This window comes from Eriocheir sinensis, chromosome 1, assembly GCF_024679095.1.
Source record: "Eriocheir sinensis breed Jianghai 21 chromosome 1, ASM2467909v1, whole genome shotgun sequence".
Lineage (NCBI taxonomy): Eukaryota > Metazoa > Arthropoda > Malacostraca > Decapoda > Varunidae > Eriocheir > Eriocheir sinensis.
The window spans coordinates 32,168,896-32,313,074 of NC_066509.1; the positions used below are offsets into that span (position 1 = coordinate 32,168,896).

At 43.6% G+C, this 144,179-nt stretch overlaps 2 protein-coding genes across 2 annotated transcripts; one reads left to right on the forward strand and one right to left on the reverse strand.

Annotated features, from left to right (window-relative positions):
* The first annotated feature begins 4,530 nt into the window (after positions 1-4,530).
* LOC126985514 (uncharacterized) lies at positions 4,531-62,314 on the forward strand. Its single transcript, XM_050840853.1, has 5 exons — positions 4,531-4,673; positions 28,710-28,920; positions 34,356-34,490; positions 61,428-61,807; positions 62,273-62,314. Exons 3-5 carry the CDS (start codon positions 34,394-34,396, stop codon positions 62,312-62,314), a joined length of 519 nt encoding a protein of 172 aa, XP_050696810.1. The 5' UTR covers positions 4,531-4,673; positions 28,710-28,920; positions 34,356-34,393.
* Positions 62,315-91,298: 28,984 nt separating this feature from the next.
* On the reverse strand, positions 91,299-112,492 carry LOC126996565 (uncharacterized). The gene is made up of 6 exons (XM_050857180.1): positions 112,363-112,492; positions 100,910-101,089; positions 99,917-100,132; positions 93,054-93,225; positions 92,218-92,397; positions 91,299-91,552 (listed from the first exon to the last, which is right to left on the reverse strand). Exons 1-4 carry the CDS (start codon positions 112,457-112,459, stop codon positions 93,179-93,181), a joined length of 540 nt encoding a protein of 179 aa, XP_050713137.1. The 5' UTR covers positions 112,460-112,492; the 3' UTR covers positions 91,299-91,552; positions 92,218-92,397; positions 93,054-93,178.
* Between the last annotated feature and the right edge of the window lie 31,687 nt (positions 112,493-144,179).

Genomic DNA, 144,179 nt, shown 5'->3' on the forward strand with positions numbered 1-144,179 from the left:
TTTCATGTGGCACTTTGTCAAAGGCTTTCTGAAAGTCTAGATATATAACATCACTGGGGATATGATTATCCCAGTTTTCATAGATACCTTGGAAGAAGTCCAATAAATTGGTTAGCCATGAGCGCTTGTTCCTGAAACCGTGCTGAGCATCGGAAATGATGTTGTTGTCTTCAAGGAACCTAACGAGTTTGTCTCTGATGATCTTCTCGAGGATTTTTCCCGCCACTGAGGTCAAGCTGATTGGTCTGTAGTTTAGGGCCACCCTTTGTCTCCCTTTTGTAGATCGGTGTTACGTTCGCTTGTTTCCAGTCTTTCGGGACTTTGTTTTGTTGTAGTGACTGATTGTAGATGGCGGTGAGTGGCTTGAGGATTTGCTGCTTGAGTTCCTTGAGCAGCCTGGGTGACAAGTCGTCGGGTCCGGTAGACTTGTTTGTCTCGAGTTTGTCTAGGTACTTTTTCACATCCCGTTCGTCGATTGTACCAATTTCTAGGGGAGTGATTCCCATCGGTGGGGAAGGGCTCTCGGGTACGGACTGGGTATTCTCGACCGTGAACACTGACGCGAAGTTCCTGTTTAGGATTTCGACCATTTGTCTACTGTCCTGTGTTAGTACGTCACTTTCATCTTTTAGGGGACCGATATTGCTTTTTGTCTTCTTTTTGGTTCTTATATACGTGAAGAACTTTTCGGGTTGGACTTGGCTTCGCGTGCAATTTGCTTTTCATAGTCGCGTTTACTCTGGCGAATGAGTGTTCTGCAAGCTCTGAGGAGAGAGGAAGGAAGGAAGGAAGGAAGGAAGGAAGGAAGGAAGGGAGGGAGGAGGATAAGAAGAGAGGAAAGCCAGATCCAGTTTTCTGTATCACTTGCTCTTTCTTCTTGTATCCGTGTGTGTGTGTGTGTGTGTGTGTGTGTGTGTGTGTGTGTGTGTGTGTGTGTGTGTGTCACTTTGGTAGTCATCCAGCGCTCATCTCTCTCCTTTCAGGTGTTTTTCAATTCGTTTCATTTTTTCTGCGTCGTTTTAAAACATTTTCGTGTCTCTGTTCGTTGCTTCGTTAGTCTCTTAGTCAAGCAATCCGTCGGTCAGTCGTCCAGTTTGTCTGTCTGAATGTCTGTTTGTCTGTCTATATGAAGCTTGTTTATGACTCTCCCAATTTTTTTCTGCTTATCTGTCGGCGTGTCTATCTGCCTGTCTGTCTGTCTGTCTGTCTGGTGTGTATTTACCTGTATTTGTCTTTGTCTGTTTCTCTGTCTGCCTGTCTGTATCTGTCTATCTATCTGTACTTATTGAACAAATTGAATAGTTTAGTTAGACACCACTGGGAAATCAGAGAGCAGCCTTCAACGCATTCACTCACACAAAGCATAACGAACATTCATCAAAGAAAAAACACACTGAAAAACTAATACAACAAATGGTTTAGTGGACGGCCATAAATATCCAAGACCCCCCGTCACGTACCGAGTGGAAAACGGAAGGCGCGGACTGGAAAGAGAGAGTGGGAGGAAAGGCGCGGAGGGGAAAGGGAGATAGGGAGGGAGGGAGAAAAAAGAGGAAGGGAGGGAGAAACTTGTAGGCAGGCAGGTGGAGAGTAAGGAAGATGTATAGGTAGGCGAAAGGAACAAAGGAGAGACATAGGGAGAGGTGGAGGGAGAAAGCGAGGGATAGTCGTGGAAAGGTAGAGAAAGGGAGGAAGAGAAAGTAGGGAAAAAAAAAAAGGATAGAGGTGGCAGTGAGGTAGAGAGGAAGGAGAGAATTAGAAATTTTGGTAAACAGAGAGGGAGAATAGTGAAAGGAGGTAGAGCAATGAAACATAGAAGGCAAAGAAGTAGAGTTAGGGCTGGATAAACCAAACTTCAGTCGGCAAACAAAATAATCTTAAATGACATCAACTTTAACATAACACAACAAACGTAGTACTGAACATAAAACATTAATGGTCCATAATTTTCTGCCAACCATAAAAACTGATGGATGCAATTACACACCTAAAGGATAAAAGGAAACACAATAAACTGGAAGGAGGCGCAAAACAACCGTCAAGAAGAAAAGGAAGCTGTCCACTACTATAAACTCAAACCCAGACAGAGAGGAAGATACAGAGAGAGGAAGATATTCAAGGAGATTAAACGGAAGGAACAGACGAGTGAAGCGAGTTTTTGACACACGGAAGGGAGGGATGGAGGTGAATAAAAGACTGAAACGATAGACGGGAGGGAGGCAGAGGAAGTTGGGTATAACTGAACAGTTGTGGAGGGAGCAGCGTGGGTAGACACACAAATACATAATATAAATAGAAGAGGAAAGGGAAGCGGGGTGGGGAAGCTATAGGGAGGGTGCCGTAACGAGGGTGGAAAGTAAGAAGGATTTACAAGTCAAACAGGAAAACAACACTCAGCGCCTCACGTCACAACACAAAGCTTGGCGTGGGTGGTCTGAGCGGCTCACTGAAGCTTACGCCCACACTCCGAGCTATCCCTCACGCGGCCATGCCCTCGACATCAGTTGCAACAATATAATTAAGCCAGACTTCCAACGAGCTGCCTTTGATCCTCTGTTAGGGGTACGCCCTACAGTTCATATATCCCTTTCAGTAATATTATGGCGCATAGAAGTCGAGAAGAAAAGAATTGGAAGTGAAAAATGTAGAATTCCAATAGGACGATAACTAGTTAAGAAGCAGGCGTAGGTTGAGATGGTAAATAAATTACAATCTTCAGTCACAGAAAGGTGCAGTGAGTCAAGGAGAAAGGAAGTAAAAGATGAAGAATTCAAATCAAACGAGAAAGAGTTTAGAAGCTGATACAGGTAGAGAACAATAAATAAATATATAATATAAAAATAAATAATAATAAACAAATATATAAATGCAAACACTTAGGACGCTTATGTTACTGTTCCGATTCAATGGAGGAAGAGATTGCAGAACATCCGGACAAGTGGTGAGGAAGAGAGGAAGAAAAGTAGAGATAGCGGCAAGATGCTGAGATAATAACGTGTGTGTGTGTGTGTGTGTGTGTGTGTGTGTGTGTGTGTGTGTGCGTGCGTGCGTGCGTGCGTGCGTGCGTGCGTGCGTGCGTGCGTGCGTGCGTGCGTGCGTGTGTGTGTGTTTGTGTGTGTGTGCGTGTGTGTGACACCTGCAAGACACTCGCCGACGCGAGCCTGATCAGGAAGTGTAAGCAAAGGCTTGGCCCTTAATCCAGGCGGAGAGAGGAACTACCCCCCCCCCCTCTCTCTCTCTCTCTCTCTCTCTCTCTCTCTCTCTCCGCCTGGAACAGCACAGGACGCACCGGGCCTCAAGTGTATCATTATGCAGATTAAACCAAACGGACGCGAGCATGTAATAGGAAAGAACTTGAGACGGACATTTAACAGCGGCCGGGCATCCACTCCACGGCAGTCAGTCCCCCTATAATAGTGTGCAGAGCAGGAGTGGCTGGGCCTTCCGTACGTGTAGATTGTGCATAAGTGTGCCGTGCACACGCATATATAATCATTAAGCTGTCATCTATTTGAGTGTATAATTATGTATTTCGATTTTGTTCTCGTTAGTTAACTTGTCCTGTTCTTTATACGTATATGCCAATGTGCGAATTAAAATTATTATTATTATTATTTTTATTTTTATTATTATTATTATTATTATTATTATTATTATTATTATTATTATTATTAATTAATGACTGCAGGTGAGCGCCGGGCAGATGGAGGGACAGGACGGGCGGCGAGTCACGTGTCGCTGAGTGCTGGGCTGTCTGTCTGTCTGTTTGTCTTGCTGTCATATCGGGCTGTTTTATTTTTTGGGGGTGTTAGTTTGTCTGTCTGCGTCTGTGTTTCTCTTTTTTGTGTCTGTCTGCCTGTCTATCTGTCAGTGGATCAGTTTGTCTGTGTCTGTCTGTCTCTCTATCGTCGTACTGTTCTTCATCTTCATAGATTTTCTCTTTCCTCACAGTTGTTGCGTATTTTTCTTAATTTAATCGAGTTTTATTTCTTTTCTATATTTTATTTCGTTTTTTTTCTTTATTTTTTTTCTTCCCTTTTCCGTTCCATCCGTAATCCTCTCTCTCAAATAACACTGTCCGTTAATGTGTGTGTGTGTGTGTGTGTGTGTGTGTGTGTGTGTGAGTTAATATTATAATGATATTCTCTCTCTCTCTCTCTCTCTCTCTCTCTCTCTCTCTCTCTCTCTCTCTCCCCAAAGTTTCCCCTCCCCTCTTCCCTTACGTTCTCTCCCCAAAGTTTCCCCTCCCCTCTTCCCTTACGTTCTCTCCCCAAAGTTTCCCCTCCACTCTTCCCGCCCACAAACCTACTCACAACCAGCCTCACCACCTCACAGATGTTGCCCAACCCTTGCTTCTACCCCAATCCCTATCCCACTCTCTACCTCCTCCTCCACTCCTCCCCCCACCACACCCCTGCCTCCTACACCAAACAACCCCCTCCCCCTTCCCCCTCTTCCCTCCTTCCTTCCTCCAACCCTCACACCGCTGCCTCCCACACCAAACTCACCCCCTCCCCCCCTCTCCCTCCGCAGGTGCCGCCCACAGAACCCTGGAGGCGGATCAGCTGTGTCCCACCTGTCCTTACTTCCTGCCCACGTCCGTCGAGGTCACCACACCTGTGGGCATCCCGGCCAACCTCACCTGCGGCGTCAGGCAGCTCGGGGACAAGAAGGTGAGAGGGAGGAGAGGAAGGGAGATCAGATTTAAACTAGTCCTTAATGGTCTTGGGTGAGGAAGGAGATGAGAAGGTAAAGAGGAGATGAATGTGAGAAGTGAGGAGAGAAAAGGAGGTCTGAGTTCACCTATTCCTTTCTGTTCGTTGGTGAAAGAGAGGAAAAGGAGATGAGGAGAAAGGTGGTGAGGAGATGAGGAGCAGGAGGTGAGGAGATGAGGAGTTGAAGAGGAGATGAAGGTTAGAAGTGAGACAAAAGGAGCTCTGAGTTCATCTATACGTATTCCTGTTCTCGGGTGAAAGAGGAGAAAGAGGAGGTGAGGAGAAGATGAGGAGCAGGAGGTGAGGAGAAAGAATAAGTAAGAAGAGAGGAGACAAAAGGAGCTCTGAGTTCATCTATTCCTTCCTCTCCCTGGTGTTCCTGTGTGAGGGTTGGAAAGTGAAGATAAGGGACAGGTAAAGAGGCAAGGTGGAAATAGAAGAGACACGGTGAGCAGAGATGAGGGGGAAGAAGGTGATAAGAGGGAAGAGAAAAGGAGCTCAGAATTCGTCTATTCGTCCTTGTTAATGGTTTTCATGGGCGAAGGTTACGAGATGAGGGACAGGTGAGGAGATAAGGTGAGAAGAGAAGAGGGAAGAAGGTGAAAAGAGTAGAGGAAATGAGTGAGAAGAGATTAAAGGAGTTCAGAGTTAACCTACTCCTTCTGTTCCTGGTTATACTGTGTGAGAGTTAGAAAAAGGAGATGAAGGACAGGTGAGAAGAGAAGAGGAAAAGAGGAAAGAAGGAAAGTGAGAAGAGAGGAAAGAAGGTGAGAAGACAGGGGAGAAAGGGAGGTCTGAGGTCACCTATTCCTGCCTCTTCCTGCTTTTCTTGGATGAAGGTTAGAAGGAGGAGATGAGGGGAAGAAGGTGTGGTAGAGAGGAGGATATGAAAAGGAGACAAGAAGGTGAGAAGAGAGACAAGGAAAGAGTTACCTTATTTCACTCTAGCTCCTGCTTTTCCTGTGTCAGGATTGGAGGGAGACGAGGGGCAGGTGCGGAGACGAGAAGGTGGGTGAAAGGGAGGCGAGATGATGATGATGATGAGGCGAGAAAGCCGAGGTGAGAAGAGAGGAGAGAAAATAAGCTCGAACTTTAGCTCTTTCCTGTTACGTTTTTTTTTTTTTTTTTTTTTTTGCTAAGGATGGAACGAAAAGATGAGGAAGAATCAATCAATCAATCAATCAATCAATGGGGGCATACGCCAAGGGGGCGCGTCGCCGCGCCCACCCCACGACGCCAGGCCCGGGGGTCCCTCCGGGCGAGTCTCCATGCAGGCCCCCTTCCCAACCCGAGTACCTCCCGGCAGGATCTATTGACTTGCTCAAGTCACGAAATCCGTAGGTGTCCCCTTGGCCTCCTCCACTCGGGATTGTCTCTTACAGCGACAACCCGATGAGCAGGACCAGCTTCCGAAAAACGTGCCACGTGCCCGTATAGCCGGAGTTAGCGTTGACGGACTATGCAGGTATTATATGTCGAATCAGTCTCACGGAGTACTCGGCGGTTTGACACAAAGTCATTCCAGCGATATTCCTTGATTCTGCGTAGACACTTATTACCAAAGGCATCAATCCGCCTCTCCAAGTCCCCATTTAGTCTCCATGTCTCACAACCGTAGAGTGAGGCAGGGAGCACAAGGGACTTGAAGATCCGGATCTTTGTCCTTCTGCACAGGTACCGACAACGCCATATATTCGTGTTGAGCGAGTCCATAACACCGTGGGCCAGAACAATCCGCCGTAAGACTTCCTGGCCAGACTCACCGTTGTTATGAACTACGCTACCAAGATACGTGAAACTTTCTGAGATCTCAACTTCCTCGCCACACGCATGAACATACTGTACTGTCGTCCAGCAAGCCTCCAAACACCTGTACCTTGGTCTTGGCCCAGGAGACCTGAAGCCCCAAGGGCCTCGCCTCCTCGTGCAGTGCCTCGAGAGCCATCACCAAAACCTCCAGCGACTCCGCTAGGATTACTGCATCATCAGCAAAAACAAGGTCAGTGACCCTGGTATTGCCAATGGATGCTCCGCAATGACTCTGGCCCACAACTCTGCCCAGTACCCAGTCCATACAAGAGGAAGAAGAAGGGGAAGTTAAATGATAGCAATGAAGAGAGAGATAAATAGATATGTAGATGGATAGGTTTTAGAGAGAGAGAGAGAGAGAGATATATATATATATATATATATATATATATATATATATATATATATATATATATATATATAAATATATATATATATATATATATATATATATATATATATATATATATATATATATATATATATATATATATATATATATATATATATATATATATATAAATATTGATATATATATATATATATATATATATATATATATATATATATATATATATATATATATATATAGATATAGATAGATAGATAGATAGATAGATAGATAGATAGATAGATAGAGATAGAGATAGAGATAGAGATAGAGATAGATAGATAGATAGATAGATAGATATAGATATAGATATATAGATATAGATATAACCTATGCATCTCACGTGTGGGAGGGCTCCACTCACACAGCTCTCTTGGACAGAGTGGAGTCTAATGCTGGGATCACACTTCTGCGATCTTGCCTCTGCAACTAACTGCGATACCAAAAATGTTGGAGTCTCAGCTCGGTCGCCACCCGAGAAGTGCGATTTGTTGCGACGAGAAAGATCTCGCGATCCATTACGACGGATTTGTTGTACATATGAATTTGAAACAGTCATCCTCCACATTAAGAGCTTCGACAAACTGCTTCATTAGTCCTAGTTCAATATGAAGGGCAGGGAAGATGATTTTTTCTCTCTCAACAAGGGGTTGCTGCATGATATTCTTCTTCCCAACACTCAAACTTTTTTTTTAACCGGCCAGAGTTTCTGTTCCCACAGTTTGTCTTTCGCTCGGCTGTCCCATAAACACAGGAAACACGGATATTTTGTATGCCCTCCTTGTTGGCCGAGTAACAAACACAGGAAACACGGATATTTTGTATGCCCTCCTTGTTGGCCGGGTAACATAAACACGGGAAACACGGATATTTTGTATGCCCTCCTTGTTGGCCGAGTAACATATACACAGGAAACACGGATATTTTGTATGCCCTCCTTGTTGGCCGAGTAACAAACACAGGAAACACGGATATTTTGTATGCCCTCCTTGTTGGCCGAGTAACATAACCACAGGAAACACGGATATTTTGTATGGCCTCCTTGTTGGCCGAGTAACAAACACAGGAAACACGGATATTTTGTATGCCCTCCTTGTTGGCCGAGTAACAAACACAGGAAACACGGATATTTTGTATGCCCTCCTTGTTGGCCGAGTAACATAAACACAGGAAACACGGATATTTTGTATGCCCTCCTTGTTGGCCGAGTAACAAACACAGGAAACACGGATATTTTGTATGCCCTCCTTGTTGGCCGAGTAACATAAACACAGGAAACACGGATATTTTGTATGCCCTCCTTGTTGGCCGAGTAACAAACACAGGAAACACGGATATTTTGTATGCCCTCCTTGTTGGCCGAGTAACATAAACACAGGAAACACGGATATTTTGTATGCCCTCCTTGTTGGCTGAGTAACATAAACACAGGAAACACGGATATTTTGTATGCCCTCCTTGTTGGCTGAGTAACATAAACACAGGAAACACGGATATTTTGTATGCCCTCCTTGTTGGCCGAGTAACAAACACAGGAAACACGGATATTTTGTATGCCCTCCTTGTTGGCCGAGTAACAAACACAGGAAATACGGATATTTTGTATGCCCTCCTTGTTGGCCGAGTAACATAAACACAGGAAACACGGATATTTTGTATGCCCTCCTTGTTGGCCGAGTAACATAAACACAGGAAACACGGATATTTTGTATGCCCTCCTTGTTGGCCGAGTAACATAAAGACAGGAAACACGGATATTTTGCATGCCCTCCTTGTTGGCTGAGTAACATAAACACAGGAAACACGGATATTTTGTATGCCCTCCTTGTTGGCCGAGTAACAAACACAGGAAACACGGATATTTTGCATGCCCTCCTTGTTGGCTTAGTAACATAAACACAGGAAACACGGATATTTTGTATGCCCTCCTTGTTGGCCGAGTAAAACGTTGACCATTTTCAGATCCACACATATGACAAATTCCCACTCTCGTTTCTTAATGTTTTTCTCTCCCTCCTAAATTCCCTCCGTTTTCTACTGTTTGTTCTTCCTCCTTTCCTTCTTCAATCCCCTTTCGACCTTCCTCTCCTTCCTTTTCTCCCTCCCAGTTCCTCCTTCCTCTCCTCGTTTCCCATTCTTCCTGCCTTCATCCCAGACTCAGCCTAATGATAACTCAGCCCTCCCTTCCCTGTTCCAACTTTGCAGCCCAGTAATTACTCTTAGGCTCCGTCCTTTGCCCTCTTATGATTCTATGTCCGCCGGGCCGTGGTTATGCGCAGTTAAGGCATATCAAGACCTGGCAGACACGAAACAATACTCAGATTTGGTCTAACTACTATTTATACTACTACTACTACTACTACTACTACTACTTCTGTATTGTTTACGAGAGAGAGAGAGAGAGAGAGAGAGAGAGAGAGAGAGAGAGAGAGAGAGAGAGAGAGAGAGAGAGAGAGAGAGAGAGAGAGAGAGAGAGAGAGAGAGAGAGAGAGAGAGAGAGAGAGAGAGAGAGAGAATGAATGCAAAACAAGCAAAAAGGGAAGCAAGAAGGAAAGAGACAAACGGATTCTGCCCCGGAAACCATTCCAATGTCACTTCTCAGGATAATCTGTCACGCTCCTTCGGCCCTTCGTTCTGCCATCCCGGATCCGACAAACTGCGTGATCGGCGCCTTCACGGTATTTTCGATTAACTTAATATTCCCGTCTGGTGGTTTTAAGAGGCAAGTCTTGCTCCAACCCTCCTCGCCTCGGCGGGGCTGGGGAGCGTCAGGAAGCCCAAGGTCTTCCTGGCGAGCGTCGCAGGGCCCAGGAGTCCCGGCAGAGTGCCTCGGCTCCCCCGGGGCGTTCATGGCGGTGCTGGAGATCCCGAGGGTCCAGGGGCGGGGGGCGGGGCTAGCAAGACAGTACTAACCATCTCAATAACCAGACGACCCAGGTAATGACACGTTCATTACACGTTGTAGAAGGGAAGAACTGAAGGCAATCGTGTCATCTCAACAAAAACAACAGAAAAAATCAGAAGAGACAAAAATCTAGCATCAAGGCTTGTCACTTGTGGTGTTGTGTGTCGGTATGAGTTAGTCTTTTCTGGGGTGAAAGAGACTTGCCCGTACCAGCACACAGCACCAAGAAAAGGCGATGCAAGAGAACACCGAGAAAAAGGATAGAACAGAAACAATACCAGAAAAAAGAATCATATAGAAAGAGAATAAAAGAAGAAGGAAGATATAGAAAAAGACCACCAAAAAGGATAATATAGAACCACAACATCGATAAAAGGAAACTACCGTGTCATCTCATCTACTACATATATGAACAAAAAGATCACAAAACGACAAAAAGCCAAAAGAATCTAGCATTAAGGCATGTGGTGTTGTGTGTTGGTATGAGTTAGTCTTTTCTGGGGTGAAGGAGACTTGCCCGTACCAGCACACAGCACCAAGAAAAGGCGATAGAAGAGAACACAAAGAAAGAGGATAAAATAGAAACAATACCGGAAAAGTAAGCATACAGAAAGAGAAAAAAAGAAGAAGGAAGATGTAACAAAAGACCACCAAAACGATAATACAGAACCACAACATCGATAAAAGCAAACTACCGTGTCATCTCATCAACTACAAAAATGAACAAAAAAATCACAAAACGACAAAAAGCAAAAAAAATCTAGCATTAAGGCGTGTGGTGTTGTGTGTTGGTATGGGTGGGTCTTTTCTGGGGTGAAAGAGACTTACCCGTACCAGCACACAGCACCAAGAAAAGGCGATGCGAGAGCACATCAAGAAAAGAGGATAGAAAAGAAACAACACCAGAAAGAAGAATGATATAGAAACAGAATACAAGAAGAATGAGTTTGGTGTTGTATGCTGGTACAAGTGGGTCTTTTCTGGGGTGAAGGAGACTCAGGAGTACCTGCACACAGCACCAAGAAAAGGCGACTGAAGAGAACACAAAGAAAAAGAGGATAAAATAGAAACAATCCAGATAAGTAATCATAAAGAAAGAAAATAAAAAAGATGGAAGATATAGAAAAGACACACAAACAAAATATAATACAGAATCACAACATCGATAAAAATTAAATATCGTGTCATCTCATCAACTACAAAAATGAACAAAAAATTCACAGGCAAAGAGGCAAACAACTCAAGCATCAAGGCGTGTGGTCTTGTGTGTTGGTATGAGTGGGTCTTTTCTGGGGTGAAGGAGACTTACCCGTACCAGCACACAGCACCAAGAAAAGGCGATACGAGAGAACACCAAGGAAAGAAGACAGAACACAAACAACAACAGAGTAAAGGCGAAATTTAGAAAAAAGAATAAAAGAAGGAGAATATAGATAAAGAACACCAAAAAAATGATATGGAATCACATCGATAAAGATATATATAGACAAATCATCCACCTTTCGGTCCTGACTAACATCCAGAATCATGGGTGAGTCTTTTCTGGGGTGAAAGAGGCTCATCCAGACCAAGGAACATCAAAAAAGGATGATATTAAAAGAACACAAAGAAAATTAGATAAAAGCAGAAAATAATGAAAAAAAAAGAAAACATCAAGCAAAGGAAAAATTTGATTAAAGTAAATTAAGTTAAATAAATAAATAAATAACAATTATATAAAATTAAAAAAATATATTAAAAATCAAATAATCTAAGAAAAGTACATCATTCACCTGTATGCCTGAACACCAACATCATCAAAAATATGGGCGAGTCTTTTCGGGGATTCATGCGTGAATCACACGCTTCATGTAAGTTAAGAGGACGGGAATATGATAATGGATATAGATTGTGTAGCCGCGAAGCAGACGACGTAAAGTGTGCCCCGGAGACCACTTGAGCCACCCCTTCGAAACACATATCCTTCCTCCTTATCCCTTTTTTTTCCGTTTTATTTCTCTCGTGAGTAAACAGAAGAAAAAAAATGGTGTCTTGGATACTCTTTTTGTCTTTTGTGGTGGAGTGATACATAATTTTCTCTCTCTCTCTCTCAGCACGGGCCCAAAGAAAAGGTATCCACGCGTCAATTATGAACAACAATGAAAACGAACACCTCCCTCGATTACTGCTCCCCTTCCCCTGTCCCTTCACCCCCTTCCTCCCAACCTTCCGTATCTACCTACTTTCTCACCCAATAATTCATTTTCCCATTCACCTCACCCATCCACACATTCTCACAAACCTAACACCCTCACCCACTACCTAGTCATCCACATCCGACTCACTTACATTCTCCCGTCACCCGCTTCACACACACCCTAGTCATCCACCTTCCCACCCATCTGATACACTGTCACCCGTCTCTCTGCTCGGTGACCGCATGGCGAAAGGGTGGACGAGAGGGAAATAAATGAAGGTAGTGGAGGAGGTGGAGGGAGAAATGAATATGGTGGCTAGGTGGAAGGGATGTAGTAGGGGAGGTGGTGGAAGAGATGGAGGTGGTGGTTGAGTGGCGGTGGAAGTGGAGGAAAAGAAGGAAGTGATGGAGTAGGTGGAGAAAGAGACGCGTGTGTTGTTTGGGTGGCAGTGGAGGAAGAGGTGGAGCTGATGGATGCATTGTGACGGTGCTTGGAACAGCGGGGAAATGTTGCTAAATTTTCGTTTTCTTTACCGATTGTTTAGTTTAGTTTCCCAGATATTCCTTTTGACGTGGTTGCTGATTGTGTCATGCCATCAGCCTTTAAACACACACACACACACACACACACACACACACACACACACACACACACACACACACACACACTTCAACACTTAGGTACATGACGCGACGACTTGGCGACACACACAACCCACCTTTCTCCTGTAAAAGAAAAGAAGAATGTAACTAAAAATCTTTGGTGTAGAACTTTCTGAATATTTAATATTGTTTCCCCAACACACACCTACTTTAATGCTGTACTTTTGTAATAATATGACATATTTGTGGATTTTTTTGTTCTTGGTTAAGAAAAAACAAAACAAAGGGATACAGAGACAAAAAAATCATAAAGAAGCACAAATACACACAAAATGACAAGTTATACATACACTAAGATTCTAGTGGCAGCACAGACCCGCGAATATACAGCAAAGATGCAAACAGAAAACACGTAATACCGATAGATAAACACACACACACACACACACACACACACACACACACACACACACACACACACACCGCTCCGATAGGTCAGTGGTTAAAGCTCTGCGCGGCCAGGCTTCGCGGATTAGCTGGGGGAGGTTCGAGCCCCATTCAGGCCAGGATTTTCCGCTGGTAAAGAGCGGTTACTGTCCCCCCTTGAGCAAGGGGTATGGTGTGTGTGGTGTGTGAAGGTCTCAGCAGTACCCAGAGATCGACTATAATATAATGAGCCTTGCTCTAATCGGAAGGGTACCTGCTGGCGACGACGAGTCCAGTAGTGATCAGGACGTCGGTGAATTAAACACACACGTGCACACACACACACACGCGCACACACACACACACACACAAAAAAAAAAAAAACACTAGAGAAAGCATGAACTCGTCCCGGCCACAGCATGTTCCGGTAAAGTCTAAAAACACACTCCCGCAGACTTATTAACGGAACAAGTTATGGCGGACCAAACAGCGCAAGGACGAGTCACACACGAGGAAAACACCGGCCCGCCGCGCTGCACGGAGGGGGGAAATAACACGGAAATGAGCGAGTTACGGACAAAAAAAAAATGGTACGAAGGTTAGATAATGATGTTGAGCTTGGGCGTGAGGAAAAGGTAATTTGAGCGTAAGGTCTGCCTGTATTGTACTACCCAGGAAACCGTGGCCGTGCAGGTAAAAAATGTGAATAAAAGGCGTGTAATGTAAAAAGGTACGGTAAGTCGGACTTCCAAGGAGAAAAACGTATATATACATTGAGGGAGAAGGGGTTTGAAGGGAGAGGGGAGATGGGAGGAAGGGTGGCACAAACAGGTCAGTATGGGGAAGGGGGGAGTGGGGGCAGGTAAGGATAGAAAGGTGGAGAGGAAGGGAAGGAAAGGGAAGGGGGGGAAGGGAAGGAAAGAGAAATGGAGGGAGGGGAAGAGAAGGGTAAAGGAGGGAAAAGAAGGGAAGGGAAGGGAAGATAAAGGAAGGGAATGAAAGGGAAAGGAAGGGAAAAGAAAGGAAGGGAAAGGGAGGGAATAAATGGGAAGGGAAAGAAAGTGGAAGGAAAAGGGAAAGTATGGGAAGGGAATGAAAAGGAAGGGACGGGAATGAAAAGGAAGGGACGGGAAGGGAAAGGGAGGGAATAAAGGGAAAGGAAGGGAATGGAAGGGAAAAGAAGGAAATGGAAGGGAAAAGAGGGAAGAGGAGGGAAGGAGGAAGACAGGTAGGGTTGGGAAGGGAAGGGAAGGGAAGGGAAGGGAAGGGAAGGGAAGGGAAGGGAAGGGAAGGGAAGGGAAGCTCACCTGGCGTAATTAGTAGCAACATTAGTCTTAAGAAACGGGAGATTACCTGCGTAACGAATGAAAGGGAGAATTATCTAAGGGGGAGGTGAGAGGGGGGGTAGGGGGGGGGTTGAGACATGACGAGAGGCTGTGTTTGTCTTTGGTTTGGGGGAGGAGGAGGAGGAGGGAGAGAAAGATGGAGAAAGAAGAGGAAAGGAGGAAGATGGCAAGGGTATGGAGAGAGTGCCATGATAACGGGAGAGTTGGAAGAGGACGAAGGAGGACTGGAAGGGAGAGAGGGAGGATATCCAAAGTGGAGAACAGGGGAAAGGGAAAGGAGGGAGAATGAGGGTGATGGAGGAGCAGGGGAGGAGGGAAAAGGAAAGGATACAAAAGAAGGTCATGTTGAAGTAAGAGATGGAGGAAAACGAGGGAAAAGAGGAAAGAGAAAGGGAGAATATCTAAAGTGGGGAAAATATCTAAAGAGAATATCTAAATAAGGGAATATATAAAGAAGGGAAAGGTAGTAGAAGAAAGGGAAGGGAACGAGCGGGAAGGAAATTAAATAAATGGAGGGTTGGAGGAAACTGAAGGATGAGAGGAAGCGAAAAAGGGGAAATATCAAAAGTGGAAAAGGGGTGTGGGAATGGAGAGAAGAAGGGAGGAGGAGGAAAAAAGGATGATGATGAGGGAGGGAGAGATATTGCCGGGGCCTGGCCACGAAAAATGGAGAGAAAAAAAAGCTATATTGGATAGGGATGGAGGAAAGCTGCGAGGGATGACAGCAACATGCATGTGGAGGAAAGAGAGAAGGGAGGAAAAATTACTGGAGGTAAATTGTGATAAGAAAAAAATAAAAACCTATAATGTGTGTGTGTGTGTGAGAGAGAGAGAGAGAGAGAGAGAGAGAGAGAGAGAGAGAGAGAGAGAGAGAGAGAGAGAGAGAGAGAGAGAGAGAGAGAGAGAGAGAGAGAGAGAGAGAGAGAGAGAGAGAGAGAGAGAGAGAGAGAGAGAGAGAGACTGTATGGTTATAAAAGATACAAATGAATTTTAAAAAAATTGGGATAGGCAGCAAGGAGACAAAAAATCTAGGGGAGGAAAGAAGGAAGGAAGGAAGGAAGGAGAGGAAGAAAGGGTGAGTGAGAGGTAGGTGAGGGTAAAGTTAAACATTGGAAGAAAGGGAGAGAAAGATGGAAGAGAGTGAAACATGCAAAGAGCGAAAGGGAAAGTGCGAGAGAAAATGGAAAGGAGATCGCTGAGGAGACGTGGAGAAGGAAAAGAATGATTTGAAAGGAAAAAAAATGGGGAAGGAAACTGAATGAAAATGAAATAAAGAAAAAAAAACAAGAGAAAAGAAAAATTTGGAGGAAAAGGGGTGTAATGGAGTAAAAAACGAGAAGAAAAGATGAATGAAATGTTGGAAAGGAGAAAAAACAAATTACGAGTACAAAGAATATGCAAGGATGAATTGATAAAACTAAGTGGGGAAGAAGAGAAGAAAACAATAAACAGGCTAACAGAAAACAAACACGAGATGATGGAAAGAAATCTGAAAATAACGAAATACGAGAAAGAAAACCAAGAGAAAACAAAAACAATGGAAACAGAAGAAAACAAAGAAAACAGTAAAAAAAATAAGAAACTAATGAAAACCGGGGAACAGCAATATGAAGAGAAGAAAAACAACACGACGAAGAGAAAAGAAAAACGGTTAAGTGGAGGAGACTGGAGAAAAGGAAAAAAAGAAAACGAGTAAAATAAGTGAAGTTAAATATTGAGGAAAAAAACACGAAATGAAGAGAAAACGATGACGAGGAGAAAATGATAGAGAAAAGATGACCAGAGAGAAAAAAAGGAAATAAGGAAAAAGATGTAATAAAAATAAAGAGAAGAAAGTCGGAGAAGAAAATGAAACAATGAGAAAACAAACAATGGCGAATGACGAAGAGAAAGAGAAAATGCTGAGGAGGAAACTGGAGGGATGAGTAGGAAAGACGGAAAACTAGGTGATAAAAGTAAGAGATGAAAGACAATAGTAGAAAACAAAAAAAATGAAGAGAAAAAAAACACGAAAACGAAGAGAAAAAAATGCAGAGGAGGCCGGAGCGACGAGGAAAGAAGGAAAACGAGTGAAAATAAGAGAAAAATGAAAACCGGGGATAGAAAAATGAGATGAAAAGAAAACGAAAAAAACGACTAGGAAGAGAATGAGAAAACGATGAAGAGAGGAAGAGCCCGGAGAGAGAATAGGAAAGAAGGAGAACGAGGTAATACAAATAGTAGAGATATCCTGCAGGAATTTAAGAACCCAACAGGAATGTTGCAGCAAAAGTGGAATCCTGGAATACCCGCAGGAATATTAGAGATACGGGAACAGGACGAGAATTCAGGCGTCAGGGAATATATATAAAAACAAGGGAAAAAAAAACAGCGAAAGAACCACAAAAACGAGACCGAGAGATACAGACAGATGGAGAAAATAAAAGAGGCAGAAAGAAAAAGAAAGCTAGAAAAAGGAAAAAGAAAAGGAAAATGAGAGAAAGACAGAGAAATATTGGAACAATAATAAAATACTGAAACCCCCCCCAAAAAAATTGAGAATATTGAAAATATAGCAATCACTAAAGAATGTCGTGATATGGAAAAAAAACGTAAAAAATGAAAGCACTTACTTTGAAAACTCAAACAAAAATTTTGAATACTCTTAAAAAAAAGCACAATATCAACATAAATTAAACAAAAATCAACAGGGAAAAGCAGGAATCATTAATTTTTTTTTTTCAATATAAAACGTGTACCGATTACTAGACAAAATTTAAGTACTGAAAGAAAAAGCCAACAAAATACAAATAAATAACACAAACTCCACAAAACTAAACATCAACATTTCTAAAGATTTAGAAAAAAAAAATACTAAAAAAATACTTAAACAAAAACGTATCAAAGCAGGAACGAAACAGCAATGAAACCTGAAAGGAACACACAACAAACAAAAAAATAGACAATTATAAGCAAACCAGAAACAAACAACAAAAACTAAAACAGAAACAAAAAAAAAAGGAACAAACAAGAAACAAGCGAGGAACAAACACAAAAGCAACGAGAAACATACGAGAAATAAACCAGAAACAAACGAAAAACAAACGAGAAACAATCCAGAAACAAAACAAAAAAAGTGGAACAAACCAAATAGCCAATAAACAATAACGCTCCGGAACGTCCTTTAACACGACCACCAGCAACACCAGCAACAACAACAACAACAACAACAACAACAACAACAGCAGCAACAACAACAACAACACTGGGAAGGAACGTTACAGGAATGACGGAACAGCAGCGGAACGTCAGCGCCGCAAGGGAACACAATGAACTATACCAACTACGTATATTCCAAAATCTTCCCCGCCCCCCCCTCTTCTCTCTCTTCCTCTCTTCTTCTTCCCGTTCTTCTATCCTCTTACTTTCTTCCTCTATTCTCGTTATTCTCTTCCTTATCTCTTCCTATCCTTCCTTTCTCCCTCCTCATTCTTGTTTTCCTACTTTGCTTTTCTCTCCATCCGTTATCTTCCCTTTCTCGCTTTCCTTTCGTTCCCTTCTTTCCTTTTCCTTTCATTTCGCTTTCCTTTTTCATTTATATATCTCCATGCTCTTCTCATCCTTTATCTTCTCTTTCTTCCTTTCCTTTCGTTCCCTTCCCTTCCCTTCATTCTCTACTTTCCTTTCCCCTCCCTTTTTCATTTCCCTAACTCCCTTCTCTTCCCCTTCCTCCTTTCCTTCTGTTCCCTTCCCTTTCCTTCACTCTCATTTTCCTTTCTTCTCCGTTTCCAGTTTTTATTTCCCTAACTCTCTTCCCTTCTCTTCTTATTGTTCTCCCCTTGCCCTTTCCCTTCCTTACCTTTCCCTTTTCTTTATAATTCCCTTACTTCCCTTCTCTTCCCATCCTTTATCTACCCTTTCCCCCTTTCCTTCCGCTCCCTTCCTTCTCTTCAGTCCTCCCTCGCTTCTTTCTCTCCCTAATGTTCCATTCATTCCAAGGATTATAATATTCTCGTAAGCTGCTTCCTAATACAGTCCAATATGTTTTGAGAGAGAGAGAGAGAGAGAGAGAGAGAGAGAGAGAGAGAGAGAGAGAGAGAGAGAGAGAGAGAGAGAGAGAGAGAGAGAGAGAGAGAGAGAGAGAGAGAGAGAGAGAGAGAGAGAGAGAGAGAGAGAGAGAGAGAGATAGAGAGAGAGAGAGAGAGAGAGAGAGAGAGAGAGAGAGAGAGAGAGAGAGAGAGAGAGAGAGAGAGAGAGAGAGAGAGAGAGAGAATCACTTGGAGACAGAGAGGAGTCACACGAGGATTTGAGGAGGCGGCGAATGACAAAAAAAAAAAATGAAAAGGTGGGCACAGGAAAAAGTAAAAGAAAGAGGAAAAAGACAGCAGAGAGGAAGAGGAGGAACAAGAGGAGTAAAAAGAGGACCAAGTGGAGAGGGAACAAGAACAAGACCAGGAATAGTTTGGAAAGTTTCGTTTAGTCGGCGCAGCATCTGTGGTCATATGCCGGAGAGAGACCGAAGGGGAAGGAATAATAGGAGAAAGGAATAGATCCCAGGAGACGGGATACAACCCCCGATTAATACCTGGTACCCATTCACTGCTGGGTGGACAGGGGCGTAGGGTATCGGAAAAGCCGCCCAATTTTTTCCGCTCCGCCCGGAAATCGAACCCGGTCTTTCTCGGTTGTGAGCCGAGTGTGCTAACCACTGCACCACGAAGCCCCTGACAAGACCAGGAGGAGGAGGAGGAGGAGGAGGAGCAACTGAAAGAACATCAACAAGAATGGGGAGATAAAAAAAAAAGCAGGAGGAGAAGCAGCAGCAAAACAAGCAGAAAAAGGAGGAATTGGAAAAGAAAAGAAAGAAAGCAGAATGAAGAGAAGATGGAGATGGACAAACAGAAAATAAAAACGGAAAGAAACGAAAGAAGAAAAATAATCAGATGTAAGAAAAGAAACAAAAACATAACCACGAGGAGAAATAAAGAGGACGAGGAGAAGTAGCAGAAGCAAAAGTAGCAGGAGGTGGTGACCCGCTACACACACACACGCACACACACAAAAACACTCCCCCGGCCGTAACTTGCCGCGCCGAGCCAAAGTGTCCAACATGAAACGCTAAACTCGGGGCTCCAACTCGTCAAAGTGAGCGGGAATCTGTGCATTAAAAAAAGATGAATCGGAAGGCAAGAAGAGGAGGAGGAGGAGGAGGAGGAGGAGGAGGAGGAGGTGGAAACATGGAAACATGGAAATGCAGGCAACAGAAAGCCTATTGGCTCATTACGTGGTTGCCCGCTTTGGTGATTTAATCTGCTCGACAGCCACTTGGGGCCTGGGGAGCAGATGAAAGCACCTCGACATTGAGGAGCAGATGAAAAGCACCTCGATATTGAGGAACAGATACAAGAACATAGACATACAGGGAGACTGGGAGAGGACGAGTGGCCTACACAGGGCAGCCCCAGAATCCCCCCTAATACTCACGGTGGGTGAGGTGTAGTTTCAGGGGCACAGGTGGAGGCTTGATCCTCGTTTTACCGGCGGTACTAGGCACGGCACCAGTAACCTGTCACCTTACTGCACCCACACCTCACTCCACCTGTCATGCGGACATTAACTATAGGTGTACTCTATTGTTGACTTACTATACTTGCAATCTAGGTTGTGGGGGAGAATTATATGAATATAGGTTGAGGTCTTGCTGCAATCTGTCTGAAAATATGTACCTCAATATTCAGTTCACTCCTGACGCAGCGAAGTGACGGTCGATTCTATATTTGAAGGAGTTGATGGTATTCGCATTTACTACTTCTGAAGGAAGATTGTTCCAGTGACGAATGACTCGGTTTGAAAAGAAACTCCTTCCGATGTCTGTGTTACATCGACTCGACTGAATGGGTAAGCCGTTATTTCTAGTTCTTGAGTTGGTTTGCAGTTCAAAGAATTTGGAGTAATCGACGTTATTAAAGTTTTTCAGATACTTGAAGACTTGAATCATATCCCCTCGCAGGCGCCTTTTCTCCAATGTAAAGAGATTGAGTCGCTTGAGTCGTTCCTCGTACGGTTGAGCCCTTAAGGTTGGAATCATCTTTGTGGCGCGTCGTTGAATCCTTTCCAATAAATCAATGTCCTTTCTGTAATTAGGAGACCAGAACTGTACTGCATACTCGAGGTGCAGTCTTACCATGGAACTATACAAGGCTAGCATCACGTCTGGCGTTTTACACTCGAAGTTCCTCGCTGTGAACCCAAGCATAGTGTTGGCTTTGTTGTAGGCTTTTTTACAGTGATTCGCGTGTTTCAGGTCACTGCTGATAGTGACTCCAAGATCCTTTTCCTCCTGCATCGCTTGCAGAGGTTTCCTATTCATGATGTATGTGTGGTTACTATTTCTGGACCCAATGTGCATGACTTTGCATTTGTCAACATTAAAGGACATTTGCCATTTTTCTGACCATTCGATAATGTGATTGAGGTCTTTCTGAATGATTTCGCAGTCGGTCTTTGTGAGGGCATCTCCACCCACCTTGGTGTCATCAACAAAATTTCGATATTGTTGATTTCAATCCTGATTCGAGGTCGTTGATATATATGATGAAGAGAATGGGTCCCAGCACTGACCCTTGAGGCACTCCACTAATGACTGGAAGCCAATCGGAAGGCTGTCCGTTTAGTGGTACTCGTTGTTTTCTGCCGGTGAGCCAGTCTCTTATCCACGCGATCAGATTGGCTCCAATGCCCGCCGAGTGTAGTGTCTTAAGGAGTCGCTCGTGCGGTACCTTGTCGAAGGCTTTCTAAAAGTCCGGGGATGTGGGCATCCCAGTTATTATATATACCTTGGAAGAAGTCTAATAAATTTATTAGGCAAGAGCGCTTGTTTCTGAAGCCATGCTGGGTGTCGGAGATTACATTATTGTCTTCTAGAAACTTGACAAGTTTGTCTCTAATAATCTTTTCGAGTATTTTTCCAGCCACTGATGTCAAACTTATGGGCCTGTTGTTTAATGCAACGCTTTTGTCTCCTTTTTTGAATATCGATGTTACGTTCGCCATCTTCCAGTCTTCCGGGACCTTGTTCAATTTAACAGACTGGTTGAATATGCTAGTGAGTGGCTGAAGTATTTGTTGTTTAAGCTCTTTTAATAACCGTGGTGACAAACCGTCGGGTCCCGTTGACTTGTTCGTGTCGAGTTTGTCCAAATACTTTTTAACTTCTTGGTCGCATATTGTGTCAATTTCCAGGGGCGTGATCTCACTCGGCGGGTCAGGGCTCTCGGGAATGGTTTCGATGTCCTCGACTGTGAATACGGATGCGAAGTTACTGTTGAGGATTCTGGCCATCTGTTTACTGTCCTGAGTTACAGATCCAGTCTCATCTGTCAGGGAACCAATATTGGATTTTACTTTCTTTTTCGATCTGATGTATGTGAAGAATTTTTTTTGAGTTTGTTTTGATGTCACGCGCTATTTGCTTTTCGTAGTTGCGTTTACTACTTCGAATAAGGGTGCGACAAGCTCTGAGGCTGGTGTGGTACTGAGTACGGGCTTCGGCCGTATCATTTTCTTTCATCAGGTTATAATTCCTTTTTTTTTTAAGTTTACCGCCCTTTTTATTCCTGTGGTCATCCACGGTGGATCCACGTTACCATTTGCTCGCCTGGGCTTCGTAGGCACTGTAGCCTTCTCTACCTGCAAAAGCTTATCTTTGAAGTTGCTCCACACGTTGTTGATTGCATTGTCGGTTAGGTGAAGTTGGTCCCATGTCGCAGGGGGAAGCAGCTCACGGGCTAGGTTGAAATTTGCTTTTTTGTAGTCTGGTATCACTGACAGATTGTCTACGAGTTTGTGACTAATGTTGACATTGAAACGGATTAAGTGGTGATCGCAACCATTAATTTTTTCACTAACTTCACAGTCGCGAATGAGGTCGGGGTCGCTTACTAATACCAGATCCAGCAGATTGTTTTATCTTGTCGGTTGAGTTACAACTTGAGTGAGGAACGAATCCTCCACCATTTCTATAAGCCTGTTACCCTCTTGATCTCCAGTCAATTGTCCCCAGTCAATGTTAGGGCAATTAAAGTCCCCAATTATTATTGCTTCTTTGCTCTGTGTTAAAGAGTGAAGCTCTTCGTCCAGGGCAGTGTCGTCGGCTGCCTATCGTTTTGGAGGCCTGTATACGGTCGCAAGTGTTAGTTTCTTATTATTCGCGGTTATTTCCACATAGACGGAGTCGTAACTCTCTGCGTCCTGTTTGTCTATTTTTATGGCAGGGAGCGTACTTTTTACGTAGCAAATTACTCCTCCTTTCTTGTGTAATCGATTTTTTGGGAAGCTTTCATACAAGGGAAATGACAGTTCAGATACTAGATGTGCAGAGTTGGCCCAAGTCTCTGTGATGGCTACCACTTCTGGTTTCTCGGTTGCAATATACGCCCTAACTTCGTCCTTTTTGGGTAGTAAGCTGCGTGCATTAGTGTACAAAATGGAAATGTAACTCCTGGTTTGGCCGCATCGTGTTGAAGGAGTTCGCTTGTCGGGGGCGTCGTTGGTTACACAGTTTCTTGCAAGCCGCATCGACGCTACGGTTTGGTTGATCAAGGGTTGCCTTTGCCTTGCCCCCGCCTGCAGTTTTTTGAATAGCTTTTCGAGAAGCTTTCAACTGCCTCGTTCAGGAGCCTTCCAAGCCGCGCCGAACCAACCTCGTTCAGGTGGAGTCCGTCCTCCCAAAACAAATCTGGGCGCTGATTGAAGTGATGCCACGCATTCGTGAACGCTACGCCTTCATCGTTACATAACTGCTTTAGATTAGTGTTGACGCCGTACGCTTTACTGTTAAACCCGGCGAACGTGTTGACTCTCGGTAGAATACCAGAGACGATGATGTGAGGGGACTTGGTCTTGTATTTCCGAATGACTTGACGGTATTTTGCTAAAAGGTCCTGAGACTGAGTTGACTGAAGGTCGTTGGTTCCCGCATGGATCAGATACACTGTGTCGTCCTTCGCATTTACTGAAAATGCATCGACAGCTGATTCAATATCGTCCAGTTTGGCTCCGGGGATACAGAAACGCTGCCGTGTCAATGTATTCCTACCGCAAAACTCCGTAAGTTGGCCTCTCGTCAGACTGTCGCCAACTAAGTTGACTCTAGTAGTCAGTTTGCCCATGCCAGGAAATAGCGTCTGGTTCGTACAAGTGACAGCTGGGAGAATGGTCTTGTGGTTTCTTTTGACAGGGCGTGAGGTACAAGAGGGAGCGCGGGCGAAGGTGGGTTTGGAAGTGATGGTAGTGACAGTAGAGGGTGGTTGGGAAAGAGTGGAGGGTAAGGTGTGTAGGGAGGAGGATGTGGTATCAGAAGTGGAGGTCGTGTTGGAGGTGGAAGGGGAAGATGTAGTGGTGGTGAGGATAGGGGAGGAGTCTAGAGTGGTGGAGGGAGAGGAAGAGAGAGCGGGGGAAGAGGGTGTGGTAGTGGGTGTGGATGGGGTAGGAAGGGCGGTAGATTGGGCGGAAGGAACAGCAAGGGTGGAGGCAGGCTCAGGCGAGGCAGAGGGGGGGAGGGATGAGAAATGGAGTGGGCTGAGGAGGAGAAGGTATGTGATCGGGTCAGAATTTCGGAGTACGAGGAAGAAGAAGAAGAAGAAGAAGAAGAAGAAGAAGAAGAAGAAGAAGAAGAAGAAGAAGAAGAAGAAGAAGAAGGAGGAGGAGGAGGAGGAGTAGGGAGTGTGGGGAATGACGTCACGATATCCTATAGTAACGTATTGGAACGTTGTAGATCCTCGTTGGTTGTTTGTAGTGCCTGAATACGTAAGTCTAAGACACAGTACCTACCCATCGAGTCGCTAGTTTGGTAGTGAATCGCAGCATATTTCTTTGAATAATTACAGCAATCGAAATAGTTGGACGGCATGATTACTTTTTTTTTTTCAATTTGCATGACGATATATCGGTGAGCTTTACAGTTAAGATGAATTTTGTATCCGCGTGGGCTATGGTGAACAAATGGAGGGAGATGGCTTTAAATCGGTCGAGTCACGCGGGAGAGTTTGAGGTGTGGCGTTTGTGAGGGCCCACACGTGTTTTCCCTCTGGGATTAAAATTCTCTGGGGGATTAAACTTTTCCTCCTTTTCAAAACAGGTGTGCTGGTATACGGGTCAAGCTTTGTACTTCTACGTTAGTGACAGATTTTCTCGTTAGTAAGACACAAGAAGCTCACTGTCTTTCACTGGGTGCTGTATTAGGTCGTGTAGTTGTAATCCTACTGAGGAAAGACAGGAAACACAAAAAGTCGATATATAACTTATACGCTCGTGGTTGCAGCAGGGAAGTCCTCTCACTGTAAGGTAATCCTCGCAACACTTCAAACACTAGTTAGACGCGTCACAGCACTGAGTTAGACTTTAATTAATTAGGTTGAGTAGTGCTAAATAAGACAAGTAAACAAGCACAGTTAATCGTTCGATTTCTGAGAAGGCGTACGGGCCTATTTAAGTAACGGTTAATTAAAAACGTGTATGAACGGATTTAAAAAGTTGTGACGTTAAAATGTAACACACGGAGTCGCTTCACACAAAAAATGACAAGTGTCAGTTCACCAGGTTAAAGTTTGATGCCGGCCAGCAGCAAGGCAGTGTTGTTGTCGTTGTAGTAGTAGTAGTAGTAGTAGTAGTAGTAGTAGTAGTAGTAGTGGTAGTAGTAGTAGTAGTAGTAGTAGTAGTAAGTAAGTAAGTAATGTTTATTGCCATATATATATATATATATATATATATATATATATATATATATATATATATATATATATATATATACATATATATATATATATATATATATATATATATAATTCTGGCAACGAATCTAGCCTGTCAAGCCGAAGCTTCCCGACAGACTGTATATTTATTTCATTGTACTATTATTATCTTTCTAAAGGTTGCAGATAGCTCCCAAACATAAAGCTAAATACAAATATACAATAAATAACAACATTAACTATAATACCAGATGAAGTTATAATAGTTATATCTAAAATGTTAACTATAATAACTACAACAGCATCAACAATAATAATAATAATAACAATAATAATAATAATAATAATAATAATAATAATAATAATAATAATAATAATAATAATAATAATAATAACAATAATAAAAATAATATGGACAATAGTACTATGCAATTCACTGATTAGATTTAATAATGTAAATTTGTGTTCATGTTTCAGGAATAAATTATAATTTTAACCGTGATTGTTTTGGATTGCAAATAAGTGTGTTTTACTGACTTTTTAAATAGAGAGAAATTATTACTATTAAGGAGATTTTTATTTCTACTGGCAAAGAATTCCAAACTTGAGGTCCTGAGCATAAAATACTATTTCTGAAAAGAACTGTCCTGAACTGTGGAGAGATAAGATTTATATTGTTCCTGCGCGTATTATGCACTGTATTAATAACTTGAAAAGGATGAGTTCCATGCATCAGTGCGAGGTTTTTATAAATAAATAATAGTAGAAAATAACAATGAATGTTTTTAAAATTAAGAAATCTATGTGTGGAAAATACGTTATGTGTGGAATCAAACTAGTTCATGTAAAACATACACCTAAATATCTTATTTTGAGAAACCTGAAGATTTTTAAGAAAGGAAGGCCACGTACACGCCCACACAGATACACAATAAATGAGATGCGGGTAACAAAGTGTATAATAAATACTGATAAGTGCTTCTTGTGTAAGGCTATTTCTTATTCGATACAGTATGCCACATATCCTAGATAGTTTATTTGCAACAGAATTAATTTGGTATTTCCAATTGATACTTTGATCTATGACAACGCCCAAAAACTTAGTATAAGAAACTCGTTCAAGTACTTTTCCTTCAAGTGTTATAGGTGGCATGTTAGTAGTGACTGATCGGTTTTGAAAGATAATGTATTTTGTTTTAGTGATATTTAACCTTAACTTATTATGTTCAAGCCACATATTAATTGAATTGAGCTCATTATTAATGTTTATATGCAAACTATTTATATTTTTATCATCTAATAGTAAATTAGTGTCGTCAGCATAAATGGTATACTTAAATTTATTACTAGCATTGACAATATCACTAATATAGATGAGAAAAAGTATAGGTCCTAGGATAGATCCTAGAAGCAGTAGTAGTAGCAGTAGTAGTAGTAGTAGCAGTAGTAGCAGTAGTTGTAGTAGCAGTAGTTGTAGTAGCAGTAGTTGTAGAAGCAGTAGTTGTAGTGGCAGTAGTAGCAGCAGTAGTACCGTAGTAGTAGTAGTAGTAGTACAGTAGTAGTAGTAGTAGTAGTAGTAGTAGTAGTAGTAGTAGTAGTAAAAGTAGTAGTAGTAGTAGTAAAAGTAGTAGTAGTAGTAGTAAAAGTAGTAGTAGTAGCTGTAGTAGTAGTAAAAGTAGTAGTAAAAGAAGTAGTAGTAGTAGCAGTAGTAGTAAAAGCAGTAGCATGGTACCGTTGCAGTAAAAGTAGTGGTAGTAGCAGCAATAGTCGTCGTCGTCGTAGTAGTAGTAGTAGTAGTAAAAGTAGTAGTAGCAGTAGTAGTAGTCAGATTCGGCGAATTTTCGTCGCGACATCTGGTCAAGCTCGAGCAAAAACTACTGAAGCTAGGGAGGCGTGGTTGGTGGCAAATGAAAGCTCTATTAATACAGATTAATAATCAGAAAGAAAAATGGAAATCACTAAATAAAAAAGTTATAAACAAAAAACTAGGACGTGTCCAAATCGCGGCAAAAGGGCCGAAAAACAGAATACTTACAATACCTAACGAACGAGCTAAAAAATTATGTATGCCTAAATTCTAATAGCTAAATAAACAACCCGACTTATAAACAAAACATGCATTACGTAGAACGAGATTTATTTATTATCAAGGAAACAAACTAACTTGCCTTGCTCCCCGCGTGAGCCTCCCCCCTCCCCCCTTCACCCCTCTCTCTCTCTCTCTCTCTCTCTCTCTCTCTCTCTCTCTCTCTCTGCCCCCCCCTCCATGCCACCCAGCAGCCTGAGGTACGACGACTCTACATCATTCCCTCACACACTCACGCTCACGCCCATTTACATTCTTATTCTTCATCAGTGTGTCAGCCTGTGGTTCCGGGCATGTTATACACACACACACGCACGCCGCCCCGTCCCTCTCCTCTGGGCGGGGAAGGGCGACGCTGATCACCGCCGCGGCGTCAACATCACCAGCCAGGCACCGATAACGTCACGCCCGGCAGCCAATCACAGCACGGAACAACCTCCTCCAAGTGTTACTAATTCGACTTCACGGAAACCCTGAGTTCACTCCTCAGCAGGATTTAAACATGAAAAAACCTAAAACCTCTGTAATAATGGCCACACGGGAAGGAGGAAACGGGGCAGGGCAAGGCTTCAGGCGGCAGGGCACTCGCTCCATCCCACCCACCGGCCTCCCCTGCCTCAGCCATGGCCTACACACCGCGATCCTTCCTGCAAGAACCACCACACCGTTCCTCACCTTGATCCTCGCGTAGGGCCGCCTCAGCCCGCCGCCGCCAGCCACACGACACACGAGACACACCCGCCGGGGACCCTAACACACACGGCACACGGACACACTCTCACTCCGGCACGCTGCGTGGCACTCTGCTGGGCTCGGCGTGACGTCACCGATACGCCTTTGTTTTACCCACAATGCCCCGATGGTTCTGTCGACATGCTTACATTGACATGTGGGGGACTTTGGTCGTTTCCCATCGAATAATAAGCATTGCTAGTGAAGTTTGCGGCTAAATAAATAGTTTCTTTCATTGTTTAGTTAAATAATAACACTCAAATATCATGGCATTCCCTACGTTACCTCTGAGAGTTGGCAACACAAGGCGCCTCCCCTCTACGTCAGTGCCTCGCCACTCACTTGTTACTGCCTGAATATTTCACTATAAATGAAGGATTGCTATAATATATTTCACTATAAATGAAGGATTGCTCTCCAGACTCTACGCTGTAAACCATTCCTCTGCGTGAGGCGGCGCGGGGATCACTACACCATCATGATGACTTGTACGCCCCACCCCTGCATGATCACTGCCACCAGTGAGACACATCATTCACAGGCTTGTCAACACTGCTGACACACATAATAATGCGGCCCTTATAACCTTGAAACCATGTCAAACAAAATTACTCCCCTCGTACATACAACCAGGTATTCTTCCTTCCCAGGTGTCGTGAATCAGACAGAAGCACCTGATATTCCTCTAATAACTTCATCCCTAAATTAAAACCCGGCACCTCATCAACCATTACAAGAACACAACAAAACACACATTTCTCCCGCACTACAACAGGTGTTCTACCCCCAGGTGTCGTGGATCAGGCGCCAGGACCTGCACGTGCTGACCACAGGTAACTTCACGTACACGACGGACACGAGGTTCCGCGCGCTGCACCTGCCCGGCTCGCCCTTCTGGAGCCTGGAGGTGGACCGGCCCGCCATCACCGACTCCGGCCTCTACGAGTGCCAGGTGTCCACGCAGCCCAAGATATTCCGCCGCTTCAGGCTCAGCGTTGTGGGTGAGTGGAGGGGGGGGGTATAGGGTGTGTGGGTGTGTTTCGGGTGGAGGAAGGGTGGGTATAAGATGATGAAGGTGGGTATAGGGTGTGAGGATGTGCTTCGGGTTGAGGAAGGGTGGGTATAAGGTGATGAAGGTGGGTACATTTTTTTTTCTTTTTTTTGCCATCAGCCCTGGCTGGGCTATTAGGCCATGGGGAAAGGGTGAGTGGGTGTGTTTGGGGAGGGAGGGATGGGCACAGGGTGTGTTGGAATGGAGAAAGGGTGGGTACAGGGTGTGAGGGTGTGTTGGAGGTGGAGGAAGGGTGTGTGTGTGTGTGTGTGTGTGTGTGTGTGTGTGTGTGTGTGTGTGTGAGGGGGGAATATTACCCAGATGAATGATTATGAAATATTACTCGTCTGCAGTAGGCTATGTATTGTACATTTTTGTTGACAGTCTGTAAAATTAGCTTTTCTTTTACTTTATACCATTTTTTTTTTGTTTCATTTTTAAGCAAGCAAACCTAACTAACCAACCAACCAACCAACTAACTAACTAACTACTAACCGTATAAATAAATAACCAACTAACTAACTTACGAGATAACTAAACTACCAAATAACTAATTAATCAACCAACTAACTGATTAACTGACTAACCCACCAACCAACTAACTAACAAACTGACTAAGTAACAGTGGCGTGTGGTGCAGATGGACGTGTTAATTGATAAGATGGCAGTCAATGTGTCTGGTGTAAGGCGTGGTGATGGCGTGGCGTGAGGGTGGGGAATGAGGGGGCAGGACGGGGCAGGGAGGAGGCGTGCGTTAAGGTGGGAGGGATAGATGATGGCTTCTGTCTTACAGGTAGGCAGGGAGCGGCGTTAGGTAATGTGTGAGGGGAAGGCAGCAACGTGAGCCTCTGTCCGCGTATCTAGGTTAGGGTTGATAATTGCTGGCGGTGAAGTGTGAGGAGGTTTGTTGGAGTGTGTGTGGGTGTTTGGTGTGATATTAGTGTGGTGGGGAAGGGAAGAGGAGTGAACTTACTTGGTGTGTGTGTGTGTATGAGTGTGTGTGTGTGTGTGTGTGTGTGTGAGAGAGAGAGAGAGAGAGAGAGAGAGAGAGAGAGAGAGAGAGAGAGAGAGAGAGAGAGAGAGAGAGAGAGAGAGAGTAAGATGAAAGGATGGGCATAAAACCTCATGGAAGACTTAGAGATAAACAAGACAAAAGGAAAAGGATTAAGAACAGTGAGGGAAGAGAAAGATAAATGAGGAAGAAAAAGTTATAGCGTGAGAAAGTGAAAAGTAAAGAGACGTGTGAAGGTAGTGAGAGGTGATGAAAGGAATGTTGTTAAACGAAGAGATGGGAAAGACAGAAAAGAGGCAAAGGAATGGGAAAGAAAAATAATTAAAAGGAATGAATATGAAAAGATAAAAAATAAAAGAAGGAAGGAAAGGTGAAGCAAAAATTATGGGTCAGGAAGAAAGAGAAAGAAAAATGAGAGAAAACGAGAAAGAACAGGAAACACAAGGCTTGGAAGGGATATAAGAAAACAGTTGTAGTAGCAGTGGTAGTAGTAGTAGTAGTAGTAGTAGTAGCAGGGAAGGAAAGATAAAAAAGGAACACTTGTACAAAAAAAGAGGAAATAAACTAATGAAACAGTGATACGAAGAAGAAATCATAAAATGAATCAAGAAGGCAAAGAACTGAAAAAAAAAGAGCTGAGAAAAAAGTGACAGCAAGAGAGAGAGAGAGAGAGAGAGAGAGAGAGAGAGAGAGAGAGAGAGAGGGACGAAGGAGGGAGGAGGTCAGGAGGGAACGTGGCAATTAAATCTCCATTCCATTCTAATTAAGTTATCCATAAAAAAATATACATGCGTTTTATATCTGCAACTTTTTTGGGGGTACTTTTGAACCTTTTTTTTTCTAACATTAATTTTACTCATCTTTCTCCTCTTCCTTATTTTTCTTATTTTTCGTGTTTCTAATTTTAGGTTCTTCTTGTTTTGATTTTTTATGGTTAATATTTATTTTACTTTTTCATTTATCCCTTGTCTACTTTTTTTTCAAAATTTTACTCTTGTATATTTTACTTTCTTCATTTTTTCCGTTTCCGTTTTTACATGATCTCCTCAAGTTTCTTTTTAATTTCCTTTCATAACTAATTCGTATTTATTATTTAAGTTCAACAGCTCACATCATTATTTTCTTTGGGTTTTATATCATTATTGTTATTATTATCATTATTTTTATCATTATTTACTATTATTATCACCATTAATCTAATGTTATTTACTTCTTTTGGGCAGCATCGTGTTTCATCATGATAGCATCTGTTCATACATCGGAAAAAAATAGAGAAAAGTTGTATTCCCAGCCCTAACCGCCCCTCCCTCCCCCCGTGCCTTTCTCTCTCCGTCTCACAACCATCCCTCGCCTCCCTTCCATTAGCACCCATTGAATTATTTTTCCATTAGCCTTCCTTAAGTATTATTTCCGATTGGGGCAAGAAGAACCTGGTGTCCTTCAACGCCTCAAAAACACAGTTTCTCCACCTATCCACTCGACACAATCTTCCAAACAACTATCCCCTATTCTTTGACAACACCCAGCTATCACCTTCCTCAACACTAAACATTCTCGGTCTATCCTTAATTCAAAATCTCAACTGGAAACTTCATATCTCATCTCTTACTAAATCAGCTTCCTCGAGGCTGGGCGTTTTGTACCGTCTCCGCCAGTTCTTCTCCCCTGCACAGTTGCTGTCCATATACAGGGGCCTTGTCCGCCCTCGTATGGAGTATGCATCTCATGTGTGGGGGGGCTCCACTCACACAGCTCTTCTGGACAGAGTGGAGGCTAAGGCTCTTCGTCTCATCAGCTCTCCTCATACTGATAGTCTTCTACCTCTTAAATTCCGCCGCAATGTTGCCTCTCTTTCTATCTTCTATCGATATTTCCACGCTGACTGCTCTTCTGAACTTGCTAACTGCATGGATCCCCCCCCTCCCGCAGCCGCTGCACTCGACTTTCTACTCATGCTCATCCCTATACTGTCCAAACCCCTTATGCAAGAGTTAACCAGCATCTTCACTCTTTCATCCCTCACGCTGGTAAACTCTGGAACAATCTTCCTTCATCTGTATTTCCTCCTGCCTACGACTTAAACTCTTTCAAGAGGAGGGTATCAGGACACCTCTCCTCCCAAAACTGACCTATCTTTCGGCCACCTCTTTGGATTCTTTGTCGGAGCACTGAGTAGCGGGCGTTTTTTTCAAAAATGTTTGCTTTTTGTGTGCCCTTGAACTGTCTCCTTTGCTGTAAAAAAAAAAAAAAAAAAAAAAAGGGTATTCAGCCTAACAAACAAATAAAAACTTTTGAACGCCAATCACAAGGGTGTCATGGCGCGCCAAATCCCCCGAGTATTTCTCTGGTTCGTCTCCAAACATTTTTTCCATCGCCGGATAATTATTTATCTCCCTCTCTTCCCCTCGCCCCCTTTCTCTTGGACTTTGTTTCTCCTGCAATTTTCTTTACTCTTACCCATCTATATTGTCATACTCTCTCTCTCTCTCTCTCTCTCTCTCTCTCTCTCTCTCTCTCTCTCTCTCTCATTCTATATAATCTGGTTTATTATTAAGAAATATTAATTGTTACTCTCTCTCTCTCTCTCTCTCTCTCTCTCTCTCTCTCTCTCCAGTTCCCTAGTTTGGTTGTTATATTCTTCCCCTTCCTCCCTCATTTATTCATTGCTTTATCTTCGTTCCATTTCCCTATTAATAAACATACACTCGCCTTTATTCTCTCTCTCTTCGTACTTCTGTTTCTCCAATGTCTACATTTCTTTGCTTTGTTTCTTTTCTTCTGCGTTTATCCTTATTTTGAATCATCATAACCTCTCATTGATTGTGTTATTTCCCTTTTCCTTTTCATTTCATTCTTTTTTTTTTACTTATTTTCCTTCTAAAACACCTCCACCTCCTCTTTGCATCATTCTTCTCTTTTGTTCTCTTCTTTTTGTAACTTTTCCCTTCGTAGCTCTACTGTCAATTATCTTTTTTATCTTTTTTTTTCTTTCATTCTCATAGTCTTTTAAGCACTTGGATTTTGTCCCATTCTCCTCGTCCTCTTCGCTCTCCGTCTATTTCTCCTTTTGTTATTTATTTATCTTCCTTACATCTCTAGTCTTCCTCTTTTTCTTCTTCTTACATTCAAAATCTACTTTCTCTGACCTCTCCTATTAGTCTATCTTCTCCTTCCCCTTTGTCCATCATCCATCAACGCCTTTTTTCTCTATCTCCCTTCCTCCTAGTTCCTTCTTCTTCCTCTCCCTAATCACGCTACCCTCACCAACACTCCCTCTTCCTCCATTCTTCTTCCTCTCCCCTCCTTTATTGACCTTTCCTCCACTTCCGTCCTCCATCTTCCCCATTTTTCTTACCCTCTACTCTTTGTCGCACACCTTCGCCTCGCTTGTCTTTCTCTGCTTTTCCTTCTCGTCTTCTTCCCCTCCTGGTTATGTTTCTCTTATTTTCTTCCTTAATAACTCTCTGTTTTCTTTTGTCTGGCTTTTTCCTCTTTCTCTTTCGTTCTTTGTTTTCAACTCCCACTTCTTTTGCTGTTTATTTTTCTCTCTTTTCAATGTCCTCCTAACATTTTTATAGTTTCTTCTTCCTTACATTTTACTATTCTTTCTTTCCATTCTTTCCCTTATACGTACCTTTTTTCTATCTCCTTTTCCATCATATTTACATTTTTTTTCTTTCTAGTCGATAGCGATTTCATATTTTTTCGTTTTATCTTTCGTCTCATCTTTTTTCATTATTCTCATTCTCACCAAATTCAAAAATTATTTCTCATCTACCTGTCTTTCGTCACCCATACATTCCATTTTCCATTTTCTTTTCTTATTCCTCAATAGTTTATTTATCTCCACATTCACGTTCTATAGATTCACCAACCTTCTCTCCTACCTATTAATCTTTGTCTTTCCTCCTCCTCCTCCTTCTCTTCTTTTTTACTCAATTTTAACCTTCATTTGGCCTGTTCGCATCCGGACGTTTTGATGCCTAGTACCACAATTTTTTTTTTCCTAACCTCCTTGGCCAGAGGGGTGACAGCTATTTTCCAACGTCAATTTGCAAAGAAAACTTTACACTGCCATAGGATGACATAACATTAAAGACGTGTCCATATAACATGATTAATTTGAATATATTTGGGCATAACGAAGCTATTTCCCATGCTATAGGATAAAAACCCTTATTACGTAATTGATTATTCTGCCAGTGTAAACCGTAGAGCGAAGGACTTGAGATTTTATCATTTTTCAAGTCCTCTACTCAACATTCCCGCCCTCCTCTCCACCACACCCCTTTACACCCTTACACACACTACCTCTTACACCCCACACCTGTCACCCCTAATCTAACTCCTTCCCCCCTCTCCCCCCCCGCCAGTCCCCAGCGCGCGCATCACCGGCTCGAGGGAGATCTTCATGAAGGCGGGCAGCGACATCAACATCACGTGCGTGGTGAAGGGCGCCATCAGGGGAGCGCCCGTCACCTGGTACCACGTGCTGCCCCGCGACCCACGTGAGTACACACCAGGGGATGGGGAAGGGGGAGGGGGGAGGAATGGGTGAGAAGGAGGGAAAAGATGATGGGCTCAAGTGGAGAGGAAAGGGATGCTGTGAAAGTTACGCAAGGGATAGGGAAGAGGAGAGAAGGAGAAGGAAAGGAGGTAACGAAATAGATGGGAAGAGGAAAAAGGGAAAAACGATGCTGGGAGGACGACAAGGGGAGAGTAAATGCAGGGAAGGAAAGAAAGGTGAGGAGAAGAAAGATTATACAGAAGAGAAAGAAAGACAGATGAGGAACGAATGAAAGATAAACAGAACAAAGACAAATAACGAAAGAGAAGATAATACTAACAGGAAAAGCAGGAGTACAAATTGCATATAAATGACAAGATGTGTGGAAGGGGAGAGAAAGGAGGGAGGAAGTGGGTTTGTGGTGGAGGGGAGTGTGTGGAGCTGGATGAAGGTGGAGAGGAAGGAAGGAAGGAAGGGAAGGAGGGAAGGAAGGGAAAAAAAGTGTTGTGTATTTTGTTTTAGACTGTTACCTTTTTGTTACTTGTTGTTGTTGTTATTGTTGTTGTTGTTGTTCACTCTGCAAGACTGAATGTTTTGCTCTTGCATTTTTTTCTTTCATTTTCTTCGTCGAACGAAGCTTTTGATTCTTCCTCTCCCTCCCCCCCCCCCTCTCTCTCTCTCTCTCTCTCTCTCTCTCTCTCTCTCTCTCTCTCTCTCTCTCTCTCTCTCTCTCTCTCTCTCTTGTCTGTCGACCTGGACCATATCCAGAGAGACCTGGACCAGATCACTCGGTGGTCAGAAAAATGGCAGATGTCCTTCAACACTACCAAATGTAAAGTAATGCATATCGGATCCAAAAACAGCAACCACATATACCACATGGGTGGCGAACCACTACATGTTGTGCAAGAGGAAAGAGAAAGAGACCTCAGGGTCACCATCAGCAATGACTTGAAACAAACAAAACACTGCAAGTCTGCCTGTAAGAAAGCCAATACAATGCTTGGGTTCATAGCGAGGAACTTCGAACACAAGACGCCGGGAGTTATGTTATCCTTGTATAATTCGCTAGTAAGGCCCCACCTGGAATACGCCGTGCAATTCTGGTCTCCAAATCACAGGAAAGACATTGAATTACTTGAAAGAGTACAACGCCGCGCCACGAAGATGATACCATCACTGAGGACGAAGCCCTATGAAGAGCGACTCAAACGACTCAACCTCTTCACGTTGGAAAAAGAGACGACTGCGGGGAGACATGATACAAGTCTTTAAGTACCTGAACAAGCTCAGCAACGTTGATCACTCTAAACTCTTCACGCTACAAACTAACCTGAGAATAAGAAACAACGGAAAAACAATTCAAGCAAAGTGATGCAATACCGACATCGGCAGGAGTTATTTCTCGAATAGAGTTGTTCGCCACTGGAACAGCCTTCCTGCAGAAGTGGTTAGCGCAGAGACCATCAACTCCTTCAAGAAACGCATTGATCGCCACTTTGCTGCAACAGGAGTGAACTGAACGTTCCCAAGAGTAGGTACACAAGTGCTTTAATCCTTCCCTGCAAGCCACTCCTGTGGCAAACGGATTGATTAAATCACTGAACGCAGGCAGCCTAGTAATGAGCCAACAGGCTTTCTGCTGCCTGCTAGTCCATGTTTCCATGTTTCCACGCGTGTAGATTCATGTATTCGTATTGACTGTCTGCCTGTCTGTGTGTTTTCTGTCTTTTCTACGTATTTCCTTCTCTGTCTCTTCACTTCATTCTTAATCAGTTTTATTTTTCCCATCTTTTTAATTAATTTTCCTTGTGTTTCACATTTTAATATATTGATGTTATTATTATCCTCTTTTTTTGCCATTCATTTCTATCACTTTTTCGGAAAATCTCTCTCCCTTTCTTTTTCGTAATCCACAGTCTGCTTTTCTTAATAATCCACATTTAGTTTCTTTCATAGTTTTATTTTTTGTTTCCAGTCATTCTTTTTGCAATATTCCACAGCCAGTTTTCTCCATATTTGTTTGTTTTTCATATTCTACGGTCGTTTTTTCCATATTTCAGTATTTTTTTCATATTCAGTATTTATTTCCATATTGAAGTCAGTTTTTCAATCAATATTCTAAAGGCTGCTTTTCTCTATATTCCACAACCATTTTTTTCATATTACACAATCTTCTCTTCCATGTTTCAGTCTGGGTTTTTTTCCATATTTCAGTCTGGTTTTTAATATTCAAGTCACCTTTTTCCATATTCCACAGTCATCTTTTTGCAATATTCCAGTCTGTTTAAAATCAAATATTCCTCATCTTCATGTTTTCCGCCTGCTCCTCCTCTCCTCGCAGCCTTTCCCCAGCGCCACTAATTCACTCTCGCCTCGTGCTTATCATTTTCCTTTATGCGGTTCCTTTACGTGCCTCCGCCGAACCGCCTCCTTTGCCTTAGAAATCAGGCCCTGAGACCCCTATTCCTGTTTTTTTTTCATCAACCACCACCACCACTAACACCACTACCACCACAACCTCCAGCAAAACCCAGTCGCATACACACCATCTGGACAACATTATCATTCCATACCACACCACACACTACCACCATCACCTCATCAGTAATTTACATCACCACCTCTATAACCTCCACCACTACTACCAGCACCACACTCACACACACACACACACACACACCTCTTTCTCGAACACCATCAGTCCACACCACCACCACCACCACCACCACCACTGTCTTCACTTGCTGCACACTCCATACACTTGTTTTCCCCTCCTCGTCCTCCCCAACAGTTTTTCGACCCCACTTTTCACCACAGGGTTCAGGGAAAAAAAGGACATGTACGGGAGAGAAGTAGGGAAGGACAGGTGTGAAGGAGAAGGTGAAGGGAACTGAAGGAGGAGGAGGAGGAGAAAGAGGAGGAGTACAAAGGAAAGGAAAAGCAAACAGCAACAGACCTCTTGGTCCTAACAAGGCTGTTTGTTGCTGGTACCATCTACTCTAATCTGCGAGTCAGAGACACAGGACAGCAAAGGCGAAGGCTCCTCCCCTCCCACCAGTCCCTCCAGCCGAAGCTGGCACGAAAAGGAAGAATACCATGTAGTATAGAAAAAAAACTACAATGGAATTATACATGGAGAGAAGGAAGATCATACACGACGACTAAGCTAACACTACTTTCTGTTAGACCGGAACAAAATAGCGGATGTTCGGGTTAGCTTCTAAATATTTGTCTAGTGGGTTTTTGAACGTGCAAATAGTTTCGCTTTCGACGACGTTTTGAGGCAAACCATTCCATACATTGATGACACGGTTGAAGAAGAAGTGTTTTGACTCATTTGAGTTGAAACGCTTCCTCGTTATTTGGTATCCATTGTTTCTTGTTACACTTGATTGAGAGACTAAAATAATCATGAACATTAACGTTGTCGAATCCCTTGAACATTTTAAACACTTCTATAAGGTCACCTCTTAGCCTGCGCTGTGATAGGCTGAATAAGGTAAGTTCTTTAAGTCTGTTTTCGTACGGTTTATTTCGCAGTCTAGGGATCATTTTAGTAGCTCGGCGCTGCACCCTCTCGAGTTTATCTATATCTTTTCTGTAATAGGGAGACCAAAACTGAAGGCAATACTCAGGATGTGGGCGAACTAACGAAATGCACAGTTGTCAGGACCCAGAAAACGAGGAAACAGAGGAGTGAGATATACAACTGTGTAAACACCTGACAGGACAAACACTAACAAAAAGGGTGACATATATATAAGTGTAAACATCTCAAGTACAAAAGAGGGGAAACAACGAGGGTAAAGGAAAACAGATACCCAGAGAGGAAAGTGAAATATACAACTGTGTAAACATCTGACAGGACAAACACTAACAAAAAGGGTGACATACATATAAGTGTAAACATCTCAAGTACAAAAGAGGGGAAACAACGAGGGTAAAGGAAAACAGATACCCAGAGAGGAAAGTGAAATATACAACTGTGTAAACATCTGACAGGACAAACACTAACAAAAAGGGTGACATACATATAAGTGTAAACATCTCAAGTACAAAAGAGGGGAAACAACGAGGGTAAAGGAAAACAAATACCCAGAGAGGAAAGGCAGGTATACAACTGTGTAGACATCTGACAGGACAAACACTAACAAAAAAAGTGACATATATAACAGTGTAAGCATCTCAAGTACCAAGAGGGAAACAACGAGGGTAAAGGAAAACAGATACCCAGACTCAAATACAGAAAACAGATGCCCAGTGGGCGTGGTCAGAAAGTGTGAACAACCATTGAAAAAGACTCTGACCCGTGACGTCAGTCGTGGCGACATGTTATGAGCCAATAATTTAACAGAAAAATCACTGAGGGAGTGTCTTAAGACTGACTCACGAATAGCAGGAGAAGTAAAACAATACAACATAATGAGCGAGCAGATGGGTGTGACAGGAAGTATTGGCCATTGGTTATGTAGAAAATTAAGGGCGTGTCAAGGATGTAAGTCCGCCTAAAGCAAAGAAAAATGTGGCCTAGAAATCAGTGGTATGAGTAGATCGAGCTTGGTTCTCGCCTCAAGCAGACCTGCTACTCACTCAGCCGAGAATGGCTGTTGTGATCTTAATCGTGAGTAGAAATTCGAGAATCTAAGGGAAACCGACTGTATTGTCCTGGAGATTATATTGTGAGGAAATGTGAAGTAGGAATGTGAGTGGTACAGGATAGTGATTTAAGCAGAAATGGAAACCACAGCGTGTGGTATAATTGGGTGTTTCCATGACTTGTAGTAGATTATACTATAGGAATGTGTTATTAGAATTTGGTGAAGAGAGTACATAATGATTGTGATGTAAGCAGAGAGATACAAACCACTGCTTGTGGAATGACGAGTGTTATTATTATTGGCAACAACTGAGCACATATTGTAGTATTATGTTTAAGACATGTCGTTTGTCATATGTTGTATCCATTGCTGAATATGCCAGAGTGTTATGATCGTCTGAGCATAGAATATTGCGTAAGGCAATTATTTTCATTTAATCTTAAATAAATGTAAATTATATTTTCCCTTGTCTATCCCCGAACACTAGTCTCAAATTACAACTTAAGCCGGATCACGCTACCAAGGATACGAGACGGTGAGATCATTTATTGAGTAATTAATGAGTGATAAAAAGAGTTGATTTAATACAAGAAAAGAAGGGACTAAAACTGGCGGCAGCGGTATAGGGATAGACAGGAGGGTGTGTTTATCAGTGTCTTTCCTTAAATTAACTACGTTTGATGAGAAAAGGGCTCCTACTTTCACCAAGTTTAGTTCGTTTTAGCAGCGGTAGTGATAGCGATGATATAAGTATTTGTTCTTCCGGAGAGTTAGACTCAGAATCAGACAACATGCCGGACGAAATTCAGGTCGGAAACGGTGTACCGGATCCTGAGCAGAGCACTAGTGAAGGCAGTGGCCAAGACAAGTCTACTTCAGTAGATAAAACAGATCTAGCCTCTATCATTTCCCTTAATTCGAGGAACAACTATGGCAAAGTCAAAGGATTAAAATATTATATGGGAGGTCGGAGCAAGGACCCAGACAACCCTACATTTTCCTGTACTACTAGTGTAAGGCAGTGGATTAAAGATATAGATTCACGGACTGCTGATAACTGGACAGATCAAGGAAGGATACAGTTAGCAAAGCAACACTCATTAGGCCCTGTCTTTCAATTGATTTCCACTACAGTTGAGACGGACGGTTATGACTGGAACAAGGTTAAGCAGCAACTGTTAGAAGTATTTCCTGATGATAAACTTATTATGAGAGGAAAGAAGACCTGGCCACAGCAAGGCGTAAATCCGGGGAAACAATACCTGAATTTTGGGTAAGGCTACATGAGGCAACCTGTTCACTTAAAAAAATGAGGCCAGAAATTAAAATGTCATTACAAGAAGACAAAATAACTGCTTTTTTGACGGCCCTTCCAAAACCCTTTAGATCATATTTAACTGATGATGACATGAAAGATCCTTCAGCAGTGTACAAAAAGGCCCTAAGCTTCGTGAAAAATCATCCACAGCTGAAACTAACATGCAGTGATCTCATGAAAGAGACTCGTCAGCCCGTAGCGATGGTGACTGGCCACAAATCTCAGCACTCTAGGCAAGCTAGGAAGGAGGAGCAAAGACGCCCCCCAAATAATTATGTAGTATGCTTTCGTTGTGAAAAGGTAGGACATGTAGCTAAGTCTTGCTGGGTAGAAATTTGCAGAAACTGTGGCATGACTGGGCATTCTACTGCCCATTGCTGGCATTTTTCGAGAGGAAGAGGAGGACAGGGCAGGTACCCACCTCGGGGTAACTCCTACAAACAAAAAAAAAACGCCAACTTTCGGTAGAAATAACAGAAAATGAACGGAGAACGAACAAGAGAGTAACCACATCACTAACAAGCAATGAAAAGAAGGCTATAATCAACATAACTCAGAGTAATCTTGGTAGCCAGATCGCACTAAACTTGCAGGTACAAAAACATGATAAAACATATGCAAAGGTGGCCGCTCTCCTAGATACGGGAGCGTGTGTGAGTCTTATAACTGATGAATTTATTCAAGAGTTAGGGCTCGCAGTAAATGAAAGTGAAGCGAAACCCGTAAATATTGTCTCGGTGCAAGGACACCATATTGAAAATGAAGGTAGGAGACAGGTTAACCTTAAATTTGGAAGGAGAAATAGCGTACAAGATCTAATAATAACACGCAATGTAGATTTACCGACTCCTATTTTGTTGGGTACTGATTTCATGTTGCAACACGAAATTACTCTAAAATCGTTGCAACCACTTGATGAACTTGTGAAACGAGGTTGGAAACTGATGATAGAAGGGGAAACTATACCTATACAACCCATTGAGCCTGGAGAAATATCTCTGATATCTAGAGGTGAGGGACCTCAGTTGAATGAAGATGAAAATGAAGAAAGCTTCACTGAAAGTAAGGCCGAACGTTGCCAAGCAGCTGAACCTTTGCAACTGCATGCATCTGTTGCAGGTTACATAACGCTAGTGACGCAACTACAGGCAACTGAAGCTTTATTTGAGCCTTGTGTTAGTACTCCTCAGGCTAGAGTCTTGTGCTCAGGGATAGTTAAGTTGACCCCTTCACCTGACAATCAAAGATCTTATGTCACTGTGCCATATTTGAATGTTGAAAGTGAGAGCATAGAGATAGATGATAGTACAACGTTAGGATTTGTGAAGCCTGTCACTCATGAGCAATACGCTGATCTGCCACAAGTATCTAGTGCACAGACCGCTGACACAGTTAAGACAGACTTGAAGCCCGCAGAGCTTGAAGCAAGGAAGAAAAGCCTCTATCAAATTGTTGACGCTAAATTCCCAGACGAAGAGAGAGAAAATCAGGTCTTAAAGTCCTTAATAAATAAATATATAACAGTGTTTTCCACAGAACAAGAACCATTAACAGTAACGCCCTATTTTCTAAGCACCATCAAGCAAAACACTGATGAAGTAGTGTACAGGAGTCCCTATAACATTCCTATCAGTTATCATGACAGAGTAAATGAACAACTTATATCGCTCCAGCAACAGGGTGTGATTCGCCCTTCGCGATCACCCTATAATGCCCCATTTATCCCAGTGCCAAAAAAAGATGGAGGACTACGACTTTGTCTGGACTTCCGGGCACTCAATAAAACACTACGGGACGACCGGTACCCACTCCCTAATATAACCACCATACTCAATCAATTGGGAGATAGTAAGCTTTTTTCATGCCTAGACTTGAAACAGGGTTACCATCAAATTCCCCTAGATGAATTCAGCAGAGAAAAGACGGCATTTTCTTCTCCAGCAGGACATTGGGAATTTACTTCCCTCCCCTTTGGCCTTAAAACAGCCCCGTCCTGCTTCCAGAAAATAATAAACACTGTCCTTACAGGACTATTAGGTAACAAGGCTCAGGTGTACCTTGATGACATAATTATCCTGGGCGATACATTTTCTAATCATGTAGATAACTTAGAACAAATTCTGGATCGCTTAAAGGAAGCCAAACTGACTCTTAAGATGGAGAAGTGTAACTTTTTTAAGGACAAAGTAGATTATCTGGGCCGTGTCATCAGCTCAGAGGAAATAAGACCTCATCAGTCTAGTAAGCTGGAGGCCATACCAAACATCCTGGGCCTCGCAAACTGTTCATGATTTACAGTCATTTCTTGGATTGACTAATTATTATCGCAAATTTATTGCAAATTATTCACAAATTATTGCTCCTCTTCTAAAGATTAACAAAGGGAAGAAAGGTACACTCAAGAAAAAAGATAAAACTCCAATCCTATGGACAGATGAAGCAAAGCTTGCGTTCTCAACCTTACAGGATAGAATGCTTGACACAGTCACCCTAAACTTCCCTAACTTTAACAGATCTTTCGTGCTCACTACTGACGCGTCCAGCTACAGTACTGGTGGAGTATTGCTACAACAGGATAATGTTAATAAATTAAGACCTATATCCATTTTTAGTAAGAAACTGAACGCGGCAGAACAGCGGTACAGTACAGTTGAAAGAGAGGCTTTAGCAGTAATATATGGGTTGCAAGTGAACCGCCCATTAATACTGGGCTACCCTATTGAGATCCACACGGATCACAGACCTTTAGTATGGTTGTTACAGGTAGCTAGTCCCAACGGCAGGATAGCTAGATGGCAGACTCTCATGAGTGAGTATGATTTCACAATCAATCATTTGCCTGGCAAGGAAAATATAGTAGCAGATTTTTTATCAAGGATGAAGGCTCAACAGGACACTGAGATTGAATTAGAAGATCCGCGCGATAATATTTGTGGATGGGGAACAACCAAAACCGTGGCACACGTGGATAAAGAGGGGCACGGTATTGCACTAGTGCAGACACAGAAAAAGGCGACACATAATATTGAATCAAAATGTATGAACTGTATGGACATGAATTGTGTGTGTATTGGCCACACACTTGACTGGAGTATTGAAGATATTATTGAGCTGCAAGATGAGCAGCCAGCATATAGAATGATAAAAATATGATAAAGAAGGGTGCCCCATGAATGAGATTGAGCAGAGACTCAGAGATAAAAGGTATAATGTGAAGATGCCCCTGTCAGAATTGCAGGTGGAACACGATGTGTTATATCGTGTTATAGTGAATCCGTACGGAGAAGCCACTAAGGTGGTGGTTTTACCCCCGAAGTATTTCCAGAAAGCGATAACTCTGGCTCATTCGTCGCCAACTGCAGGGCACGGAGGAACCAAAGTTACGTTATCTCGGTGTAGAAAGTTCGCTTTCTGGCCTGGAATGAAACGGGATGTAGAAGAGTATGTAAGGAAGTGCGTCACGTGTAGTCGTTTCAAGCGAGTTGGGAACTTCCACCCTGCTCCTTTGCGGCATTATCCGGACGTCACCGCTCCTTTTGAGAGAATACATATGGACCTTGTGGGTCCCATGGGTGTATCGGACAATGGGTTTCGATACGTAATGACCATAATTGATGTTTTTACAAGGTATTTGATTACAGTACCCTTACGGAGTAAGGAAGCCCGCAAGTAGCAAGGGCGTTGTACGTGAATGTGGTTTGTGTACACGGTGTTCCTCAGACAGTTGTTACAGATCAAGGTTCAGAGTTTGTTAATTCCGTGATGCAGGAGATAACTTCTGAACTCCTCATGCGACACGCGAAAATAACGGCTTACCATCCAAGTGCAAATGGAATAGTAGAGCGCGCAAATTATACCATTGTTAACATTTTGAGGACAATGGTTCTAGGAAATGTGTCCATTTGGGATATAATGTTACCTGCAGCCACCCTGGCATATAATACTGCGTATCATAGCACCATAAAGGAGTCCCCTTTTTATCTCATGTACTTACGGGATCCTCGTATGCCCTACACTATGTTAGAAAAAACTCAGCAACCCTGGTATGATATTGACTCCTATAAGGAAGAAATGGCTGCAGTTGCAAAGAAAGTTTATGATAGATGCCAGGTTTACATTGAAGAAGGTAGAGAAGAAATGGAAAAGTACTACAAACCTACGAAACTCAAAACTATCAGCGTTGGCGACAGAGTGTTCCTCAAACATATACCAAAAGAAAAGAAAATAAGAAGTTGCAACCTATTTTGATGGACCCTACAGGGTAATAGACAAGATCAGTGATGTAGTGGTAAAATTAGGAACCTCAGGACTAGTAAGGTTTCAACAGTCAACACAGACAGAGTGAAAGTCCTTCATGACGACTGCATCGATGTGCAGCAATGTCCAACGGTTAGACGAGCATACCCTTTAAATCCAGAGAAAGACACAGATCTATTCTTTGCATTGCTCAACCCTGAAATCCCTGAAAAAAATTCTACCAAAGAATTGATAACTCGTAAAGGAGAATTAACTACTACTTTTGAAACTGAAACTAATGTTCGTTCTCCAGCAGCCCAAACAGCTGAGGCACAGGCTACAATGCCCAATACGACCACCTCCCAGGTTACTCCCAAATTTTCAGAGCCACCCCAGCATAGGTATAACCTTCGCTCTTCCTCAACGGTACAGGACTTGCCTAATGTTATGTCAAAGCCAATAGAATATGGGAAAGAATAGTGGCTCACGAAAAAAGATACGCTATTTAACCGCTAATATAACGTAATTATCCGCAGATTTGTTTGGCTTCATCGGTGCACTGCTCGATCCCAACACAAGAATCACCGATGCGTGCTGGCTTGAGTTTCACACCGACATACCGTCTAGTCCTCACAGGCAGAGACTATGTAGTATCTTTTATCCTCAAAGAAGAAGATGTTTTAGCTCCATTATATAAGGCACGGAATTTGACTGCTTCTTTAGCTTGGAATGTTGTTCAAATATCACCTGAGTATCCAATTATAAAATCATTAAAGCACACACTTTTTAATTTTGAAAATGAATTCAGTTCATTGTTATTTAATCTTAAAAGATTCCTCCGCTATGTAATGACTACTGATCCGAACAAACTACATGTTTCAATGAATTATAGACCGAAGCGGGGAATGATTAATTTTCTAGGATCCTTGTCTAATATCTTATTTGGTACCGCGACCCAGGCTCAAGTTGATGCTATTCATGGAAAAATTGGAGAACTAGAGTCACTGACTGAACAAGAACGTATCATGTTAAACGTTCATTCGACTGCATTAAATGTCACGTTACGAAATGCATACCATGCAGTCTGCTCTGAATAGACTATCTTCTACTGTAAACATATCGAACCAAGTTGTACGTCACATGTCTATACAGACCTTGGCATTAGAAAGTGAGGAAAAGCTCCTCCAAGCATTGCTGGATTTAGAGTTAGCATTAGGACACCTAAGTACGGGTATTCTAGATTTAAAGTTGGGTCTGCAGGCTCTCCTGCAAACATATATAACTCTAACCATTATGTCAGACGAACAACTGTTAAGTACATTAAAGGAAGCCTCAGTTCGGCCTCCAGGTCTTTTGTTCCCTGCAGTTCCTGATTCTTTAGCTTTATATAGGGATATGATAACTGTGTCCTCCAGGACAACGGCTTTGTACGATTCTCGTAATTTCTTTTTCACCAAACCTTTACGAGGAGATCCGCCTGACACCTTTGATGTCTTTCGAATCGACTCCCTTCCATTTTCTGTACAGAATAACACTTACTTTATGTATAGTGTTAAATCAAGATATATTGCCTTCAGTGAGAATAGGAAAATATATTTTCTACTTTCTGGTATAGAACACTGTAACAAAAATCACCATATGTTAGTTTGTCCTCCCAAAGGCCCCGTGTATGAGGCAAGTCACGCAGCCTCTTGTGAATCGGCTGCCTTCTTGAATCATAAGTCAGTGATCAACCTCTGCCACAAAATAGTCTTACAGACATTTCCCCCGATGTTTATAAAAGGTCCTGGATACTGGACCTATTCACTTGCCTCCCCCATCACTCTGACACTCACATGCCCTACCAATCCTGTAAACAAACATACTGTCAGCCTCAAAGGTAGTGGGATATTGACGCTTCGGCAAGGTTGCAGCGCCCACAGCCCATCCCTGACACTTCCTGGACAAGAAGCAGTTGTGGAGGGGCCCCCCATCAAGGTCTCTCTCGCCCCTATCCCTCTCCACCTCCCTCCTCTCCCAAAAGTTCTTACAGGCCATCTTAACTGGTCCGTTTTGCCTGACCTTCCATCTCTTCGCAGTGCTGAGTCCATCCCCCTACAGGAGCTAACAGCTGACTTGCAGCCCCTACATCCTGTGGTCAAGCCGAATCAGCCCTTTCAACACGAAATCCATTGGTGGATTGTCTTCGCCATTGTCGTGATCCTGGTTCTTCTGCTGGTAACGTCTGCCGGGTATTCTATGTCCTACGCTACGCACGACGCCGCCTAATTCCAGACTCGAACCAACTGCAGACATTGCAAGGCGTATCTTCTCCACCAACACCTGTGAGATCTCAGGGGCGAGATCTTCCGGAAGGGGAAGTATGTCAGGACCCAGAAAATGAGGAAACAGAGGAGTGAGATATACAACTGTGTAAACACCTGACAGGACAAACACTAACAAAAAGGGTGACATATATATAAGTGTAAACATCTCAAGTACAAAAGAGGGGAAACAACGAGGGTAAAGGAAAACAGATACCCAGAGAGGAAAGTGAAATATACAACTGTGTAAACATCTGACAGGACAAACACTAACAAAAAGGGTGACATACATATAAGTGTAAACATCTCAAGTACAAAAGAGGGGAAACAACGAGGGTAAAGGAAAACAGATACCCAGAGAGGAAAGTGAAATATACAACTGTGTAAACATCTGACAGGACAAACACTAACAAAAAAGTCTGACATAGATATAAGTGTAAACATCTCTAGTTCTCAAGAGGGGAAACAACGAGGGTAAAGGAAAACAGATACCCAGAGAGGAAAGGCAGGTATACAACTGTGTAGACATCTGACAGGACAAACACTAACAAAAAAAGTGACATATATAACAGTGTAAGCATCTCAAGTACCAAAGAGGGGAAACAACGAGGGTAAAGGAAAACAGATACCCAGACTCAAATACAGAAAACAGATGCCCAGTGGGCGTGGTCAGAAAGTGTGAACAACCATTGAAAAAGACTCTGACCCGTGACGTCAGTCGTGGCGACATGTTATGAGCCAATAATTTAACAGAAAAATCACTGAGGGAGTGTCTTAAGACTGACTCACGAATAGCAGGAGAAGTAAAACAATACAACATAATGAGCGAGCAGATGGGTGTGACAGGAAGTATTGGCCATTGGTTATGTAGAAAATTAAGGGCGTGTCAAGGATGTAAGTCCGCCTAAAGCAAAGAAAAATGTGGCCTAGAAATCAGTGGTATGAGTAGATCGAGCTTGGTTCTCGCCTCAAGCAGACCTGCTACTCACTCAGCCGAGAATGGCTGTTGTGATCTTAATCGTGAGTAGAAATTCGAGAATCTAAGGGAAACCGACTGTATTATCCTGGAGATTATATTGTGAGGAAATGTGTAGTAGGAATGTGAGTGGTACAGGATAGTGATTATTTGTTTGCGATGTTAAGCAGAAATGGAAACCACAGCGTGTGGTATAATTGGGTGTTTCCATGACTTGTAGTAGATTATACTATAGGAATGTGTTATTAGAATTTGGTGAAGAGAGTACATAATGATTGTGATGTAAGCAGAGAGATACAAACCACTGCTTGTGGAATGACGAGTGTTATTATTATTGGCAACAACTGAGCACATATTGTAGTATTATGTTTAAGACATGTCGTTTGTCATATGTTGTATCCATTGCTGAATATGCCAGAGTGTTATGATCGTCTGAGCATAGAATATTGCGTAAGGCAATTATTTTCATTTAATCTTAAATAAATGTAAATTATATTTTCCCTTGTCTATCCCCGAACACTAGTCTCAAATAACAACTTAAGCCGGATCACGCTACCAAGGATACGAGACGGTGAGATCATTTATTGAGTAATTAATGAGTGATAAAAAGAGTTGATTTAATACAAGAAAAGAAGGGTCTAAAACAGTGTCAATATCACTTTTTCTGATTTATGTTCAAATGAACGACCAATAAATCCGATCAGTTTGTTGGCAGTTTTTACTACTTCTGTGCATTGTTGACTCAGTTTCAGATCGTTCGAAATTATTACTCCAGGAGGAGGAGGAGGAGGAGGAGGAACATAGTAAGGGTTGAATATGCAAGGGAAGGAAAAATAAGAGGAGGAAAGGAAGGGGTTTTAAAGAACGAAAGGGAAAGACTGAGAAGAAAAGGGGAAGGGGCGGAGGAAGATGGAGTTAAGCAAATGTTTGAAGGGAGGAAAAGGAGGACGAGGACGAGGAGAAGGAAAAAGAGATTTGGAAGCGAGGGATAAGGGAGAGATGGAGGAGAGGAGGGTCGGGGAAAGGAATGCAGCTAAGGACGAACACAAAGAAAAAGAATAATAAAAATATAGTCTTGGTTGTGAGGAAGATAAATAAAAATAGCAAAAAGTTACAGAGAGGAGGGAAAATACTGGAGTTCTATTACAATATATTCAGGTCTTTTGGGGGGAGTGCGAATGTGATTCTCTCTCTCTCTTTCTTAACTTTCGTCTATTTTTTTTCATATTTCATTCTATATTTTCCTTCTCTCTCTTATCTAATATTCTTTCCCTTTCTTCTTTGTTTTTTTTCCTTTCCTTTTATTCCTCTTCTTTTTTTCCTTTTCTTCATCGGAATTTCAGTCTCCACAGGCATGCATTTTTTCTCTCTTTTCTCTCCCTCTTTTTTTCTCTCCTCCACTCTTCTCTCCATTTCCTCCACGTCCTCTCTTCCTCCTTACACAAAACTTTTTTGATACCATTCTCCTTTCTTTCCTCTCCTTCTCATCCACGTCTTCTCTCCACAGGCTGTAATTAAATAAAACACTAGCAAACTCCTTCCTTGACGCTAACTTTCCTGGATACATTTCATAAGGGATCAAATTAACTTTAAATAGTTTCTCACCCTCTTACCCTTGCCTCTCTTCTCTCCTTCATCTATTTTAGCTTTCTTTCCTTATAACTTTATATGCAAATAAAATTTTACTTGCTCTCTCTCTTCCATTATTCCCTTCCTCCCCGCTTTTCGTTTTTTCCTTTTCATTCTTACGCTGCAGCTAAAATTCTCCCTGTCTACCTTTCCCTCTTTTCGCTCCCCATTCCATTCCTCTCCCCTTCCTTTCCCCCGTCTTTCCTTCTTATTTTCCTTCTAACCTTACGTAAGAAAATTGTTTACATTTCATTGTTTTCTTTTCTGTCTTGTTTTTCTTTTAATAGTTCAACCAAAAAATGTTTTCCTTATTTCTTCCCATTTTCTTCCATTTCCAGTTTTATATATATATATATATATATATATATATATATATATATATATATATATATATATATATATATATATATATATATATATATATATATATATATATATATACCGGGTATATCCAATATCGTACTATCCTTTTCCTCAGTGCAGCAAATAGGTAACACTTTCGTACAGCAAAATATTGTCCATCTATTCCAATTTTCATTAATTTCCCAGTTGTTTCTTGTTTTTCCCTTTCCTCTTTTCCTTCCCCCAATGAACTTTAATCACAGTTTTCGTTGAGCTATATATTTTCCTCATTTTTTGGTGTTCATCCTTTTCCAGCTGTTTTGTTGTTACAGTTTCCTCTTTGTGAGGAGCTCAACCATACTTTTGTACAACACCCGTTTACTGCATTCTCCATTTGATTCCTTTTAACACTTGTTTTCCCCTTCCGTCTCTTTTTCTCTTCCTCGCTTCCATTTTTATTTTAGCAATTCAGCCACACATTTATTTTCTTCTTCAATAAGTGGCTGCTCCCCGACACACTAAACCCATGAATCCGCCCCATAACTTTTGTACGACGAAGTATGGGCCAAACTATTTTGTGGTAGAGGCCTATAGAAGGCTATTGAGTCCTGCTAAACCTTTAAAATTATGAAGCTAATAGTTGTACCGACTCTCCTCTGTCTCCCCTCTGCCTTCTTCCCTTCCCCATCCCCCCTGTCGATGTTATTTTTTTTTCTTTCCTTTCTCTAACTTTCATCCACCCCTCCCTTCCTCTTCCCTTCCTCCCAAATCCTGCTCCTCTATCTCCCCTCCTCTTTTCATCCTCCCTGAGATCCTCCTCCATTCCCTCAGCCTCTTTTCTTCCTCTCTCCAACAATTTGTTTGTAATATTCTCTCTCTCTCTCTCTCTCTGTGTGTGTTATTTCCCTTAATAATATTAACACGGCATTTAACAGAAGTAAACGAAACAATTACTGCAAACGCAATAACAAAAAAACATACATAAAAAATTACACCAAAATTACATAAGAAATAATTACACTAAAAATCTCAATAATTACAAAATGACAAAACGAAAAGATGAAAAAAATAACAAAAATAGAAGAGAAAAAAATTCACAATCATTAAGCTTTGAAATTATAAATATAAAAAGTTTAATAATGAAGATAACATGTATTAAAAACAGTAAAACAATATAATAACCTACCCCGTCCACACACACACACACACACACACACCTACACACACACACACACACACACACACACACACACACACACACACACACACACACACACCATGAGGAGCAGATTAAAGTAATCAGTTGTTATTAGTAATAACAACTGATTGTCTTTTCATCTTCATTCTTTCTTTTCTCCTTCTCTTCATTCTTTCATCTCATTTCCATCGAAACTTATTACTGTTGACCCATGTGGCAGGAATTGTTATATTGTTTAAATGGTTCAAGAGGAGGAGGTGGAGGAGGTGGAGGAGGAAAAAGAGAAAACCCACAACGAGAGAAAGACGGTGATACAGCTGATGGAAATGAAGGATGAGGATGAGGAAGAGGAAGAGGAGGAGGAAAAGGAAAAATGAGAGAAGGAGGACGAGGAAACGAAAAATGAAGATCAAGGAGATGAAGAGGAAAGCAAGACGAAGACGAAAAGGAAAGAGGAGAACAGATGGAGAGGAAAACGGAGTGACTAAAAGAGTTGGAGATGAACAGGAGGCGGGAGACGAACTGGACGAGGACGAGGAGAGAATGATGCAGCAGGAAACATGGAAACATGGAACGACAGGCAACAGAAAGCCTATTCGCTCATTATGAGGTTGCCTGCTGTAGAGCGGTGATTTGCCTGACAGTCACTGGGTGCCTGCAGAGCAGTTCAAGGCATTTCGGTGCGTATTTTCAGATTACTCCTGTTGTAACGGTCGATGCGATTTTTGAAAGAGTTGATGGTTTCCGCACTTACTACTTCAGCAGGGAGGTCGTTCCAATGACGTATGACTCGGTTAGAAAAGAAACTCCTACCTACCAATGTCTGTATTGCATCGCTTCGCGTGAATGGGAAAGCCGTTGTTCTTAGTTCTTGAGTTGGTCTGTAGATCAAAGAGCTTGGAGGAGGAGGAGGAGGAGGAGGAGGAGGAGGAGGAGGACCCTATTTCCCAGCTGACACATTTACGGCCCTTGAGTTGTCCGGAGCAGCAAACCTTCCCGTCCGTCAGCCTCTCTCATCACTGTTCCCTCCTCCCACCAAGAGGCTGCACTGCTATCATACCCCGCCCCCCATTCCCTTTCCCCCATGGACGTACTAGGGCCACATTGCTACAAGGCTAAAGGTGACGGAAGGATAACAACAGCAACAACAATACTAATGATAAAAATATGACCCATGGTACAGATTAACCATAAATAACAGAATATATCCCATTATTTCTTCCATCACTACGTTCATTAAAGCTACAGTGAATGCAATAAAACGATAAATACAATACAAACACCTCGGTTTGGATTCCCTTTGTAGCATTTTTTTTTCACATCAAGCACCTATAACCGAACACTTTATTTTATCACTACAGTGTTAATACAAGTAATCTACAGGATGCAATAAAACAACGCAATTAATAGTTACCTTGGTTCGAATCTCCTCTCTTGGCATCCCTAAGCACTTCTAAATCGGCACAACCCACCCCTGAACACGACATTTCTAACTTCGCTAAACACACAACGCCGCTTGATACAATAAAACCACGAATACGATAACAGTGCCTTGGTTTGGATTCCCCTCCTAGCACCTCCTCTGAAGTCTTAGCTTCTCCTTTCGGCAGCCTCCATTTACAGCAAACTACCTCCGATGTCCTCCTGGCTTTCTATCATTGGGTTTCTAAGGGAAAGTAAGCTAAACACAAGACAATGAGTACAGTAAAAGAAACTGTTCGAATTCCCCTTTTCAGTATCTCCCGTTCCCTCCCTGTGAACACTTTATTCCCTTTATCATTTTGCTTCGTTGTGAAAAAATAATAATAAAAAAAACATCAAATAAAGACTATACTACACACAGGTTCGAATATCCCTCCCAACACCCTCTTTTCACACGTGGCCGCCCTTGACACTTTATTCGTTTGATTACTACACTCCGTTATAAAAATACCTGAAAAAGCAAAATCACAAGGATCGTGCAGCAAACAACACCCTCTCTTCACCCTTAACCTCTCTCAACCAACTCCGACTCACCCTTGAACACTTTCTTCCCTCCATTATTACGCTCCGATGTAGAAAAAAAAAATACCACAAAATACAACAAACAGGTTCGAGTCTCCCTCCCGGCATCCTCTTTTCACACCGAGGACCCCCAAACCAGCACCAATTCGGCCGTGAACACATTAATTCCTTTATTACTACGCTCAATCGTCGAAATACCCAAATACCCAATCCTTCAAACTACCGCCCTATAGCTTTACTTTCCTGTCTATCTAAGGCTTTTGAATCAATCCTTAACCGGAAGATTCAAAAGCACCTTTCCACTTCTAACCTTCTATCTGATCGCCAGTATGGGTTCCGCAAGGGGCGTTCTACTGGCGATCTTCTTGCTCTCTTAACTGACTCTTGGTCATCCTTTTTTAGCCGTTTCGGTGAAACTTTCTCTGTTGCACTAGACATATCGAAAACCTTCGATAGAGTCTGGCACCAGTCTTTGCTTTCTAAACTGCTCTCTTTCGGATTCTATCCCCCTCTCTGTTCCTTTATCTCCAGTTTCCTTTCCGGCCGTTCTATCTCTGAGGTGGTAGACGGTCACTGCTCATCCCCTAAATCTATCAACAGTGGCTTTCCACAGGGCTCTGTCCTATCACCCACTCTCTTCCTGTTATTCATCAATGATCTTCTTTCCATAACAAACTGTCCTGTCCATTCATACGCCGACGACTCCACTCTGCATTATTCAACTTCTTTCGATAGAAGACCAACACATCAGGAAGTACACGACTCCAGACTGGAGGCTGCAGAACGCTTAACCTCAGACCTTGCTATCATTTTCTATTGGGGCAGAAGAAACCTCGTGTCCTTCAATGCCTCAAAAACTCAATTTCTCCACCTATCAACTCGACACTATCTTCCAAACACCTATCCCCTATTCTTCGACAACCCTCAGCTGTCACCTTCTTCAACACTAAACATCCTAGGTCTATCCTTAACTCAAAATTTCAACTGGAAACTTCATATCTCCTCTCTTGCAGAATCAGCTTACTCTAGGTTGGGCGTTCTGTATCGTCTCCGCCAGTTCTTCTCCCCCGCGCAGTTGCTGTCCATATACAGGGGCCTTGTCCGCCCTCGTATGGAGTATGCATCTCACGTGTGGGGGGGCTCCACTCACACAGCTTTTCTGGACAGAGTGGAGTCTAAGGCTCTTCGTCTCAGCAGCTCTCCTCCTCCTACTGATAGTCTTCTAGCTCTTAAATTCCGCCGCGATGTTGCCTCTCTTTCTATCTTCTATCGATATTTCCACGCTGACTGCTCTTCTGAACTTGCTAACTGCATGCCTCCCCCCCTCCCGCGGCCCTGCTGCACACGACTTTCTACTCATGCTCATCGCTACACTTTTCGAACCCCTTATGCAAGAGTTAACCAGCATCTTCACTCTTTCATCCCTCACGCTGGTAAACTCTGGAACAATCTTCCTCCATCTGTATTTCCTCCTGCCTACGACTTGAACTCTTTCAAGAGGAGGGTATCAGGACAACTCTCCTTCCGAGATTGATCTTTCTTTCGGCCACCTCTTTTAGTTCTTTTTGGGAGCAGCGAGTAGCGGGCTTTTTTTATTCTTTTCTTTTTTGTGTGCCCTTGAGCTGCCTCCTTTGTTGTAAAAAAAATTATCAAAATACCACAAACAGGTTCGAATCTCCCTCCCAACACCCTCCTTTCGCACCAGTCGCCCCCAAACCGGCACCAAGTCGGCCGTGAATCCTTTATTTCCATTATCGGGGCGTCGCGAAAAGTGTCGGCGGTAAATTGTGGGGATGGGCCTCGAGGGCACAGGTGGAAGGCCAACCCGCGCCCCGGAACGGCCTCTGCGGGCGCGTGGCTCACAGGGGCGGCGCCTAGGCATAAAGAGCGCGCCTGACTGCTGAGAACTCCTCGTTATGGGTCTTTTCTCTTATGTAACGACTTGTGAGGGTGTAAGGAAGGAGGAAGTGTGGGTAGCTGGGTAGATGGGTGAGTGAGTACGTGTGTGTGTGTGTGTGTGTGTGTGTGTGTGTGTGTGTGTGTGTGTGTGTGTGTTTTAGTTGTTATTATGTTAAGCGATCCACTGTTGCTCCCTCGAATACTGATCAAAGTTTACTGTCAAAATAATGTTATGCTTTTACACATTTTTGGCGCCCTAGCACATACATTTGACAAGATTTTGTACGAGTAGTGGGTCACTTCCCTGAAGGGTACTGGGTAGCTTTATGACCCTGGTGATAAACTAACAAGCCTTCTGCACCATGAACGTGAAAAAAAAAATGATGAGAACCCAATTAACCTCCTTTGAGGCCTTTAGGAATAGTCGAGGAAGCGTCTGAGAATACCGACAAGAGGATGCTTTGATGCTGGTTTAGAGTTGCCTGGGGTGAACATTAAAGAAAAAAAGAATTACGAGGAAATTTGAACCTTGGTACTTGTTTATGTATCGTGATGTATTGTTTAATGTATTCATCCTCTTTCTCTTTTGCTGCGCGAAGTGACTTTCAATAGTGTGTTCAAGGGTGATTTGGGTTACATTAGTGTTGGCGGGTGTGGAAAGAGAGAGGAAAAGGTGTAAAGAGGAAAATTCAAGCAGAGATACTCTTTATTTTGTTGCATTTAGCCTTAAGCCTCGGTCACACATTCACGTATCCAGCCCACGTATACTCACGTACGTGATTTTTGGCCTATACGTGGCCACACGCGGGGTTTGTTGCCGCGATCAACTGGATACGTGTCAGGGGCCGATGTACGTAAAGCTTGCACGGTCAACATAGGGACGCCATAACGTAAGTACGAGGTAATGCGCATTATGCCTACGCACTGCGCAAGCATGACGTGACGCTTACCCGAATTGCCACAAGAGGCCACACCCCCACAAGTAGTGCGTGGCAGAGCACGTAACACCCACGTACGTATACCGTATGTGTAACGTGGTGCGTTACGACCTCGCGTCATCCTCACGTTATCCCCACGTACGTCGGTGGGTAAACGTGAGAGGTACGTACATAAGGGCCGTGCTGCACACCTGTGATTGCAGTTCCTGTCAACATCTACCTGCAACAAAAAGTACTCCCCTCCTGCTGAGTCAACATGGAGAACATTGAAGACAGCCTTGCCCTTATAACACCAGCAAACAGCCATAACACATAATTAATGGAGGCCATCCTGGAGTATGAGCACGCCATGGTACTGGTGTTAGTTGTGAAGGTCCACCTTGCAAGTGAAAAAAACAGAAAAAAAGAGGGGGCCGAAGAAGATTTGGGCTTGGCCGTACCTGCAAAGAAGAGTGGAGCTAGGCCACTATGACAACCTGATGGAGGAGTTGGCAACCGCAAGTCCATAACTGCACAGGAATTTTTCCCGGATTGACAAGGACCTCTTCAGTGAAATAGCTGAACTTGTCACACCCCACATTCAGAAGCAACGCACATTCTGAAGAAAATCCCTTGAACCACGCCTGCGTGTGGCTATCACCCTACGTTTCCTCGCCACGGGTGACTCATACAAGAGTCTGCAATACTCATTCCGAGTAGCCCACAACACCATTAGTTACATTGTACCAGAGACCTGCATGGCTATTGTTGCCGTCTACGGAGATGAGGAACTGCTGGTGCCACAAACGCCAGAGGCTTGGAAGCAGGTTGCCCGCGGGTTGTTGGAGGTTTGGGTGACCCTGAAGCTAAAGAAGCCCCCTTCCGTGATCTCTTGGCGGTGTCCTTAGGCATAGTTGAAAGCAGTGGCGACAAAGTCTACTGACGAGGGCGCTGGCGGGGGTGAGCTGCGAGGTATATGCTGTTGCTAGTCCGAGAGAGGAGTTGAAGCCGCAAGCCCGCCGCACGGCGTATACACACCATGCACAACGTTGCAACGTCGTCGTGGGTACCCGAGGAGCGGCGCTGGTGCCACGGATGCTCCTGCACCGCGTGAGGACCCACGCATTGCGTTGCGGGAACAGGGGAGCAGCATGGGACCACGTGTAAACGCCCCGCAAGCACGCCGTAAGCGCTAGGTATGCGCCACGTTGTACGCGTGGAGCCACGTAAAATGGCGGTTGACGTGAGCGGCCACGTATCTTTTGAACACGTCAAAAGATGCGTGGCTCCCCACGCACGCTCGGGTGGTGCGTAGCAACTCCCCGTCTCCGCCCCGTATGCCCACGTACGTAAATACGCATTACGGGACATTTACGTAGTACCTACGTAAGCGGTTGCCGACTACCAATTTATGTTCCTGCGTGGGCGTACGTGGCTTGATACGTGAATGTGTGACCGAGGCATTATTCCCCCGTCTGCAGTGGTAGGAGAGGAAGAGCCAATATAACGTCTGTTTTGATGTTTCCATTAATTGTACAAGTTTCGCAGTGATAATGAATACATAACGATCAGAGGTACCGTAACGGTGGTTCAGAACTATAGATGACTGCTGAAGGGGAAAGGGGTGGGGGGAAGCCGGGGTTAAGAAGAAAGTTGACTAACAGTATATATATATATATATATATATATATATATATATATATATATATATATATATATATATATATATATATATATATATATTAACGGGAGAAGTAATAATATATTTCAGTTTTATGTGTGGGTTTGAGAGGCGACTATACCTAGTTGGTCACGTCCTTCAGCTATGGCCTGGCGTCAAGGCATAAACAGCTGCGAGAGAAACATGTTTTGTATCATCAGCTGGGCAATACTTCAACGTGGCCGACGAAGTGTGTGTGTGTGTGTGAGAGAGAGAGAGAGAGAGAGAGAGAGAGAGAGAGAATTTTTTAGTAGGCTATGAGTAGTTTGTGTATAGAGCGAAATAACCTACTGTTATAGGCATTTATTGCTGTTTTTATACTGTACATCACTGGCCATTTGTACACTGGATGCTGGACGCTACAAAACACAGCAGTGAATACAGCAGTAGGCTACCTCGGTAAACAAACTAAATAGCAATAGCCTACTCCTGGAAAAAACTAGTTGAAACGTATTTGTGGCGTATAGAACAACGTTCATTTACGTACCTGTCACACAGCACACAGAGTGGTGGTGTTGTAACACACTGGGGGGTGACCGGGGGGGACAGGGGGGCAGCGGCGCCAGGGTGCAGCGGTGAGGGAGTCAGGGAAGGGCCGCCCCCTGCTGTGCCTCACGATGAACACTCAACGTTGACACTCCTCCTTCACCACACACCTGACCACAGTGCACAGCCTCACGTGTGTCAAGGCGGCCACACCATCGTCCTCACCTTGGACAGCCGCTTGGCGAGGAAAAGCTAAAGTGTTGCGGCAAATTATCCACTTCATGCAGGTGTCGCCGTGCACACCCTCACCGCCCACTTGCTCTAAAGACACTGACGCCGCCGCGCAGCCGCGGGGCTGCGCCGCCGCGGGCAGCCGGGCACGTTCCGTTCACTAATAATCGCCGCACTTATCGTATCATGGCAACAGCGTTCACCTTTGTAAATGTTGATGTATTTCCCTCACATTCTCATTACATTCTCTTCACCCGACTTGCATAATTTTCGCCTCTTCCTCCAGGTCCATCTTTTAAACTGTCCTTATTGGCTACTTTATTCTTTCCATCTTTATTTTCTCTACTCTAACAATTTATATTTTCCTGTTTTTCATTATCCTTCCGTTTTTTTCATTGATTTTACCTTCAGGTACTTTTTTCTTTCGATCACCTTATACTTCTTTTAACCTTTTTTTTATTTTCCTGTTCATTACTCTCATGTTTTAGTACATTTATTTTACCTTTAGCTAATTTAATCTTAGTGTTATCCTTTTTTTGCTTGCACCTTTTTTTTTTTTTTTCTTCTTTATCCTCTTCCTTTTTTGCTACCTACTTAATCTTCTCCTTCGTTATCTTCGCATCCTTGTTCCTTTAGTTTCTATACTTTTGTCACAATTATTTTTCAGTTACTTTGTTCGTCTTCCTCTTCCTCTTTTTTTCCCGTTTACTCCATCAGCTTCCTTTTCGTTATCTCCACATCTCTTTTCCGCGTTCCAAATTTCTTTACTTCCTTCGTAATCTCATTGACTACCAGATAAGGAAGACAGAAAAAAAGATCAATCCCTTACGACCCTTCTTCCTAGTCTTCCTTCTCCTCCTCCTCCTCACTGCATCAGAACTTTTGCAATTCTCTCAAATCTCTCAACATATTCTTCCAATCCCTTAAACGACGAACAAAGAGGAGGTAGTGGGAGTCAATGGCCAGGACCGAAACTATTATTCATTCCACTCTTCCTCTTCGTCTTCCTGTCTAACTCTTCTTCCTTCTTCTCCTCCTGATCCTTCTTCATGTAGCGTTGAATCCTGTTCTGCTGATCCTAATGTTTCTTCAATTCTCCTAGTTCGGCAGATAAGAGAGAGAGAGAGAGAGAGAGAGAGAGAGAGAGAGAGAGAGAGAGAGAGAGAGAGAGAGAGTACTCGAGGGGCAGCTGAGGTTTGGAGACGACACCCTGGCCATTGGGGACTCCATCAACATCCTGGGGGTGGAGGTCGACTCCAAACTCAGCTTTGACCGCCACCTCGAGAACGTGGCGCGCAAGGCGTCCCTGAGAGTGACACTCCTGCGTCGAGTCCGCCACCTTCTCGACACTGATGGACTCCTAAGGCTTTACAAGGCCCAGGTGAGGCCCATCATGGAGTACAGCCCCCTCACATGGATGGGTAGCGCCCAGTGCCACCTCTCCCTGTTGTACCGGGTGCAGAGGCGTGCCGAACGCCTCATATACGGTGCCAGTGACCAGCAGCAGCAACAGCAGCAGCAGGGACGACAAAGGGGACACCGGCAATGGCAACAGCAACAACAACACCAGCACCACCGTCACCACCCGAGACAGGACGTTCCCCGCCACCAGATGGATAGTCTGGAGCACCGCAGGAGGTCGGCGCCCTCACAGTGCTGCACAAGGCCCAGGTGAAGCACACACCACACCTCGCGGCCCTCGGAGTCCCGTGGAGGAGGTCAGAGCGAGCTACGAGAGCGGTAGCGTCCGGTGATCTTCTCCTCGAAGTCCCGAGGACCCGTACGCTGAGGTGTCAGCGGGCCTTCACCTGTGTCACAGCAACACTGCGGAACGCCTTCACGGCCGAGGTGGACCTATCAGGCCTGAGCACCCAGCGCGTAAAGACAGCTGCCCATCTGTGGTGTCGCGCACGCCCCCTTAAGTGACAGTGTCTACGAACAATACGGACTTCAAGGGGGGCCACACCCACACTAATATAAAAGAACAAACTATTGGGCAAGCTTTAGAACAGGTGCCCTTATGGACGAGGGCTCCTTTAGCTCGTGACACCCCATGCCATACTAATAGGATTTCATCTATGTGCTTTTGTTTAAGGAGAGAGAGAGAGAGAGAGAGAGAGAGAGAGAGAGAGAGAGAGAGAGAGAGAGAGAGAGAGAGAGAGAGAGAGAGAGAGAGAGAGAGAGAGAGAGAGAGAGAGAGAGAGAGAGAGAGAGAGAGAGAGAGAGAGAGAGAGGTCAACTGTGTATTCCTCATCCTCTTTCTCCTTTTCTTCGTCTTCTTTTTCTCCTGCTTCTAAAACAATGAGTTATACATTTCTTTCCTATATAGAACGTAAAAAAAAATATTAATGTACATTTTCTACGTTTTTTATCCGCCCTTTATTCCCTTATCATCCTGCTTCACATTAATCAGTGCTTCTAATTTCAATTCTAAATTATTGTTTTCTGCTTTTCTCACTTTCTCAGCCTCTCTCCACCCACTGTTATTACCCTCATTAATTTGATCTCCTTTTTTAAAGCATCAAAACCCATCCATTTTGAACTCGTTCCTTTTATTCCTCATCTTTCTTAAAGTTCTTCTCCTCCTTCTGCTCGTCCTCTTCCTTCTCCTCAACGGATCGGAGCCTCACCAATCCCTTCCTTTCACTATTTTTTGTATATGTATATATATATATATATATATATATATATATATATATATATAGATAGTTATATAGATAGATATATATATAGATCTATAGATAGATAGATAGATAGATATATATAGATATAGATATAGATATATATATATATATATATATATATATATATATATATATATATATATATATATATATATATATATATATATATATATATATATATATATATATATATATATATATATATCACACCTTTCCCTCCTCCCTCGCCCTACAAACAAGACAGTGGAGACTGGAGACCAATCCCATTTACTGCTCCTCTTAGTAGCCTCTCAGCGTCCTCCCTGGCAATCACACCTGTCTCTTCTCCCTCGCCCTACAAACAAGAAGACAATTATTATCACCCACAACTCCATCTCCTCTCTCCTCCCCGCAGCCAAGGAGGAGCTGGTGGAGATCAACGCCGGGGGTCGGGGCGGCGTGCAGCTCGTGACGGACAAGAACTCGGGCACCAGCTGGCTCCTGGTCACCCACACCACCTGGAGGGACGCCGGGAACTATACCTGCGCGCCCATGCACTCCACGCCCGCCTCGGTGTTCGTCCACGTGCTCGACGGTGGGTGGGCGTGGGCGTGGAGGGAAGAGGGGGAGTGGGTGCATGTGTGTGTAAAGCCCCGTTCACACTGTGCAGACTCTGGGCCACGACAACCCAGCGACTTTTCCATTAGACAAGTTGGTTCCCACGCTCCAAGAAAGGGGGGAGGTTTTATTGGGGTCTTGGTGTCTTGCCGACTGTCTGGGACATTCAGCCAACTAGTTGCCAGCATGTCGTGCTAAGTTGCTACCCCTCACGACTCCAGACTCTCGTCACGACGTCGGCTCAGCATTCGGCAACAGTCTCAAAACCTCTTTCAAAACATGCCCGACCCTTTCACATCAACACCTCAGACTTCGTGTACCCTAGAGTCGTGGGTAGTCGTGGCCCAGAGTCGGCACAGTGTGAACGGGGCTTAAAGCCCCGTTCACACTGTGCCGTCCTGGAAAAAATCCTTCCTTCCCAAACGTTATGTATTCCATGTCATTCTTCGTTGTTCTATTTATTTCGTTCACTATTAGTTTTTCATTTACTTTTCAATATTCGTTCTCTCTCATGATCACTATTTGTTCTCTTTCTCTCACTATTCGTGTGTACTACTGGCCACTTGCAGACTCCTTACTTTCTTGTTTTTATGTTATCTCCTTTTTGGTCTTTAAAACTCTAAATCTTCCTTTCCTCATCAGTCAGACTCCTTACCGGCCACTTGCAGACTCCTTATGTTGTAATGGAATCTCCTTGTGGTCTTTAAAACAATAATCCTTCCTTTCCCCACCGCTGCGTGCCCTTGATCCCCGTTCCTTTCCCCCAGAAGAGGCTCCAGCCGAGCTCCAAAACGACCCCCAGCCGAGCCGGGCCCAGACGTTCACCCAAGGAACGCCAGGCCTTCCGCTGCTCCTGCTGGGGCTTCACCGTCTGCTGGGGCGCGACAGGACGAGAACGTGGTGCCTCTGGGTTCTCCTGGCTGTCTGTCTAGGGTTCTCCAGCGCCGTCAGTGGTACGAGTAGCCTTCAGGACGTCTCTCAGACTAGTAAGGAAGCCAAGGCATTCTTGAAAGTCGCCGCGAGGGAGGAAGATGGTTTGCGGATATCCTTTGCTTCTACAATTCCTCCTCTTCTCTCTTTGTATCCTACACTTCATTCTCGTCTCCCCCATCCTTCGTCTGATATACTCCACCCTTCTCCTCATCGTTGGAGTCCTACACTACCTCTTCCTTTTCTTCCTCCTCCTCCTCCTCCTCCTCCTCTCGAATGGACCATGACAAACCACTCAGTTCCGACGCCCACGTGCTTTCATCTAACCCCCTCCACCACCTCCTCCTCCTCCTCCTCCTCCTCCTTCCCTTTCCTCACCCACGCTTCCTGCACTTCCCCCTCTCACGCCTTCCGCCCTCAGCTCTAGTCCAGGGCGGGGCGTGTGGGAAGCGAGGCGCGGGGGACGTAACGGCGCGTTGGTTGCGTTGGTTGTCTGCCGTGATGTGGTGGAGTTGTGTTGCGGTCTTTGTGTTGGTGCGGATGTGTTGCGGCGGTGTGCTGGTGCGGGTGTGTTGCGGCGGTGTGTTGGTGCGGGTGTGTTGCGGCGATGTGCTGGTGCGGGTGTGTTGCGGCGGTGTGTTGGTGCGGGTGTGTTGCGGCGGTGTGTTGGTGCGGGTGTGTTGCGGCGGTGTGCTGGTGCGGGTGTGTTGCGGCGGTGTGTTGGTGCGGGTGTGTTGCGGCGGTGTGTTGATGCGGGTGTGTTGCGGCAGTGTATTGGTGTGGGTGTGTTGCGGCGGTGTATTGGTGCGGGTGTGTTGCGGCGGGGTGTTGGTGCGGGTGTGTTTCGGCGGTGTCTTGTTGCGGGTGTGTTGCGGCGAGTGTGTGTTTCGGCGATGTGTTGGTGCGGGTGTGTTGCGGCGGTGTGTTGTGGCGGGTGTGTTGCGGCGGTGTGTTGGTGGTGGTGTGTTGAGGCGGTGTCTTGGTGCTGGTGTGTTGCGGCGGTGTGTTGGTGCGGGTGTGTTGCGGCGGTGTGTTGGTGCTGGTGTGTTGCGGCGGTGTGTTGGTGCGGGTGTGTTGCGGCGGTGTGTTGGTGCGGGTGTGTTGCGGCGGTGTGTTGGTGCGGGTGTGTTGCGGCGGTGTGTTGGTGCGGGTGTGTTGCGGCGGTGTGTTGGTGCGGGTGTGTTGCGGCGGTGTGTTGGTGCGGGTGTGTTGCGGCGGTGTGCTGGTGCGGGTGTGTTGCGGCGGTGTGTTGGTGCGGGTGTGTTGCGGCGGTGTGTTGGTGCGGGTGTGTTGCGGCGGCGTGTTGGTGCGGGTGTGTTTCGGCGGTGTCTTGTTGCGGGTGTGTTGCGGCGAGTGTGTGTTGCGGCGGTGTGTTGGTGCGGGTGTGTTGCGGCGGTGTGTTGAGGCGGGTGTGTTGCGGCGGTGTGTTGGTGTGGGTGTGTTGAGGCGGTGTATTGGTGCAGGTGTGTTGCGGCGGTGTGTTGGTGCGGGTGTGTTGCGGCGGTGTGTTGGTGCTGGTGTGTTGCGGCGGTGTGTTGGTGCGGGTGTGTTGCGGCGGTGTGTTGGTGCGGGTGTGTTGCGGCGGTGTGTTGGTGCGGGTGTGTTGCGGCGGTGTGTTGGTGCGGGTGTGTTGCGGGGCGTGAAGAGGAAAACTTTGCATCTATCGTGTGTGTTGTCCCTCCTCCCTCATGCATGAGTAAAAATGTTTTGCTCTTTCCTGCTCTCTTGATCACGCTACACACACGCACACACACAAACACACACACACACACACACATACACACACACACACACACACACACACACACACACACACACACACACACACACACACACACACACACACACTAACTAGCTAACTAACTAACTAACTAATTATGTACAAATTTTAAGGTCGTGTGTACAGTAAATTCATCAGTGTGCACCTTTCCACTTCATCACCCAGTCACGTGAATACATAAATGTTCATACGTACATACATACATTACATAGGTACATACATACAAACATACATACATACGTTACATAGGTACATACATACATAAAGTCCCTAGCCAGGCAGAGCGAAATAAATGGAAAGAATGAACAGAAAATCACGTAATCGGTTAGTATGTTTTTTTTTTAATATACACTTGATAATGAGACGCATATCACACGTGTTTTTTCACTTGTTGTTTCTTAAAGGGGGTAAAAAGTGGACGTAAACAAGAGATTTTAAATTTAAATGATAAAACGATGAATGTCAAGATTAAAAGAGTGGACGAGGAAAAGGTTATGAAAGAGAAAAAAAGTGAGAACGAGAAAAAGTGAGCACAAGAAAAAAAGTGTTTGACAAATAAAAGGTTAATGATAAGTAAAGAATAAGAGAAAAGAAATGTGTGGAAACAGATGGATGACTGAAAAGATGCTTTAGGGAAAAAATACTGTGAAAGGTAAAACATACAAAACAAGGAATATAGAAGAAAACTTAGCGATTGATGTAAAGGTTGATGAGAGAAAGATGGACAGTGAAACAGGTGACAGTGATAGAAAAGACTGATAGAGAAAGAGACATATGAGGAAAAAGGTGAACGAGAAAAAAAAATCTGAAAAATGGCAGAGAAAAATTGGAAGGGAATAGAAAGATTCACAAATATAAACGAGAATACCAATAAAGTTAAAAAGAAAAAAGGGAGTAAAAGTGTAAACTCTAAAAGGGAAGAGTGTGCGGGGATGAAATTTAAGTGCAAATGTGATCAATTATTCTCGTTTTTTTGGAAATGCGATAAAGATGGAAAGGATGAAAAAAAAAAGAATACTGAAACCCATAAAAATGGAGGATGTGAGTATCAGAAGATCGTAAACATCGAATGAGAAAAAAGGAAGAAATAACCGAAAATGACTCCCGTAAGGTTGAAATAAAAACTGAAGAAAGGAACAAGATGGAAAAAGATGAAAAGACAGAAAAAATATTGAAATTGTATGAAATGACTGAAAATTTTCAAAAAGGGGGCTTCAGAAAAGGTGTGAGCAATAATTGTCAGGACAACGTGTGAAATTCAATGAGAAAAAAAAAATCCTTGAAGAAAAATGTGCTCATATGTAATTCAACTGTTATTGTGACTAATGATTCTGAACTTTGTGTTAATGAACGATTAAAAGTTATGAAATGAGAATCTCTAAAGAAATTGGTAATGTTAGGACTGACTCGACCTCGAAACTTCGACAGATGAAAATATATAAAAAAAAAACGGGAAACTTACGCAAAAGGAAAGTGAAAAGCATATGAAGATATTTTAAAGAAATTAAAAGAAGAAATAGATAAAATTATCAAGGGGAAAAATGTGCAGATATTGAATTGGACTTGATAATGTGTAAAAAGTTTCTCGGCTTTGTGGAAGTGCGAGAGATGAAAACAAGAGGACTGACACACACAGAAAAAAAGAACAGATAAAGTTAAACTGTTAAGACGATCAGTGACTCACTCTCTGTTGGTGGAGATGCGATAAAGAAAAAAAAAATAGAATGAAGTTGTTAGTCGGAGTATGCTGACGAATTCCTTGTTCTCGGATACTTCGTGATTTATGATAAACAATGAAATAAAAGAGGAGGAAAAAGTTTAATCAAGTGTTTTGTACATTAATCGTCGACGCTGTGATCCATTAGAGAGTAAAACCAAAACGGCGAGATAATAATAAAAGAAAATTACCAAATGGATGAGTTACCGTTGGCAATTATTCATTTTCTATTAATTAAGTGATTTCTGTGGGAGGGAAAATGTGAATGAAAACTAGCTGATTGCTCTCTCTCTCTCTCTCTCTCTCTCTCTCTCTCTCTCTCTCTCTCTCTCTCTCTCTCTCTCTCTCTCTCTCGTGACCTGAATACACATAGGCTACACACAATATCGTTTTAAAATATGCATCCTGCCTCCCTATCTCCTCCTCCTCCTCGTGCTCCTCCTTCTCCTCGTGCTCCTCCTCCTCCTCCTACACCCGCTCCCCAAAACTACCATTCTCTCCTTCCCTCTCCTCATGTTCCTACTTTTCTACATACTGACTCTTCTTCCTCCTTCTTCCTTTTCTCTACGTCTCTATCTTCCTCTCCTTTTTCTCCGTCACTCTGTCCCTACTTCTCTTTTTGTCCTTCCTCCTCCTCTTCTTCCTCCTCTTGTTCCTCCTTGAAACTGTGGTGTTCAAGGACTCTCAGTATCATGGAAAGAGGAACCGTTGGAAGAATGAAGAAAACCAAAGAGACGGACAGAAAAGGAGGAGGGAGAGGAGGAGGAGGAGGAGGAGGAGGAGAGAGGGAGGGGGGTAAAGGGAATGGGGCGAAGGAAAAAGGCAGTGAAGAGAAAGCTGGAGAGATGGAGAGAGAGAAGAGGGGTAGATGTAGAGGAGTAGAAGGGAGGAGAAACTGGAGAAAAGTTGGAGGAAGTGAGGAGAGAGAGAGAGAGAGAGAGAGAGAGAGAGAGAGAGAGAGAGAGAGAGAGAGAGAGAGATCCCTATATTTTATATAAAAATATTAAATTAAAGAAAACTATGTAAGGAGGAAAGAAGAAAAAGAAAGGGAAGAGAGAATGAGAAATAAGTGGAGGAAAAGTAAGAGAAAGCAAATAATGAAGAAATAATGAAGCTGGCAGGGAGGAGCGGATGAGAGAAAAAGTAGTAACGGGAGATGAAGAATGAAGAGAAAATGAAGGAAGGACGAAGCAGCTAACAGGAAAAAGTCGAAACAAAAAAAAAAAAGGAGAGGGAAGAGAACAAGAACATGAAAATAAAATTGAAGGGAAGATGGAGGAGTGAAACAGAAGGATTAACCAAAGTGAAAAGAAGGAAAAAACGGGAAGAAATGAACAAGAGGACAAGAATACAGACTGATAAAAAAATTAGATTAAACTCGAAAGAAAAACAAACTAATTAGGAAAAGAAGTGGAGTGTGAACACAAAACAATTAAGTTAGTGAGAAGGTATTAGGAAAAAAGAAAAACTACACGAAATACAAAACACAGAAGAGTGAGAAGAAGAGAATGGAATGACGATGATAGAAATAAAAGCCAAACCGTGAACAGATATACGCAGAGAAAAGAAGAGCAACGGCGATAAAAAGATAAACAAGGCAGAATGTGAAGAAAAAATGAGGAAGAAGAAGAGGAGGAAGATGAGGAGGGAAAAGGCAGTAAGGAGATGGATTAAGGAAGGTAAAGGAACACAAAAGGAGCGAGATATTGAGAAAAAGCTAACCAATAGAATATAAAGAAAGTTAGGAAAAGAAAAAGATATATGGTAAAGGAGTAACACGCACAAAGGAATTCAGAAAATAAAGGAAAGAAGAAGGGAGACAGAGAAAAAGAAAAGAGCGTGTGAAAGAAATCCTGAAATACCTGCGAATCCCTGAGGAAAAGATCAATGGTGTGGAAGCGGAGGAGGGGAAAGAAGAGAAAGGAGAGGAGGTCAAGGAGAGGAATCGGAAAGGAGGTGGAAGAAGAGTGAAAGAGACGCGTAAAAAAAAAAAAAACGATATGGAGATACTGGAAAAGGAAGAGGCAAAGAAGAAGAGGAAGGTAAAGAGGAGAAGGAAGAGGAGGAGGTGGAGGAGGAGGAGGAAGAGGAAGATTAAAGAGACAAAATTTGATATCACGTGAGGAGAGGAATGTGTTAGTATGTAAATATGTGTGTATGTGTGTGTGTGTGTGTGTGTGTGTGTGTGTGTGTGTGTGTGTGTGTCCCGTCTCACTTCCCTGATTGATGAACTGTGCTTATTGTGTGTGTGTGTGTGTGAAAGAGAGAGAGAGATTATAGATTTACATAGAAAATCAGACCCCACAGACCCCATGGTCCAGACTTGGTGGTCTGTCCTTAAACCTAAGTGATTTTACATTAATCAGAAGACTCCAAAACGTTGCATTTCTACTCTAGTTGATATTAAGTTGAAGGAAGTGACGGTCGAGCTTATTTTGAAGGAGTCAATCGTGTTACACTGGACCACTGATGGTGGAAGCTTATTCCATTCTCGCACTACAACGTTGGTGAAGAAAAATTTGGTGCAATCTGAATTTACTTGTCTACATCTGAGTTTTACGCCATTGTTCCTCGTGCGCAGACTGTCATCGATCATAAACAATGTTGATCTGTCTACATTCGTGAAACCATTAAGTATTTTAAAACATTCGATCAATTTTCCTCGGAGGCGACGTTTCTCAAGAGAGAACATGTTAAGGATAGAAAGCCTTTCTTCGTAGGATTTGTTGCGCAAGGAAGGGATCATTTTCGTTGCCCGACGCTGAACACCTTCTAATTTAGCAATATCCTTTGCATGGTGGGGGGGACCAAAACTGTACCGCATATTCCAAGTGGGGTCTGACTAAACTGTTGTAGAGCAGAGTATTACATCTTTATTCTTGAATACAAAGTTTCTTTTAATGAAGCCCAACATTCTGTTCGCTTTATTTGCTGCATCGATGCATTGCTGTGAGAATTTGAGGTTTGACGCGATTTTGACCCCAAGTCTTTGACGCATTGAACGCTTTTGAGTTTAACGCCGCGCATTTCGTATTCGAACTTCTTATTCCTCGTTCCAACTTGAAGGACCTGGCACTTGTCTACGTTAAAGGGCATCTCCCATCTATCCGACCAAGCTGAAATTTTGTGCAAATCCTCTTGGAGGCTTTGCCTGTCTTCGTCAGTGAGAACCGAGTTACCAATCTTTGTGTCGTCTGCAAATTTACTAATGCGGTTATTGAGTCCAACATCCACGTCGTTGATGTAAATAATGAAGAGCACTGGGCCAAGGACCGAGCCCTGAGGACGCCACTAGTGACAGGCGCCCACTCTGAGTTAAATCCGTCAATCACTACTCTTTGTTGTCTGTTGCTCAACCAATTCGCGATCCATTGGTTTACTTGACCGTCAATACCTATTTGCTTTAATTTGTAAAGTAATTTATGATGCGGGGCTTTATCAAACGCTTTCTGGAAATCAAGATAGACTACGTCCAGTGATTTGGTTACGTCATAAACAGTGAAGAGGTCGTTATAAAAGGTTAATAGGTTTGATAGGCAGGATCTTTTGTTTCGGAAGCCATGTTGTGAGTCCCCAATCAATGAGTGGCTTTCAAGGTAACTCACAATTTTGTCTCTAATTATGCCCTCAAGTAGCTTACCTACAACCGAAGTTAGACTAATGGGCCTGTAATTACCTGGTACTTTTTGTCTCCTTTCTTGAAAATCGGTGTCACGTTAGCCTTTTTCCAATCTGAAGGGACGATGCCTTGTCGCAAGGACATATTGAATACGGTTGTGAGGGAGGAGAGTATTTCGCTCTTCGTTTCTTTCAGCAGAGTTGGATATACTTTGTCAGGTCCAGGACTTTTATTTGTTTTAAGTGAATGGAGAGCTTTAAGGACTTCATCGGTTGTTATTTCAAAATTAGGCAATGCATGCTCGAGATTTACAATAGTACTGGTGTTGGTGGTAGCGAGAGGAAGACTGTTAGTATTAAACACCGAGGAAAAGTAATTGTTTAAGAGGTTTGCAATGTGTTGGCTGTCAGTCACTAGTGCACCGTCGCTGTTTGTTAAAGGTCAATACCACTTTTGATCGCCTTTCTGTTGTTTATGTAACTGAAGAAAGATTTCGGGTTATTTTACAGTTGGCTGCAATATTTTCTTCATATCTACGCTTTGCCTGACCTACTAGTCTTTTTACTCTTCGCCTGGCATCATTATAGAGTCTAATGTTCTCGGGCGTGCTTTTTTCTTTCTTTAACCTGTAAAACAATTTTCTCTCATTGACTGATTGTTTAATTTCGCTATTAAAACACGTTGGGCTGTTATTAGTGTTAATTCGCTTCTCGCACAAGGGACGAATGTGTTCTGCTGAGTGAGTAAGTGATTTTTAAAGGCTTAGCCAGGCTTCCTCTACGTTGCCGTCATCTGATAGTTGTATTTCTGTTAGTTTTGTCGGATTTCTACGAAGTTAGCTCTTTTGAAATTGGGCACCTTTACTTTATTTTCAGTCACTGATGATTGAGCTTTAATGTCGACGCGCACTAATTTATGATCGCAAGAACCGAGGTGTTCTCCTACCGTGACACTACTGACAAGGTTATCTTGGGTCGTTATAACAAGGTCGAGTATATTATTTTGTCGAGTTGGCTCAGAAACCATTTGGCTTAGATAATTTTCTTCTAGAAATTCGATCATTCTATGTGACTCGCCTTCTGTACCTGACAGTGTCGCCCAGTCGATATGGGGGAGGTTAAAGTCTCCTAATATCAGTGAGTCGCTGTTATTAAGTGACTGCCTTAAGACGCTGTACATTTCAAGGTCGTCATCAGTGATTGCCAGGAGGTCTGTAGGTGACAGATATATTTAAATTGACTTTTGCAATGTTTACTCGCACAAATGTTCAACGTTACTGTTTCCCGGTGTTTTGTCGGTGGGTTGCAAATAGCTTTTGACATAAAGGGCGACGCCACCGCCTCTACGGTTTACGATCTTTGTTGAAGAGTCTGTAGCCATCTATGTTGTATTCGGAACTTAAATCAATATTTGTGGTGTCGATAAATGTTTCGGTTATAGCAATTATGTCAAAATTTTCTGTTAAAGCAAGACATCTCAGTTCATCAAATTTGTTTCTTAGGCTACGCGCATTGAAACTAAGGATTTAAGTTATCTAGAGGCTTGGTAATACAGGTGGTTGTACGTGCGGGATCACGGTTACGGGTTTGTTGCGATGCACGGCTTCTATTTACACGGGCTTGGTGGAGGGACGTGGACGTGACTAGTTTTTGCTCGGATGACACGCACTGCTTCGTTGAGGAGCCTTCCGAGTCTGGCTGCCCCGATGGGAGAAAGGTGCAATCCGTCCCTGTGGAAAAGTTCATTTTGTCCATAGAAATTGTCCCATGCGTTTAGGAACTCCACGTCAAGCTCCATTCAAAGAGTCTGTAAGCGGTTGTATAGGCTGAAGGCCTTACTGAAAAAGTAGCTCTCCGCCCAAGTCCGTGGTAGAACTCCAGAAAACAAAACGTTAGGGATTTAGTCTTATACTGCTGGATGAGCCTACGGTACTTCTCCAGGAGTTCCTCAGACCGGGTCGTGGTGACGTCGTTCGTACCTGTGTGGATAACAAACAGTGAATCATTAGTAGCCTGGGGGGAGATCTCCTCAAGAGCAGCAGTTATGTCGTCGATCCCAGCACCAGGATAGCAATAGTTCCGTCTTCGACGTGGAACTCTGCCGCAGAACTCAACGACCTGCTGGCGAATCATGGAGTCACCCACCAGGAAGGTGCTCTCCTGCTCGTCCTCCTCCTCCAGAATGGCAAACCTGTTGAAGCAATGAACAGGATAAATCGCTTGTCTGGCTGGTTTGGCTCCTCCATTCACGACGGTGAAGCCATCATGGTCGGTGCCACTAGCATCCTCCGTTGCGTGGTGTTGTCCGCTGGTGTCGACGGTACCGCTGAGGGCAAGGGGCGGTTGGAGAAGGGTTTGGCACCACAGCAACGTTAGCCTGGATGAATTCCTGCAAGGAGGCAACAGTGCGAAAGCTCTATTATTTTATTCTGACCTGCTTCCATCTTCTCTTCTTGCTCCTGCAGTCTGGTCTCGAGATGCTGCCTGGTGAGAAAGCTCCATTATTTTATTCTGGCCTTCTTCCATCTTCTCTTCCTGCTCCTGCAGTCTTGTCTCGAGATGCTGCCTGGACAGACACAGTCGACAGACAGCAGAACGCCCTGTAAAAAAGTGAGCTGAGAAGCTACCGTTACAAGTACTGCACTTCTTAGGCGCCATCTTAGCTGAAATGAAAGAGATAAAAACACAAAGTGAAGGGGATTAGGAAAGGGGGTGAGGTGTGTGAGAGGTAGTTTAGTAATGGAGGAAAAGTGAGAGAGAGGAGGAGTAGGAAGGGATGTGAGGTGAGTAAAGAGGGGGAAAGGGAGGTGTGTGAGATCAAGGAGGGTTAGGAAATAGGTGAGGTGGGAGAGAGGAGGAGTAGGAAGGGATGTGAGGTGAGTAAAGAGGGGGGAGAGAGGCGTGAGTGAGGTGTGTGAGATCAAGGAGGGTTAGGAAATAGGTGAGGTGGGAGAGAGGAGGAGTAGGAAGAGATGTGAGGTGAGTAAAGAGGGGGAAAGAGAGGCGGTGAGTGAGGTGTGTGAGATCAGGTAGGGGTAGGAAATAGGTGAGGTGGGAGAGAGGAGGAGTAGGAAGGGATGTGAGGTGAGTAAAGAGTGGGAAAGAGAGGCGGTGAGTGAGGTGTGTGAGATCAAGGAGGGTTAGGAAATAGGTGAGGTGGGAGAGAGGAGGAGTTGGATGGGTTTTGAGGTGAGGATAGAGGATGAAAGGGAGGCGGTGAGTGAGGTGTGTGAGATCAAGGAGGATTAGGAAATAGGTGAGATGAGTGAGAGGGAGTTTGGGAAAGGAGGTAAGTGGGAGAGAGGAGGAGTAGGAAGGGATGTGAGGTGAGTGAGGTGTGTGAGAACAAGAAAGGTTAAGAAAGAGGCGAGGTAAGGTGGGTGAAGGGATGGGTAAATAGGATGTGAGGTAAGGTGAGTGAGGGGGGGAGGGCTTAGAAATATGTGGAGGTGAGGGAGGAGTAGGAAGGGCTAATCCTCTAGGGGATGAGGAGGAGCAAAAGGGATGTGAGGTGAGCGAGGGTGGGGGGGGCTTAGGTGAGGTGAGGGAAAGGGGTGTAGGAAGTGTTAATCCTCTAGGGGATTTAAAGAGGGTATAGTGAGGAGGAGCAGATTGAATCCTCAGGGAATTCAAAGGGTGGGTTGTCGACACACCCAAATCACGCGTGAGACACTCGGGAACACAAAGTCACACTCGGGACACACGAAACACACAGAAACCCAAGCACAAGCACGACTAAACACCCTCAAGTCACTCGTAAAAACACCTGAAATACAACAGCACACTCAAAACACTCTGAAACCCACGCAGAGCACTATAAACAGCCAAATCACACGCAAAAGCACTGGAAACACAACACACTCGAAACGCAGAACACTCGAAAACAGCCAAATCACACGCAAAAACACCGGAAACAAAACAGCACACTCAAAACACTGAAACACACGCAGTACACTTAGAAGCAGCCAAATCACACGCAAAAACACCGGAAACACAACACACTTGAATCACTCTGAAACCCACGCAGAACACCCGGAAACAGCCAGATCACACGCAAAAAAAACACCGGAAACACAAATCACAGAGGCAACCACAGGCAGCACTATAAACAGCCAAATCACACGCAAAAGCACTGGAGACACAACACACTCGAAACGCAGAACACTCGAAAAACAGCCAAATCACACGCAAAAACACCGGAAACAAAACAGCACACTCAAAACACTGAAACACACGCAGTACACTTAGAAGCAGCGAAATCACACGCAAAAACACCGTAAACACAACACACTTGAATCACTCTGAAACCCACGCAGAACACCCGGAAACAGCCAGATCACACGCAAAAACACCGGAAACACAAATCACAGAGGCAACCACAGGCAGAAACCACAAGCGAACACACACCAAACACGTGTCGGGAAATCACAGGCAACACACAAGGTCCACAAGCGAGAACACACAAACGCGATCCCAAGAGCACAACGAAAACACAGGGCAAGCGATGTTGTGGGGTGCAGCAGTGAGGTCACGACCTTCTCTCAGCAGAGGTCGGGAGAGAGAGGAGAGAGAGAGAGAGCGAGAGAGAGAGAGAGAGGTCTGAAATATTAAAAATAATCGAATCTGCAAAACTAAGTGAATTTAAACAAATGGAAATGTTACGCTCGTGAACATGATTCTTTGAACGATTTCGTTCTCTTCTCTCTCTCTCTCTCTTTTAAAAGCTCTCAAGGGGAAGAAAAGAAAGCGGAAGAGTAAAGGAGAGAAGGAATATGCCAATGAGAAAAGGAAGAGTGGTGACGAACACTGAAGCGAGACAAATAAAGAATATTCGCGCAACTTGAAGGAAAAGGTGAAGGAGTGAAGGGAAAATGATGAAGAAAATAAGAGGAAGGAGAAACAACAATAAGAAGGAAATATTGAAAGGTGTCAAATAAATGAAAAAAATATGAAAGCAACTCAAAATGAATAATAGATTTAAAAAGTCAGAAAGGTTAGGAAAAAAGAAAGTAATGGCCGGAACGAAAAATGGGGACGTGTCAGTCGAACAAAAGAACAGACATGTGAAAAACTCAACATGGAAACTTAATTAGAAGACTGAAAGTCAGAAACACTAAGAGGAAAAAGAGGAAAAAATGATAAGAATGAAATCAGAAAAGAGTCAATAAGTGTATGAATCATTAAACAAAGAAACGGAATAATGAAATATAAATAGATATATAAAAGATGAACACATAAAAAAAAAATGTTAGGGAGATGTGAAAACGAGGGAATATTTTCAGGTCCAGCGTCATTACATACTCGTTTTGTTATAATTATGTGTTCTCCATATTAATTAGGCTAGTGTCACACATTCACGATCTTAACTCGACGTTAGAAAATGTCACGTTGCCAGACGTACATTAAGATCATAGTAAATAGATCCCCTAAAATGTCGATCATTGCCGACGTCGAAACGACGTTGTCGAGACGTTGCTAAGATGGACATCCAACGGTGGTGGTTTACTGCCGACGGTGGCAGATGTCGGGAAGGGCGCTGAGTGTTTAGAAATTTCCAAAAGTGTCGGCGTGTGACCTGACGTCGGGAGGCGTCGGGAGTCAAGATCGTGAATGTGTGACACTGGCCTTGGTTGTCTTTGGTGCATGTGTTCCTCATAACAGATTATACCACACAGTGTTTGGCTGGTGTGTGTTGAGGCTTTGTTCCCTTTTTCCTTACCATGCAAGGAAGAGAAGTTGCTGCTCGCTCTCAGCATCAATTCTGTTGGTCAAATGCAAGAGGAATACAGAGGTGATTTTTAGGAAACTATTTCCCGGTGCTGCTCTGAAGTCATGACCATTTTCACTTCATTTCAAAGTGCTGCCTTTGGCCCCTTATCTGGTGTTCACTGCGTAATGGTTTGCTTTCCAGGAACAGCTGCATTATATATATATATATATATATATATATATATATATATAGATATATATATATATATATATATATATATATATATATATATATATATATATATATATATATATATATAGGTTATAGTATATGTGTGCTGTTTTAGGGCCCTACACTGTGTGTGGAGGAAATTATCAACGGCATCCCGAGTAACGACAGCAGCACCCAGCCGGTGGCCACACAAGCTGCACGCAAGAAGCTCTCAGCCCGCCCCTAGATGCCACCCTGGATGACGGCCTGGTGCACCCCCTTGTACGCCTCCTGGAGAGGGCAGACAAGTGAGTGTGGGCTGAATGCTGTAACCAGAGGCCAGGGTTCAGGATGTCTATTTATCCTCTTTATAAATGAAACTTTCAAGAGAGGAATTCCAAGGCTTCTCAAACTGACACTGATCACTCTTTTGACATGTATTATGTCCATAAGAGCAGCAGTTGTGTTCACTTTTTATTTTTTTTTCGCTCTTTAGCTGCCTCCTTTAGTTTATAAGTAAACTGAATTACAAAATGGTTTGTACAAGTTGGCGACCATTACTGTTACGTGGAGGATTACTTCACGACGAACGTGTGGAGATGCGCGTTATCTGATGGCTGCCAAGTGCCCTGCTGCAGCCCTGCCCTACACGTTCTATACTGTTCCTTCTGACCCATTCAATAATAATAGCAAGGTTAAGCATTCTGTGGCATCCAGGCCTGAGTTGTATCGTTCCTGCTGTGAGGGTCTCGCGTTGAAAAACGTGAAGGGAAAATGAAGTCTTAAGATGAAGAGAAAGAGGTAGAAAAGAGTGTCGCTTCTTGATAGAATCTTCCTGCTTTGTTTTATGTTGCATGAACAAATGATTAGTTTGAAGTTTGTTCCTCCATGTAATCCACGGTGTTTGCCTCCCCAACAGCCTCGGGTGCTGTCGTGTCGTTCGTCAAGCTGCTCCGCTCGCCACACACCAACGTAACATGCAGAGCAAGCCGTGTGGGCGCCGTGTGGGCTTCTGGAACTCATTAGACCAGACACAGAGGTAAGTTCATGAGGATGATTTCTTACATTTTATAATAGGATGCTCTACCATTCAGTGATGTATTCTTTCTTCACTTCAAAATTCAAGCACAAAGTGCAACAGTAAACTAATGTTTATAAGAGAAAGAAAAAAAAATAAACTGTCTTCAGCATCTTAATTCCTGAAGCATCACTGCATCATAATGAATGTATTGCTGAGTGTAGATACACAGGTCTTTATTGAGCAGGCATGAAAAGGCGGCACCAGGTGGAAGGCCACAGCCACAGACGGCAGGCCAGTGCTGGTACACAATACGGTGATGGAGGCAGTGATAGTGAACAGGGTTATAACTTGTTGGGTGCTGGAATGTGTTTGAAGGATGGGTACTTTGAATTACGAGGAACTAATAAAGTAATGTAAAGACTAGAGTTCAATTCTCAGGTCTGACGACATGTATCTTAACACAAATTCCTTAGTCATTCATTCATTATTGTCTTAGAAGACGCAACAAAACCCAGTGAGGTGATGCCCCACCCGGACCACTTCCTGCATGCATCAGTTATTTGTGTTTCATACCAGTGGGAGTATTGTAGGTTAACATGGCTCGTTAATGTTCACCCAACAAAGGGTTTAAATGTGTTCATCTTCTCAGACTGCCGAGATCAACGAGGTGGACCGCCTGGGCCAGATGAGTGAGGAGTGCGGCGGACTGGACAAGACTGAGGACTGCAGCACTACGACAACGAGGCCGTGTACGAGAAGGCCCTGGATGGATATCATCGAGAAGTGTTCCGGCGAGGAGGAGGGCCCCGAGGTGAACAGCACCACCAGTGGCCAGGCGTACGACTTCTCTGCCGTGAACAACGTGCCTGAGGGTGGATTCTCTTTCTAGGACTTCAGTGTGTGTGTCTGGCAAGGGAGGAGCAGCAGCAGGCAGGGTGCGTGTGTTCCACGGCGGAATAATGTGATGATGTATCTAACCGTCGATCTCACTTGTCTAAGTGACCTCTGCAGCATGTTTTACTGGGCCTTCAGTGGACCCGCTGGTGCCTCAATGTTTTACTGGGCCTTCAGTGGACCCGCTGGTGCCTCAGTGTTTTACTGGGCCTTCAGTGGACCCGCTGGTGCCTCAATGTTTTACTGGGCCTTCAGTGGACCCGCTGGTGCCTCAATGTTTTACTGGGCCTTCAGTGGACCCGCTGGTGCCTCAATGTTTTACTGGGCCTTCAGTGGACCCGCTGGTGCCTCAATGTTTTACTGGGTTTTCAGTGGACCCGCTGGTGCCTCAGTGTTTTACTGGGCCTTCAGTGGACCCGCTGGTGCCTCAATGTTTTACTGGGCCTTCAGTGGACCCGCTGGTGCCTCAATGTTTTACTGGACCTTCAGTGGACCCGCTGGTGCCTCAATGTTTTACTGGGCCTTCAGTGGACCCGCTGGTGCCTCAATGTTTTACTGGGCCTTCAGTGGACCCGCTGGTGCCTCAGTGTTTTACTGGGCCTTCAGTGGACCCACTGGTGACTCAATGTTTTACTGAGCCTTCAGTGGACCCGCTGGTGCCTCAATGTTTTACTGGGCCTTCAGTGGACCCGCTGGTGCCTCAATGTTTTACTGGGCCTTCAGTGGACCCGCTGGTGCCTCAATGTTTTACTGGGCCTTCAGTGGACCCGCTGGTGACTCAATGTTTTACTGGGCCTTCAGTGGACCCGCTGGTGCCTCAATGTTTTACTGGGCCTTCAGTGGACCCGCTGGTGCCTCAATGTTTTACTGGGCCTTCAGTGGACCCGCTGGTGCCTCTGTATGTGTTTCAAAATTGTTTGCTTGATAGGCTGAAGCTTGAGGAATTCTGTGGATTAATTTTTATATAAGGTAATGGCTTTTTTACCTCTTTTTTTTCTTACAATAAATTTATCTTTATAAACTGCCTAATGCATTTGACTCAAATGATATTTTGTAATAAGGGACCAAATAAATTCGTGCCAGATGATGAAAAATCTGATCATCCAGCACAATGTATCCTTCTCAACCTGTCAAAGATATTTTCCTACATCAATAAAGTTAAAATAAGTTGTCTTGGTGCTCATTATCCTAGAAATGTTATAAAAAGTCTCTTCATGCCTTTTATAGATTTTTTTTCATGTTAGGTTAGCTAAGGGCACACTTGAAGTACTGTGGGTTATTAACTATACAGAGTAGTGTTGAGGGTTGGGTTTACTTTCCATCGAGTTTTCATTCACACGTAGTCACGCACAGACACCCTGGCAGGCCTGGACGCTGAAGACTGCGTAGTGTGACTGGCCACTCAACACTGACATGTCCTGCTTTCCTGATTAAGACTGTGACTGGTTACATAGACATCATTGCTACAATCTCATATATATATATATATATATATATATATATATATATATATATATATAGATATATATATATATATATATATATATATATATATATATATATATATATATATATATATATATATATATATATATATATATATATATATATATATATATATATATATATAGTCTTATAGGCAGCATATAGTTTGTTCGTTTCTCACACTGGCATATTGTTTAATCTGTGCAATGACTTCGTTCAAGTGGAGCTCCGGGGGGCAGCATGGGCCAAGCAATAGTCGTAAATCACGGAAGCCTCTCTAAATAAAATTCGCCTGTGCCACTAACGGGCTGGGGTCACCCAAGAGGTCCCTTTAGACCAGTGGTTCCCAAAGCGCCGGTAGACTGTCTAGAGTCTAGACTCTAGACAGTCTGCCGGCGCCATAGTCAGCAATATAAAAAAAAGACAAAACGCCACTGCCCAGTGGTTGGGATAACGCTGGGAATCCTGTTACTGTAAGCAGTGGCGGATCCAGCTCCAGATGGAGGGGGGGGGGCTGGTATACGAGATTATGGGCGCCAGACCATACCATATTGTATATATATATATATATATATATATATATATATATATATATATATATATATATATATATATATATATATATATATATATATATATATATATATATATATATTTATATATATATATATATATATATATATATATATTTACAGTAAAGTAGCCAAATCCATCTGGCGCCGCTACGCGCGCTTTTTTTTTTTTTTTTTTAATTAGAAATACGATAATGTTCGCAATTTCTTTTGTTTATTTTGTACGTTTATATTTATTTTATTATTATTATTATTATTATTATTATTATTATTATTATTATTATTATTATTATCATTATTATTATTATTATTATTATTATTATTATTATTATTAGTAGTAGTAGTAGTAGTAGTAGTAGTAGTAGTAGTCGTAGTAGTAGTATGTATTAGTAGTAGCAACACAATCAGATAAATGCAAATACTTGGTACAGACATCACCCAAGACATTTGTGGACTTGGAGATCACCAGGAGATAGAACGCGCAACCAAATTGACTACATCACAATAAACTCAAGGTTTAAAAGAGCAGTCACGCAAATAAGAACATACCCTGGTGCTGATTGTGATAGCGATCACAACCCAGTAATAGCCACCATCAAAGTTAAACTTAAAATTCCAGGAAAAGCTAATGTGAAACAGAGAAGAGATTTGAAGATACTGAAAGATCCACAAGTTAAAGAAATGTATAGAATTGAAGTTAGAAATAAGTATGAAGCATTACAGGATGACATGGACAATGGACCGGAGAGATTGTGGCAAAACATCCAGGAGGCTATTGCGGAAGGAAACAGCAAACATGTCCCAAATGTCAGAAATGTCAAGAAAAAGCCGTGGATGACCCAGACAATTCTGGATAAAATGGAAGAAAGGAGGATGAATAAGAATAATGATATTGAATACAACAGATTGAATAGGGAAGTCAAGAAACTCTGCAACAAAGCCAAGGAAGAATGGACTAATACCCAGTGTGAGGAGTTGGAAGACCTCGGAAGGCGTGACCAACAAAGAATGTATGAGAAGATCAAGGAAATGACAGGCAAACGAAAAAGTAAGAGAGGTACAGCAATAAAAGCAGAAGATGGAACTGTATTAATGGATATAGAGTCTATTAAAGAGAGATGGAAACAATATGTGGAGGATCTGTTTGAAGATGAGAGACCTGGTTTAGAGGAGGATGACGCAATAGAACCCAGCATTCCGATAATCCGACAGGAAGTAGAAAATGCTATAAGACAAATGAAGCGTGGCAAAGCCGTGGGGGACGATGGAGTGGCGGTGGAGATGCTGGAGGCCTTGGGGGAATTCGGGGTGGACGTATTGACCAGCTTAGCAAATAAAATTTATGACAGGGAAGAGATTGTGGATCAAATGACGAAATCTACCTTTATTACAATCCCAAAAGTACCTGGAACATCAGAGTGTAGCAAGTTCAGAACAATTAGCATCATGAACCAGATATGCAAAATTGTTCTACGAGTAGTACTGGCAAGGATAAGAGGTAAAATAAGAGAGGTAGCAGAAGAACAATACGGATTTGTGGCCGGTAAAGGCACAAGAAATGCGATATTTGTACTGCGAAACTTAGTGGAAAGAGCAATTGAGAAAAAGAAGGACGTATTTGCATGTTTTATAGATTATGAAAAAGCATTCGACAAGATAAAACATGAGGAATTGATCAACATTTTAAGCATAAGTGGCATTGACAAAATGGATATTAACATCATCAAGAAGCTATATTGGAACCAAAAAGCAGTAATAAAGGTAGGAACCGACGAAACTGACAGCATTAAGATCAAGAGAGGTGTACGACAGGGATGCGTGATGTCGCCTGATCTCTTTTCCATCTACAACGAAATTATAATGAGAGAAATAGACAAATGTGAAGGAATAAGTATAGGAGGAAGAAACATCACAAATATACGATACGCTGACGACACAGTGCTTTTGGCCGATTCAGAAGAAAGATTACAATATCTGTTAAATATATTGGTACCGGCAAGTAGAGAAAAAGGACTGCTTATTAACATCAAGAAAACGGAAACCATGGTCTTTTCAAAGAAAGCAGAACGGCCGAGAATAAACATCAGGATTAATGGAGACGTTATTAAACAAGCTGATTCATTTAATTATCTGGGAAGTACTTTGAGTGCAGATGGCAGATCGGAGAAGGAAATCAAGAGAAGAATTGCTATAGCAAAAACAAGTTTCTGGAACATGAAGAATATTTTAACAAACAGGAAATTGAGTATACCAACCAGGAAACGTGCTATAAAATGTTATGTCTGGTCAACATTGTTATATGGAGGTGAGACATGGACGATCAGTAGGAGCATGGAAAAGAGATTGGAGGCTATGGAGATGTGGTTGTGGAGAAGAATGTTGAAGGTTTCGTGGACGGAAAGGAAGACAAATGTCGAAATCTTACGTATGGCAGGAGAACAGCGAAGGTTGATGAGTGAAATAAGGGGAAGACAGCTGCAATTTGTAGGGCATGTAATGAGAAGAGACGAACGTGAGAACACTGTTCTGACCGGCATGGTGGAAGGTACTAGAGACAGAGGACGACAAAGAGAGAAATACCTGGATTGGATGAGAAAACATCTACAGGCAGGAATGAACATCGCGCAAGTCCTGCAGAGAACGCAAGATAGAGAGATGTGGCGTGTCATGGTTGCCGACGTCCTGCAGGATATGGCACACCGGTAAGGTAAGGTAATAGTAATAGTAGTAGTAGTAGTATTGTTATTATTATTATCATTATAATTAGTAGGCTAGTAGTAGTGTTCACAGGAATGATACCCCCCAGATCTCGGTGAATCTTTGAAAAGGCACAGTTTTGGTTCTGGTGAGCCCCCCACGCCCCCCGCCTGGATCCGCCACTAACTGAAAGGAATTTGTGCTGTTCCTGTTTGGCACGACGCTGTGTATAGATGCTGCCGCTAAGTCCCTGGTTGACTGAGTTCCCCATGATAATTATGCTCTCCACCCATGACCTTGCCACACTGCTCAGTGCTTGGGGGAACTTTGTCTCTACCTCGTCTTCACCCTCCCACTGATAGCAAGTTAGCCCTGAACAACCCTCCTGTTTCCTCGCAGTACCTCCCTCCCTCCTATCTAGGGGTGGGCAGGTACCGTTAATTTGAGTACCGGTATTACCGGTACTAAAAACTCCATTCCTGGTAGTACCGATCCGTTACCCGTACCTGCAAGGTACCGGTACTGATACCTTAGGTGCTAAAGGCACTTTACCGGTACCTCAGCGGTATTAACGGTACCGGTACCTTAGCGGTACTAACCGGTAACTAGCTCCGCAACTTAGAACCTGTCTCGCTAGTGCCGCTAAGGAGTCGGTGCTGCTTTTGTTTCGGAATCGCTAGTGCAGCCAGGAGTACGCACTCGGCATCTCTTGTCGCCTCAAGAGGGCGGCTGCTCATCGTGTGGTCCACGCCGGAGTCAGTGTGTGTCAGGAGAGCGGAACTGCCTTGGTTCGCTGCCCTCCACCCTCGACGTGTCTTCACCCTGACGCCACGCCACAGCTAAGTAGCCTTCCTCTCGCATCCCAGCGCCGCCAAGTTAGCCTTAGTTAGGTTAGAGCTTAGTGCTTCAGCGTGCTTGGTGTGTGAATGGGCTTCTGCTGTGTGGTGCGAGTGTTTTAGATTTCCTGTAATAAAGTGTACCGAGGTGTGCACGTGTCTGCTGCCCCATGTGAACTCCTGAGCTCTGGAGGTCCCATACGCAGGTGTGGGCGCTGCCACCCCCACGAGAGGTCTTCAAGAAATACCCTCAAGGTGAGGTAAGTCTTCATGAAAAAAAAAAACTGCCCCAACATACATCTTCGTCAAAAATTTTGTTAGTGCTGCAACAGGTTAATTATTCACTCTCATGGTACGCCCACTGCTGCTTTGGGTGAGTCGGGGTTGCTGGAATGGCTGGCTGGGCTCTATTGAACTCCATCCCTTTCATGATCCTTCGGCGAACATTCACCTTGCATGGGGACACTGTAATAATACTCTGCTGTTTTTCTATTACCTGTATCGCTACTTATATAGGTCCCCCTCTGGATCCTCTCTTCTGCCTCTTTACACACTTTGCTTTTCAATGGCGCTATAGTATTTATAGTGAATCAATCTTATATTGCCGCCTCCCGACGGGGCTCGCGGCAACCCCCCGGGGCTCTTTTTTCTTCCAGACATCTTTCTCGTATTGCTTCTTAGCTCTTTTGTCTCTTCTAATTTGGTGTCGCAGTTTATTACGTTCTTCCGTAATCTCTGAGGCTCTGTACGTAGCTCAATAGTCTTCTGGCGAGAGTAGGCTATGGTTTCTTCAGTTTCTTACTGATAATGTCCATATCTGTTGGATAAAAATCCCGTAGTTCATTATATACGTTTTTTTCAATTTGTCCCCTGGCCAGAGTGAATAATTATTTTTCAATAGGAAAGATCAAACAGATTTTTGTTTTAAATGAAAGGTGGGTTGGAGAGGCAGTGCACATTGAATGTAATGTACGAAAACTTTGTGAAAATGTGATGAAGATTGATTTATAGTAATATGTCTCTAAAATGAATTGAAGAAAACATTGGTTTTACTTATTCAACTGCTGCAGTATATGCACTAATGATGTATGTGCAGGTTTTCATAGAAAAAAAAACACCATCATTTCCTTGTCTTTATTCCGTGAAAGCTGATCGAGATGAAATGTTCCACACCCGCCTTGATATCTCACACTTCCTCTGTATAGTATTCAATATACTTTGACCATGGCCTTACTTTTAATGTAGAAGGATGTACAGCCTTCTATGTAGAGCGTCTCAGATGTGATCAAAACTCACTACGAGAAAACAGAAGGAAGTATTGGGGCACGAAGGAGAAAAGCCTACCCATGCCCATATAATAGTATATATTTGACTTGACGTCAACCAACCGTGTTACACAATCATGCATGTCATTGTTAGAGGTATATTAATCAGTAGATGGAGAAAATGCAACATACAGGTCAGGCACCAATTAATGAGAGGGGTTTTGGTTCCATGTTTTTAGGGAGAAAAATGGTTGTGGAGTGGTGGAGATGTCTTGATCACCAGAGATGAAAAAAACGACTAACAAGAGTGGAACAAATGATACAAGATAACTCCTTTAAGAGAGAGAGAGAGAGAGAGAGAGAGATTAAAAATGAGGGGGAATGACAATGATAATCAGAATGAGAATGTGAGAGAGGTAATGAGAATGATAATGAGAAAGAGAGAGAAAGAACGACAATGAGAGAGAGAATGAGAATGAGAAAGAGAATGAGAGAGAGATAATGAACCAACGCGCGATAATAATATTCTTGATCTTGTATTAGTAACCCAAGATAACTTAGTTGGCAATGTTAGCGTTGGCGAACAGCTCAGGTCATGCGATCCGACATAAGAGCTCTCGACATAAGAGCTCAAACAAGGATTGCAGAGAATAAGGTATTGGTTCCCAATTTTAAAAGAGAGGATTTAGAAAGAATAAGACAGTCATTAACGAACTTTCAATTAATATCCAACATCGACGTCGAAGAATTTTGGCAAGACTTTAAAGCTCGATACTAACTGCACAAAATACATCTGTGCAATCTTGTGAAAAGCGCCGAAAAGTTAAAAATCTTCCGTAGTTTAATAATGAAATCAAACTTGCTCTCCAAAAGAGGAACTTGTTATATAGGAAAAAGAAAACCGATAACTCCACCGAAAATAGTACACGGTACTACGAAAAAAGACGACAAGTCAAAAGTTTAATCAAACAGGCGAAACGGAGGTACGAAGTAAACATTGCGGTAAATTGCAAGTCAGATCCTAAAAGTTATTTTAGATATATAAACAACAAAAAAGAGATTCGAAGTGGGACTGGCCCATTAACAGATAATTCGAGCAATATCGTGACAGATAGACAACGCATAGCGAACACGTTAAATTCTTATTTCGCCTCGGTTTTTAATAGTAATTCTACCGATACTGCTGCTGTTCCTAACACTATTGAAAATCCCAGTCATACCCTCCCTGACTTTGAAATCAGTACAGATGAGGTTCTCAAAGCGCTGCAGTCACTTAAAACTAACAAAAGTCTTGGACCTGATAAAATATATCCAAAATTACTTAAAGAAATATCAAGAGAGATACTCAGACCTTTAACAATGCTGTTAAATATGTCTTTGAACCATGATATCGTTCCTAGTGATTTGAAAATGGCTAACGTAACACCCATTTTCAAAAAAGGCAACCGAAAATTACCGGATAATTGCAGGCCAATCAGCTTAACTTCAATTATTGGTAAATTATTTGAGACAATTATTCGAGATAAAGTAGTTAACTACCTAGAGTGTAATTCGCTTATCCTGGACTCGCAACATGGTTTCCGTAGCAACAGATCTTGTTTGTCGATTATATTAACGTTCTCTAACGAGCTGTTTGCAGTCTATGATGTTTCAAAATCAATTGACATTATTTATTTGGAATTCCAGAAGGCGTTTGATAAAGTCCCACACTACACGTTGCTCCATAAAATCAAGGAAATAGGTATCGGGGGTAAGCTTCACGAATGGATCAAGCACTGGCTAAGGAATAGAAAGCAAAAAGTTGTAATAAATGGAGTGACCTCTGAGTGGATGCCAGTCACTAGTGGTGTCCCCCAAGGCTCTGTCCTGGGACCCGTTCTCTTCGTCATTTACATCAACGACATTGACCTTGGTCTCAATAATTTCATAAGTAAATTTGCGGACGACACTAAAATCGGCAATTCGATACTTACGGAATGTGACAGGCGGAGCCTACAAGAAGATTTGCGTAAAATATCAGATTGGTCATTAAGATGGGAAATGCCTTTTAATATAAACAAGTGCCAGATTCTGCAGGTTGGATCTAGAAATATAAAGAAGGACTATGAAATGTGCGGCGTTAAAGTTAAAGGCGTTCACTCGGTCAAAGATCTTGGCGTCACAGTCGCGTCTAACCTCAAGTTTTCCCAGCAGTGCAACGAGTCCGTTAAAAAAGTAAACAGGATGATCGGTTTGATTAAGATAATTTTTTTCATTCAAGAATAAAGATGTTACTCTACCTTTGTATAACAGTTTCGTCAGACCTCATTTGGAGTATGCCGTGCAGTTTTGGTCTCCCCACCATGCGAAAGACATTGCTAAATTAGAAGGTGTTCAGCGTAGAGCAACCAAGATGATTCCTTCATTACGAAACAAACCCTACGAGGAAAGGCTGTCACATCTAAACCTGTTTTCTCTTGAAAAACGCCGCCTCAGAGGAAAACTGATCGAGTGCTTTAAAATACTTAACGGTTTTACCAACGTGGATCCGACCAAGCTGTTTGTGATGGATGATTCGACGCGAACGAGAAATAATGGCGCTAAACTCAAATGTAGAGAAGTTCATTCAGATTGCACAAAATTCTTCTTCACTAATGCTGTCGTTCGAGATTGGAACAGATTACCACCATCAGTGGTGCAGTGTAACTCGATTGCATCGTTTAAGAATAATCTTGACCGCTATCTCCTCCATCTAAATGTTCACTAGGTCAGTTTCAACGCCATGGTGGCCGCATAACAACTGTCACTTAGGTTTAGGACAGACCACCTAGTTTGGGCCTTAGGGCCTGTGTGGTCTGGTTATCTATGTACTTCTATGTATTTTCTCTCTCTCTCTCTCTCTCTCTCTCTCTCTCTCTCTCTCTCTCTCTCTCTCTCTCTCTCTCTCTCTCTCTCTCTCATGTCTCTGTCTGTTTTTATCATGTCTCTGTCTATCTGTTTGTCTCTCTCTCATGTCTCTGTCTGTCTCTCTCTCTCATGTCTCTGTCTGTCTGTCTGCCTCATGTCTCTGTCTGTCTGTCTCTTTCATGTCTGTCTGTCTGTCTCTGTCTGTCTCTCTCATATCTGTCTGTCTGTCTCTGTCTGCTCTCCGAAGGATCATGAAAGGGATGGAGTTCAATAGAGCCCAGCCAGCCATTCCAGCAACCCCGACTCACCCAAAGCAGCAGTGGGCGTGGCATGAGAGTGAATAATTGACCTGTTGCAGCACTAACAAATTTTTTTAACGAAGATGTATGTTGGGGCAGTTTTTCTTTTTTTCATGAAGACTTACCTCACCTTGAGGGTATTTCTTGAAGACCTCTCGTGGGGGTGGCAGCGCCCACACCTGCGTGAGGGACCTCCAGAGCTCAGGAGTTCACATGGGGCAGCAGACACGTGCACACCTCGATACACTTTATTACAGGAAATCTAAAACACTCGCACCACACAGCAGAAGCCCATTCACACACCAAGCACGCTGCAGCACTAAGCTCTAACCTAACTAAGGCTAACTTGGCGGCGCTGGGATGCGAGAGGAAGGCTACTTAGCTGTGGCGTGGCGTCGGGGTGAAGACACGCCGAGGGTGGAGGGCAGCGAACCCAGGCAGCTCCGCTCTCCTGACACACACTGGCTCCGGCGTGGACCACACGATGGGCAGCCGCCCTCTTGAGGCGACAAGAGATGCCGAGTGCGTACTCCTGGCTGCACTAGCGATTCCGAAACCAAACCAGCACCGACTCGTTAACGGCACTAGCAAGACAGGTACTAAATTCCGGAGTTGGTTACTGGTATCGTTAGTACCGCTAAGGTACCGGTACCGTTAATACAGCTAAGGTACCGGTAAAGTGCCTTTAGCACCTAAGGTATCAGTACCGGTACCTTGCCGGTACGGGTAACGAATCGGTACTACCAGGAATGGAGTTTCTGGTACCGGTATTACCGGTACTCAAATTAACGGTAGCTGCCCACCCTTAGGCAGGAGTGAGGGAGGTACTACGAAAAAACAGGAGGGTTGTCCAGGGCCAACTTGCTATCAGTGGGAGGGTGGAGAAGAAGTAGAGACAAAGTTCCCCAAAGCACTGGGCAGTGTGGCAGTGTCAAGGGTGGAGGGCATAATTATCATAGGAGACTCAGTCAACCAGGGACTTAGCGGCAGCATCTATACACAGCGTAGTGCCAGACAGGAACGGCACAAATTCCTTACAGTAACAGGATTCCCAGCGTTATCCCAACCACTGGGCAGTGGCGTTTTATCTGTTTATTATGTGCTGACTACGGCGCCGGTAGACTGTTTAGAGTCTAGACTCTAGACAGTCTACCGGCGCTTTGGGAGCCACTGGTCTAAAGGGACAGCCCGTTAGTGGCGCAGGCGAATTTTATTTAGGGCCGCTTTCACAATCGTTTTATTTGTTTTGATCGTTACCAATGGCGCCGATCGACGGTACAGTTTTCTACGTGAAACTGGCCGATGGGGTAATGGCGGCTGCAGGGGAAGCGAGAGGTGTTGAAAGTGTGTGCCAAGGTGCGGTGCCAGGCTAACCCCGCAGCCGCCACTACCCCATCGGCCAGTTTTACGTGGAAATACTATAGCGGCGATCGCCGCCATTGGTAACGATCAAAACAAACAAAATAACTGTGAAAGCCGCCCTTAGAGTGACTTCCGTGATGACTTTGTGTCAGATCGGCGACTACTCCGTGAGACTGATTCGACATATATTAAATGCATAGTCCGTCAACGCCAACTCCGGCTATATGGGCACGTGGCACGTTTTCCGGAAGCTGATCCTGCTCATCGGGTTGTCTCTGTAAGAGACAATCCTGAGTGGAGGAGGCCAAGGGGACGCCCACGGAGTTCGTGGCTTGAGCAAGTCGATAGATCCTGCCGGGAGGTACTCGGGTTGGGAAGGGGGCCTGCATGGAGACTCGCTCGGAGAGGCCCCCGGGCTTGGCGTCATAGGGTGGGCGAGGCGACGCGCCTCCCGGCGTATGCCCCTATTGATTGATTCTGTGATATACGACTATTGCTTGGCACATGCTGCCCCCCGGAGCTCCACTTGAACGAAGTCGCTGAACAGATTAAACAAGATGCCAATGTGATAAACGAATAAACTATATGCTGCCTATAAGAATATATATATATATATATATATCTATATATATATATATATATATATATATATATATATATTTTTTTTTTTACGTCTTGGCCTATTGCGCCGGTAGGCTTCTTCCCGGTGGATCCTGATGGTCGGTCCAAGGTTTCTTCCCGGTGGGTCCTGATGGTCGGCCCAGCCCGTTCTGGCGCAGGCGAGTGTTTATAGTGGCGCCACCTTGCATTGGCTCATGCTGCCCTCCCAGAGCTCATCTTTAATCCTAGAATCTAGAGTCCGGGTTGATAGGTGGTCTTCTGGACAGCATGTGGGTAGTTTTAAGCCACTCGGCGGCGGCTGAAAAATCCTAGCTTGGTGGCACCGGTCGGGATTGAACTTGCGTCCTCCTGAACGCGGGGTCGTCTTGCTATCTGTTCAGCCACCGCCTACCCTTATATATATATATATATATATATATATATATATATATATATATATATATATATATATATATATATATATATATATATATATATATATATATATATATATATATATATATATATATATATATATATATATATATATATATATATATATATATATATATATATATATATATATATATATATATATATATATATATATATATATATATATATATATATGAGATTGTAACAATGATGTCTATGTAACCAGTCACAGTCTTAGTCAGGAAAGCAGGACATGTCAGTGTTGAGTGGCCAGTCACACTACGCAGTCTTCAGCGTCCAGGCCTGCCAGGGTGTCTGTACGTGACTACGTGTGAATGAAAACTCGAAGGAAAGTAAACCCAACCCTCAACACTACTCTGTATAGTTAATAACCCACAGTACTTCACAAGTGCCCTTAGCTAACCTATCATGAAAAAAAAAAATCTATAAAAGGCGTGAAGAAACTTTTTGAAACATTTGGCGGATAATTTGCACCAATACAACTTATTTTAACTTTATTGATGTAGGAAAATATCTTTGACAGGTTGAGAAGGATACATTGTGCTGGATGATCAAATTTTTCATCATCTGGCACGAATTTATTTGGTCCCTTATTACAAAATAACATTTGAGTCAAATGCATTAGGCAGTTTATAAAGATAAATTTATTGGATGAATAAAAAAGAGGTAAAAAAGCCATTACCTGATATGAAAAGTAATCCACAGAATTCCTCAAGCTTCAGCCTATCAAGCAAACAATTTTGAAACACACACAGAAGCACCAGCGGGTCCACTGAAGGCCCAGTAAAATACTCAGGCACCAGCGGGTCCACTGAAGGCCCAATAAAACATTGAGGCACCAGCGGGTCCACTGAAGGCCCAGTAAAACATTGAGGCACCAGCGGGTCCACTGAAGGCCCAGTAAAACATTGAGGCACCAGCGGGTCCACTGAAGGCCCAGTAAAACATTGAGGCACCAGCGGGTCCACTGAAGGCCCAGTGAAACACTGAGGCACCAGCGGGTCCACTGAAGGCTCAGTAAAACACTGAGGCACCAGCGGGTCCACTGAAGGCCCAGTAAAACACTGAGGCACCAGCGGGTCCACTGAAGGCCCAGTAAAACACTGAGGCACCAGCGGGTCCACTGAAGGCCCAGTAAAACATTGAGGCACCAGCGGGTCCACTGAAGGCCCAGTAAAACATTGAGGCACCAGCGGGTCCACTGAAGGCCCAGTATAACATGCTGCAGAGGCCACTTAGACAAGTGAGATCGACGGTTAGATAGATTATCACATTATTCCGCCGTGGAACACACGCACCCTGCTTGCTGCTGCTCCTCCCTTGCCAGACACACACACTGAAGTCCTAGAAAGAGAATCCACCCTCAGGCACGTTGTTCACGGCAGAGAAGTCGTACGCCTGGCCACTGGTGGTGCTGTTCACCTTGGGGCCCTCCTCCTCGCCGGAACACTTATCGATGATATCCATCCAGGGCCTTCTCGTACACGGCCTCGTTGTCGTGGTGCTGCAGTCCTCAGTCTTGTCCAGTCCGCCGCACTCCTCAGTCATCTGGCCCAGTCGGTCCACCTCGTTGATCTCGGCAGTCTGAGAAGATAAACACATTTATAACCCTTTGCTAGGTGAATATTAACGAACCATGTTAACCTACAATAGTTTTGGTGACTGCTTTACACTCCCACTGGTATGACACACAAATAACTGATGCATGCAGGAAGCGGTCCGGGTGGGGCATAACCTCACTGGGTTTTGTTGTGTCTTCTAAGACAATAATGAATGAATGACTAACGAATTTATGTTAAGATACATGTCCTCAGACCTGAGAATTGAACTCTAGACTTTACATTACTTTATTAGTTCCTCGTAATTCAAAGTACCCATCCTTCAAACACATTCCCGCAGCCAACAAGTTATAACCCTGTTCACTATCACTGCCTCCATCACCGTACTGTGTACCAGCACTGGCCTGCCGTCTGTGGCTGTGGCCTTCCACCTGGTGCCGCCTTTTCATGCCTGCTCAACCAAGACCTGTGTATCTACACTCAGCAATACATTCATTATGATGCAGTGATGCTACAGGAATGAAGATACTGAAGACAATATGTTCTGATGATCAATGTATTTTTCCTTTCTCTTATAAACATTAGTTTACTGTCCACTTTGTGCTTGAGTTTTGAAGTGTAGAAAGAATACATCACTGAATGGTAAAGCATCCCATTATAAAATGTAAGAAAACATCCTCATGAACTTACCTCTGTGTCTGGTCTAATGAGTTCCAGAAGAGGTTGTACAATGCCAGCCTTAATGACGAAGTCTCTGAGTTTGGGGCCATCGCCAGCAGTGTTTCCCGGCGCCCACACGGCTTGCTCTGCATGTTACGTTGGTGTGCAGCGAGAGGAGCAGCTTGACGAACGACACGACAGCACCCGAGGCTGTTGGGGAGGCAAACACCGTGGATTACTTGGAGGAACAAACTTCAAACTAATCATATGTTCATACAACATAAAAACAAAGCAGGAAGATTCTATCAAGAACCGACACCCTTTTCTACCTCCTTCTCTTCATCTTAAGACTTCATGTTCCCCTCCACTTTTTTCTACGCGAGACCCTCACAGCAGGAACGATACAACTCAGGGCTGGATGCCACAAAATGCTTAACCTTGCTATTATTTATGAATGGGGCAGAAGGAACAGTACACAACGTGCAGGGCGGGGCTGCGGCAGGGTGCTTGTCAGCCATCAGATGACGCGCATCTCCACACGTTCGTCGTGAAGTAATCCTACACGTAACAGTAATGGTCGCCAATGTGTACAAACCATTTGGCATTCGTATCTAGAACATTTTCTTACTTCACATTGGCACAGGAGTAATTCAGATTACTTATAAACTAAAGGTGGCAGTCAAAGGGCAAAACAAATTAATAAGTGAACACAACTGCTGCTCCTAAGGACATAATACATGTCAAAAGAATGATCAGTTTCAGTTTGAGAAGCCTTGGTATTCCTCTCTTGAAAGTTTCATTTATAAAGAGTATAAATAGACATCCTGAACCCTGGCCTCTGGTTACAGCACTCAGCCCACACTCACTTGTCTGCCCTCTCCAGGAGGCGTACAAGGGGGTGCACCAGGCCGGCATCCGGGGTGGCATCTAGGGGCGGGCTGAGAGCTTCTTGCGTGCAGCTTGTGTGGCCACCGGCTGGGTGCTGCTGTCGTTACTCGGGATGCCGTTGATAATTTCCTCCACACACAGTGTGGGGCCCTAAAACAGTACACATATATTATAACTTATTCAGGCTTAAAATATCACAGCCTCCTAGAAAATTAAGTAATATATATATATATATATATATATATATATATATATATATATATATATATATATATATATATATATATATATATATATATATATATATATATATATATATATATATACAATGCAGCTGTTCCTGGAAAGCAAACCATTACGCAGTGAACACCAGATAAGGGGCCAAAGGCAGCACTTTGAAATGAAGTGAAAATGGTCATGACTTCAGAGCAGCACCGGGAAATAGTTTCCTAAAAATCACCTCTGTATTCCTCTTGCATTTGACCAACCGAATTGATGCTGAGAGCGAGCAGCAACTTCTCTTCCTTGCATAGTAAGGAAAAAGGGAACAAAGCCTCAACACACACCAGCCAAACACTGTGTGGTATAATCTGTTATGAGGAACACATGCACCAAAGACAACCAAGGCCAGTGTCACACATTCACGATCTTGACTCCCGACGCCTCCCGACGACAGGTCACACGCCGACAGTTTTGGAAATTTCTAAACACTCGGCGCCCTCCCCGACATCTGCCACCGTCGGCAGTAAACCATCACCGTTGGATGTCCATCTTAGCAACGTCTCGACAACGTCGTTTCGACGTCGACAATGATCGGCATTTTAGGGGATCTATTTACAATGATCTTAACGTACGTCTGGCAGCGTGACATTTTCTAACGTCGAGGCGAGATCGTGAATGGGTGACATTAGCCAAACAATATGGAGAACACATAATTATAACAAAACGAGTATGTAATGACGCTGGACCTGAACATATTCCCTCATTTTCACATCTCCCTAACATTTTTTTGTATGTGTTCATCTTTTATATATTTATTTATATTTCATTATTCCGTTTCTTTGTTTAATTATTCATACACTTATTGACTCTTTTCTGATTTCATTCTTATCATTTTTTTCTCTTTTTCCTCTTAGTGTTTCTGACTTTCAGTCTTCTAATTAAGTTTCCATGTTGAGTTTTTCACATGTCTGTTCTTTTGTTCGACTGACACGTTTCCATTTTTTGTTCCGGCCATTACTTTCTTTTTTCTTAACCTTTCTGACTTTTAAAATCTTTTTTTTTTCATTTTGAGTTGCTTTCATATTTTTTTTATTTTTTTATTTGACACCTGTCTATATTTCCTTCTTATTGTTGTTTCTCCTTCCTCTTATTTTCTTAATCATTTTCCCTTCACTCCTTCACCTTTTCCTTCAAGTTGCGTGAATATTCTTTATTTGCCTCGCTTCAGTGTTCGTCACCACTCTTCCTTTTCTCATTGGCATGTTCCTTCTCTCCTTTACTCTTCCGCTTTCTTTTCTTCCCCTTGAGCGCTTTTAAGAGAGAGAGAGAGAGAGAGAGAGAGAGAGAGAACGAAATCGTTCGAAGAATCATGTTCACGAGCGTAACACTTCCATTTGTTTCAATTTCAAACCCGTCTTTTTCTCTCTCTCTCTCTCTCTCTCTCTCTCTCTCTCTCTCTCTCACACACACACACACACAATAAGCACAGTTCATCAATCAGGGAAGTGAGACGCGACACACACACACACACACACACACACACACAATAAGCACTGTTCATCAATCAGGGAAGTGAGACGCGACACACACACATACACACGTATTCACATACTAACACATTCCTCTTCTCATGTGATATTAAATTTTGTCTCTTTAATCTTCTTCTTCCTCCTCCTCCTCCACCTCCTCCTCTTCCCTCTCCTCTTTATCTTCCTCTTCTTCTTTGCCTCTTCCTTTTCCAGTGTCTCCATATCTTTTTTTTTTTACGCGTCGCTTTCACTCTTCTTCCTCCTCCTTTCCGATTCCTCTCCTTGACCTCCTCTCCTTTCTCTTCTTTCCCCTCCTCCGCTTCCACATCATCGATCTTTTCCTCAGGGATTCGCAGATATTTCAGGATTTATTTCACACGCTCTTTTCTTTTTCTCTGTATTCCTTCTTCTTTCCTTTATTATCTGATTTCCTTTGTGAGTGTTATTCCTTTACCATATATCCTTTTTCTCAATATCTCGCTCCTTTTGTGTTCCTTTACCTTCCTTAATGCATCTCCTTACTGTCTTTTCCCTCCTCATCTTCAACCTCTTCCTCCTCTTCTTCTTCCTCATTTTTTTCTTCACATTCTGCCTTGTTTATCTTTTTGTCGCCGTTGCTCTTCTTTTCTCTGTGTATATCTGTTCACGGTTTTGGCTTTTATTTCTATCATCGTCATTCCATTCTCTTCTTCTCACTCTTCTGTGTTTTGTGTTTTGTGTAGTTTTTCTTTTTTCCAAATACTTTCTAACTTAATTGTTTTGTTTTCACACTCCAGTTCTTTTCCTAATTAGTTTGTTTTCTTCTCTCTTTTTTTTTATCAATCTGTATTCTTGTCCTCTGTTCATTTCTTCCTGTTTTTTCCTTCTTTTCACTTTGGTTATTCCTTCTTTTTCACTCCTCCATCTTCCCTTCAATTTCATTTTCATGTTCTTGTTCTCTTCCCTCTCATTTTTTTTTTTTGTTTCGCCTTTTTCATGTTAGCTGCTTCGTCTTTCCTTCATTTTCTCTTCATTCTTCATCTCCCGTTACTACTTTTCCTCCCATCCGCTCCTCCCTGCCAGCTTCATTATATCTCATTTCTTCTTACTTTTTCCTCCACTTATTTATCATTCTCTCTTCCTTTCTCTTTCTCCTCTTTCCTCTCTCTCTCTTTCTCTCTCTCTCTCTCTCTCTCTCTCTCTCTCTCTCTCTCTCTCTCTCTCTCTCTCTCTCCTTCTCTCTTCTTCTCTCTCTTTTCTCTCTCTCTCTCTCTCTCTCTCTCTCTCTCTCTCTCTCTCTCTCTCTCTCTCTCTCTCTCCTCCCTTCTACTCCTCTATATCTACCCCTCTTCTCTCTCTCCACATCTCCAGCTTTCTCTTCACTGCCTTTTTCCTTCGCCCCATTCCCTATACCACCCTCCCTCTCTCCTCCTCCTCCTCCTCCTCTCCCTCCTCCTTTTATGTCCGTCTCTTTGGTTTTCTTCTTTCTTCCAACGGTTCCTCTTTCCATGGCATTGAGAGTCCTTGAACACCACAGTCTCAAAGAGGAACAAGAAGGGGAAGAAGAGGAGGAGGAAAGACAAAAAGAGAGGAAGTAGGGACAGAGTGACGGAAAAAAGGAGAGGAAGATAGAGACCTAGAGAAAAGGAAGAAGGAGAAAGAAGAGTCAGTATGTAGAAAAGTAGAAAGAGGAGAGGGAAGAAAAGAATGGTAGTTTCGGGGAGCGGGTGGAGGAGGAGGAGCACGAGTAGCACGAGGAGGAGCAGCACGAAGAGGAGGAGGAGATAAGGAGGAAGGATGCATATTTTAAAACGATATTGTGTGTAGCCTATGTGTATTCAGGTCACGAGAGAGAGAGAGAGAGAGAGAGAGAGAGAGAGAGAGAGAGAGAGAGCAACCAGCTAATTTTCTTTCACATTTTCCCTCCCACAGAAATCACTTAATTAATAGAAAATGAATAATTGCCAACGGTAACTCATCCACTTGGTAATTTTATTTTATTATTATCTCGCCGTTTTGGTTTTACTCTCTAATGGATCACAGCGTCGACGATTAATGTACAAAGCACTTGACTTTTTACACATTATTAAGCCCAATTCAATATCTGCACATTTTTCCCCTGGAGAGTTTTATCTATTTCTTCTTTTAATTTCTTTGAAATGTCTTCATATATGCTTTTCACTTTCCTATTGCGTAAGTTTCCTTTTTTTTTTTTTTTTTTACATATTTTCATCCGTCGAAGTTTCGAAGTCGAGTCAGTCCTAACATTGCCAATTTCTTTAGAGATTCTCATTTCATAACTTTCAATCGTTCATTACATTGTTCATCTTTACCTCATTACCACAAAGTTCAGAATCATTGGTCACAATAACAGTTGAATTACATATGAGCACATTTTTCTTCAAGGATTTTTTTCTCATTGAATTTCACACGTTGTCCTGACAGTTATTGCTCACACCTTTTCTGAAGTTCCCTTTTTTAGAATTTTCAGTCATTCCATATATTTTCAATATTTTTTTCTCAGTCTTTTCATCTTTTTCCTTTCTTCAGTTTTATTTCAACCTTACGGGAGTCATTCTCGGTAACTTCTTCCTTTTTTTTCTCATTCGATGTTTACGTTCTTCTGATACTCACATCCTCCATTTTTATGAGTTTCAGTATTCTTTTTTTTTGCACTCTTTCCATCTTTATCGTATTTTCACAAAACAGAGAATAATTGATCACATTTGCACTTAAATTTCATCCCCGCACATTCTTCCCTTCTAGAGTTTCCACTTTTATTCCCTCTTTTTTTGTGTGTGTTTTACTCTATTGGTATTCTCGTTTATATTTGCGAGTCATATTTTTCCCTTCCAATATTTCTCATCCGTTTTTCAGATTGCTTTTCTCGTTCACCTTTTTCCTCATTTGTCTCTTTTTCTATCAGTCTTTTCTATCACTGTCACCTGTTTCACTGTCCATCTTTTTCTCATCAACCTTTTCATCAATCACTAAGTTTTCTTCTTTATTCTTTGTTTTGCATATCTTTCCTTTCACAGTATTTTTTCCCTTAATTAAGCATCTTTTCAGTCATTTATCTGTTTCCACACATTTCTTTTCTCTTATTCTGTACTTACCATTAACCTTTTATTTGTCAAACACTTTTTTTCTCGTTCTCCGTTTTTATCGTTCTCACTTTTTTCTCTTTCATAACCTTTCCCTCGTCCACTCTTTTTATTATCAACACACTGATGAATTTACTGTACATATGACCTTAAAATTTGTACATAGTTAGTTAGTTAGTTAGTTAGTTAGTGTGTGTGTGTGTGTGTGTGTGTGTGTGTGTGTGTGTGTGTAGCTTGATCAAGAGAGCAGGAAAGAGCAACACATTTTTACACATGCATGAGGGAGGAGGGACAACACACACGATAGATGCAAAGCTTTCCTCTTCACGCCCCGCAACACACCACAACTCACCACCGCCGCAACATACCACCTCAACACACACCCGCACCAACGCCACCGCCGCAACACACCACCGTAACACACACCCGCACCCGCACACCGCCGCAACACACCCGCACCAACACACCGCCGCAACACAACCACCGCAACACACCGCACCAACCCCCCCCCGCACCACACCCACCCCAACACCCACCCGCACCAACACAACGCCGCAACACACCCGCACCAACACACCGCCGCAACACAACCACCGCAACACACCCGCACCAACACACCGCCGCAACACAACCACCGCAACACACCCGCACCAACACACCGCAGCACACACCCGCACCAACACACCGCCGCAACATACGCCCGCACCAACACACCGCCACAACACACACCCGCACCAGCACACCCCCACAACACACACCCGCACCAACACACCGCCGTAGCACACCCGCACCAACACACCGCCACACCACACACCCGCACCAACACACCGCCGTAGCACACCCGCACCAACACACCGCCACAACACACACCCGCACCAACACACCGCCGTAGCACACCAGCACCAACACACCGCCACAACACACCCGCACCAACACACCGCCACAACACACACGCACCAACACACCGCCGTAGCACACCACAACAAAACACCGCCACAACACACACCCGCACCAACACACCGCCGCACCAACACACCGCCACAACACACACCCGCACCAACACACCGCCGTAGCACACCCGCACCAACACACCGCCACAACACACACCGCACCAACACACCGCCGCAGCACACCCGCACCAACACACCGCCACAACACACACCCGCACCAACACACCGCCGTAGCACACCCGCACCAACACACCGCCACAACACACACCCGCACCAACACACCGCCGTAGCACACCCGCACCAACACACCGCCACAACACACACCCGCACCAACACACCGCCACAACACACACCCGCACCAACACACCGCCACAACACACCCGCACCAACACACCGCCACAACACACACCCGCACCAACACACCGCCGCAACACACCCGCACCAACACACACCCGCACCAACACACCGCCGCAACACACCCGCACCAACACACCGCCGCAACACACCCGCACCAACACACACCCGCACCAACACACACCCGCACCAACACACCGCCGCAACACACCCGCATCAACACACCGCTGCAACACAACTCCGCCACATCACCGCAGACAACCAACACAACCAACGCGCCGTTACGTTCCCCGCGCCTCGCTTCCCACACGCCCCGCCCTGGACTAGAGCTGAGGGCGGAAGGCGTGGGAGGGGGAAGTGCACTAAGCGTGGGTGAGGAAAGGGAGGGAGGAGGAGGAGGAGGAGGAGGAGGAGGAGGAGGTGGAGGGGGTTAGATCAATGCACGTGGGCGTCGGAACTGAGTGGTTTGTCATGGTGCCTTCGAGAGGAGGAGGAGGAGGAGGAGGAGGAGGAAGAAAAGGAAGAGGTAGTGTAGGATTCCAACGATGAGGAGAAGGGTGGAGTATATCAGACGAAGGATGGGGAAGGCGAGAATGAAGTGTAGGATACAAAGAGAGAACAGGAGGAAGTGTAGAAGCAAAGGATATCCGCAAACCACCTTCCTCCCTCGCGGCGACTTTCAAGACTGGCTTGGCTTCCTTACTAGTCTGAGAGACGTCCTGAAGGCTACTCGTACCACTGACGGCGCTGGAGAACCCTAGACAGACAGCCAGGAGAACCCAGAGGCACCACGTTCTCGTCCTGTCGCGCCCCAGCAGACGGTGAAGCCCCAGCAGGAGCAGCGGAAGGCCTGGCGTTCCTTGGGTGAACGTCTGGGCCCGGCTCGGCTGGGGGTCGTTTTGGAGCTCGGCTGGAGCCTCTTCTGGGGGAAAGGAACGGGGATCAAGGGCACGCAGCGGTGGGGAAAGGAAGGATTATTGTTTTAAAGACCACAAGGAGATTCCATTACAACATAAGGAGTCTGCAAGTGGCCGGTAAGGAGTCTGACTGATGAGGAAAGGAAGATTTAGAGTTTTAAAGACCAAAAAGGAGATAACATAAAAACAAGAAAGTAAGGAGTCTGCAAGTGGCCAGTATTACACACGAATAGTGAGAGAAAGAGAACAAATAGTGATCATGAAAGAGAACGAATATTGAAAAGTAAATGAAAAACTAATAGTGAGCGAAATAAATAGAACAACGAAGAATGACATGGAATACATAACGTTTGGGAAGGAAGGATTTTATCCAGGACGGCACAGTGTGAACGGGGCTTTAAGCCCCGTTCACACTGTGCCGACTCTGGGCCACGACTACCCACGACTCTAGGGTACACGAGGTCTGAGGTGTTGATGTGAAAGGGTCGGGCATGTTTTGAAAGAGGTTTTGAGACTGTTGCCGAATGCTGCGCCGACGTCGTGACGAGAGTCTGGAGTCGTGAGGGTTAGCAACTTAGCACGACATGCTGGCAACTAGTTGGCTGAATGTCCCAGACAGTCGGCAAGACACCAAGACCCCAATAAAACCTCCCCCCTTTCTTGGAGCGTGGGAACCAACTTGTCTAATGGAAAAGTCGCTGGGTTGTCGTGGCCCAGAGTCGGCACAGTGTGCACATGCACCCTCTCCCTCTCTTCCCTCTACGCCCACGCCCACCCACCGTCGAGCACGTGGACGGACACCGAGGCGGGCGTGGCGTGCACGGGCGCGCACGTATAGTTCCCGGCGTCCCTCCAGGTGGCGTGGGTGACCAGGAGCCAGCTGGTGCCCGAGTTCTTGTCCGTCACGAGCTGCACGCCGCCCCGACCCCCGGCGTTGATCTCCACCAGCTCCTCCTTGGCTGCGGGGAGGAGAGAGGAGATGGAGTTGTGGGTGGGAGAAGAGACAGGCGTGATTGCCAGGGAGGACGCTGAGCGGGTACTAAGAGGAGCAGTAAATGGGATTGGTCTCCAGTCTCCACCGTCTTGTTTGTAGGGCGAGGGAGGAGGGAAAGGCGTGATGGCTATATATATATATATATATATATATATATATATATATATATATATATATATATATATATATATATATATATATATATATATATATATATATATATATATATATATATATATATATATATATATATATATATTTACAAAAAATAGTGATAGGAAGGGATTGGTGAGGCTCCGATCCGTTGAGGAGAAGGAAGAGGACGAGCAGAAGGAGGAGGAGAACTTTAAGAAAGATAAGGAATAAAAGGAACGAGTTGAAATGGATGGGTTTTGATGCTTTAAAAAAGGAGATCAAACGAGGAGTTAATGGGGGTAATAACAGTGGGTGGAGAGAGGCTGAGACAATGAGAAAAGCCGAAAACAATAATTTAGAATTGAAATTAGAAGCACTGATTAATGTGAAGCAGGATGATAAGGGAATAAAGGGCGGATAAAAAATGTAGAAAATGTACATTATTTTTTTTTGTTACGTTCTATATAGGAAAGAAATGTATAACTCATTGTTTTAGAAGCAGGAGAAAAAGAAGACGAAGAAAAGGAGAAAGAGGATGAGGAATACACAGTTGACCTCTCTCTCTCTCTCTCTCTCTCTCTCTCTCTCTCTCTCTCTCTCTCTCTCTCTCTCTCTCTCTCTCTCTCTCTCTCTCTCTCTCTCTCTCTCTCTCTCTCTCTCTCTCTCTCTCTCTCTCTCTCTCTCTCCTTAAACAAAATCACACAGATGAAATCCTATTAGTATGGCATGGGGTATCACGAGCTAAAGGAGCCCTCGTCCATAAGGGCACCTGTTCTAAAGCTTGCCCAATAGTTTGTTCTTTTATATTAGTGTGGGTGTGGCCCCCCTTGAAGTCCGTATTGTTCGTAGACACTGTCACTTAAGGGGGCGTGCGCGACACCACAGATGGGCAGCTGTCTTTACGCGCTGGGTGCTCAGGCCTGATAAGTCCACCTCGGCCGTGAAGGCGTTCCGCAGTATTGCTGTGACACAGGTGAAGGCCCGCTGACACCTCAGCGTACGGGTCCTCGGGACTTCGAGGAGATCACCGGACGCTACCGCTCTCGTAGCTCGCTCTGACCTCCTCCACGGGACTCCGAGGGCCGCGAGGTGTGGTGTGTGCTTCACCTGGGCCTTGTGCAGCACTGTGAGGGCGCCGACCTCCTGCGGTGCTCCAGACTATCCATCTGGTGGCGGGGAACGTCCTGTCTCGGGTGGTGACGGTGGTGTTGTTGTTGCTGTTGCCATTGCCGGTGTCCCCTTTGTCGTCCATGCTTCTGTTGCTGCTGCTGGTCACTGGCACCGTATATGAGGCGTTCGGCACGCCTCTGCACCCGGTACAACAGGGAGAGGTGGCACTGGGCGCTACCCATCCATGTGAGGGAGCTGTACTCCATGATGGGCCTCACCTGCGACTTATAAAGCCTTAGGAGTCCATCAGTGTCGAGAAGGTGGCGGACTCGACGCAGGAGTGTTACTCTCAGGGACTTCTTGCGCGCCACGTTCTCGAGGTGGCGGTCAAAGCTGAGTTTGGAGTCGACCTCCACCCCCAGGATGTTGATGGAGTCCCTAATGGCCAGGGTGTCGTCTCCAAACCTCAGCTGCCCCTCGAGAGCTCTGGCGTCTCTCTCTCTCTCTCTCTCTCTCTCTCTCTCTCTCTCTCTCTCTCTCTCTCTCTCTCTCTCTCTCTCTCTCTCTCTCTCTCTCTCTCTCTCTCTCTCTCTCTCTCTCTCTCTCTCTCTCTCTCTCTCTCTCTCTCTTATCTGCCGAACTAGGAGAATTGAAGAAACATTAGGATCAGCAGAACAGGATTCAACGCTACATGAAGAGGGATCAGGAGGAGAAGAAGGAAGAAGAGTTAGACAGGAAGACGAAGAGGAAGAGTGGAATGAATAACAGTTTCGATCCTGGCTATTGACTTCCACTACCTCCTCTTTGTTCGTCGTTTAAGGGATTGGAGGAATATGTTGAAAGATTTGAGAAAATTGCAAAAGTTATGATGTAGTGAGGAGGAAAAGGAGGAGTAGGAGGAAGACTAGGAAAAAGGATCGTAAGGGATTGATCTTTTTTTCTGTCTTCCTTATCTGGTAGTCAATGAGATTACGAAGGAAGTAAAGGAATTTGGAACGCGGAAAAGAGATGTGGAGATAACGAAGAGGAAGCTGATGGAGTAAGCGGGAAAAAAGGAAGAGGAAGACGAAAAAAGTAACTGAAAAATAATTGTGATAAAGGTATAGAAAGTAAAGGAGCCAGGTACAAGGAACAAGGATGCGAAGATAACGAAGAGGGAGAAGATTAAGTAGGTAGCAAAAAAGGAAGAGGACAAAGAAGAAAAAAAAAAGAAAGGTGCAAGCAAAAAAAGGATAACACTAAGATTAAATTAGCTGAAGGTAAAATAAATGAACTAAAACATGAGAGTAATGAACAGGAAAATAAAAAAAAGGTTAAAATAAGTATAAGATGATCGAAAGCTGAAGGTAAAATCAATGAACAAAACGGAAGGATAATGAAAAATAGTAAAATATAAATTGTTAGAGTAGAGAAAATAAAGATGGAAAGAATAAAGTAGCCAATAAGGACAGTTTAAAAAAGGACCTGGAGGAAGAGGCGAATATTATGCAAGTAGGGTGAAGAGAATGTAATGAGAATGTGAGGGAAATACATCAACATTTACAAAGGTGAACGCTGCTGCCATGATACGAGAAGTGCGGCGATTATTACTAGTGAACGCAACGTGCCCGGCTGCCCGCGGCCCCGCGGCTGCGCGGCGGCGTCAGTGTCTTTAGAGCAAGTGAATAGTGAGGACGTGCACGGCGACACCCGCATGGAGTGGATAATTTGCCCACTTTAGCTTTTCCTCGCCAAGCGGCTGTCCAAGGTGAGGACGATGGTGTGGCCGCCTTGACACACGTGAGGCTGTGCACTGTGGTCAGGTGTGTGGTGAAGGAGGAGTGTCAACGTTGAGTGTTCATCGTGAGGCACAGCAGGGGGCGGCCCTTCCCTGACTCCCTCACCGCTGCACCCTGGCGCCGCTGCCCCCCTGTCCCCCCCCTGTCACCCCCCAGTGTGTTACAACACCACCACTCTGTGTGCTGTGTGACAGGTACGTAAATATACGTTGTTCTATACGCCACAAATACGTTTCAACTATTTTTTTCCAGGAGTAGGCTATTGCTATTTAGTTTGTTTACCGAGGTAGCCAACTGTTGTATTCACTGTTGTGTTTTGTATCGTCCAGCATCCAGTGTACAAACGGCCAGTGATGTACAGTATAAAAACAGCAATAAATGGCTATAACAGTAGGTTATTTCGCTCTGTACACAAACTATTCATAGCCTACTGAAAAATTCTCTCTCTCTCTCTCTCTCTCTCTCTCTCTCTCTCTCACACACACACACACACACACTTCGTCTCCCACGTTGAAGTATTGCCCAGCTGATGATACAAAACATGTTTCTCTCGCAGCTGTTTTTGCCTCGACGCCAGGCCATAGCTGAAGGACGTGACCAACTGGGTATTGTTGCCTCTCAAACCCACACTTAAAACCGAAACATATTATTACTTCTCTCGTTAATATATAAATATATATATATATATATATATATATATATATATATATATATATATATATATATATATATATATATATATATATATATATATATATATATATATATATATATATATATATATATATATATATATATATATATATATATATATACTGTTAGTCAACTTTCTTTTTAACCCCGGCTTCCCCTTACCCCTTTCCCCTTCAGCAGTCATCTAAAGTTCTGAACCACCGTCACGGTACCCCTGATCGTTATGTATTCATTATCACTGCGAACCGTGTACAATTAATGGAAACAGCAAAACAACAATACATCACAATACATAAACAAGTACCAAGGTTCAAATTTCGTCGTAATACTTTTTTTCTTTAATGTTCACCCCAGGCAACTCTAAACCAGCACCAAAGCACCCTCTTGTCGGTATTCTCGGACGCTTCCTCGACTATTCCTAAAGGCCTTAAAGGAGGTTAATTGGGTTCTCATCAGTTTTTTTTTTTTTTCACGTTCATGGTGCAGAAGGCTTGTTAGTTTATCACCAAGGTCATAAAGCTACCTATCAGGGAAGTTACCCACTACTCGTACAAAATCTTGTCAAATGTATGTGTTAGGGCGCAAAAAATGTGTAAAAGCATAACATTATTTAGACGGTAAACTTTGATCAGTATTCGAGGGAGCAACACTGGATCGCCTAACATAATAACAACTAAAACACACACACACACACACACACACGTACTCACCCACCCACCCACCCAGCTACCCACACTTCCTCGTTCCTTACACCCTCACAAGTCGTTACATAAGAGAAAAGAAGACCCATAACGAGGAGTTCTCAGCAGTCAGGCGCTCTTATGCATCGGCCCCGCCCCTGTGAGCCACGCGCCCGCAGAGGCCGTTCCGGGGCGCGGGCTGGCCCTCCACCTGTGCCCTCGAGGCCCGTCCCCACAATTTACCGCCGACACTTTTCGCGACGCCCCGATAATGGAAGTAAAGTGTTCACGACCGACTTGGTGCTGGTTTGGGGGCGACTGGTGCGAAAGGAGGGTGTTGGGAGGGAGATTCGAACCTGTTTGTGGTATTTTGATATATTTTGGTATTTGGGCATTTCGACGACTGAGCGTAGTAATAAAGGAATTAATGTGTTCACGCCCGACTTGGTGCTGGTTTGGGGGTCCTCGGTGTGAAAAGAGGGTGTCGGGAGGGAGATTCGAACCTGTTTGTTGTATTATGTGGTATTTCGGTTATTTTTTTCTACATCGGAGCGTAATAATGGACGGAAGAAAGTGTTCAAGGGTGAGTCGGAGTTGGTTGAGAGAGGTTAAGGGTGAAGAGAGGGTGATGTTTGCTGCACGATCCTTGTTATTTTGCTTTTTCAGGTATTTTTATAACGGAGTGTAGTAATCAAACGAATAAAGTGTCAAGGGCGGCCTCGTGTGAAAAGAGGGTGTTGGGAGGGATATTCGAACATGTGTGTGGTATAGTCTTTATTTGCTGATTTATGTTTTATTATTATTTTTTTCACAACGAAGCAAAATGGTATAGGTAATAAAGTGTTTACGGGGAGGGAACGGGAGATGCTGAAAAGGGGAATTCGGACAGTTTCTTTTATTGTACTCATTGTCTTGTGTTAAGCTGACTTTCCCTTATAAACCCAATGATAGGAAGCCAGGGGGAGATCGGAGGCAGTTTGCTGTAAATGGAGTCTGCCGAAAGGAGAAGCTAAGACTGCAGAGGAGGTGCTAGGAGAGGAATCCAAACTAAGGCACTGTTATCGTATTCGTGGTTTTATTGCATCGAGCGGCGTTGTGTGCGTAGCGAAGTAGAAAAGTCGTGTTCAGGGGTGGGTTGTGCCGATTTAGAAGTGCTTAGGGGTGCCAGGAGAGGGGATTCGAACCAAGGTAACTATTAATTGCGTTGTTTTATTGCATCCTGTACATTACTTGTATTAACATTGTAGTAATAAAAGAAAGTGTTCAGTTACAGGTGCAAATAAAGGGAATCCAAACCGAGGTATTTGTATTGTAGTTATCGTTTTACCGCATTCACTATAGGTTTAGTGAACGTAGCGATGGAAAAAATAATGGGATATATTCTGTTATATCATTAGTATTGTTGTTGCTGTTGTTATCCTTCCGTCACCTTTAGCCTTGTAGCAAAGTGGCCCTAGTACGTCCATGGGGGAAAGGGAATGGGGGGCGGGGGGTGATAGCGGTGCAGCCTCTTGGTGGGAGAAGGGAACAGTGATGAGAGAGGCTGACGGACGGGAAGGTTTGATGCTGCAGACAACTCAAGGGCCGTAACGGTGTCCGCAGAGAAATAGGGTCCTCCTCCTCCTCCTCCTTCTCCTCTTCCGTCTGCTGCATCATCCTCTCCTCGTCTTCGTCCAATAGTTCGTCTCCCGCCTCCTGTTCATCTCCATCTCCAACTCTTTTAGCCACTTCATCATCCCCTTCCATCTTTTCTCCTCTTTTTCCTCCTCGCCCTCCTCGTCTTCGTCTTGATTTCCTCTTCATCTCCATCTCCAGTTTTCGTTCCCTTCGCCTCCTCCTTCCTTCTCCTCTTCCTCTTCCTCTTCCTTCACCTCCATCAGCTCTATCACCGTCTTCCTCTCGTTGTGGCTATTCTAATATTCCTCCTCCTCCTCCTCTTCCTCTTCCTCTTCCTCTTCCTCCTCCTCCTCCTCCTTTTCCTATTCCTCCTCCTCCTCCTCCTATGATACAGGTGCTCAAGCACCTGAAGAACTTCAGCAATGTCAACCACTCCAAGTTTTTGAGATACAGTCTTAACTTAAGAAATAGAAACTCCACATATTCAAGCGAGGCGGTGTAATACAGATATTGGCAGGAGTTTCTTCTCAGACCGAGTCATCCGACATTAGAGTAATTTTCCCTCAGAAGTAGTAAATGCGAATACCATCAACTCCTTTAAAAATCGAATCGACCGTCATTTCATTGCAACAGGAGTAAACTGAATACCGAAGTGCTTTCATCTGCTCTACGGACACCAGGTGACTGTCAAGCAGATTAAATCACCAAAGCGGGCAACCTCGTAATGAGCCAAACAGCTGTATGTTGCCTGCATTTCCATGTTTCCATGTTTACTTCTCTTCCTCCTCCTCCTCCTCCTCCTCTTGAACCATTAAGCAATATAACATAAAACTGATATATATTAATATGCTCCTCGTGTGTGTGTGTGTGTGTGTGTGTGTGTGTGTGTGTGTACAGAGTAGGTTAATATATTAGCATTTTGTCTTTTATTATTTGTATGTGATTTTCATTAGTTAACTTTGTATATTCATAAAGTTTCGAATGTAATGACCAAGAGTGAATTTTTCTTCTATTTTTGTTCTTTTTTATCTTTTCGTTTTGTCATTTTGTAATTATTGGGACTTTTCGTTTAATTATTTTCTAGGTAATTTTGGTGTAATTCTTTGTTTATTTTTTGTTATTTCGTTTTGGTGTTATTACTTTTGCGGTAATCGTTTCGTTTGCTTCTTGTGAGAGACGTGTTAATATTTTTTTTAAAGGAAATACCACTCTCTCTCTCTCTCTCTCTCTCTCTCTCTCTCTCTCTCTCTCACACACACACACACACACACACACACACGCAGAGCGAGAGAGAGAGAGAGAGAGAGAGAGAGAGAGAGAGAGAGAGAGAGAGAGAGAGAGAGAGAGAGAGAGAGAGAGAGAGAGAGATATGGGAAGAAAAACAGAAAAATAACATCGACAGGTGGGATGGGAATTGAAAGAGGCAGAGAGGAGGCAGAGGAGGGTCGATACAAGTATTAGCTTTATAAGTTTAAAAGTTTGGCAGGACGCAGTAACATTCTATAGGCCTTTGCCTCAAAAAGCTAGGCTTAAACTCCCATGTACAAAAGTTATGGGGCGGGTTGGGGCGGGTTTAGTGTGTCGGGGAGCGGCCACTTATTGAAGAAGAAAATTTATGTGTGTGGCTGAATTGCTAAAAAATAGGAAGCGAGGAAGAGAAAAGGAGAAGGAAGGGGAAAAGAACTGTAAAAGGAAGGGAATGGAGAATGTGGCACAGTGGTGGTGTACAGAACGTGTGCTTGACCTCCACACACACACACCAAAAAAAAAGGAATAAATAAAATAAAATAATAAATAAATAAACAAATAAAGTAAGTAAATGAATAAATAAATAGAAATAAAATAAAATAAAAAAGGAAAACTGAAAAATATAGAAGGAAACAACTGAAGAGGATGAAAACAAAGCAACAACAACAAAATAAGCAGTTCAACGAAAACTGTGATTAAAGTGGATTGGAAAAAGGAGAAAAAATGGAAAATAGAAGAAAATGTAAATACGAAGGAAAATATTTTTAAAAAATGAAGAAAATGGGAATAAAAAGGAAAATATTTTGCTGTACGGAAGTGGGATTTACTGCATTAAGGAAAAGGATAATACGAAATTGGTTAATAAAAAAATTAGAAATGGAAGAAAATGGGAAGAAATAAAAAAAAACATTTTGTGGTTAAACTGCATTAAGAGAGAGAGAAAAAACAACAACAGACAGAAAAGGAAAATGATGAAAAATAAGCATTTCTTTTAAGTAAGGTTAGAACGGAAGTGGGAAGGAAAGGTGAGAATAATGAAAGGAGAGAGAGAGGGAGGGAGGGAGCGAGGAAGGATTCATCTTCTCAGCCTGAAGAGAGGAGACGTGGATGAGGAGAGGAAAGAAAGGAGAATGGTATTAGGGAATGTTTTTTATGTAAGGAGGAAGAGAGGACGCGGAGGAAATTGAGGGAAAAGTGGAGGAGAGAAAAATGCGAGAGAGATAAGAGAGAGAAAAAATGCTTGCCTGTGGAGACTGAGACTCCGATGAAGTGAAGAACGGAAGAATAGGAAAAGAGGAGAGAAATAAACGGAAAAGAAAAATGAAGGACAGAATATTAGATAAGTGAAATAGAAAATGCAGAATAAAAAATATGTAAAAATAAGAAAAAGTGAGAGGAATAGAAGAAAATAAAAAGAAAAGAAGAAAGGGTAGGAATGTAAGATAAGTGAGGAAGGGAAATTTAATAGGATAAAAATAAGTAAAATTAGACGTAATTTGATAAAGGATGAGAGAGAGAGAGAGAGAGAGAGAGAGAGAGAGAGAGAGAGAGAGAGAGAGAGAGAGAGAGAGTCACATTTGCACTCAACTTAATATATTGTAATAGACCTCCAGTAATTTTCCCCTCCTCTCTGTATTTTTTTTTTATTCTTTCTCACACACTAGACTATATTTTTCCTTTTTTTATTTATTTAACTGCTTTCCCTTCCCCTAACACCCCTCCCCCTCATCTCTCTTCCCTTACCTCTCGCTTCCTTACCTCTCTCGCTCCTCCTCCTCTTCCTCTCCTCCCTTTATGCAGTTTTTCCATGCTGCAATGCAGTTTTTTTCATGCTGCATGGTTCTTTTTCCTTTCCTGCCAGCTTTGGCTGGAGGGATGGGGGGGTGGGGAGGAGCCTTCGCCTTTGCTGTCCTTCATCTTCCACCTTTGATGAGATAGTTATTGTAGCTTGTCACAAACAGCCTCGTAAGGATCAGCAGGTCTGCTGTTGTTTGTTCTTCCTTTGTGAACCTTTGTGTTCCCTTCAAACATATACTTTACTCCATCTTCCTCCGACCCTACCCCATCGCATCCCATTCTCTACCTTCTCTTCTTTAAGTTCCTTCGTCTCCTCCTCTCATCTACCCTTCCACATCCTACTCCTAATGTCTTTCTCTTATCCTCCCCTACCCCATCACATCCAATTCTTTCCGTTTCTTCTCTTTCAAACTCCTTCACTTTCTCCTCTCATCTTCTCTTCCATTTCCTCTCCGTACTCTCTTCCCCTTTTTCCTTTTCCTTCTCTTCCTCCTCCAATTTCCTCAACCTCCTTCACACCTGTCCTCCTCTCCTGAACCCTTCCCTTACCTATCCTTTTCCTCCCCTTACCTATATCCTCCTCCTCCTCCAGTTCCCTTCACCTTCTCCTTCGCACCTGTCCTTCCCTCCTTCTCTCCCTTACCTTTCCTTTTTTTTCCTCGGCCCTACAGTGAACAGCGAGGTCGAAAAACTCTCTGGGAGGAAACACAGGGGACAAGGAGGGGAAAACTAATGCAGTGTATTGAGTGTGCATCAAATGGAAACAGCGGTGGTGGTGGTGGTGGTGGTGTATGGTGTAGATGGGTTTGTTCTGGTGGTGATTGAAGAAGAGGATGGAGGGTGGTTGGTAGTGGTGGTGGAGGTGATTTTTGTGCTATTGGTGGTGGTGGTTGTGTAGTGGTGCTGGTGGTTGTGTAGTGGTGCTGGTGGAGGTACTGGTGGTGATGGTGTTGTTCTGGTGGTTGTGGTGGTAATATAGGATGTGCGTGTGTGTGGGTTGGTGTTGGTAGTGGTTGTGGTGTTGGTGGTAGAAATGCAGACTGATATATGAAAAAATACCTGACTGTGGAATAAAAAAAAAAACTGTGGAATATTTAAAAGAAATGGATGTGGAATTTAAAAAAAAAAGACTATAATGTGAAAAAAACTAAGTGCGGAGCATTGATTGAAAAAAATGCAGACTGTGGATTACGAAAAAGAGTGAGAGATTTTCCGGTGAAGTGACATAAATGAATCGCAAGAATATTAATAGATAAGAAAGTGCAACTAACTGAAAATAAAATTAAGAAATGGGAAAGGGAAAAAAAATGATTGAGAATGTAACGAAGTGACAGAAAAGGAAATACGTAGAAAGGACAGACAACACACAGACAGGCAGACCGTCACAACGGATAAAGGAATCTACACGCGTGGAAAGACAGACAAGAGAGAGAGAGAGAGAGAGAGAGAGAGAGAGAGAGAGAGAGAGAGAGAGAGAGAGAGAGAGAGAGAGAGAGAGAGAAGGGGAGAGAGGAAGAGAAACAATCCGCAAAATCAAAAGCTTCGTTCGGCAAAGAAAAAACAAACAAAAAAACAAAAACAAAGCAAGAGCAAAGCATTCAGTCTTGTAGTGAACAACTACAACAGCAACAACAACAACAACAAACTGACAAAAAGGGAACACAGTCTAAAACAAAATACAACCCTTTTTTCTCTTCCTTCCCTCCTTTCCTTCCTTCCTCCCTTCCTTCCTTCCTCTCCACTTTCATCCAGTTCCACACACTCCCGTCCTCCACAAACCCTCTTCATCCCTCCTTTCTCTCCCCTTCCACATATCCCGTTATTTACCTGCAATCTGTACTCCTGCTTTTTCTGTTAGAATTATCTCATCTTTCGTTATGTGGCTTTGTTCTGTTCGGTTCCTCTTTCATTAGTTTTTTCCTCATCTTTCTTCTGTATAATCTTTCTTCTCACCTTTCTTTCCTGCCCTGCATCCATTCCCCCCCTTTAGCTTTACCAACATCATTTTTCCTTTCCTCCCCTTCCCATCCTCTTTTCCCTCATCTCTTTTCCTTCCTTTTCACCCTCTTCCCCTTCCCTTTCGTAACTTTCACATCACTTTCCCTTCCTCTCGTACCAATCGTCATTTCTGTCCCTTTCTCCCTTTCCCCTCCCCTACCCCTCCCCTCGGTGTGACTCACGTGGGTCGCGGGGCAGCACGTGGTACCAGATGACGGGCGCTCCCCTGATGGCGCCCTTCACCACGCACGTGATGTTGATGTCGCTGCCCGCCTTCATGAAGATCTCTCTCGAGCCGGTGATGCGCGCGCTGGGGACTGGGAGGGAGGGGAGGTGAAGTTAGAGGAGCAAAATGAGTGGCATTGGGTAATGGGAGAGAGGAGTTAGATAAGGGTGACAGGTTTGATGTGTAGGGGGTGTAAGGGGGTATGGTGGAGAGGAGGGAAGGGGATATTGAGTATTTATCGAGAACTTGAAAAACGATAACATCACAAGTCCTTTGCTATAGCCTACTGTTCACACTTGTAGAATAATCAATTAGGTAAAGAGAGTTTTTATCTTTAATATTATTTATCATTCCTATGGCAATCAGTGTCACATCCTCTTTGCAAATTGGCGTTGAAAAATAGCGAAATCACCCCTCTGCCCAAGGATGAAGAATTCTGGTGGTAATAGACATCAAAACTCCGGCCACGAACAGGCCAACCGGAGGTTAAAATGGAGGAAAAAAGAGAGGAGGAGGAGGAGGAGGAGGAGGAGGAGTTAGGGACAAATATTAGTAGTAGGGAAAGAAGGTTTGGTGAATCTGCAGGAGGCTTATGGGCTGGAAAATGTCGAGGAAAACAAAAAGAAAATGGGAAATGAAATGAATGGGGTGAAAGACAAGTGGATGAGAAACAAAGAGTTCGTATGGATGATGGAGATGAAAAGAAAGAAAAAAATATAAAAAAAACTATGAAAATGATGTGTAGTATAAAGAGAAAACAGTAAACATGAAGGAAAAAGAGAAATAAATAATGTAAATGGGAAACAAATTAAGGAAACAATGAGAAAATTGAAGCAAGGATGGAGCAAAAAAGTTCAGACGACATTGAAAAAGGGAGAAAAATAAACAGCAAGAGATGTGAGAGCTAGAACCTCAGGAAGATGAGAAAAAAAGAAGCGGGACAAGAGAAAACAGGGAGGAATTATGGAAGAAAATAAGAAAAACATAACCAGTAGGTGCAGAAGAACAGAAGGAAAGGCAGAGAAAGACAAGCGAGGTGAAGGTGTGAGACAAAAAGTGGAGTGTAAGGGAAAAGGCGAAGATGGAAGAGGGAAGTGGAGGAAAGGTCAACAAAGGAGAGGAGAGGAAGAAGAATCAAGGAAGAGGGAGTGTTGGTGAGGGTAACGAGCATAGGGAGAGAAAGAAGAAGGAACTAGGAAGAAAAGAGAAAAGGAAAAAAGTCCTTGATGGATGATGGAAAGGGGGAAGGAGAAGAAAGATTAATAGGAGAGATCAGAGAAAGTTGATTTTGGAGGTCAAAAGAAGAAAGGAGGCGGAAGGATAGAGATGTAAGGAAGAGAAAGGAATAAAACAAGAAAAGGAGAAAAACGCGGGAAACTTAGAGGAAGAGGAGAATGGGAAAAGACAAAATCCAAGTGCTTAAAAGACTATGAGAATGAAAGAGAAGAATATATAAAAAAAAGATAAATGAAAAAGTTTACAAAAAGGAACGACCAATAGAGAAGAATGATACAAAGAGGAGGTGTTTTAGAAGGGAAATAAGCAAGAAAGAATGAAATGAAAAAGGCTAAGGCAAATAACAATAAATGAGAGGATATGAGGATACCAAACGAAAGTAGATAGTGAAGAAAGCAAAGAAATATGAACACAGGAGGAACAGAAGAAGCACAAAGAGAGAAAGAATAAAGACGAATGCACGTTTAGTAAATAAGGAAAGGAAACGAAGATAAGGCAAGGATTAAATGAGAGAGGAAGGGGAAGAAGGTAACAACCAAACTAGGGAACTGGAGATAACAAGAGAGAGAGAGAGAGAGAGAGAGAGAGAGAGACTATGAAAATAGAGATGGGTAGCAGTAAAGGAAATTGCAAGAGAAACAGAGGCCAAGAGAAAGGAGGCGAAGGGAAGGGCGAGGGGAAGAGAGGGAGAGAAATAACTTAATTATTCGGCGAGGGAAAAAAAGTGTGGAAACGAATCAGAGAAATACTCGGGGGATTTGGCGCGCCACGACACCCTTGTGATGGGCGTTCAATTTTTTTGTTTGTTTGTTAGGCTGAATACCCATACGTAAGGAAGGCTAATGGAAAAATAACTCAATGGGTGCTAATGGAGGGGAGTCGAGGGGTGGATGTGAGACGGAGAAAGGCACAGAGGGAGGGAAGGGCGGTTAAGGCTGGGAATACAACTTTTTCTCTATTTTTTCCAATGTATGAACAATGATATCATGATGAAACACGATGCTGCCCTAAAGAAGTAAATAACAATAGATTAATGATGATAATAATAGCAAGTATGGGGAGGCGGTGGCTGAACGGATAGCGAGACGGCCCCACGTTCAGGAGGACGCGAGTTCAATCCCCGACCGGTGCCACCAAGCTGGGATTTTTCATCCGCCGCCGGGTGGCTTACGATGAGCTCCGGGAGGGCAGCATGAGCCAATGCAAGATGGCGCCTCTATAAACACTCGCCTGCGCCAGAACGGGCTGGGCCGACCATCAGGCCCCACCGGGAAGAAGCCTACCGGTGCAATAGGCCAAGACGTAAAAAAAAAAAGTAATAATAAAAGTAATGATAATAATAACAGTAATGATATAAAACCTAAAGAAAATATAATGTGTTGTTGAACTTAAATGTTAAATAGTTGAATTAGTTGTGAAAGAAAAAAAAAAATAGAGATCATGTAAAAACGGAAAAGGAAGAAAAAAAAAGAAAAAAAACATATACAAGAGTAAAAATTTGAAAAAAAAGTAGACAAGGGATAAATGAAAAAGTAAAATATATATTAACTATAAAAAAATCAGAACAAGAACCTAAATTTAGAAACATGAAAAATAAAGAAAAATAGGGAAGAGGAGAAAGATGAGTATGAAAGTAATAGTAGAAAGAAAAAGGCTCATAAAGAAGTACCCCCCAAAAGTTGCAGATATAAAACGCATGTATAATTTTTTTATTTTTTTATGGCTAAAGTAGAATGGAATGGAGATTTAATTGGCATGTTCCCTACTCCTCCTTCTCTCGTCCCTCTCTTTCCGTCTCTCTCACATCTATTGTATAATTATTTATCTCTCTCTCTCTCTCTCTCTCTCTCTCTCTCTCATATTGTTTCATTTTTCATTTCTTGTTCTTTATTTTGCTTTCTTTCTGGTTTCATCTATTTCTCCCTTCCGTTTTTTTTTTTACAGACATTCAGCCTTTCCTCATTAACGGTTTCGTCCGTCCACATTCCTTTCTTCTTTTCGTCTCATCTTACCGTTATTTATTTTTCCCTCCCTCTCCTCTATAGTCTATATTATTAATTTCCAAATATGTCTACTGTCATCTTTTCAAACCAGATCTCTTCTTTCCATCTCTGCCTCTATCTCCTTTCATTATCTCACATTCTCTGTCTCCTATATTCTTTTCTTTCTCTTCTACTCCTTTCCTTTTTGACCTCACCGTTCATCTCACGCTGTCCCTCATCCAGTCTCTCTTTCCTCTTCCTCACATCCCGTCCACTCCATCCGTTAGCCTCTCGTCATCTCCCTTTTCTGCTGCCACACCTCGCCCCCTCCGTCACTCCACCCGTAGGCCTGTCCTTTTTTTCCATTCTCTCTTTTGCTGTCCTCTCTTTCTGTCACTTTTTTCCTCAGCTCTTCTTTTTTTTCAGTTCTTTGCCTTCTTGATTAATTTTATGATTTCCTTTTCGTATCACTGTTTTATTAATTCATTTCCTCTTTTTTTTGTTCGTGTTCCTTTTTTATCTTTCTTTCCTTGCTACAACTACTACTACTACTACTACTACTACTACTGTTTTTTTTATCCCTTCCAAGCCTTGCGTTTCCTTTCTCTTTTTTCTCTCATTTTTCTTTCTCTTTTTCTGACCCCTAATTTTTGCTTCACCCTTCCTTCCCTCTTTGATTTTTTTTATTTTTTCATATTCATTCCTTTTAATTATTTTTCTTTCCCATTCCTCTTTTGCCTCTTTTCTTTCTTTCCCATCTCTTCGTTCAACAACATTCCTTTCATCACCTCTCACTACCTTCACACGTCTCTTTACTTCCCACCTTCTCACGCTGTAATTTTTTCTTCCTCATTTATCTTTCTTCCCCCACTGTTCTTAATCCTTTCATTTTGCCTTGTTTATCTTTAAACCTTTTGTGAGTTAATGCCCATCCTTTCATCATGCCCCCTCATCTCCCCGCCGCCACCCCCCCACACACAGTCGTTACTTTTTTTATTTTTACCTATTTTCACTTATTTTTTTGTTCGTGATAATCCCCCCGTGGTTGATTTTTCGAGAAAGTTGTTACCGGAAGCCACTGGTAGCTACATCCTCTTACTTAACTTTCTCCTCCTCCTCCTCCTCCTCCTCGTCCTCCCTCATTTCCTATCTGTATTTCACCGTCTCATCCTCCAAGGTCTAAGCCCTCAGTCATCTTTTCTATCTTTCATCTAGCCTTCATCTATTCTGTCCTGTCCTACCACACGTGGATTACTAGTAGTAGCAGTAGTAAACAGACACCCTCGCTATAGATCTCCAGGTCTTCTGGGGTCTGATCTTCCTATATGTATTCCACCCCTCTCTATTCAGGAGCAGTAAGTAGCGGGCTTTTTTTTTTTCATTAAAAATTCATTCATTGTTTTACTTTTTTTTACGCCCTTGAACTGTCTCCTCTGCTGTAAAAACAAAATGAATATATGTATATACATTCATCCCATGCTAGCACACACACACACACACACACACACACACACACACACACACACCAATTAGCTCACTCCTCTTTCCTTTCTCACTCACACTAATATCACACCAAACACCCACACACGCTCCAACAAACCGCCTCACACTTCACCGCCAGCAACTCTCAACCCTAACCTACGTACGCGGACACTGTTACTTACTGTTACTTAGTCAATTCGTTAGTTTATTTGTTTGTTACTTTATAGATGACTTAGATGGTTGATCATATATAGTTAGTTACATGGTTAGGCCAAAGCTAGTTAGTTAATCAGTTAGGTAGTTGGTTAGTTTGTTAGATAATTAGTTACGGTTACTTCAAACAGGTTAAGATTTTATCTAAAGCTAGAGCAAACCTTAAATTACAGATTGACAACAAAATGCACAATACACAGCCTACTAAGGACGAGCACAAATACACAATCATTCACTCGAGTAACACACACACACACACACAAACACACACACACACACATACCATACCCACCCTACCTCCACCTCCAATACACCCTTGCACCTTGTACCCACCCTTCCGCCGCCCCCAACACACCCTCACACATTACACTCCCTTCTCCCATTACACCCACATATCTCTACCCATCTAACCCCCCCCCCCTCCACTCACCCACAACGCTGAACCTGAAGCGGCGGAATATCTTGGGCTGCGTGGACACCTGGCACTCGTAGAGGCCGGAGTCGGTAGTGGCGGGCCGGTCCACCTCCAGGCTCCAGAAGGGCGAGCCGGGCAGGTGCAGCGCGCGGAACCTCGTGTCCGTCGTGTACGTGAAGTTACCTGTGGTCAGCACGTGCAGGTCCTGGCGCCTGATCCACGACACCTGGGGGGGAGAACACCTGTTGTAGTGCGGGAGAAATGTGTGTTTTGTTTTGTTCTTGTAATGGCTGATGAGGTGCCGGGTTTTAACTAAGGGATGAAATTATTAGAGGAATATCAGGAACTTTTGTCTGATTCGTGACACCTGGGAAGGAAGAATACCTGGTTGTATGTACGAGGGGAGTAATTTTGTTTGACATGGTTTCAGGTTATAAGGGCCGCATTATTATGTGTGTCAGCAGTGGAACGCCAGCACTCCTCGGGCGAGCAGCAGGGTGGCCCTTCTACGGAGGCGTGGTGGACCCGTGGGGTCATCCTCGCTTAGGGCCACCCCTCCGTGGTCAGGTCGACCAGTCGGCTGCTCGCACGTGTCAGCTACGGGTGTCTGCTGGGCGCCTGCCCAGAGAGCCCGTGCCTCCGTCGCTGCTCGCCGGCTCTTAGGGCCCAGACACACGGACGACTCTGTCGTGCAATTTTTAATCGCCTCTAGTCTCGAGTAGTTGATATAACATAGGTTTCAATGGGAAAATCGCTTACCCCAACACACGGGCGGGTGTGTAAAGCGACCACGCTGGGCAGTCGCAAGTACAAAGCGCGTGCAAGGCGATTAATCGCTTGGACCCCCCCACACACGGGCGACATCCTGTCGCCTTTCCGAGGTACCGGAAGTGATCTGTCAGTCAGTCCTCGCTCATCACTCCTTGCACTCACACATCACACCATCTCTCCCCTACCATGGCATTTGATACAGATCGCTTTATAATTGAAATAGAAGGACGGCCAGCTATATGGGACACAAGGACCACTGAATACAGCAACAAAATATTAAAAAGGAAGGCTTGGGAGGAAATGTGTGGCCTTTTTGTGCAGGAATTTGAAGCAATGGACTCAGCAGAAAAAAATGCATCAGGTATGTTTTCTGTGTTTGATTGTTTATATATATATATATATATATATATATATATATATATATATATATATAGATATATATATATATATATATATATATATATATATATATATATATATATATATATATATATATATATATATATATATATATATATATATATATAGAACAAACAGAAGAGCAGCTTCCTCATCAGAGTCCATGATGAAACTAGAGTCAGCAGTATCACATCTTGCCTGCCCTGCCGAGTCGCTTTACCCCATACACACGAGCGATTTAAAATCGCTTCTTACGCGATTTAAAATCGCTTCTAAGTCGTTCGTGTGTATGGGGTGGTCAAGCGATTGTGAAGTCGCTCGTGTGTCTGGGCCCTTACTCGTGGCTGTGGCGGCGGCGGAGGCTTCCCTACACCCGCCGCACGCCAGCGGCGGGTTCCCCCCTGCGACGGGCCGTCGCACAGACAAAGGCCCGTTCCCCCTTCTTAGGGGGTAAATCCTTGAAAAAAAAAAATTGTGTCAGCAGTGTTGGTAAGCCTGTGAATGATGTGTCTCCTTGGTGGCAGTTATCGTGCAGGCGTGGGGCGTACAAGTCATCATGATGGTGTACAGTGATCCCCCGCACCGTCTCACGCAGAGGAATGGTTTACAACTTCACAGCATAGAGTCTGGAGAGAAATGCTTCGCTTTTAGTGAAATATTCAGGCAGTAACAAGCGAGTGGCAAGGCACTGACGCAGAGGAAGGCGCCTTGTGTTGCCGACTCTGAGAGGTAGGGTTGGGAATGTCACGATATTTGAGTGTTATTATTTAACTAAACAGTGGAATAAATCGTAAACTTCAATAGAAATGCTTACAATTTGATGGAAAGTGCCCCAGGTGTCAATGTGACCATATAGACAAAACCTTCGGGCATTGTGGGTAAAACAAAGGCGCATCGGTGACGTCACGTCGAGCCACAGTGCTGCGGAAAGTGTCAGAGTGAGGGTGTGTCCGTGTGCCTTGCGTGTTGGGGTCCCCGGCGGGTGTGTCGCGTGGCTGGCGGCGGCGTGCTGAAGCGGCCCTGCACGAGGATCAGGTGAGGAATGGTGTGATGTGGTTCTTTGCAGGAAAGGACGCGGCGTATGGACCACAAGTGAGGCAGGGGAGGCTGGTGGGGAGGATTGAGTGAGCGCCCTGCCGCCTGAAGCTTTGTCCTGCCCGTTTGCTCCTTCCCGTGCGACTATTCTTGATTATTACAGTGATTATGAGGGGTGTCCGTGTTGAGAATGCCTGGGGAGTGAAGTGAAGGTATATAATGACGCATAGTAACACGTGGAGGAGGTTGTTCCGTGCTGTGATTGGCTGCTGGCCGTGACGTCATCGGTGCCTGGCCGGTGATGTTGACGCCGCGGCGGTGATCGGAGTGTGAGTCGCGCTCTGCCCCGCCCCGGCGAGATGGACGGGGCGGCGGGCGTGTGTGTAGCATGAACAGTGCCTCACGCTGACACAGTGCTGAGGAATGAGTGTGAAGAAACCGGGGAGCGTGAGTGTGAGGGAGTGAAGAGGAGAGAATCGTCTTACCTCAGGCTGCTGGGAGGGAAGGAGGGAGGGGGAAGGGAGGAAAGGAGGGTCTTAGGGTCAGCAAGACAAGCCTCAGCAAGTCTCGATAGTGTGTTAATTTTATGTAACGCATCTTTTATTACACTAAGGTTGTGTATGTAGGTCATACTTGGTGTTCATACATAGCTCGTCCATAAGGCTTCCGGTAATGATGTAACGAGCCAAGTATCCTGAGCTCGTCAAGGTCCCGTATTGGTGTTTCGAGCCGAGTGTCGTTCCGTGCGGGTCCAAATGAAGCTGCCCGGCGCGTAGTCTCATCACGACACAATAAGCCTAACCAAAGCTCTGAAACTCTTATATTCTTCACCTAACCCACTCTTTGAAATACAGCTTTTATTTGTTTCAGTATTTTAGTCCAACATGTATTACAGTAGACTCTCTCTCTCTCTCTCTCTCTCTCTCTCTCTCTCTCTAGTGGTCTTTGTTTTGGTAAATCTTTGGAATAGCGGCTCCTAGCGGGTGCGCATTTAGGGCACGGTGTGGTGGTGATTACATTTCTAGCACGTACGACGGGGTTTTGACAAGCGGACAGGCGTGTTTATGTCACAAGGGGTGTATTTTTCCGCGCGGGCTCTTCCCTTTCTACACCCCGGAGCTCGCAGTCTCATCGCCCATCGACTTGGAAGAAATCGTGAGGCCAGCGTGGAGAAATACACCCTTTGTGACATAAAAACGCCTGTCCGCTTGTCCAAACCCCGTCGTGCGTGCTAGAAACGTTGTAATTACCACCACACCGTGCCCTAAATGCGCACCCGCTAGGAGCCGCTATTCCAAAGATTTACCGACTAACCAGTCACCAGGTATTGTAGGTACTCTAAATTACGCCATCAAACATGGAACCAAAAGAGGTTGTTACACTCGCAGCTTGACCGATTACTTAGGACATGACGATCGGGAACGAAACACTTGAGGGACAAACACACCCATGACAAACCATCAACACTAACCCAGCCTAGAGTAAAAGGATTATAAAAAAATAAAGGGAGGACTGCTTTGAGCTTTAACAAGGTAATAATATGACTAGCGGTCTCCCACGCCCTTTATGAATTAACTAGCTTGTCTTTCCCCTCCTTATCCTCCCACCCCCACCCTCAATCCGTCTTTAATTAACGCCCATCCCCCCCCCCCACACACACACACACATACACACCATCATTAGTATATCATCTCCTAACCTACCCGGGCGGAGTGGAAAAATTTGGGCGGCTTTTCCGATACCCTACGCCCCTGTCCACCAAGCAGTGAATGGGTACCAGGTATTAATCGGGGGTTGTATCCCGTCTCCTGGGGTCTGTTCCTTTCTATAATTCCTTCCCCCTCCTGTCTCTCTCCGGCATATGACCACAGATGTTGCGCCGACTAAACGAAACTTTCCAACTTTCATCTCCTAACCCCCTTCTAACTTCCCTCCCCCGCCAAACCCTCTCCAGTACCCCTTTACTCCTTGATCCCCCCAACTGCTCCCCCCAAACTCCAGCTTCACCCTTCATACTCCCCACCAGTTCGTCCCATTCCTCTCTCCCTCCTTCCCCTCCCCCTCTCGCCTGCCGCCTGCCGGCTTCCGCTCCTCACCCCTCTCTCTCTCTCTCTCTCTCTCTCTCTCTCTCTCTCTCTCTCTCTCTCTCTCTCTCTCGCTCTCTCTCTCTCTCTCTCTCTCTCTCTCTCTCTCTCTCTCTCTCTCTCTCTCTCTCTCTCTCTCTCTCTCTCTCTCTCTCTCTCTCTCTCTCTCTCTCTCTCTCTCTCTCTCTCTCTCTCTCTCTCTCTCTCTCTCTCTCTCTCTCTCTCTCTCTCTCTCTCTCTCTCTCTCTCTCTCTCTCTCTCTCTCTCTCTCTCTCTCTCTCTCTCTCTCTCTCTCTCTCTCTCTCCGGTGCTCCTCCTGCTTCCTGTGCCTTCCTCCTATCTCCCTCCATGATGAATGGCCGAGGGAGGGACGGCTCTTAATTAATACGGGGATGATAATAATCTGCTGAGGATGAGTATTTTGCTTTGTGTTTTACGGAGGCGAGTTTCTTAATTCACCAACACGAGATACGTAAGGTTTAACTCGCTTCTTAATAGAGCAGTTTGTTGTTTCTTTTTAATGGCATAGTTTTCGTATGTATTACTCACTATTTTGGGGATTGTCTTGCCACAGTAGTTGATATTTATGGTCTTGCTCGTTTTACTATTTTTTCCCAGTTTTCATAGTCATTAAAGCGGACAGAATACATTAGTGTGTGTGTGTGTGTGTGTGTGTGTGTGTGTGTGTGTGTGCCGTCAGACAGAGCTGCTTGAATCAGAAAGAGTATTTGCATATATCATAGAACACACGTGGAATAAATTATTAATGTCAATTTTAGTAATAGTATTGGTAATAGTAATTATAATAATAATAATAATAATAATTATTATTATTATTATTATTATTATTATTATTATTATTATTATTATTATTATTGAAGTGCTATAATATGGTGGTACAGCTGCTGTTTCTAGTGGGAGGAAAGTCAATGGAATGATAAAGAGTGGTTGTGGTACTGGTGGTTTAGGTGGTGGGTTAGGTGGTAGTGGCAGTGATGGCTGGGAGGAGGAGAAGGATGGTGGTACTGGTGATGATGGAGGAGGAGATGATGGTGGTTAGTTACGTGTACTGCTGGCGGTGGTGAAGTTATTTACTAAAAGAACATGCGCGGAGCGAAATAAAGAAAACGTGATAAATGTTACGCCTGAAAAACATATGCATGAATTGAGACAGACAAAAGTGAAGGGAAAGACCCCCCCTCGCGTCAAATAATGGTTTAACTAAAAAAAAAAAAAAAAAAAAAACGGAAAGTTAAAAGAACGAATGACCAGACCTGACAAAAATCATGAGCCGGAAATGAGGGAATACATGTGATTCGAGTAATAAAGCATATAATAAACTGAGTTTCAAAAAGGATGTAATAAAGTCTAGAATTTGTAAAAACGACGTTGAGTGTAAAATGTACTGGCAGGAGGACTGACGAGAGGACAGGAGTCGTGGCGGGGAGGGAGGGAAGGAATGGCGGGAGTGTGATGCCGTGATGCATGATTAAGTATTGGATTGATTTCACAGTAATTTGTATATCTGATAATTATTGATATTCATGTTAGTATTTGTATATCATCAGTACTTTCTTACCACTACTTTCTAACCTTTCTTACCACTACCTGCTACAATTACTGCTACGGTTACGACTTCAACAACTGCCACTAGTATTGCAACTACTACTACTACTACTACTACTACTACTACTACTACTACCACCACCACCACCACCACCACCACAACCATTACCACAACACAACCGCTACTACAAGCATCACCACACCTATCATCACCACTACCATTGGTCACCCAGACTGAAACACAATGTGTAATACCTCTGTAAAGGGTCGTAGGCAGGCCTTCAGAGAGGAAGGAAGAGAATGGGAAGGGCGCGTGGTGCTTCCTATGCATGTGTTAGTGTGACATGGTGAATAGGACGCCGGTACATTGATTAACGGAATACTAAATGGAAAGAAAAGCAATACATCGCAGCACTTGTGAGTAATACAGAGAGGGTGACTTCAGGTGATTAATGCATTATGGGTAATAAGAGGTACTGGAATGGATGACAAAGTTTGGTCTAGGTTGATCTGGATTTTAGAGGAGCGAAGAGTAGAAGAATTATGATGAAAATACTGATAATGGTAATAAGTTCTCTGTGATAATGATGGTACTAATAATAACATTAATAAAAAATGATGATACTAATAAATGTTCTAGGATGGTGAAAACACCCAAAGCACGATACACAACGGAAAGGGAGAAAGGAAAGATAGAAATGAGGAATAGAATGAGAGGAGAAATCGCTACTACTACTACTACTACTACTACTACTACTATATTCATAATGATAATAATAATAATACCCTTAGCAAGAATGGGTTTAGTAATAGGGTGGTGGGTGAGTGGAACAGGCTTGGCAGTCATGCTGGGAGTGCCAATACGATAAACGCTTCAGAAAAAAAGCTATAAATTCACGGATATTGGAGATAGGTAAGGTTTGCTTGACAGGAGTTGCCGTAGATAGCCTCTACTACTACTACTGGTACTACTACTACTACTACTACTACTACTAGATACTACCAACCTCTTGTAGACCCATTGTTTATGTTCTCATAATACCTGTTCTGCGATGTGAAGTATGATGATGATAATGATAGTAACAATAATAATAATAAGAATATGAATAACAATAACAATAATGATAATAATAATGATAATGATAATGATACTACTGCTACTACTACTACTACTATTACTACTACTACTTAAAATAGTGGTAACTGAAATACTATACACTGCAACACAGTCATACATGACACAAACGATCGACGCGGTGCCAGATGGACAAACAGATTTTCACCGTTATAAAAATAAAAATAAATCGGTGGTGCATAAAATTAATATAAAAAGTGAATGTCAAAGGGGACGACCAGCCAGCCACCACCACCACCACCACAATCATCAACATCATTAATACCACCACCACCAACACCACCACCACCACAATCATCAACATTAATACCACCACCACCACCACCACCACAATCATCATCATTAATACCACCACCACCAACACCACCAACACCACAATCATCAACATTATTAATACCACCACCACCAACACCACCACCACCACAATCATCAACATTAATACCACCACCACCACCACCACCACAATCATCAACATCATTAATACCACCACCACCACCACCACCACCACCAACAACAACAACAACAACAACAACAACACAATCATCAACATCATTGCCACTTGCAGCCTCACCATCACCTTTATCATCATCATAATTTATTCTTAACTACGTTTCGATAACATTTTCTTTAACCATTTCACTCATTCTCTTGATTATCGTCATTTTTTTCGATCACATTCACATTCTTCAACTCCCTTATGTCATTATTTCCCCTTTCCTTCACCTCCTCCTCTTTTCACCGTCCGTTCACCTTTTTCTTCTCTTTGACTATTTCGCTCTCCTTTTCGTCGTATTTTTATCTTTCCCACACTTTCTACCTCCTGATTCATGCCTTTATGTCTCACTTCCTCACCTCCTCCTTTTTACCTTTCCATTCACCTTTTACTATTTTTACTATTTTATTTTCCCTTTGGGCATAAGTATTTTTTTCTAGCACACTTTTCACCTCTTCAATCATGGCATCAATCCTTTTACTTCCTCCTACAACGTTTTTCTTACTTCCCATTTCCTTAACCTCCTTCCTACCTTTCGATTCATCTTTTTCTCTTTTACTCCTCCTTCCTCCCTTTCCTTAGTATTTGTCATTATTTCCCATTCCATCTACCTCCTCCTCCTCCTCCTCCTCCTCTTCTTGCCTTCCGATTCATCTTTTTTTAATGTACAGATTCCCGCTCACTATGACGAGTTGGAGCCCCAAGCTTAGCGCTTCATGTTGGACAATTTGGCACGGCGCGGCAAGTTACGGGCGAAGGAGTGTGTGTATGTGTGTGTGTGTGTGTTGTGGGTCACCACCACCTTCTGCTACTTCTGCTTCTGCTACTTCTCCTCGTCCTCTTTATTTCTCCTAGTTATGTTTTTCGTTCTTTTCTTACATCTGATTCCTTTCCTTCTTTCGTTTCTTTCCGTTTTTTTTCTTTTCCTGTTTGTCCATCTCCATCTTCTCTTCATTCTGCTGTCTCTCGTTTCTTTTCCAATGCCTCCTTTTTCTGCTTGTTTTGCTGCTGCTTCTCCTCCTGCTTTCTTTTTTATCTCCCCATTCTTGTTCATGTTCTTTCAGTTGTTCCTCCTTCTCCTGGTCTTGTCAGGGGCCTTGTGGTGCAGTGGTTAGCGCACTCGGCTCACAACCGAGAGCGCCCGGGATCGATTTCCGGGCGGAGTGGAAAAATTTGGGCGGCTTTTCCGATCCCTTACGCCCCTGTCCACCCAGCAGTGAATGGGTACCAGGTATTACTCGGGGGTTGTGTCCCGTCTCCTGGAATCTGTTCCCTTCTATAATTCCTTCCCCTTCGGTCTCTCCGGCATATGACCACAGATGCTGCGCCGACTAAACCAAACTTTCCAAACTTTTCCTGGTCTTGTTCTTGTTCCCTCTCCACTTCGTCCTCTTTTTACTCCTATTGTTCCTCCTCTTCCTCTCTGCTGTCTTTTTCCTCTTTCTTTTACTTTTTCCTTTGCCCACCCTTTCATTTTTTTTTTGTCCTCCGCCTCCTCCAAATCCTTGTGTGACTCATCTCTCTTGTCTCCAGCTGATCATTTGACACTCTCTCTCTCTCTCTCTCTCTCTCTCTCTCTCTCTCTCTCTCTCTCTCTCTCTCTCTCTCTCTCTCTCTCTCTCTCTCTCTCTCTCTCTCTCTCTCTCTCTCTCTCTCTCTCTCTCTCTCTCTCTCTCTCTCTCTCTCTCTCTCTCTCACACTCTCTCTCTCTCTCTCTCTCTCTCTCTCTCTCTCTCTCTCTCTCTCTCTCTCTCTCTCTCTCTCTCTCTCTCTCTCTCTCTCTCTCTCTCTCTCTCTCTCTCTATCTCTCTCTCTCTCTCAAAACAGATTGGACTGTATTAGGAAGCAGGTTACGAGAATATAATCCTTGGAATGAATGGGACAGCAGGGAGAGAAAGAAGCGAGGTGGACTGAAGAAGGAAGGGAGCGGAAGGAAAGGGGAAAGGGAGATGCAGGATGGGAAGAAAAGGGAGGTAAGGAATTATAAAGAAAGGGAAAGGTAAGGAAGGGAAAGGGTAAGGGGAGCACAATAAGAAGAGAAGGGAAGAGAGTTAGGGAAATAAAAACTGGAAAGGGAGAAGAAAGGAAAATGAGAGTGAAGGAAAGGGAAGGGAACAGAAGGAAAGGAGGAAAGGGAAGAGAAGGGAGTTAGGGAAATGAAAAAGGGAGGGGAAAGGAAAGTAGAGAATGAAGGGAACGGAAGGAAAGGAAGAAAGAGAAGATAAAGGATGAGAAGAGCAGGGAGATATAGAAATGAAAAAGGAAAGCGAAATGAAAGGAAAAGGAAAGAAGGGAACGAAAGGAAAGCGAGAAAGGGAAGATAACGGATGGAGTGAGAAGCAAAGTAGGAAAACACGAATGACGAGAGAGAAAGGAAACTTGGAAACATGGAAACATGGAAATGCAGGCAACAGAAAAGCTATTGGCTCATTACGAGGTCGCCCGCTTGGGTGATTTAATCTGCTCGATCGCCACTTGGGGCTTGGTGAGCAGATGAAAGCACCTCGATATTGAGGAGCAGATGGAAGCCCCTCGTTATTCAGTTTACTCCCGACGCAGCGAAATGACGGTCGATTCTATATTTGAAGGAGTTGATGGTATTCGCATTCACTACTTCTGAGGGAAGATTGTTCCAGTGGCGGATGACTCGGCTTGAAAAGAAACTCCCTCCAATGTCTGTGTTACATCGACTCGACTGAATGGGTAAACCGTTATTTCTAGTTCTTGAGTTGGTTTGCAGTTCAAAGAATTTGGAGTAATCGACGTTATTGAACTTTTTTAGATACTTGAAGACTTGAATCAGATCCCCTCGTAGGCGTCTTTTCTCCAATGTAAAGAGATTGAGTCGCTTGAGTCGTTCCTCGTACGGTTGAGCCCTGAAGGTTGGAATCATCTTTGTGGCGCGTCGTTGAATCCTTTCCAGTAGAGCAATGTCCTTTCTGTAATTGGGAGACCAGAACTGCACTGCATACTCGAGGTGCGGTCTGGTGTTTTACACTCGAAGTTCCTCGCTATGAACCCGAGCATAATGTTGGCCTTGTTGTATGCTTTTTTACAGTGATTCGCGTGTTTCAGGTCACTGCTGATAGTGACTCCAAGACCCTTTTCCTCCTGCATCGCTTGCAGAGGTCTCCCATTCATGATGTATGTATGGTTACTATTTTGGGACCCAATGTGCATGACTTTGCATTTGTCAACATTAAAAGACATTTGCCATTTTTCCGACCATTCGATAATGTGATTGAGGTCTTTCTGAATGATTTCGCAGTCGGTCTTTGTGAGGGCATCTCCACCCACCTTGGTGTCATCTGCAAATTTCGATATTGTGGATCTCAGTCCTGATTCTAGGTCATTGATATATATGATAAAGAGGATGGGTCCCAGCACTGACCCTTGAGGCACTCCACTAGTGACTGGAAGCCAGTCGGAAGGCTGTCCGTTGAGTAGTACTCGTTGTTTTATGTCGGTGAGCCAATCTCTTATCCACGCGATCAGATTGGCTCCGATGCCCGCCGAGTGCAGTTTCTTAAGGAGTCGCTCGTGCGGTACCTTGTCGAAGTCTTTCTGAAAGTCCAGGTATATAACATCACTGGGAATGTGGGCATCCCAGTTCTTATATATACCTTGGAAGAAGCCTAATAAATTCGTTAGGCAGGAGCGCTTGTTTCTGAAGCCATGCTGGGTGTCCGAGATTATATTATTGTTTTCTAGAAACTTAACAAGTTTATCTCTAATAATCTTTTCGAGTATTTTTCCTGCCACTGATGTCAAACTTATGGGCCTGTAGTTTAATGCAACGCTTTTGTCTCCTTTTTTGAAAATTGGTGTTACGTTCGCCATCTTCCAGTCTTCCGGGACCTTGTTTAGTTGGACTGACCGGTTGAATATGGTAGTGAGTGGTTGAAGAATTTCTTGTTTAAGCTCTTTTAATAACCGCGGGGACAAACTGTCGGGTCCCGTTGACTTGTTCGTGTCGAGTTTGTCCAAGTACTTTTATACTTCTTGGTCGCATATTGTGTCAATTTCCAGTGGCGTGATCTCACTCGGCGGGTCAGGACCCTCGGGAATGGTTGCGATGTCCTCGACTGTGAATACGGATGCGAAATTACTATTGAGGATTCTGGCCATCTGTTTACTGTCCTGAGTTACAGATGCAGTCTCGTCTGTCAGGGGACCAATATTGGATTTTACTTTCTTTTTCGACCTTATGTACTTGAAGAATTTCTTGGAGTTAGTTTTGATTTCGCGCGCTATTTGCTTTTCATAGTTGCGTTTGCTACTCCGAATAAGGCTGCGACAAGCTCTGAGGCTGTTGTGGTACTGTGTGCTGGCTTCGGCCGTAGGATTTTCTTTCATCAAATTATAATTCCTTTTTTTTATGTTTACTGCCCTTTTTATATCTCTGGTCATCCACGGTGGATCTACGGCCCCATTTACTCGCCTGGATTTCGTAGGCACTGTAGCCTTCTCTACTTGCAACAGCTTATCTTTGAAGACGTTCCACGCGTTGTCGATTGTATTGTCGGTGATGCCAAGTTGGTCCCAGGTCGTAGGGGGAAGCAGCGCACGGGCTAAGTTGAAATTTCCTTTTTTGTAATCTGGTATCACTGACGGATTATCTACGAGTTTGTGATATATATTGATATTAAAACGGATTAAGTTGTGATCGCACCCATTAAGTTTCTCACCAACTGTACAGTCGCGAATGAGGTCGGGGTCGCTCACTAATACCAGATCCAGCAGATTGTTTTCTCTTGTTGGTTGAGTTACAACTTGAGTGAGGAACGAATCCTCCACCATTTCTATAAGCCTGTTACCCTCTTGATCTCCAGTCATCAGTCCCCAGTCAATGTTAGGGCAGTTAAAGTCCCCAATTATAATTGCTTCCCTGCTTTGTGTTACAGAGTGAATCTCTTCGTAGAGGGCAGTGTCATCGGCTGCCTGTTGTTTCGGAGGCCTGTATACGGTTGCAAGTGTTAGTTTCTTGTTATTTGCGGTTATTTCCACGTAGACAGAATCGTATTTCTCTGCGTCCTGTTGGTCTATTTTATGGCAGGGGTGTACTTTTTACGTAGCAGACTACTCCTCCTCCTTTCTTGTGCTTTCGACTTTTGTGGAAGCTTTCGTACCCAGGGAATGACATTTCGGATTCTAGATGAGTAGAGTTGGCCCAAGTCTCTGTGATTGCTACCACATCTGGTTTCTCTGTTGCAATATACGCCCTAATTTCGTTATTTTTGGGTATTAAACTACGTGCATTTGTGTACATGATAGAAATGTGGCCGTGACGAGTTGTACCAGTTCGCTTGTCGGAGGCGTCGTTAGTTACACAGTTTCTTGTGAGTCGCACTGACGCTGCGGGCTGGTTGATCAAGGGCTGCCTTTGCCCCGTCCTCGCCCGCCGTTTTTTGAAAGTCTTTTCGACAAGCTTTTCACTGCCTCGTCCAGAAGCCTCCCGAGACGCGCCGATCCAACCTCATTCAAGTGTAGTCCATCGTTCCAAAACAAGTCTGGGCGCTCAAAGAAGTGATGCCAGGCATTTGTAAACGCCACGCCTTCGTCGTCACAAATTTCCTTCAAACTAGTATTGATGTTGCTCGCTTTGCTGTTGAAGCCGGCGTAAGCGCTGATTCTGGGTAGAATTCCATAAACAATGACGTGAGGGGACTTGGTCTTGTAACGCCGAATGACCTGACGGTATTTTGATAGTAGGGCCTGAGTTTGAGTAGACTGAACGTCATTTGTCCCCGCGTGAATCAAATAAACTGTGTCTTCCTTCGCGAGTTCCGTGACAGCATCGACAGCTGAAGTAATGTCGTCCAGTTTGGCTCCCGGAATACAATAACGCCTCCGCGTCTCTGTATTCCTGCCGCAGAATTCCGTTAATTGACCTCTAACCAGCGAGTCTCCTACAAGTCTAACAGATGTTTTCAGCTTGTCTGTGCCCCGAAACTGTGTCTGATCTACGCAGACCACAGACCACAGCACAGCACAGCACAGCAGGAAGAGATGAGGAAGAGAATATCGAGAATAGGGGAAGAAAGTAAGTAAAGAGGATAGGAAAAAGGGAAGAACAAGAGAGGAAGAGAGAGAAGAGGGGGGGCGGGAAAGATTTTGGAATATACGTAGTTGGTATAGTTCATTGTGTTCCCCTGCGGCGCTGACGTTCCGCTGCTGTTCCGTCATTCCTGTAACGTTCCTTTACAGTGTTGTTGTTGTTTTTGTTGTTGTTGTTGCTGGTGGTCGTGTTAAAGGACGTTCTGGAGCATTATTGTTTATTGGCTATTTGGTTTGCTCTTGTTTTTTGTTTTGTTTGTTTTTCTTCTCGTTTATTTTTCGTTTGTTTCTGGTTTATTTCTCGTAAGTTACTCGTTTCTTTTGTGTTTGCTCCTCGCTTGTTTCTTGTTTGTTTCTTTTTTTTGTTTTGTTTTTGTTTTTTGTTTTTTTGTTGTTTGATTGTGGTTTGCTTATATATATATTTTTTTTTGTTTGTTGTGTGTTCATTTCAGGTTTTATTGCTGTTTCGTTCCTGCTTTGATACGTTTTTGTTTAAGTATTTTTTAGTCTTTTTTTTTTTATTAAATCTTTAGAAATGTTGATGTTTAGTTTTGTGGAGTTTGTGTTATTTGTTTTTTCTTTCAGTATTTCAGTTTTGTCTAGTAACCGGTACACGTTTTATATTGAAAAAAAAAATAATGATTCCTGCTTTTCCCTGTTGAGTTTTGTTTAATTCATGTTGATATTGTGCTTTTTTTTAAGAGTATTCCAAATTTTTGTTTGAGTTTTCAGATTAAGTGTTTTCATTTTTTACGCTTTTTTTTCCATTTCACGACATTCTTTAGTGATTGCTATATTTTCAATATCCTCAATTTTTGGGGGGGTTCAGTATTTTATTATTGTTCCAATATTTCTCTGTCTTTCTCTCATTTTCCCTTTCTTTTTCCTTTTTCTAGCTTTCTTTTTCTTTCTGCATCTTTTATTTTCTCCATCTGTCTTTATCTCGGTCACGTTTTAGTGGTTCTTTCACTGTAATTTTTTTTTTTTATATATTCCCTGACGCCTGAATTCTCGTCCTGTTCACGTATCTCTAATATTCCAGCGGGAATTCCAGTATTCCACTTTTGCTGCAACATTCCTGTTGGGTTCTGAAATTCCTGCAGGATATCTCGACTATTTTTATTACCTCGTTCTCCTTCTTTCCTATTCTCTCTCCGGGCTCTTCCTCTCTTCATCGTTTTCTCATTCTCTTCCTAGTCGTTTTTTTCGTTTTCTCTTCATTTAATTTTTCTTTCCCCTGTTTTAATTTTTCTCTTATTTTCACTCGTTTTCCTTCTTTCCTCGTCTCATCGCCCTCCTCTGCATTTTTTTCTCTTCGTTGTCTTTTTTTTCTTTTTTCTCTTCATTTTTTTTGTTTTCTACTATTTTCTTTCATCTCTTACTTTTATCACCTAGTTTTCCGGCTTTCCTTCTCATCCCTCCAGTTTCCTCCTCAGCATTTTCTCTTTCTCTTCGTCATTCGTCATTGTTTGTTTTCTCATTGTTTCATTTTCTTCTCCGACTTTCTTCTCTTTATTTGTATTACATCTTTTTCCTTATTTCCTATTTTTCTCTCTGGTCATCTTTTCTCTACCATTTTCTCCTCGTCATCGTTTTTTTCTAGATTTCTCTTCATTTCGTGTTTTTTCCTCTATTTCACCTCTTTATTTATTTTACTCGTTTTCTTTTTTTCCTTTTCTCCAGTCTCCTTCACTTCACCGTTTTCTCTTTTCTCTTCGTCGTGTTGTTTTTCTTCTCCATGTTGTTGCTCCCCGGTTTTCATTAGTTTCTTATTTATTTACTGTTTTCTTTGATTTCTCCTGTTGCCTTTTTCTATTTTCCATTATTTTTGTTTTCTCTTAGTTTTCTTTCTCTAATTTCGTTATTTTCAGATTTCTTTCCACCATTCTCATGTTTTTTTTTCTCTAATTTCGTTATTTTCAAATTTCTTTCCATCATCTTCTCTTGTTTGTTTTCTTTTAGCCTGTTTATTGTTTTCTTCTCTTCTTCCCCACTTAGTTTTATCAACTCATCCTTTCATATTCTTTGTAATTTGCATTTTCTCCTTTCCAACCTTTCATTCATCTTTTTTTTCGTTTTTTACTCCTTTACCCCTTTTCCTCCTCATTTTTTTCTTTTCTCTTGTTTTTTTTTCTTTTTCATTTTCATTCAGTTTCCTTCCCCATTATTTTTTCCCTAGAAATCATTTCCTTTCCCCTTTCCATGTCTCCTCAGCGATCTCCTTTCCATTTTCTCTAGTACTTTTCATTTCGCTCTTTGCATGTTTCACTCTCTTCCTTCTTTCTCTCCCTTTCTTCCAATACTTAACTTTACCCTCACCTACCTCTCACTCACCCTTTCTTCCTCTCCTTCCTTCCTTCCTTCCTTCTTTCCTCCCCTAGATTTTTTGTCTCCTTGCTGCCTATCCCAATTTTTTTTAAATTCATTTGTATCTTTTATAACCATACAGTCTCTCTCTCTCTCTCTCTCTCTCTCTCTCTCTCTCTCTCTCTCTCTCTCTCTCTCTCTCTCTCTCTCTCTCTCTCTCTCTCTCTCTCTCTCTCTCTCTCTCTCTCTCTCTCTCTCTCTCTCTCTCTCTCTCTCTCTCTCTCTCTCTCACACACACACACACACATTATAGATTTTTATTTTTTTTCTTATCACATTTTACCTCCAGTAATTTTTCCTCCCTTCTCTCTTTCCTCCACATTCATGTTCCTGTCATCCCTCGCAGCTTTCCTCCATCCCTTTCCAATATAGCTTTTTTTCTCTCCATTTTTGGTGGCCAGGCCCCGGCAATATCTCTCCCTCCCTCATCATCATCCTCTTTTCCTCCTCCTCCCTTCTCTCCATTTCCACACCCCTTTTCCACTTTTGATATTTCCCCTTTTTCGCTTCCTCTCATTCTTCAGTTTCCTCCAACCTTCCATTTATTTAATTTCCTTCCCGCTCGATCCCTTCCCTTTCTTCTACTACCTTTCCCTTCTTTATATATTCCCTTATTTAGATATTCTCTTTAGATATTTTCCCCACTTTAGATATTCTCCCTTTCTCTTTCCTCTTTTCCCTCGTTTTCCTCCAACTCTTACTTCAACATGACCTTCTTTTGTATCCTTTCCTTTTCCCTCCTCCCCTGCTCCTCCATCACCCTCATTCTCCCTCCTTTCCCTTCCCCTGTTCTCCACTTTGGATATCCTCCCTCTCTCCCTTCCAATCCTCCTTCGTCCTCTTCCAACTCTCCCGTTATTATGGCACTCTCTCCATACCCTTGCCATCTTCCTCCTTTCCTCTTCTTTCTCCATCTTTCTCTCCCTCCTCCTCCTCCTCCCCCAAACCAAAGACAAACACAGCCTCTCGTCATGTCTCAACCCCCCCCCCTACCCCCCCTCTCACCTCCCCCTTAGATAATTCTCCCTTTCATTTGTTACGCAGGTAATCTCCCGTTTCTTAAGACTAATGTTGCTACTAATTACGCCAGGTGAGCTTCCCTTCCCTTCACCCCCCTCCCCACCCCTTCCTTCCTTCCCTTCCTTCCCTTCCCTTCCTTTCCTTTTCCTTCCCAACCCTACCTGTCTTCCTCCTTCCCTCCTCTTCCCTCTTTTCCCTTCCATTTCCTTCTTTTCCCTTCCATTCCCTTCCTTTCCCTTCATTCCCTCCCTTTCCCTTCCCGTCCCTTCCTTTTCATGCCCGTCCCTTCCTTTTCATTCCCTTCTCATACTTTCCCTTTTCCTTCCAATATCCTTCCCTTCCCATTTATTCCTTCCCTTTCCCTTCCCTTCTTTTCCCTTCCTTTCCCTTTAATTCCCTTCCTTTATCTTCCCTTCCCTTCCTTTATTTTCCCTCCTTTACCCTTCTCTTCCTCTCCCTGCATTTCTCTTCCCGTCCCTTTCCCTCCTATCCCAATTTTTTTTAAATTCATTTGTATCTTTTATAACCATACAGTCTCTCTCTCTCTCTCTCTCTCTCTCTCTCTCTCTCTCTCTCTCTCTCTCTCTCTCTCTCTCTCTCTCTCTCTCTCTCTCTCTCTCTCTCTCTCTCTCTCTCTCTCTCTCTCTCTCTCTCTCTCTCTCTCTCTCTCTCACACACACACATTATAGATTTTTATTTTTTTTCTTATCACATTTTACCTCCAGTAATTTTTCCTCCCTTCTCTCTTTCCTCCACATTCATGTTCCTGTCATCCCTCGCAGCTTTCCTCCATCCCTATCCAATATAGCTTTTTTTCTCTCCATTTTTGGTGGCCAGGCCCCGGCAATATCTCTCCCTCCCTCATCATCATCCTCTTTTCCTCCTCCTCCCTTCTCTCCATTCCCACACCCCTTTTCCACTTTTGATATTTTCCCTTTCTCGCTTCCTCTCATCCTTCAGTTTCCTCCAACCCTCCATTTATTTAATTTCCTTCCCGCTCGTTCCCTTCCCTTTCTTCTACAACCTTTCCCTTCTTTATATATTCCCTTATTTATATATTCTCTTTAGTTATTTTCCCCACTTTAGATATTCTCCCTTTCTCTTTCCTCTATTCCCTCGTTTTCCTCCATCTCTTACTTCAACATGACCTTCTTTTGTATCTTTTCCTTTTCCCTCCTCCCCTGCTCCTCCATCACCCTCATTCTCCCTCCTTTCCCTTTCCCCTGTTCTCCACTTTGGATATCCTCCCCCTCTCCCTTCCAATCCTCCTTCGTCCTCTTCCAACTCTCCCGTTATCATGGCACTCTCTCCATACCCTTGCCATCTTCCTCCTTTCCTCTTCTTTCTCCATCTTTCTCTCCCTCCTCCTCCTCCTCCCCCAAACCAAAGACAAACACAGCCTCTCGTCATGTCTCACCCCCCCCCCTACCCCCCCTCTCACCTCCCCCTTAGATAATTCTCCCTTTCATTCGTTACGCAGGTAATCTCCCGTTTCTTAAGACTAATGTTGCTACTAATTACGCCAGGTGAGCTTCCCTTCCCTTCACCCCCCTTTCCTCCCCTTCCCTTCCTTTCCCTTCCCTTCCCTTCCCTTCCCTTCCTTTTCCTTCCCAACCCTACCTGTCTTCCTCCTTCCCTCCTCTTCCCTCTTTTCCCTTCCATTTCCTTCTTTTCCTTTCCATTCCCTTCCTTTCCCTTCATTCCCTCCCTTTCCCTTCCCGTCCCTACATTTTCATGCACGTCCCTACCATTTCATTCACTTCTCATACTTTCCCGTTTCCTTCCATTTTCCTTCCCTTCCCATTTATTCCCTCCCTTTCCCTTCCCTTTTTTTCCCTTCCTTTCCCTTTAATTCCCTTCCTTTATCTTCCCTTCCCTTCCTTTCTTTTCCCTCCTTTACCCTTCTCTTCCTCTCCCTCCATTTCTCTTCCCGTCCCTTTCCCTCCTTCCCTTTCCTTCCCTTCCTCTCCACCTTTCTATCCTTACCTGCCCCCACTCCCCCCTTCCCCATACTGACCTGTTTGTGCCACCCTTCCTCCCATCTCCCCTCTCCCTTCAACCCCCTTCTCCCTCAATGTATATATACGTTTTTCTCCTTGGAAGTCCGACTTACCGTACCTTTTTACATTACACGCCTTTTATTCACATTTTTACATGCACACACGGTTTCCTGGGTAGTACAATACAGGCAGACCTTACGCTCAAATTACCTTTTCCTCACGCCCAAGCTCAACATCATTATCTAACCTTCGTACCATTTTTTTTTTGTCCGTAACTCGCTCATTTCCGTGTTATTTCCCCCCTCCGTGCAGCGCGGCGGGCCGGTGTTTTCCTCGTGTGTGACTCGTCCTTGCGCTGTTTGGTCCGCCATAACTTGTTCCGTTAATAAGTCTGCGGGAGTGTGTTTTATTTTTAGACTTTACCGGAACATGTTGTGGCCGGGACGAGTTCATGCTTTCTCTAGTGTTTTTTTTTTTTGTGTGTGTGTGTGTGTGCGCGTGTGTGTGTGTGTGCGCGTGTGTGTGTGTGTGTGCACGTGTGTGTTTAATTCACCGACGTCCTGATCACTACTGGACTCGTCGTCGCCAGCAGGTACCCTTCCGATTAGAGCAAGGCTCATTATATTATAGTCGATCTCTGGGTACTGCTGAGACCTTCACACACCACACACACCATACCCCTTGCTCAAGGAGGGACAGTAACCGCTCTTTACCAGCGGAAAATCCTGGCCTGAATGGGGCTCGAACCTCCCCCAGCTAATCCGCGAAGCCTGGCCGCGCAGAGCTTTAACCACTGAAATATCGGAGCGGTGTGTGTGTGTGTGTGTGTGTGTGTTTATCTATCGGTATCACGTGTTTTCTGTTTGCATCTTTGCTGTGTATTCGTGGGTCTGTGCTGCCACTAGAATCTTAGTGTATGTATAACTTGTCATTTTGTGTGTATTTGTGCTTCTTTATGATTTTTTTGTCTCTGTCTCCCCCTTTGTTTTGTTTTTTTCTTAACCAAGAACAAAAAACTCCACAAATATGTCATATTATTACAAAAGCACAACATTAAAGTAGGCGTGTGTTGGCGGGACAATATTAGATATTCAGAAAGTTCTACACCAAAGATTTTTAGTTACATTCTTCTTTTCTTTTACAGGAGAAAGGTGGGTTGTGTGTGTCGCCAAGTCGTCGCGTCATGTACGTAAGTGTTGAAGTGTGTGTGTGTGTGTGTGTGTGTGTGTGTGTGTGTGTGTGTGTGTGTGTGTGTGTGTGTGTGTGTTTAAAGGTTGATGGCATGACAAAATCAGCAACCACGTCAAAAGGAATATCTGGGAAACTAAACTAAACAATCGGTAAAGAAAACGAAACTTTAGCAACATTTCCCCGCTGTTTCACGCACCGTCACAATGCATCCATCAGCTCCACCTCTTTCTCCACTGCCACCCAAACAACACACGCGTCTCTTTCTCCGCCTACTCCATCACTTCCTTCTTTTCCTCCACTTCCACCGCCACTCAACCACCACCTCCATCTCTTCCACCACCTCCCCTACTACATCCCTTCCACCTAGCCACCATATTCATTTCTCCCTCCACCTCCTTCACTACCTCCATTTATTTATTCATTTTATCCACCACCCAATTACCTCCAATTTTCATTCTTCCACTTCCTCCACCATCACCACCCCACCACCACCCCCATCTCTTAAAATTCCCTCTCGTCCACCCTTTCGCCATGCGGTCACCGAGCGGAGAGACGGGTGACAGTGTATCAGATGGGTGGGAAGGTGGATGACTTGGGTGTGTTTGAAGCGGGTGACGGGAGAATGTAAGTGAGTCGGATGTGGATGACTAGTTAGTGGGTGAGGGAGTTAGGTTTGTGAGAATGTGTGGATGGGTGAGGTGAATGAGAAAATGAATTAATGGGTGAGAAAGTAGGGAGACATGGAAGGTTGGGAGGAAGGGGGTGAAGGGACAGGGGAAGGGGAGCAGTATTCGTGGGAGGTGTTCGTTATCATTGTTGTTCATAATTGACGCGTGGATATCTTTTCTTTGGGCCCGTGCTGAGAGAGAGAGAGAGAGAGAGAGAGAGAGAGAATTATGTATCACTCCACCACAAAAGACAAAAAGAGTATCCAAGACACCATTTTCTTTCTTCTGTTTACTCACCCTGAGAAATAAAACGGAAAAAAGGGGATAAGGAGGAAGGAGATGTGTTTCGAAGGGGTGGCTCAAGTGGTCTCCGGGACACACTTTACGTCGTCTGCTTCGCGGCTACACAATCTATATCCATTATCATATTCCCGTCCTCTTAACTTACATGAAGCGTGTGATTCACGCATGTTAATTCCCCCCCCGAAAAGACTCGCCCATATTTTTGATGATGTTGGTGTTCAGGCATAAAGGTGAATGATGCACTTTTCTTAGATTATTTAATTTTATATAATTGTTATTTATTTATTTATTTAACTTAATTTACTTTAATCAAATTTTTCCTTTGCTTGATGTTTTCATTTTCTTTTCATTATTTTCTGCTTTTATCTAATTTTCTTTGTGTTCTTTTAATATCATCCTTTTTTTATGTTCCTTGGTCTGGATGAGCCTCTTTCACCCCAGAAAAGACTCACCCATGATTCTGGATGTTAGTCAGGCCCGAAAGGTGGATGATTTGTCTATATATTTCTCTTTATCGATGTGATTCCATATTATCATTTTGTTGGTGTTCTTTATCTATATTTTCCTTCTTTTATTCTTTTTCTAAATTTCGCCTTTACTCTGTTGTTGTTTGTGTTCTGTCCTCTTTCCTTGGTGTTCTCTCGTATCGCCTTTTCTTGGTGCTGTGTGCGGGTACTCCTGAGTCTCCTTCACCCCAGGAAAGACCCACTCATACCAACACAACACCACACGCCTTGATGCTAGAGTTGTTTGCCTTTTGGCCTGTGATTTTTCTTGTTTATTTTTGTAGTTGATGAGATGACACGACATTTTCCTTTTATCGATGTTGTGGTTCTATATTATAATTTTTTTGGTGGTGTTTTTCTGTATCTTCTTTCTTCTTTTATTTTCTTTCTTTATGATTACTTTTCTGGTATTGTTTATATTTTATCCTCTTTTTCTTGGTGTTCTCTTCAATCGCGTTTTCTTGGTGCTGTGTGCTGGTACTCCTGAGTCTCCTTCACCCCAGAAAAGACCCACTCGTCCCAGCATACGACACCAAACGCCTTCTCTTTTTATTCTGTTTCTATATCATTCTTATTCCTGGTGTTATTTCTGTTCTATCCTCATTTCTTGTTGTTCACTTCTATCGCCTTTTCTTGGTGCTGTGTGCTGGTAGGGCAAGTCTCCTTCACCCCAGAAAAGACCCACTCGTCCCAGCATACAACACCAAACTCCTTCTCTTATTATGTTTCTATATCATTCTTATTCCTGGTGTTGTTTCTGTTCTATCCTCATTTCTTGTTGTTCTCTTGTATCGCCTTTTCTTGGTGCTGTGTGCTGGTACGGGTAAGTCTCCTTCACCCCAGAAAAGACCCACCCATACCAACACACAACACCACACACCTTAATGCTAGATTTTTTTTTACTTTTTGTCGTTTTGTGATTTTTTTGTTCATTTTTGTCGTTGATGAGATACGGTAGTTTCCTTTTATCGATGTTGTGGTTCTGTAATATCGTTTTGGTGGTCTTTTTCTACATCTTCCATCTTCTTTTATTCTCTTTCAGTATGCTTACTTTTCCGGTATTGTTTCTATTTTATCCTCTTTCTTTGTGTTCTCTTCTATCGCCTTTTCTTGGTGCTGTGTGCTGGTATGGGCAAGTCTCCTTCACCCCAGAAAAGACTAACTCATACCAACACACAACACCACACGCCTTCATGCTACATTTTTGTCTTCTCTGATTTTTTCTGTTGTTTTTGTAGAGATGACACGATTGCCTTCAGTACCTTCCTTCTACAACGTGTAACGAACGTGTCATTACCTGGGTAGTCTGGTTATTGAGATGGTCAGTGCTGTCTTGCTGGCCCCGCCCCCCGCCCCTGGACCCTCGGGATCTCCAGCACCGCCATGAACGCCCCGGGGGAGCCGAGGCGCTCTGCCGGGACTCCTGGGCCCTGCGACGCTCGCCAGGAAGACCTTGGGCCCCTGACTCCCAGCCCCGCCGAGGCGAGGAGGGTTGGAGCAAGACTTGCCTCTTAAAACCACCAGACGGGAATATTAAGATAATCGAAAATACCGTGAAGGCGCCGATCACGGAGTTTGTCGGATCCGGGATGGCAGAACGAAGGGCCGAAGGAGCGTGACAGATCATCCTGAGAAGTGACCTTGGAATGGTTTCCGGGGCAGAATCCGTTTGTCTCTTTCCTTCTTGCTTCCCTTTTTGCTTGTTTTGCACTCTCTCTCTCTCTCTCTCTCTCTCTCTCTCTCTCTCTCTCTCTCTCTCTCTCTCTCTCTCTCTCTCTCTCTCTCTCTCTCTCTCTCTCTCTCTCATTCCGTTATTCCTTTTATTTTTTCCATCAGTTCTGTTCTTGCCAGCTTTCTTTTTATTTATTATTCCATACTCTTTACCATTCACTCTTTCAGTCATCTTTTTTTTATCCGTCCCAGATTGTTCTTCCTTCCTTCATTCACTTCCTCCTTTCGTCCTTCATTTTAATCCTTTCCAACTTTGTTCCTTCACTCTTCCTTCTTTCATTTTTCTTCTTTCTTTAGTCTCGTCTTCTTATCACTTCACTCATATTCCACTTTTCATGATATTGACCACTCTTCCTTCTCTTCCTTCCTTCCTTCCTTCCTTCCTTCCTTCCTTCCTTCCTTCCTTTTCCATTTCCCTTTCTCTTTCTATCTCTCTACCCTTCCTTGGCTCATTTCTATCCCGACGTGTAGGTGAAAGGAAGAAAAAAAAAGAAATAAGACGGAGAGCATGAATGCATTGAATGGGTAGTAGAGTAAGAAAAAAGATAAGGGATGGACAAGATGATCAAGAATAGAATAGGAGGAAATGAAGGAGGAACGAAGAAGGAAGTTGAGTGTGTGTGTGTGGGCGTGACAAGGGCGTGGGGAGCCAGGCTGTTTTGCCCTCGGCGCTGGTCAGGGGCGTGGCGGGGCCTGACAGACAGACGTGAAGCTCTTAAGGGAAAGGTTTTGCCCACTGCTTCTTCGTCTCTAATCGTGACCTCGACTTGCCTTACCTCTGGTCTTCGTGTTCTGTTTCTTTGTCTTCTTTTCTCGTCTTTTCCTTTGGTTCTTTCGTGTTCTGGTTCTTGGTTTTCTTTGTCTTATTTTCAACTTCGTTTTTCGTTTTCTTTATCTTTTTAATTTTGTTTTTCCTGCTTCGTTTTTCTCCACTTTTTTCTTTCTTCTTCTTCGTCAGTTCATTTTTATTCTGAATTTTCTGCCACCTTTTCTCCTCCTGCTCCTTATCTTCCTTCTCTTCCTCCTCCTCCTCCTCCTATATAAGAACTGGGATGCCCACATTCCCAGTGATGTTATATACCTGGACTTTCAGAAAGCCTTCGACAATGTACCGCACGAGCGACTTCTTAAGAAACTGCACTCGGCGGGCATCGGAGCCAATCTGATCGCGTGGATAAGAGATTGGCTCACCGACAGAAAACAACGAGTACTACTCAACGGACAGCCTTCCGATTGGCTTCCAGTCACTAGTGGAGTGCCTCAAGGGTCAGTGCTGGGACCCATCCTCTTTATCATATATATCAATGACCTAGAATCAGGACTGAAATCCACAATATCGAAATTTGCAGATGACACCAAGGTGGGTGGAGATGCCCTCACAAAGACCGACTGCGAAATCATTCAGAAAGACCTCAATCACATTATCGAATGGTCGGAAAAATGGCAAATGTCTTTTAATGTTGACAAATGCAAAGTCATGCACATTGGGTCCCAAAATAGTAACCATACATACATCATGAATGGGAGACCTCTGCAAGCGATGCAGGAGAAAAAGGATCTTGGAGTCACTATCAGCAGTGACCTGAAACACGCGAATCACTGTAAAAAAGCATACAACAAGGCCAACATTATGCTCGGGTTCATAGCGAGGAACTTCGAGTGTAAAACACCAGCCGTGATGCTATCCTTGTATAATTCCATGGTAAGACCGCACCTCGAGTATGCAGTTCAGTTCTGGTCTCCCAATTACAGAAAGGACATTGCTCTACTGGAAAGGATTCAACGACGCGCCACAAAGATGATTCCAACCTTCAGGGCTCAATTGTACGAGGAACGACTCAAGCGACTCAATCTCTTTACATTGGAGAAAAGACGCCTACGAGGGGATATGATTCAAGTCTTCAAGTATCTAAAAAAGTTCAATAACGTCGATTACTCCAAATTCTTTGAACTGCAAACCAACTCAAGAACTAGAAATAACGGTTTACCCATTCAGTCGAGTCGATGTATCACAGACATTGGAAGGAGTTTCTTTTCAAACCGAGTCATCCGCCACTGGAACAATCTTCCCTCAGAAGTAGTGAATGCGAATACCATCAACTCCTTCAAATATAGAATCGACCGTCATTTCGCTGCGTCTGGAGTAAACTGAATAACGAGGGGCTCCTCAATATCGAGGTGCTTTCATCTGCTCACCAAGCCCCAAGTGGCGATCGAGCAGATTAAATCACCCAAGCGGGCGACCTCATAATGAGCCAATGGGCTTTCTGTTGCCTGCATTTCCATGTTTCCATGTTTCCTCTTCCTCCTCTTTTTTTTATCTCCTTGTTCCTGTTTTCTTTTCTGCCTCCTCAACCTCCTCGTCCTCTTCTCTTTTCCATCCTCTCATCCTTCTCTTCATTCATATCAACTCCCTCCTCCTCCTCCTCCTCCTCACCCCCCTGCGTTATAACGTGCTCGTGGGTCGTGTCTAATACCCTGATAGGCGATCAAACCACTTATCTCAACCCCATTAGGTGGTAACGCTGCCCCAAGAGTCACCCTGAGTAGCTCCCACTTCCCCCCCTTCCCCTCCCCCTCCCACTTTCCCTTCCCCTTCCCCTTCATCCCTTCCCCCTTCCCCTCCCCCTTACCCTCCCCCCATTCGCCTGACAGCCTCCCCGGAAGGTCCATCAGGTAAAGCCGCCTCCCCACGCTGCCTTGATCTCCACATTTGTTCTCCACACTGTTAGCGGATTTTGTCTCCTTGCTGGTCTCCACTTACCTCCCGTGCCCTAAATACCTCCCCTCCACTTGTAAGCAGCGGCCTTGTATCTCTACCTCACAGCCTCCACTCATTATCTCTCTTGCCTTGCCTTACCTTACCTATTTTTAACATTGTCTTTGTACTCTCCACCCCACAACCTCCACTAACTATCCATCTCTTACCTTGCCTTACCTTACCTATTTTTAACAGTGTCTTTGTAATCTTCACCCCACAACCTCCACCTTGACTAAAATTACCTTACCTTACCTCTCCTTACCTTACCTTACGTATCTTTCTTACCTGTCTCCACTGGCCTCCACTTGACATCCTTATCCTAAGGCGGCTTTACACGTGGCAATTCGTGGCTGGCAAC

Coding starts and splice junctions, on each gene's coding strand:
- LOC126985514 (XM_050840853.1), top strand. CDS start 34,394: ATGAAGGCGGGCAGCGACATCAACATCACGTGCGTGGTGAAGGGCGCC. Junction 34,491..61,427: donor CGTGCTGCCCCGCGACCCAC/GTGAGTACACAC, acceptor TCCTCCCCGCAG/CCAAGGAGGAGCTGGTGGAG. Junction 61,808..62,272: donor CTGGGACATTCAGCCAACTA/GTTGCCAGCATG, acceptor TTTCCTCATCAG/TCAGACTCCTTACCGGCCAC.
- LOC126996565 (XM_050857180.1), bottom strand. CDS start 112,459: ATGAAGGCGGGCAGCGACATCAACATCACGTGCGTGGTGAAGGGCGCC. Junction 101,090..112,362: donor CGTGCTGCCCCGCGACCCAC/GTGAGTCACACC, acceptor TCCTCCCCGCAG/CCAAGGAGGAGCTGGTGGAG. Junction 100,133..100,909: donor GTCCGTCCACGTGCTCGACG/GTGGGTGGGCGT, acceptor TTCCCCCAGAAG/AGGCTCCAGCCGAGCTCCAA.